The sequence below is a fragment of the Leptopilina heterotoma genome, unplaced genomic scaffold (genome assembly GCF_015476425.1).
Source record: "Leptopilina heterotoma isolate Lh14 unplaced genomic scaffold, ASM1547642v1 Lhet_173, whole genome shotgun sequence".
Classification (NCBI taxonomy): Eukaryota; Metazoa; Arthropoda; class Insecta; order Hymenoptera; family Figitidae; genus Leptopilina; species Leptopilina heterotoma.
The window spans coordinates 543,952-688,130 of record NW_025110889.1 but is presented as its reverse complement, the minus strand read 5'-3'; the positions used below and the strand labels follow the sequence as shown (position 1 = coordinate 688,130).

Genomic DNA, 144,179 nt, shown 5'->3' with positions numbered 1-144,179 from the left:
ATATTCTGAAAATTCTATTTCACCAGGTAAAATTCTCATATTTTCTGTTAATGATATTACCTTAAAATGACTCCATAATGTGCTAGATTTAATAGATAAATTAACTAATTCGCTTCTAGTAGCATTAACTTTAACAGGCAATAATTGTCTAAAATCGCCACCCAAAAGCATAGTTTTTCCACCAAATGGCATATCAACATTCATAAAATCGCGTAATGTTCTATCAATTAATTCCATAGCATATCTTGGCGCCATTGGAGCTTCATCCCAAATAAAGACATCAACCTCTTTCCAAAATGTAGCTTCCTTAGATTGACTTTTAATATTTGATGTAGAATCATAGAACAATGGAACAGGCATCCCAAACGTTTTATGTACAGTTTTACCACGGGGAAGTAATATTGCGGCAATGCCTGTAAATGCCATAGTACAAACACATTTTCCTTTACTTCTTAACAAATGGTATAAAGTTGTATAAACCAAAGTTTATCCGGATCCACCTAGTCCATCAATGTAATAACATGAAGAAGATGGTATTCTTTTATCTTGGATAACTACATTTAATACTTCATCAACAATATCCTTCTGTTTGGAATTCAGTTTCACATATTGCATTTCACCAATCTCTTTATGTTGTTGTAATGACATTTTGTTGTTCGTTTGATTTTCTGTTTCAATACTTATTTCATTTAACTGTATCATTTAAAAAAAAAATTGCGAATATTTGATCCTTCATGCAACAGAAAGTTAATTATATCATTATATGCTCTTTTATGAGCTTCATTAGATGGATAATTTTTCTGATAATCTTCAGACATAGCCTCTTTAAACTTTTCCCAAAGTTCGTTTGGATGAACTGGATGTCAATAAATTAAAATACGCACAAATAAACGTCTTAATTGTTGTGGCATCATCCATACTTCTCCTTCTGTCAAAGCACGTTCCCATTCTTCATCATCTTCAATAAGGCCTAATGCTAAACATGCACTACGAAAATTGTCATGTACAATATTGTTGACAGTTCGCAGATGATCATAACTTGTAGCGCCTTTAACTACTATTAAAAGTAATCTAAGATAAAACAGTTTTGATTGACTGGGCGAAATTGAATACATCCGTCCAATGACATTAAATGACCCTTTACGCTTCACCCATTTTAATGTATTTTCACCACGTTCTTTCTTAAAAACATAATAACATGGAATTTCTGCATATATATATTGTCTAGCTTGTGGATCACGCCTATTTAAATCGAAGTATTCTAATAACATAGTCCGTTTCTGTAAAGCTTCATTTATAGCATCATCATTTGCTTCTTCACTAATGGTTACAGTATGCCGATTAATTAAATGAACAGGTAATCGGAGAATAGAATGACTTTTACTCTGTAATGGTCTACCAAATATTCTATCACATGCTTCAACAGGAATAACATATCGAGTTTCAATAAAGTTTTTTATTTCATCATATTCTAAAGAACTTGTATTATTACTACTATCGGTAATTACTACAGCAGCAGCATCATGTCCCTTAAAGATATATTTATACAAATATTTTACGGACTTAATACTTGAAACTACTTCTACAATAATATGACAATTAAATAACTGAATTTGATTATCTGTAGTTCCTCCACTTAGGCGATCGTATTGTCCTGTATTAAGGCGGCGATACGTTGCGTATCCGTTTTCATCCATTATTGTCTCAGAACAGAATTGCTTTGGGAAACCTTTCAAACATTTACTATTATTATCTTTACACCAATTTCCACATGGGCCATGAATCATATTTTTCATAACGATGTCATGAAGTATAACATTTTCTGATTGACTTGGAATTTCTGCCGAAATATATTTGTCTACAATCTCGGGTGTTGTTATTTTATAATTTTGTTTCAAAGTCACTAATAAATGCATATGCGGCAATCCACGTTTTTGATATTCAATGACATACACATAAGCAATCACTTCGCCAAATAATTGTTCCTTTACAATAGTATTAATAAGTTTATCTTTTTTTATGGTAAAAACACGCGATACAATATCTGGTCTGTCAGAGGCAGTTTGGTTAGGTAATAAATTTTCCTTTATTTCACGCCAGTTTGGATTACACGTCATCGTAATAAAAAGATCAGGTTTACCAAATTTTCTCACAATAGCCATTGCATCTTGGTAATGCTGTAACATATTTCTCGGAGAACCTGTGAAAGATGATAGAAGTATTACAATTTTCCCAACTTCATTGTTCAAATCATCAGCTCTTCTTTGTAAATGATCAATTAGACCTTCGTAAGTATCTGCACGAAGTTTCTTTTGATTATTTCAACAGAAATTTGTCCTATCTTTTTCAATTTTCACATAACTGTCGACAATCCATTGCTGAAATAATCTACCACCCTTTAAAAATACATTGTTGTCCCTAGAAGCCATTCTATGCCTGATGTATGCAGCTCTTGATACACGTTTATTTGTATTAGCGCAGGTCAGATTTTTGTCCCAACCTCTTGTTCCATGTGGATAAAATAAAGGATATATCCATGGCTCAACATTGGGATTCATAGAACTTATATATTGTAAACTTTTTGTATTCTTATTATATACGGTAACATATGATTCTGGAATATCACCATCAGCAGTTGTAGTAAAAATTGCTGCAACTTCATTGACACTTTGTAAATTATAACGTCTACTATCCATCCCAGGCTTTAATGAAAATAATAATTGCATCTCAGGCTCAATTTCTGCATTATTTTCAGTCATTGTTTTTTTAATTTCTTCATGCATCATACGGTAGGACTGTGCAAATAGGTTACAATCCCGAAGGGCTGTATCAATTCCATCAACAATATCTCGGTTTAATTGAACATTATTCTTACAACGAATTTCGGAAGCTTCGTTTTGATCAACAATAAATAACTGTCCAAATGAAGGAGTATCGTTTCTTTCTTTATACAAAGATGTATTCATTTGATAATAAACCTGACCATGTATTTTGAAACAATATGGTCCTGGTCGTCTATTGTTAAAATTAACTAAGTTAGCGTTGAAAGAAGCAAAACCAAATGAATTATTGTAAGGTCGTATATTATGAAGAAGATTTCCAGATAATTCGTGGGTGCCATCAAATAAATTTTGTAATATGAGTGATAATATGAGCAGGTAGATCTTCAAGAATGACTTCGCCATGTTTACAACAATCATGAAATGAGTTTTTTTTATTAGATACTCTTTCTGCTTGGAAATGTTTAGCATTACAATGCTCACAGGAAATGTTCATCGCACCAGCAAAATGTTCTTCTATATGCGAGACTGAAATACTGTCAGAGAAATTTTGATTCTGTGCAGAAGCCCGTTTTTTTGGCGATGAGTTTTTCGATAAGCTACATTTTTTTGACGACCGGAAATATTAGTATTTGATAAATTTGCTGTAACAGTTACATTATCTTTTGCCAAACATGTAGTAACAGATGTAGAGGATTTTTCTAAATTTATATTTGATTTTGACACTGTAATAATACTGTCCTTTGTTTAAAGTGATTGAGGGTTGAGAATTCTATTATTCTCTTGTTTTTTTTGTCGAAACTTTCTTTGATAAGCAGCTTTCTTTTGACGTTTCATGACTTGATGTTGTTCTTCTTCCTCTAAAGAACGTATTATTGATCTTTTTTTACTTGATTTTCATTTTTTAAATTAGTATATTTTGTAACATTTCTTGAATCATTACAATCATCATTAGTTTTTGATTTTATAAATAATTCACTGTTAACTTTATGTTCACAAAGTTTTACATAAGAATGATCACGTGTAATGTTCATTTCATTACAATAACCTATCTCTATATGTGACTTTGAAATAATATCAGACTGATTTTGTTTTTGAACAGAAGTATGTTAATTTTGTCGAGAGGTGCGCTTGTAAGCAACATTTCTGTCACGAATTGACATTTTAACTTTAGAAGTAGAAATATTTTCTTCTGCTGATGATAAAGCTGTAGATGTGCTTTGGGGCCTCGTATTTAAAGTTTGCTCTGCACTTATGAATTCATTAGAATCCAATGATTTAGAGCGAACAATTTTATTATTTTCAAGCTTTTTTTGTCGATATTTTTTTTGATAAGCAGCTTTTTTTGACGTCTTATGATTTTATATTTTTCTTCTTCTTCAGGAAAATGAACCATAGCTCTTTTTTCTTCTTGCTTCTCAGTTATTATTAATCTTGTATCTTTCATTCCATTGCTTGAATCAATAGAAATATTATTAACATCATTTGCTGGAATTAAAGGCAAATTTTCTAAACTATCAACAAAAATTTTTTTACAAACATTGCTGGTTGAATTCAGCGATGATAAATTATTGTCAACAATTTTATTTTCTTCATTTTGGAAACTTTTTTCTCTAGTTCGATTCCTAAGAAGACACTCCCAACTATATTCAACAGTCATAGTTCTAATAGTAGTCGACCTTACTGATGGAAATTTACTTAAACGATTGTTTTTGAACATGAAAATTAAATAATTTCTCATGTTATAATAATAGTAATTGACAGAGTGGGCATAATATTAAAAAATATCGATGTTGCGAATGCTATTGCATATATTCCACAAGCAAGACTATTGTTTGGTTGTTGATCAACAGTTGTGAAAACTACTGGAGGTTTAAAAGGATATAATCTACTTAAATATTTCCTTGGATCTTCATTTAAACATCCTTCATTAAGACTATCATAAATATAAAGTCTCATTCCATCATAATAAGTGCAAATCCAATGACCTTTCTTGATAGGTCCACTAAAAAGTATTTGAATATGCTTTTTACCTTTTTCAATCGGACTAATAAATTCAAGCGTTTATAAATACAAAGTGCTTTGCATGCTAAAAGCAGAATTTGATTCTCTTCTCAATAATTTTTCGAATTCATCAATATGAGTATGATTTAACATTCCTTCTTCAGTAAGTATAATATAAAAATCTGTAACACTTAAATTAACAGTTTCTTTTTTGTTCGACATGATTTCTTTCAATTTATTGAAGAGATATCGCTTCTAAAAAATAGTTTTTCATAAAATTAATTATTTCAGAACACATGTAAATAATGTTACTATTGTCACATTTAACAGTAACTGGAATTTTTATCTTATCCTTTCTTATTGAAGATTATTAAGAATGTAAAGAATGTATCTTCATCTATTAATATTATTAAATATAAGTATATTTTTGGTAAGTTTTTCTGTTTTGTATCTGCTTATATTTCTTATTTTTTTATCTTTTATTCTAGTATCTGTTAATCTAGTAGCTCTTGGCTAAATCTCTGTTTACCAAGTATTTGGTATCTCGTAATCACATGTTATCAATAGTACTTATCTTTAATTTTTATATATTTTATCAACAATAAATATATGCGTATTTTTTGTAAGCTTTTCTGTTTTATATCTGTTTAGTATCTGTTAATCTAGTATCTGTTAATCTAGTACCTCTTGACTAAATTTCTGTTTATCTAGTATCTGGTATCTCGTAATCACATGTTATTTTTAGTACTTATCTTTAATATTTATAAACTTTTTTTCCAAATAAATAATAACTAACTAACTACCAAAATGTTGAAAAATCAATAATTAAGATAAGGAAAAAAAATATATCAATATTAAATCACAATTATTACCACTATAATATAATTATGTAATATACAAACATCAGAATTTAAAAAAATCAATTAATATTCTACATTCAGAAATCAAAATAACAGGCAAATGTCCTTTATTCCTTTAAACTTTAATTTAATTAAATTAATGTCTTTAACTTTAATTAAATTTATAATTAATTAATTAATAAATCAAATAATTCACATTATATTTACAAACTCCTCCTAATAAATATACAAATAATATTAACAAAAAATATAATTAGTATTTACATGTATTTTAATACTTACGTACGTAACGTATGTAATGTACTTTAACTTTTTTTAATATACAAAAAACAAAACCACAAAATTCACAATCAACACTTTCAGAAGAAAAATCACTCGGTAAATAACAGTCAATATTTCTTATCGAAACAATACACGTGTCACACTTTGCAAATGGCTGACAGTTGCTAACACTTGTAACATTTCGTAATTTTTCGTATCAAAAACTATGCGTTTCACACTGAGGTGAGGTTACATAGCTGTAGCGAACAAACAATTTTTGTTTGGAAAAAAGATGCGCGCGCAACAATTTTGAAGTGTCTAAAATGAATCATAAAATTAAATATATTTTAATATTAAACTTTTAATTTATCACAAACCAAACCATAATTAAAAATGATTACATTAAACTACTTTTAGTTAACTTTTAGTTAATAATTTTAATTAATTATTTTTTTAATTTTAAATTTTAAAAAAGAAAAACGAAAATATAAAAGTGTGAGGTCACCATCATTATAAAATTCAGCCAATGAGGAAAAAGTTCTACACTTGAAGTTAGATGCTTTGACATCAGTAAGTAGTGTCACGACGATTATATCCAATCAAAGTAAAGGATTTTGAAAAAGAGCCAATCAAAAAGTTCTACACTTGAAGTTAGTCGATCTTACACACCTCGTTTTTACGAAAGGATTACTCTGCGAGAAATCAAAGAAGAATAGTGGCAGCATTGAGAGATTCAAGCTCTGACCAATCAAGTTCTGACGAATCAAACAATTCGAATTTTTCAAATAATTCGGACGACTTTCGATCTGTAAATATAACTTTAACGAAATATTTTTCTTTTTCTTTATATTTTTTATTCTAATGTAATGTAAATATTTGTATGCTTTTTATCATTAATTTAATTTTCAAAATTATTTTTTTTATTTAATTGATGTTTATTAAAATAATCTTTATTAATATACAACTACAAGATAATAAATGCATAAACTCTTTGGTTAACTTAAAGATTCAATGTAAATCTTTTATAAAAATGTTTCTTTTTTAAAATATTTACACTAGTCCAAGTTTTCCAGTATAAATCGATTACGTTGTCGTTTCTTAGGAAAATGATAACGACAATAACAATAATCAGGCTACCATTGATTTGAATAATGAATTTGAAGATCAGAATTTACAGAACAATTATTCTAGCAGTAATGATTCGACAGACAATCAAAGTGAGGGGTTTTACATCGCATCAGACTCAGCTGATAGTAATAGTGACACTATTTCTGATGGTTCGAATGATTCTAATGAAACGACAGATGATGGTAATTTTTATTTATCTTGAACAAAAGAAAAACAGGAAAACAGGAAGTTTTGAGTGTAAAGTGCAAATTAATTTGCGTTTACACTTTTTCAAGGCAAAGCGACATCCTGACACCTAAATTCTTTGCACTAGGTGTCAGCATGACATCGGCTACAGGAAGTTTTGAGTGTAAAGTGCAAATTAATTTGCGTTTCCACTTTTTCAAGGCAAATCGACATCCTGACACCTAAATTCTTTGCACTAGGTGTCAGCATGACATCGGCTACAGGAAGTTTTGAGTGTAAAGTGCAAATTAATTTGCGTTTACACTTTTTCAAGGCAAATCGACATCCTGACACCTAAATTCCTTGCACTAGGTGTCAGCATGACATCGGCTACAGGAAGTTTTGAGTGTAAAGTGCAAATTAATTTGCGTTTACACTTTTTCAAGGCAAAGCGACATCCTGACACCTAAATTCTTTGCACTAGGTGTCAGCATGACATCGGCTACAGGAAGTTTTGAGTGTAAAGTGCAAATTAATTTGCGTTTCCACTTTTTCAAGGCAAATCGACATCCTGACACCTAAATTCTTTGCACTAGGTGTCAGCATGACATCGGCTACAGGAAGTTTTGAGTGTAAAGTGCAAATTAATTTGCGTTTACACTTTTTCAAGGCAAATCGACATCCTAACACCTAAATTCTTTGCACTAGGTGTCAGCATGACATCGGCTACAGGAAGTTTTAAGTGCAAAGTGAAAATTAATTTGCGTTTACACTGTTTTGTTTCCAATTGACATCCTGATACCTAACTTTCTGCACGGAGTGTCAGAAAGATGTTAAGTTTTCGAGTGAAAACTAGAAAGTAATTAGCGACTACACTTTTTTTAATACAATTCCGTCCCTTGAAGTTGGTGCTGGTGCTGGTGATCCCGTTAAGCTCATGGATAAAACGATATTCAAGTCTTCATCAAAAGTAATTTGTCCTCTCTTCTTTCGCACATTAAAGTGAACTAACACTATTGGTTTGAACTCTTCTTGAATCACAGAATTGAAGATTAATAATTTAAATTTCTAGAGGTGCTACTTATTCTTGCAGCAACTTGTAACTGACCATATATATGGCGTTGTACAAAGCATTCAAGAAAAGCACATCTATGAGTGAAACAAATTATTAATTATATCCGTGAAAGTTGTCTGTCCGACGTGCAATATCTGCTCAGCGTATCAGGCGAAATAAAATATGTCCTATTATGAAAAGAAAATCTCGTTAATTTACAATAATAAATATTTTTTGTCGCATATTAATAATTATCAAGATAGTAATTTGAGTAAATTCTTACTTTTTCATTAAATTGAAAAACGAGTGACACTTTTTCTCATGGGAGTTCCGCTATTCCAGACTTTCCTCCTATCTTCCTTCCTTCCTACTGGATATGAATTAGATGAATTCAGGAATTGATCTAAATAAAGTGGAGAAAAACTAATTAAAACACATTTTTTTACTTTTAACGTTTCGAAAATTGAGTAATAGAAAAGTAATGACTAATTTTAATTATTTAAGAGTAATTGCAATGAATTAGTACAAGATTGTAGGCTAGAAATATTACCTGAAATGAAAAGTACTGAAAATTCCACATTGCTCTGCATAGACTGCAATTTTGCAAGAACAGTGCGATCCAAATCTCTTAATGTCGTTAGCAAATTTTTAATAAACTTTATAATCGTTCAAAAATTTCTCTTCTTAAATTACAATCCAAGAAGGAAAATTTTTGGACGAATTTAAGGTTTACTGCAAATTTGCATTGAGTCATATGTTAACGGAGTCAGGATTAACAAGATTTTCAAGTCTCCGTCACCATCAAATTTCGTATATGATTTTACTGCTCTAAGTAAATAACAACTACTGCTGTTGATCTTTTCTTGAGTCACAGAATTGAAGATTAATAATTTAAATTTCTAGAGGTGCTATTTATTCTTGCAGCAACTTGTAACTGACCATATATATGGCGTTGTACAAAGCATACAAGAAAAGCACATCTATGAGTGAAACAAATTATTAATTATATCCGTGAAAGTTGTCTGTCCGACGTGCAATATCTGCTCAGCGTATCAGGCGAAATAAAATATGTCCTATTATGAAAAGAAAATCTCGTTAATTTACAATAATAAATATTTTTTGTCGCATATTAATAATTATCAAGATAGTAATTTGAGTAAATTCTTACTTTTTCATTAAATTGAAAAACGAGTGACACTTTTTCTCATAGGAGTTCCGCTATTCCAGACTTTCCTCCTATCTTCCTTCCTTCCTACTGGATATGGATTGGACGAATTCAGGAATTGATCTAAATAAAGTGAAGAAAAACTAATTAAAACACATTTTTTACTTTTTACGTTTCGAAAATTGAGAAATAGAAAAGAAATGATTAATTTTAATTATTTGAGAGTAATTGCAATGAATTAGTACAAGATTGTAGGCTAGAAATATTACCTGAAACGAAAAGTACTGAAATTTTCACATTGTTCCTTCGTAGACTTTAATTTTGCGGCAACATCGCGTTCCAAATCTCTTAATGACGTTAGCAAATTTTTAATAAACTTTGTATTCGTTCAAAAATTTCTTTTCTTAAATTACAATCCAAGAAGGAAAATTTTTGGACGAATTTAAGGTTTACTGCAAATTTGCATTGAGTCATATGTTAACGGAGTCAGGATTAACAAGATCTTCAAGTCTCTATCACCAGCAAATTTCTATCTGATTTTACTTTCCAAAGTAAATAATAACTACTGCTGTTGATCTTTTCTTGAGTCACAGAATTGAAGATTAATAATTTAAATTTCTAGATGTGCTACTTATTCTTGCAGCAACTTGTAACTCACCATATATATGGCGTTGTACAAAGCATACAAGAAAAGCACATCTATGAGTGAAACAAATTATTAATTATATCCGTGAAAGTTGTCTGTCCGACGTCCAATATCTGCTCAGCGTAACAGACGAAATAAAATATGTCCTATTATGAAAAGAAAATCTCGTTAATTTACAATAATAAATGTTTTTTGTCGCATATTAATAATTATCAAAATAGTAATTTGAATAAACCCTTACATTTTGCTTATTATTAAAACGAGTGACTCTTTTTCTCATAGGAGTTGCGCTATTCCAGACTTTCCTCCTATCTTCCTTTCTTCCTACTGGATATGGATTGGACGAATTCAGGAATTGATCTAAATAAAGTGAAGAAAAACTAATTAAAACACATTTTTTTACTTTTTACGTTTCGAAAATTGAGTAATAGAAAAGAAATGACTAATTTCAATTATTTAAGAGTAATTGTAATGAATAATTACAAGATTGTAGACAAGAAATATTACCTGAAACAAAAAGTACTGAAATTTTCACATTTTTCCTTCGTAGACTTTAATTTTGCGGCAACAACGCGTTCCAAATCTCTTAATGACGTTAGCAAATTTTTAATAAACTTTGTATTCGTTCAAAAATTTCTTTTCTTAAATTACAATCCAAGAAGGAAAATTTTTGGACGAATTTAAGGTTTACTGCAAATTTGCATTGAGTCATATGTTAACGGAGTCAGGATTAACAAGATCTTCAAGTCTCTATCACCAGCAAATTTCTATCTGATTTTACTTTCCAAAGTAAATAATAACTACTGCTGTTGATCTTTTCTTGAGTCACAGAATTGAAGATTAATAATTTAAATTTCTAGATGTGCTACTTATTCTTGCAGCAACTTGTAACTCACCATATATATGGCGTTGTACAAAGCATACAAGAAAAGCACATCTATGAGTGAAACAAATTATTAATTATATCCGTGAAAGTTGTCTGTCCGACGTGCAATATCTGCTCAGCGTATCAGGCGAAATAAAATATGTCCTATTATGAAAAGAAAATCTTTTTTATTTACAATAATAAATATTTTTGTTGCATATTAATAATTATCAAGATAGTAATTTGAGTAAATTCTTACTTTTTTATTTCTATTGTAAAGCGAGACATTCTTTTCATAGGAGTTGCACTGTTTTAGACTTTCCTCCTTCCTTTTTACTGGATATGGATTGGATGAATTGAGGAATTGATCTGTATAAAGCGAAGAAAAACTAATTAAAACTAATTTTTATACTTTTTATATTTTGAAATTTGAGTAATAAGTATAGAAAAGCCTAATTTCAATTTTTTGAGAGTAATTGTAAGGAATAAGTACAAATTGTAGGTAACAAATATTACCTGAAATGAAGAATTTTGAAATTTTCACATTGCTTCTTCGTACACTGGAATTTAGCGGCAACAGCGCGTTCTATATTTCTTAATGTTGTTAGCAAATTTTTAATAAACTTTATATTTGTTCAAAAAATTTTCGTTTCAAATTGCAAATTCGATGAAATTTAAAAATTTATAAATCTTTTAAATTTTAAGTAATTGTTCGTAAATAAACAAAAATTAGTTTTGAAATATATATTTAATACTAGCAATTAAGAATTAATAAAATTTGTGGAATTAAACGAAAAATAAAATTAATTTTAAACGGATGATGATGTAGATGAGGAGGAACTTGAAGAAGATGATGATGTGGATGAGTTTCGACCTTAAAAAATATTTTTAACAGTCATTATCTTAGTGTAAAATAATTTTATATTTTTTTTGTTATACAATTGAGAAGTCTTTTGCAATATTGTTAACAGGGTGTCTACAACTAATCTGCCAAAATTTTCCCTGATATTTCCAGGTTTTCCAGGCCTTCCAAAATTTTTTTCCAGTATTACAAAAAATAAATTGCTTAAATCCTATTTGATAACACTTATAAATGACGTGGGAGAAGTATTTACAACGTTTGTCATCAACGATTTAAAGAAAAAAATTGATTTTAATTCAGAAAACAATATTTTACGTTTACAAAATTTTCCTTTTTTAACTTTTTGTTTAAGAAACATTGTAAAAGCTTTATTAAGAGAAAAGTTTGAATATCAAATTATTTTTTCTTCTAAATCATTGTAAATGTCACCAACGTTATAAATTATGAATATAAAAATGAATGTAATAATAATTATGAATTAAAATTTTTTTATAAAATTATCAGGGCTTGAACAAGTGACACACTATATTTAAAAATACGTACTTTAGGTTGATTTCAGAATGGACTCGACGCAAACGCAGACGCGTCCCGATTTAATTAGCATTGGGATGCGTCGCGTCTTCGTTGCGTTTTGGCTCATTCTGGAACGACCCTTACGGACCAAAAATGGAAAATTACGGACCATTTACGAACAAAAATATAACCAGTCAGAGTCAAATAAGAGAACATTTTACTTAAAACTATAAATTAAATGATTCATAACTAAAAACATGATGAAATCGATATACAAAAATAAATAATTGATTGAATTATTGAATGTTTCCTAAAATTTAATTTTCATAAAGAATTTTCCCAACAAATTTTTAAGAATACACTGGAGCTTCACTTATTTTCAGTCTCACTTATTTTCACCATTTCCAGTCTCACTTATTTTCAGTTAAAAGGTTCTCCGTGCGTTCTCATTGGTTGTTGTTAAATAATCCACCAATCAAATCAACTCGAATGTTACGTTTCAGAGTGAAAATAAGTGCGACTTTGCCTTTCAGTTTGTTTCGACTTAGTGAAAATAAGTGAAGCTCCAGTGTAATTACATTTATCGAAAAATTCGATTAAAATTGTATAAAAAATAATAATTCAAATTCGTTGATTATTCTTATTATTTATGAAAATAATTGAATTTCTAAAAAGAAATTTATTATATACGAGAATAATCAAGGGCATGGATGCTATAGGGAAATACGCGCTATGTTAAGTGATTGGCGCGTATTCCCTTATAGTATCCATCCAGGTATTGTAGACACCCTGTTCTTCAGAAATTAATATTTTTAGTAAGACAACAGTACCTTTTCGTGCATCATCTCGAGGATCTCTTTTTGTTTGTTTATTAATTGTGGCTCTGCCTCTTCCTAATCCTCTTTTGCCTCCCCGTCCTCTCTGCTTTCCTCTTCCGCTTTCTTTCTCTTTCTCGATGATCTTGTCTTTTTCTGTTCCTTTTTTTACTCCTCCTTTGTTCTTACTTCCTCTCGGTCTACCCCGACCTCTTTTTGTAGATTCTTTCTCTATCGTGTTTTTCGAGTTGTCGACATCCTTTTGAATTTCAACATTCTCGATGCTAGTAGTATTTTGTGTTTCGACTTCTTCTATGGTGACAAATTCAGAGTTCCTTATTTGCTCTAAAATAAATTAAATTAAATTTTTATATTTCTTTCCATAAAGAAAGTTTAATATTTTCAAAAATTTTGTTTTTTCAATTTTTTTTAATATTTGAATCAGATGTTTATTTTTAATATAAATTTAAAAATGTATAGCAGACTTCCCACTCGATAAGTTATTTTAAAAAAGCTTTGAATCTGAAAAAGTAGTATAAAAGCATAGTCTGTCAAAGGGTGTTTTCGACGTTGACACTCTGAGCGCTCTGAAAGTACGAAACGTGGTTGGTTGGGCTAGGGGAATTCTGAATGTTGATTGGCTGAACTTCAAAATTCATAGTTTTATGCTCTGGTTTCCACACTCTGTATCGCTCGGTATCAAAGGTCCGAGCGATACAGAGTGTGGAAACCAGAGCATAAAACTATGAATTTTGAAGTTCAGCCAATCAACATTCAGAATTCCCCTAGCCCAACCAACCACGTTTCGTACTTTCAGAGCGCTCAGAGTGTCAACGTCGAAAACACCCAAAGTTCCCTAATTTCGATTGTCCCTAATTCGATTTGACCACCTATGGCTAAATTCACAATGATAATGAAATATCACGGTAATACAAACTATGTAGAAGGAAAGCGGCAGTAAAAAATGGAAAATGTCGGTAACTGAATATAAATAAAGTGATCTATAGATGGAGCTGTAACTTTTTTTTAATTTAATTCATTCATTCTAAATAAATTATCATTTGATTAAAATAATTATTTTTATTTTAATATAAATTAAAATAAATAATAATAATTAAAAATTATTAAATAAGAATAATAAACAATTAAATTTAGAATTAATTACATTAATGAATTAAATTGTATTAATTTAATTAATATTCAATTAAATAATAATGATTATTTATTTAATTTAAATTATTTATTTTAAAAAATTAAATAATAACAAATTTTATAAATAAATAAATTGTATATAAAAATAATAACATAAAATAATAATAATATGCAATATAAATACTATTAATAAATAAGTAATGATTAAATGTAAATAATAAAATAAATAAAACACAATTAAATAATCGTAGTCAAAATTATTTTTTTCATTTTTATAGATTTTAATTGAATAATTAAATTAATTAAAGTAATTATTAACCTTTTAAAATAAAATATTAATAAAAAAACAGAAAAAATTAATTTTACAAATAATAGTATTTAAAATTGTATTCTGATAATTAAAAAAAAATAATAATATTCAAAATAATAGAAATAATTATTCAATATGAATAATTTTTATTTTATTTTACTGCCTATTTATGATTCTTTTAATTGTTTATTTAATTGAATTAATTGTAATTAAATTACCAATTAATAAAAATAAATATTTTTTTAATAGAATATAAATTAACATTAAATAACAATTTTTTTTCCTCTAAATAATAATTATAATATTATTAATATGTATATTAAATATTTTGTAAATAAATAAATTTGTAATAATTAAAATAAAAAATAACAATATTAATAAGCAATAAAAACAATAATAAAAAATGTATATGTATAAATAAATAAATGCAAATGAATAATTGTAATTCATATGGATAATACGTATAATTAATTATAATTACCTTGATTTTATTATTATTTGATTCATTAAAAAAATATTGTTTTTAAATTTTAAGAAATTTTTTGCATATTTAAAGAAAATAGATTTATGTAAGTAACAATAATTAAAGTATCCTTAGGAAAAATTTAAAAATTGTATTCTTTATTAATTATAATTGATGGTGGCAGGTAAGTAAATTGTAGATAATAAAATTAATTGTATTATATATTGTACTCATTCTATTCAAAAATTTGTTTACTTTTTTTAATTTTATAAATGGTAATGGTACTTTAACGAAAATATTTTATAATGTGCCATTTTCATTAACTTTTTTTTAATTTCTTCCTTTTTTTAGCACATTTTTTGTGCCTTATAGATATCAAAAGTATCTTGATTTCTATAATCAAGACTCCTTGATACAACACTCCTTTTTGCGTTGAAGTAACGACGAGTAATTATATATAATGATGAGAAGATAGATAAATTGTTTAAGGTCAGGTAAATAGATACACCAAAAAAAATTCTTGTTTTAAGCGGATCCTTTTTATTTTAAAGCATATTTTCCTCTTGAATATGGCTCAAAAATAATCCTATCATTTTAACAAAATTATTTTCCTTTTTCTCTCTAAATCTGAATTAGTAGAAAATTACTAATGAAATGACGAAAAGTCGTCCACCAAATAATTTAGTAATAATTTTACTAACAAATAGTATTATTTTACTAATTATTAGTAGAGTTTTACTAAATGTTTAGTATAATTCTACTAACAATTAGTAGAACTGTTTTATTGAAAGCATTAGAAGTCGATAAGACAGTTTCACTAATTCATTTAGTGAAATTCTACTAAAAGATTTGTAAAATTTTACTAAAAATAAGTAATATCGTAATATCCTATTAATTGAAAAGGGGAAAGTCGTCCATGAAAACTACTGAAGTGAGTGAGTGAGAATATTCCTCTTAAAATAAGTGGAAAATTCTTTTAGATGAAGTGTAATATTCTTGATTGAAGAGAAATTTTCCTCTTAAAATAAGAATATTTTTTTCATTAATTTGAATTTTCTCATTTCTTATTCTCCTTGCATCTCGGCTGCCAGCGCAGATAGTAGTCTAGTTGTTCAAATACGCTTATATGTGGTGTATTTAACAATTTTATAACCAGTTTTGATTGTCTTCCATCATTTGTGATGATGTTGAAATTATACATTTTTCTTCCTCTTTGACGTCTGTAAATAATTTTGAAGCATTAAAATATTATTACTAGTGGAATTTTAGTATTATTTAAGTTTGTTGGTTTTTAAAAGTTTAAATTATATTTTGTATCCAGTTTTATTGTTTCTACTCCGGCAGACATAGATGAAGGTAAGTAAAATAAAATAAAAGTAAGTAAAAAATTAAATAATTTTATATAATGTAATTTTACATGTGTTTCAACGAAAATCATTTTTTACAAAATAAATTATACATATGATTTTATATTACCTTTTTCGCATTTTATTAGAAGCAAGAATTTTTTTTGGTTTAGCATCTTTTTTTATTTATGAAAATTATAAGAAACCTTTTTTTAATTCCACTATTATCAAGTGTTAAGAAAAGATGGTACAACATTATAAAAAAAAGATGCTAAACCAAAAAAAATTCCTGCTTCTAATAAAATGCGAAAAAGGTAATATAAAATCATATGTATAATTTATTTTGTAAAAAATGATTTTCGTTGAAACACATGTAAAATTACATTATATAAAATTATTTAATTTTTTACTTACTTTTATTTTATTTTACTTACCTTCATCTATGTCTGCCGGAGTAGAAACAATAAAACTGGATACAAAATATAATTTAAACTTTTAAAAACCAACAAACTTAAATAATACTAAAATTCCACTAGTAATAATATTTTAATGCTTCAAAATTATTTACAGACGTCAAAGAGGAAGAAAAATGTATAATTTCAACATCATCACAAATGATGGAAGACAATCAAAACTGGTTATAAAATTGTTAAATACACCACATATAAGCGTATTTGAACAACTAGACTACTATCTGCGCTGGCAGCCGAGATGCAAGGAGAATAAGAAATGAGAAAATTCAAATTAATGAAAAAAATATTCTTATTTTAAGAGGAAAATTTCTCTTCAATCAAGAATATTACACTTCATCTAAAAGAATTTTCCACTTATTTTAAGAGGAATATTCTCACTCACTCACTTCAGTAGTTTTCATGGACGACTTTCCCCTTTTCAATTAATAGGATATTACGATATTACTTATTTTTAGTAAAATTTTACAAATCTTTTAGTAGAATTTCACTAAATGAATTAGTGAAACTGTCTTATCGACTTCTAATGCTTTCAATAAAACAGTTCTACTAATTGTTAGTAGAATTATACTAAACATTTAGTAAAACTCTACTAATAATTAGTAAAATAATACTATTTGTTAGTAAAATTATTACTAAATTATTTGGTGGACGACTTTTCGTCATTTCATTAGTAATTTTCTACTAATTCAGATTTAGAGAGAAAAAGGAAAATAATTTTGTTAAAATGATAGGATTATTTTTGAGCCATATTCAAGAGGAAAATATGCTTTAAAATAAAAAGGATCCGCTTAAAACAAGAATTTTTTTTGGTGTATCTATTTACCTGACCTTAAACAATTTATCTATCTTCTCATCATTATATATAATTACTCGTCGTTACTTCAACGCAAAAAGGAGTGTTGTATCAAGGAGTCTTGATTATAGAAATCAAGATACTTTTGATATCTATAAGGCACAAAAAATGTGCTAAAAAAAGGAAGAAATTAAAAAAAAGTTAATGAAAATGGCACATTATAAAATATTTTCGTTAAAGTACCATTACCATTTATAAAATTAAAAAAAGTAAACAAATTTTTGAATAGAATGAGTACAATATATAATACAATTAATTTTATTATCTACAATTTACTTACCTGCCACCATCAATTATAATTAATAAAGAATACAATTTTTAAATTTTTCCTAAGGATACTTTAATTATTGTTACTTACATAAATCTATTTTCTTTAAATATGCAAAAAATTTCTTAAAATTTAAAAACAATATTTTTTTAATGAATCAAATAATAATAAAATCAAGGTAATTATAATTAATTATACGTATTATCCATATGAATTACAATTATTCATTTGCATTTATTTATTTATACATATACATTTTTTATTATTGTTTTTATTGCTTATTAATATTGTTATTTTTTATTTTAATTATTACAAATTTATTTATTTACAAAATATTTAATATACATATTAATAATATTATAATTATTATTTAGAGGAAAAAAAATTGTTATTTAATGTTAATTTATATTCTATTAAAAAAATATTTATTTTTATTAATTGGTAATTTAATTACAATTAATTCAATTAAATAAACAATTAAAAGAATCATAAATAGGCAGTAAAATAAAATAAAAATTATTCATATTGAATAATTATTTCTATTATTTTGAATATTATTATTTTTTTTTAATTATCAGAATACAATTTTAAATACTATTATTTGTAAAATTAATTTTTTCTGTTTTTTTATTAATATTTTATTTTAAAAGGTTAATAATTACTTTAATTAATTTAATTATTCAATTAAAATCTATAAAAATGAAAAAAATAATTTTGACTACGATTATTTAATTGTGTTTTATTTATTTTATTATTTACATTTAATCATTACTTATTTATTAATAGTATTTATATTGCATATTATTATTATTTTATGTTATTATTTTTATATACAATTTATTTATTTATAAAATTTGTTATTATTTAATTTTTTAAAATAAATAATTTAAATTAAATAAATAATCATTATTATTTAATTGAATATTAATTAAATTAATACAATTTAATTCATTAATGTAATTAATTCTAAATTTAATTGTTTATTATTCTTATTTAATAATTTTTAATTATTATTATTTATTTTAATTTATATTAAAATAAAAATAATTATTTTAATCAAATGATAATTTATTTAGAATGAATGAATTAAATTAAAAAAAAGTTACAGCTCCATCTATAGATCACTTTATTTATATTCAGTTACCGACATTTTCCATTTTTTACTGCCGCTTTCCTTCTACATAGTTTGTATTACCGTGATATTTCATTATCATTGTGAATTTAGCCATAGGTGGTCAAATCGAATTAGGGACAATCGAAATTAGGGAACTTTGACAGACTATGTATAAAAGTATTTATCAAAAAACTAAACTAGACAACCAAAAAATTTCACTTTAGACATTTCACAAAACTGACTATTCCATTCTATATTTTATATCTGAAAAATTCTTATTATTCATAAAAAGAATTAAATTCTAACGAAGATTTTTACAAAATTTTTTTTTAAATAATTCAATTTTGTTTGGGAATTTTATGAAAATAGTGTTCTTACTTCCTCTCGGTCTACCCCGACCTCTTTTTGTAGATTCTTTCTCTATCGTGTTTTTCGAGTTGTCTGCATCCTTTTGAATTTCAGCATTCTCGATGCTAGTAGTATTTTGTGTCTCGACTTCTTCTATGGTGACAAATTCAGAGTTCCTTATTTGCTCTAAAATAAATTAAATTAAATTTTTATATTTCTTTCCATAAAGAAAGTTTAATATTTTCAAAAATTTTGTTTTTTCAATTTTTATTAATATTTGAATCAGATGTTTATTTTTAATATAAATTTAAAAATGTATAGCAGACTTCCCACTCGATAAGTTATTCTAAAAAAGCTTTCAATCTACAAAAGTAGTATAAAAGTATTTATCAAAAAACTAAACTAGACAACCAAAAAATTTCACTTTAGACATTTCACAAAACTGACTATTCCATTCTATATTTTATATCTGAAAAATTCTTATTATTCATAAAAAGAATTAAATTCTAACGAAGATTTTTACAAAATTTTTTTTTAAGTAATTCAATTTTGTTTGGGAATTTTATAAAAATAGTATGTAGGTATTAAAAATCATTGAATTGCGAAAAGTCTTTAAAAATAATTAAATTTTACAAAGAATTCTATCAAAATTTCTGGGAATAATTGAATGTCTGTGTGGTATTTTATTAAATTTTCTTTGAAAATAATTAAATTTTTGCGACTGATTTTATTAGAATTTTTTAAAATAATGAAATTCTTGTGATGTATATTGTTATTTATTAAAAGTAATTTAATTTTTCAAAGAATTTTTTTAAAATGGCTCAAAATAATTACATTTTTGCAACGAATTTCATTACAATTTTCAAATATAATTGAATTTCAGAGAAGAATTTTATTATTTATGAAAATAATTGAATTCTTGCTTAGAATTTTATAACAAATTAAAAAAAATTAAATATCCACGAAAAATGGTATGATTAGTTAAAGTTATTGAATTATTGTGATGAGTTGTATACAAATTTTGTTAAATAATTGATCTTTTTGAAAATGCTTTTGTAAATTAATTGAATTGCCATGAGAATTTTATTATTTATGAAAATAATTGAATTGTGGATGAATTTAATCTTTTTTAAAATAACTGAATTCTTTTGCGAAAATTCATGAAAATACTAGATATTGAAAATAATTAAATTTGAAGTATTTTTTGAAAATAATTGAATCGTTTTAAAGAATTTGATTATAATTTTTTCTAATATTTTTTTTTATTTGTAGTATTAGCAAATTTAAAGTAGTGGAAATTCTCAAAAAACAGAAATAGTAGCTTTTAGTAGCTGAAATCTAAAAAAAGTACCCAAAAATGAGAGCGAAACCTGGTAAAGAAAATAAGTAGAGATATAGAATGAGACTGAATTTCTGTATTACCGTTTAGCGTTTCCTCTTTATCAGGTTCAGCATGGTATTTTCTTAATACTTGGCAATTAATGTCATACATTTGTCGATTTTCATCTGGAAGTAAAAATTATTCTTAAAGTTCTTAATATTTAAGAAACATGTTAAAATAAAAAAATATGTTTATGAATCAGATTAGTTAAGTGAAAGAATAACAAATACCTCTCGGAGATACTGCCTTGTTCTCAAAGAATGTTTCAAGTCGCTTTATTGTTGCAGAAAATTCAGAAACATTTAAATCGACGGCTCTAATTTCTACCGCATTCATATAATTCCTCACTAGAGCATAATTTCTCACTGTCTCGCCATCCAAATAACGAGACATCATTGCATGTTCCTCTTTTAAAAGTTTGGTAAGTTGATCTATTTATAAAATATGGAAAGTTACAAAAATGTAGAATGTTTTCTAATTGCAGGGTTTTCAAAGTCAATAAAAAGAAGGAATTGTAAAAAAAATTGTTTTGATAGAAAAAATGGACAAATTTTGCTCTATTAATTGGAAATATTAAGTAAATGAAAAGACTAAAACATACCAAGCAAAACCCATAGAGTATTTTTCCCCTTTAAATTAAATTTCTTTTGTAATCTTATCAGGCAAATTTCAAATAGATTACTTGTTCTTTCACTATATGTGTCGAGCATGCAAATAATTTCCTCGGAATCTGTAAAAGAATCTTTTAAAAAAGATGTAAATTCATTTAAGTTTTCAGAGTTATGTGATTTTCCGTCATTTTCTATCTTTTTTATTCCATTTTTTATGTCATCTGATCTAAGGAATGGAATCACCATACTTTTTGCCAAAAAGTTACATGAATTGACTTTATCATTACTTGATTCGCACCATTTTAACTTTATAGTCTAGAAATAAAATATCAATAATCACCAAAAAAATTTCATTGAAGTGGTATTAAAAAACATTTAAATGTTAAAATATATTATTTACCTCGTGAAAGTCAAAGAGTGATGTTAAATATTTGCAATTTGCCCAAATTGTTTTCACCGCAGTAGCAACTTGAGCTTCGTAAGCGCCGATTACCATTTCAAAAGATGGAATTCCATGTGCAATCAGTAAATTATCAATTTTTTTGAGAATGCTGACTATTATTCCCTCATTCAAGACATCAGAAAGGGAATATAAAGCAATAGCTGCCTGAAATTAAAAAAATTAAGATATAAGTGTAGATAATTGACAGAAACGAGGAGCTATTTAAAAAATTGAAATTTGAATTTTTTGAAAATATTTTTGGTAAAAAATGCTTCCTTTCTGAAAATTTATATTATATTTTGTCTTCCAAAAAAGTAGATTGTGAGCAAGGGAAGAAGATCTTTTGTAAAAAATCAAAACAATTCACAAGTAACGTTAAAAGTTTCAAGAAGCAGAAATTGTTACCCAGTATTATAAAAATTAAATTTTGAGAAAAATGCGATGAAAGTTGGATAATGCAGTAGTCTGATTTTTAATACTAACGTCAAAATTTTCATCGTCAATAGAAAGCAATTACAGGGTGGCCACAATATTCAGCTTATCAATTTCCCTAACAATTTACTGACATTGAAATTAGTTTCCCAAACAGAATTCTTTTTACAGGAAAAAATGAGAGTTTAAGGAAAATGAGTAAAATTTATGTATTTTAAAAATTTCTAAAAATTACAATTATAACCCTTCCTGAATTAAATATACTATTTTTTACATTTTGCAACTAAACTTCATCTCAGAATCAATTAATTTAAATAATTTCCCAAAAGTTCTTTTAGAATTCCAAAACGTTATTATATTTGTATGTATTTGAATTTTTGTATATGTGTAATTGAAAATACTTAAAATATAGAATTTTAAAAAATTAGAAGCTAATTTTCATCTTTAAATTCCCCTTTAAAGATTTCTCATTAAAATTTTTGATATTTCAATTATTTTCAAAATTTGCAATTAAAATTCTTCAAAAATTGATTTTCATAAAATGTAAATAAATACTTAAAATCAATTAAATATTTGCAATTAAATTTTACAAAAGTTCAACTACTCCAAGAAATTTTTATTAAGTACTAGAAATATTTGAAAAATTAAATTATATTAAAAAGTTGATTCACAAACAATTTTTGAAAGATTTGTTTATATTCACTTTTCGCATTATAAAAATCATAATAAGTTACATTTTTTTTTACCAAAAATTGTTGTATTTTGTTGCAATGTTTGAACAAAAAGTCGAAAAAGTCTTAATTTTTGAAAATAATTCAAAAAAATCCTCAATTTTCATAATTTCCCTTAAAAAAAATTTTTTCTGACATTTCCTTGATTTTACTGACGAAAAATTTGTTTCCCAGACATTTCCCTTACTTTACTGACAAAAATTTTGTTTTACTGACATGTGGTCACCCTGAAATTAATTACGACTTCAATTTACTAATGAAAACTTTGATCCACTGTCTTTTATGATACTTTTTAATTTCCATTAAAATTGAATTTTTTTAAATCAACTCACCCTTTGTGATTTCTCAATCATAAAGGTAACTATGCATATGCGCTCCTTGTTGATAGTCACCTGTATTAAAAATTTTTTTTTTAAATTTGCATTTTGTATGTAAAAGAGATTAATGATTTTTTATTTTATCCTTCGTGGTAACATATGAGTGGCAATAGAAAAAGTGCTTTTAGTTGATTTATATTACAAAGAATAAATATTTTATTATTATCTATTGTTATTGGAGATGTATAACATAATAAAAATAATTTATAATAATTATTTTGTTTATTTCGAAAATGTTTGAATAATATTAGCGTCTCCACCTTCGATCTTATTGGAAATACTTATGTAGATTCCTATAATCTTATCCTGTCTGTATTATCTTATCCGAAAATTAGCAGTAGGGTACAGAATAAGAGTACCATGAAGGACTTTTTTTATTAAAAATAGTCATAAATTGATATAAACTAACCTTGGACTTTGTATCAATGTATAATACTTTGCAATCTTGTAATAATGAGGGAGTTCCAAACAAATAAGCTAACTCCTTTGACGGAGTTAATATTCGCGCTAAATATGTTGTCATCACTGAATCCAAATCCATCGCCGCAATGTCGTCAGGTATCTCTTCTTCATTAATTTTTAAAAGTAATAAATTATCCCCCAATTCCTTCAGATTGACAATTGGTGCCGAAGTTCCATATCGCGCCCTCATCATAGCTTGTCGCATTCCACTTCTTGATAATTGGACCTTGAACCTATATTTTCATGTTAAATTCATCAGAAAGTTAAAAAAATTTAATAATTATGTTTTTTTAAACAAGTACTATATCATACTTGAATAGAAAAGATCAATTTTACCTGATTTTATATTTTAAGACAAAAAAATTTAATTCAAAGAATTTAGATACGAAATTAAAATGAGAGAATTATTTAAAAATTTTAATTTCTTAATAATAAATTAATTTTATTTCAAATTAAAAACCAAATTCAAACCTTTCGATTTTTAAAAATTTATTACATAAAAAGAATAACCAAAATTCAAACCTTACGATTTTTCAGTAGTTATTATAAAATTTTATAGTAATTATAAAAAAAGGAGTAATAAATCAGAAATATAGATATCAAAATTCAAACCTTACGATTTTTCAGTAGTTATTATAAAATTTTATAGTAATTATAAAAAAAGGAGTAATAAATCAGAAATATAGATATCAGTAAGAATTATATAAGATTTAAAAACTTTTATATTCAGTTTTTTCAGATTAAAAAAAATTGATTAAAAAATATAATAAATATATTACTCAATTAAGAAAATGTCACAAAAAGTTTTTCGTTTTTTGAAAATAAAAAAATTGTTTTTCCTGAATTTTTCTTGACTTATAGAAATACTAATAATAAATTAAATAATTAATTACTTTTTATTGCAAGCATATAAGATTTCGCTAAATTTTTTTTTTTCTCTACTTTTGCCAAAGAAATAGCTTCCTCGCGAGCCTTTGACTTTTCCACCAACTTCTCCTGCGGTAGACACTTTGTAGAATGTAACGTTGTTATATTGACTTCCTCATTTTCTACTTTGACAAATCCATAGCAAGGCATTTTATAATTGGCACATCTGTAATTTTCTACTCCATTGCTGTCTTCCGTTTTGTAATATAAGTGTCCTCGATACTCGTATTTCCAGGAGTTTTTAAATTTTCCTGCTAACCGAATCATAGCTATATAAATAAAATAAAATTTTTCTAAAATTAAACTTGGAAATTTTTTTAAGGTTCACATTATTTCAAAAAATATATTTTTAATAGCTTACCTAAAATTCGTAATGATTATTTTTTCCTCTAAGAAAAAAGTTCTAGGTTATCATGTAAAAAACATGAATAAAAACAAATCTTTAATCCTAGCAACGAAAAACAAATGACTATATACATTATCATTGTTTTAAAAAATATGAATAATAAGAATTTCATTGAAAATTTCTACGGAATAACCATTTGCGTCATTATATATTCATTCATTTATCAATTTTTTATGTCGGCATTTGAGACTTGGCAATTTGAATTTTGGTAATTTTTATGACTTATGTTACTTGAATCAAAAAACAGTAATCAACAATTATAAGCTGGTTATTTTAAATAGTTAAATAATTAATTTTAATATATTATTTTGGTTAGATACTGTCGAAAGTTTCTTGTAAACAAGTAGTCTGAAATACAGACGGTCCGGACTGATTAAGTTAGCACTAGACAATTTTTTACACTTGTTATTAAAATAGAAATAATTGATAAATTATAACAAATTTTAAAAAATTGATATAAAAAGAATATTAAAATATTTGGTAAAATTAAAAACTAATTAGAAATAATTAACTAAAAATTCATTTAAAATTATTTAAATAAAACTTCAAACATGACAAACACTTTAAAAAATTATTAATTATCAATAATTTCATAATAATTAACCTAAAAAGCACATTAAATTTAGAGAAAGTTTTTAATTATTTGAAAAATGTGTCTTTATTTTCTAACCTTTTATAATTAATTTGTTAAAATAGAGTTGTCGAAGAAGAACTTAAAATTTCAATAAAAAGGCAATAAATCCTTTATTTTATAATGATTACAAAATGAAATTAACAACTGTTAAACATGACTTGTGTTTTTTATGAACGAATTTAATTATATCAACATATTATATTTCATTATACTATGCTTAGAGCGAAGGTTTTTTGAAAGTAATTATTTGCTTTGTTTTTTCGAAGAAATAGAAACTCTTAAATCTTGTAGTGACTCTCGATATTAAATTGTAAATTTGTTAAAAAATACGTAATAGAGTATATCAACACAGAGCACACTCTTTTAAGAACAGTTCGATGGATCTGAAAATTATATAATTTTGTATTCATTAACATGTAAAATAATATAACAATATTAAATAAGATTCTTACAAGATTACGTTTTATTAGAGTTAATATCACAAAAAAAAAAATTCAGTTCAAAATGATTCCCTTCCAATACTTATTTTAGAAGCAGCAGAAACGATTTCACTTGCACTTATTTTGAATTTTGAATTATAAAGTTTTAATTATTTACATTTTTACTATGTATGAAATAAGTAACGTAACTTTTAGGTTAGAAAATCTTGTCAATTCAGGGACTCCATAAAATAAGGGGACACGAGCACGTGATTGGAAAGGAAAATACTAATCAGGTAGCAGTGACCGACTAGGAGCTTGTCACTCCCTTCCAAACCATGAGCTCGTCCTCTTAAGGCCTTTCTCCAATAAAATCCCAAAAGTATGAGACGGTTAGGGTGAGATTCCATATGAGCAGAATACGTCGACCGAAAGCAGAGAATCATGAGGGTGCGATCCCATGTATGCAGAATACGTCGACCGAAAGCAGAAAATCATGAGAGTGAAAAGAACAACAATATCTATCTATCTCTTTCGCACTCATGATTTTCTGTTTTCGGTCGACGTATTCTGCTGTAATGGGATTGCACCCTGAGAGTGAAAAGAACAACAATATCTACCTATCTCTTTTGCACTCATGATTTTCTGCTTTCGGTCGACGCATTCTGCTCAAATGGGATCGCACCTTTAGACTGTTTCACTTGTGACGTCACAGTCGTTGTGAGATGTGACGTCAGATAGCTGGAGGGAAAACAAACATACATTTCAGCATATTTTAAGGCTCGTTCCAGAATGGACTCAAATGGACTCGACGACGCAGACGCGACGCGTCCCCATTTCAAGTCGGTTCTACAATGGGCACGTCCATTCTTGAGTCCATTCTGGAACGAGCCTTTAGTTCCTGTGAAGTGAAAAGTGTTAATTCTACTACAGTTATTTCATATAATTCGTTTCAATTCAATTACATTATATATAATGAGAGAGAGAGAGAGAGTGTTTAAAATTAATTAAATCTGCAAAACATTATTAAGAAATTTCAAAATTTTTTCTTTCATAAGAATTGTATTGTGTTGTCTGTTTGTTTTCCTTCCAGCTGTCTGACGTCATACTCAAACTCGAATTATCTCGATGTAATGAAACAGCCTAAGAATGCGTTTATAAACGACTGTTGGAAAAAAAATTTACCGAAAAAATCGAAAGGCTTTTTCTAAAGAGAATAAAATTACATAAAACGGTAAATTAAAAAATTTTATGCAATTATAATAGGTTATATTTATATAGATATATCAGGTTATGTATGAAATTGTCAACAATCGGCTAGAGCCACGTCCTCTGCTTGCAATTAATTCACATAATCAAATTTAATAATTATTTACTTTGTGGTCAATCGTCCGTATTACCGTATAACTCTCACTGCTAACGCAAAACGCAACGTTCGAACCAGGGTTGGGAACGTAAACTACCTAAGGTAATCTACGTAGTTGTTTACATGTACATTACTTGGTAATTTACGTCAAGAGTTTTCTACGTAATTTACATTAATGTATTTTGTCACATGATATAACCTGAAAAGCAAACTTTTCAAGAGGTTATGTATTTTTTTAGACTTTTAATGGCCGCCATCTTGAAAATGTAAATTACATGGGTTTTCTACAATTGTTCACGTAAATTTTTAGAGAGCGAAAAGGATAGTGCTATCGAATATCTCTCTTGCACTAATTACTTTCGGCTTCAGGTTCACGCTTTTTGTTTACATGAGACTAAACACTCTTATTTTAGTTTTTCTATAAACGATGTATTCGGATGTTCAGCAATTAAAAGTTCCCAAGCATAAATGTATATAACATAATATTAAATGTATATAAAAAATGAAAGTCTGTCATTTTAGTAAAATCTAATCTAACTTGAAATATAAAGGATAAAAACCATGTTCATTCTGAAAACGTTCTCAAAACGTTTTGGGAATATACATGGTTTTTTTCTAGAGGGTTTAAACTACAGCAACTAAGAGTAGGAGAGTTAGCGATAGTCATTGTTATTCAGCTGAAAAGAGAAATTAATTGAATAGAATAGTTTGCTACTCATTTTTTGATTTCAAAAAGTATGATAGTTTTGAAATAATTATTTCCTGAATGTTATAAAGACTAAAAAATATGCCCTAATCAATCCGAAGCTTTCTTTATAAAATTTTATATTACCCTCCGTTTTGGAACTTTTTCTGTGCTTTTCTTATATTTTCATTTCTTTTTCTATCCTTTGCTTTTGTTGAACCGCTAACTTTTTCTCCCCTTAGTAACTTATCTAATCTTACTTCCTCGTCCAATATGACATCAATAAGATTCTCTAAAAAGGTAACAAGTTATTAATTACATACAAGTATTACTTTCTAATGAATATAGTATTCAATTTTAATTTTATTTACTCTCCCTGCAAAAAGCAGGGTTCGAGAATCCAAATACAATTTTCATACAAACTGAATACATAATCATCTTATATCTAATTACAAAAAAAACACTTAACCTATACGCTTCCTTATTCAACTATACTTATACAGAAAATACCCTAACCTATCAACAATCGCCAGTGTCAGGGCTTCCGTTTCCAGTTCCAATTGCCTTTCCTGGCTATACTCCCTTTTCGCCCACCCCTTTTTCGCTTTTTCTTAACCTTAACATTTTTACCATCCAAACACTTCTATTCACTCATACACACTCCTCATTCTATCCACATTTTCTCTATTCCATCGCTGTCCTTCCAACCTTCTCAGTTTCTCTCTCAATTCTCTTCTTCTACTACTCTTCCATTCTTTCTTTCATGCCATGCTTTATCTCTCAACAGCCATATTATTCTTCTTTCTCTCCACGTTCGGTCCTCATCAATTCTTATCACACTTCCTTTCAACTTCATTTTCATTCTCATCACTTCCTTTTTCTCCTCCTCATTACCTAACTCCACCAACCACAATTTCGGTACATCATTCTCGCCCATTCCTATCGCTTTAACCATTTTCACTTACACTCACCCCCACCCACGCAAACACTTTTTCCACCTCTCCTTTACCCTCCGTTGCACTTACATTCATACCCCTAATCACAACGTTATTTTTTCTTTTCTCTCTTTCCATACCATCCACTCGTCTCGATAATTCCTCCATTTTCACCTGTATACACACATTCTCACCCCCTTCACCTTCCCTTCATTTTCCATTAAACGTTCTTCCAATTCATACAATTTCCTCCACAAATCTTCCTTTTCTTTTATCCACTCTATCTCCTACTTTTCCTACACTCTCTGCATGCTTTCCAAACTCTCACTAATTTTCTCAATCTCTCTGTCCCTTTCATCCGCTTTTTTATTCACACGTTTCACCTTTTTTCCTATAGCCTCAAATCGTTTGTCCAATGATCCACTCCACTTTTCAAATAACTCTACCAAATCCATACAATCTTCGCACGTCATTTTTTTCCATTCTTACCTATTCCCCTTTCAAATTTTGGCGACTCACTCTCACTCGACTCACTTCGCTCACTTCCATATTCACTACTGCTACTACTCAAGTCAGATTCAACCTCAGACATTCTAGACACCTAGCTTATCCACACGCAATTCACAGTCCTATCTCTCTCTCTTTTCTCTCACTTTACACTACCTAACCTCACAATACCGACTTCTCTTTTTTATCTTTTTTATCACACACACTCACACTACTCTACGCAAACATACCTTTTTCTTACACTACCACAAATTCCCGCTCTCGCACAGCACACTACACTACACTAACAACCCCTTATTAATTTTTAAAAAACTTAACAAAAACTCTTAACCCTTCATGAACGCGTGTACACCGAAACGGTACCGGAAACGGAAGCCATAATGAATAAAGTATATAGAATAAATTATGAATGAATATTTAAAAGTGATTTTTCTACTGAACGTGTAAGTAAAAATCGGAGCTTTTAATTTTATAAGCCGTAAATTTACTTTTTTTATTAAAATATTATCGAAATTTCTTTTTTAAAGGCGGCTAAACTAAAATCGCGCCGTAACTAATAAAATTAGCCTATTAGCATTTTTTATTACCTAAAAATTTCCACATATTTGGGTGTTTTCCTCCAAAACGAGACAGAGCTCTGCTATTAAACGATTCGCTAATATTATTTGTTCTTTGCTCCAATTTTTCGACAGACAGAACGTCTGCAATTCTTACCCAAGTTCGGCGTATGTACCTCATAAATTTTTCGAGTGTATTCTGATAATATAAATCATAGTCCTTGATTTTACTTTCTAATATTTTTACAGCATTTTCTATTTCTTCAGATGGTAGCAACGCTAAGGCAAAAACCATTTCTAAAAAATCTTTTGGACCACCTTTATTTAATCCAAATCTTCGCCAACGTTTGCGTACAGCCTACATGAAATAATGGTCATATAAACTAATATTTAATTTTCAAATGACTTAATCTTATGAAAAGGGAATCGAGGTCAAAGTAGTACGCATTTATTAAATTAACAAAATTTAATATAATCCGGAACAACGAACAGAATAAACTAGGTTGAAACGCTCAGTTTAATACCATTTTGCGCATAATACTCAGCAATTAAAAATTGTGTACAAATTTTTTGTTTTGTATGTTCTCCCCCGTAAGAAATGTTATTTAAAAAATCTTTTCTGAATTGTATTAACCGGGTTCTTCAGTAATATAATAAAGAACATTACTTTTTTATAATGAAACCAGCATCCATGGTACTTGGAAAGCGGGAAGCATCTTTTGGCGGAATTAATGGCTGCTGCTTCAAAATCTCCCATAACATCTTTAATATTTTCTCGTAGATGCTCACAACATTCAATTAACTTATTAAATATCGCATCATACATTGCTATGGTTCTCTTATTGCATAAAGCAAAGACTGTCCCAACGCCCTAAATAATAATTAAATTTTATGCCTGGTAATGTGTATAATATTGCAGACAAATATACTATTTAGGTTATTTTGTAAAATTTTAATTCAAGTACTTGTCAGTAAGTCCAGCGCAGAATTGTTATCATTATATATTCATATCTTTTGTCAATCGATTATATTTAGAAAAAAAATTATATTTTTCATTTAGAAGCACCAAACTCACTTAATAACTCTTTTTAGTTCAGATAATGACATCTTTTAAAAATTATATTTGAATTTTTTGTTTTACACAGACTCTTTTCTAGCATGTTGATATATGATTAAACCAAATACCAAATCTGCGCAGGTTCTTAAAAATTTTTAAGGGTATATATAGCTTAATTCCTAAATAAATAGATGATACAAATTGTATATTTTACTTTTCCATGTATCCGCATCTGCATGATGTAAAATTGACACGCGTTAACCCGGGACGGAATTATCTATATTATTGAATATAAATTGAATGTTTAGATAAAAATTGATAGATGTTAAACTAAATAGATTAAAATTAATTTAATGTTTCTTTATCTAACGTGACAAATAAAAAAAGAGAAATAATTGACAATTCATAAACATCCCCTGGTATAAATTTAGACAAATTTATACTGGGCTAGATCAGACTTCCTAAATAGAGAAGAACATGGCACACCTTCTATGGCCCTTTTAAGAAAATCCTGGACGAGCGCGACATTTCATTCCCTACTAAGGCAAAAATGTAACAATTTCAACAAGGATCTCTTTTTTAATTTACATATCTACAAAATTATTTCTTGAAGTTAAAGAATTAAAAGAATAATATTTTCATGAATAATTATTCATAACCCGACAATCAAAACACTATTTTTTAGCAGATAATAATTATTTATAAATACAAACTCTTTTAACTTCACCTTGAAAGCAACCATAGATTTTATAAGTTAACTACTTTAAGGATAGTACGGAATGTTTTCGTTAAATAGAAGAAAAAGAGATGTGAATGTTCGAGTTCCATAATACAAGAAATTATCACCGTATTGACGAATAATCTTAAGAGAGCCAATAGAGATATTTCTATCACTTTTAGAAGAGATACTCTGAATATCATTGTGTTTTGAAGAAGGGTATTATTAAAATATTTTGAACTTTTCAATTGTGGGGAAGTAATTAATAGATCATAAGCCTCATTTTTAAAGACTGGGAGGAAGTTCGAGTTTACTGATAGGCATTTCTAAAATTAGATTAAATTTCTTTATTCAAGTTAAATTATTCAACGGAATATCATCTTAATTCTTATTCTTCATATATTCATGTTCTGACAGTCAGCGTAGCCAAAAGTCATTAAAGAAGAAGAAGAAGAAAGTTAAATTATTATTAACTCAAAAACATTTAGTTCATCTGGTACTATATATATTGGTATATTGCTAGTAATTTTTTGAGATAAAAAAAATTATTCATCAGAGGAGGTTTCGGACAAATATTAAAATTATACCAAAAAGCATAAGATACACACAAAAATCTACCCAAAATTCAATATAAATCGGAATGTAAGATATAGAATATATAATTTCAGTTATTGAAAAATTTAAATTATCGGGTCTGATCTCTTCAAAAATTGACAATACTTTAAACACAAAAATGCAATATATATTATATACACTGTAAAAAATATTGGTAAATTTTCCTAACATTTCTTAGGTAATTTCTCTTATAATTTTGGGTAAAGTCGTTTTACCCAAAACTTTTGGTAATTCTACCAAAATTGTGAAATATTACCTAAATAAATTGGAAAATTTTCCTAAAACTTGGGTAAACTCTTGGGAAAATTTCCAAATTTTGTGGGTAAAGTCATTTCACCCAAAGATGTTGGGAATTCTACAAAAATTGTGAAATATTACCTAATTAAATTGGAGAATTTTCCTAAAGCTTGGGTAAACTCTTGTGAAAATTTTCAAGGTTTTGTCACATCTGGTTCATCTTAAGATGGCCAGCTAAGGCCTTTTTGGCGTCCTTTTTGGCGTCAGTTGCTCTGCAGCATTTACTAGAGAAGCTACATCCGCGCGTGAAGGTTTTCTTGTTTTTACAGTGTTTTTAATAAAAAATGTGGTTTTTAATTGAAAGTAAATGTATGTGTGATGTTATATTTTATAAATAGTGAATAATAGTGAATTTTTTAATTAATTAATCTGCTTCTTTGTATTATCTGTTATTTCGACGATTGTTAATTTCTTGTTATAAGTAGATTAATAATAAGTGTTGATAATGATTAATCTAATATAATATTCATACTATTTTATTATTGTTTTTCATAACTATTTATTATTGTATGTGAAAACATATTTTGTAAAATAGTTTTGTATTAAAACATATTTTATATGAAATAAAAAGAATCACTATAATCTGCAATTATTGTTTAAAATTATATTAGCGAATTTTTTTAAATTGCGGATGAAAAATTAACTATTCCATTTCATCACTTATGTATTTTCTCAAAATGTTTAGATAAAAAATTATCACAAGTCTTGAATTTCTCCAAAAATTTCATGGGTATTTCTACACATAACTTTGGACAAAAGTACAAAAATTTGTGTAATTTTACCTAAAAATTTTTGGGTATTTTTTCCAAAACTTTTATAAAAGATACCAAAATGTTTTTATTTTTACCCAAAACCTTTTAGGTATTTCTTCCAAAATCTTTGGGTAAAATCACTAAAACTCTTGTGCATTTTTACCTAAAACTTAATAGGAATTTTTTCAAGAAATTTTGGGTAAAACTTCCAAAAATCTTGTGTATTTTTACCCACAAATTCTTGGTGAAAATTACTTCCAAAACATTTTTGGTAAAATTACCCCAAAAATTTTTTTACAGTGTATATATATATAATGCTAACATCAAAAGTTCCGTCCATAAAAATTTCTGTTTCTTTATCTAATTGTCGCATCAATTTTTCGCTTGAAAAAAGCAAAGCAGTACTGCCATCATCCCCTGTGACTGGACCAATATAAATATCTCCTATTTTCTCATAGGCTAATAAATTTGGCCCTAATTCTGCAAGTGATGTGGAAGCTGCTGGTCTTATTTTCCTCCTCAATCGTTTCATGGCTTGCTGCATATTTGAAAGAGACAAGTCTACTTGTTTCCCCTGCTTTCTAAATCTATTAAAATTGAATTTTTAAATAAAAATGTATTTAATATTCATAATTTTAATAGTGCTATTTTCAGAGTACAGTCGAACTTCGATTTTCCGTCAGGCACGGGACCAACACCTTGACGGAAAACCAAAATGACGGATAGTCGAAGTTACAAGTGATTTGAGATTTTTATAACCTGTACTTGACTATATTTTGGACTTCAACATGCAAACAAACAATTTTACAAAACAATTACACAATTTGTTTAAAATTTGTATTAATAAAAAACGTAACATCTTATTTTTTTATTTAAAAATTATTTTCCCTGGTTAAAAAACCGGACAGATTTCGGACTAATCCGAAATTTGTCCGAAACAGTGCGGTTTATGGTCAGGTTTTTGTGACCCGAAATTAATCCGAATAAATCCGAACTCTATACGGTTTGTGAACAACTAGTAAATCCGGAGTCGGTCCAATGAAGTCCGACATTAATCAGTTAATTTTAACTAGTGAATCCAGAATTAGTCCGAAACAGTCAAAATTTAGTCCGGACAATTTAATGAATGTTAATAAAAAAATAATTATACAAGTTACACATATTAATTATTATTACTTTATAGTACATTCAACATATTTTTCGATTTACCTATCGCAATTTTATTTACATTAACTTAAAATTTCCAACGCTTGGGGATTCGAACCTACACCTATCTAACATTATAACGCGCACTGAAATCGAATACACTAACCACTATACCACGCTCGCATGGGAGTTCAAATTCATAATAGAATTTATGAAGTGCCTCGAAAAGAAATGACAAAAAACTAACGCTTCAGTGTTAATTATAATATTAAAAAAGATAACTAATTTTACACTATAGTGTAAAATCAAATTGACTGCAAAAGTAAATATTTTATTTACCATAAGTAAATACCCTGAATAAAAAGTCGGACCGATTTCGGACTAATCCGGAATTTGTCCGCAACAGTACGATTTATTGTGGAGCTTTTCACCCTGAATTAAGTTTAAAATCAATACCGTTTTTTATAACTATTGAATCCGTAATTAGTCTGATTTAGTCCGAAGTTAGTCAGATTATATGCAACTAGTAAATGCAGAAGTAATCCAATTTGTTTAACCAGTGAATCCGCAGCTAATCCGAAACAGTCTCCTTATGGTCAGGTTTTAGTCACTCAGAATTAGTTCGGATAAATCCAAACAGAGTTCGGATTGCTTCGGACATTTTACGGATTAAGTTTTTTTAAGTAGATTAAATTCGGATTGTTGCGGACTTATTCCGTATTCTTCACATATTGATTTCTGATAATTCCGTACTTACTTTAGAAGAATTCTTCACCTGTCTTAAATTCGGATTGTTGAGGTCTAATTACGGACTGAATTCGTAGACATTCAGGATTACATCGGAGTGTTTTCAGACTAATCCGTAATAATCTGTCCGTATTTAATCCGGATTAGTCCAAAATTTTTACTAGAGTTTTTAACAAAAAATCTGTGATTTTTGTTTGCTTCACTGTCTTTTAGAATTTATTCGTCGCATAAGTGCGCAAAAGACGAAGAATCATTGTGTCCATACAATTTGCATCGTTTTGTTGTACATACCAATCAATTAAATTTTGAATGTTAACAAATTTTATTGCTGATTGGACTTTCGTTAACTCGATGTTCACACCGGGCGAAAGCCGAAAACAGACTGAAGAAAATATCTAAACTGTATGAAATTAGAGGTTATGGCTGCTTAGATATTTCTCTTCAGAGAAATATATTGGAATGAACTTGTAGAGTCAATTTTTTAAATAAAAAAAAATGATCTTGGATAGTGACGGATAACCTTGGTGACAATAGACCGAGAGACGGAAAATCGAAGTTCCACTGTGCATACATCACTGTACACACCTGAAAATTTATCTACTTTCTAAATACAAAAACTTTCTTTGATTAAAAAAATCATTTGTTTATTTAAAATTTGACAATATTTTTAACCCTGCTTAAAATATTGATACCAATTCTGCCGTTCAAAGTAAAAAAACCGTTTGTGTTTAGAACTTCAGTATATAATGAACCCGAAGTAGTATAAGGAGCTTCCACTCTCCGTAAATAGTGTTTCCGGTTCCGATTTTTTTTTTCTCTTTAACGTCATTGTTAGGGTACGGTCCCATGTGTAGCAGAAAACACAATGCAAAGCAGAATTTCGTGAGAGTGGAAAGGATAGTTATATCTGACTATCTCTCTTGCACTCACGAAATTCTGCTTTGCATTCTGTTTTCTGCTCAGCATCGGACTGCACCCTTAGGCTGCGGTTACACCTCTGCAGGCAGCCTGCCTTCTTGCAGGTTGTCATGGTAACGTACAAGAGTAAGAGAGTCAGTGACTTCAAACTTCTCCCTTACTCTCGTTGCTCCTGCCTGCGCAGGCAGGCAGCCTGCAGAGGTGTAACCGCAGTCTAAGTTAGCGACAAGAATCCATCTAACATGAAAATGTGTAACTCAAGAATTTTTCTCTTTTTTGTCTGCTAAACGCAACAGGCATGCGCAGATCAACGCGGTCTTTTTTGAATTTATTAATTTACATATCCGCCATTTGTAATGATCGATCTCTAACCGGAGTTGTAGCTGTTTCTCCGCAAAAGCGCTAGTTTCGCTAACTAACCACGAGCCGAATAGAAAAGAAAAATCGTCATCAAAATATTTCAAACCACTCATTGAGAATCATATTACGTAAAAAAATAATTTTCTAAACGTCGTTTACAAATTCAACGACCCGCAAGAGCACTCATGTATATCATTTTACTTTGCATTTCGTCATTTTTCCGAATTTTCTTATTTTTAAACAATTTATTTTTGCAATAACTAATTCAAATTGTTCATTTTTTTACACAGTTAGATGCAGATTTTTTCAACGAATCCAATGATACCAAAAACTCAATTTTGACAAAAATGTCACCTATGTATTCTTTTTACTTTGCACGGCAGAGTTGTTTGTATGTTTTTTTTCATTAAACATATCAGAATTACAAAAAAAGAACCCCAAAAAAGTTAAAAGTTTCATGTTTATAGTATAGGACTGTAGTTATTGTCCAAACTGAATTATTATTTTTTATGCAAAAATAACAAAATGGTAACAGTTTAATTAAAATTGTTCAAATAACATATACAAGGTTTTCTGAACAACGTTTTTGTTAAAAAAAAACAGTAAAAATTAATAACTTCATATAATTCTAGTTTCAGCAAAAAAAATTCTAAAAATTATGATTACTATTAAAGTGCTAAAAATAGAGTAGTAAAATGCGTTAATTAAGCATATATATTTGATTGTTTTCCGTAAAGTGGTAATTTTTTCAGAATTTTATCATTTTATTAAAAATAAAAAGGGAATAAATTTAGTTATTATATTTTTTAAGTTAAAAGTTATTAAATTACCTCTGGTAGTGTAAATGTTTTGTATTTTAAAATTTTAATAAGAATTTAAAACCTTTCAATTCAAAAAACCCGAAGAATACGTTTATTGAATGTAACTGTAGTTACATTTAATACACTGAGAAAACTGAATAGTCAAACTTAGAGGGTTAGGTTTTGAGTGTTAAGCCTGATTCTCTGGATTGTTAACTTTTCCCTCTGAGTTAGTCAAATTGATCATTGGAGTGTCTATTTATCCCTCCGAGATGGTTACGAAAAACTTAACCTCAAATATAGTCTGTTTGTCCTATTCATAATGTTTATTAGGTCTGCATTGCTTCAGAAAAACAATTAAAAAAATATATAAGAGGCCTATCGAGATGTATGTTTTTTAAAAGAAAATTAGGATGCTAAAGTCACTTTTCTGTGACATAAATATTTAATTAATGTGAAAATAGCGAAGGAAAGCAATAAAGAGTGAAGAAAATTAAAGAATGCATACTTTCGGACAACTTTATAAAAAATTTGAGCGGGGTCGTCAGTGGATTTTTTCGCTTTCCTCAGCATTTCAGTCCTTGCTTCCTTATCATATTTTGAATTGTTTTTTCTTCTATTACAAATTCGAAAGTTGTGATTTTGTCTTAATTCAATATGGTTTCCATTTTTGGCTAAAGTTGCCGGGCAACCCTGCTTCCTCTTTGAACATCTAAAATTAATTTTTAGTATTTTAATCAGAAAACTGTAAAATATAAATGATAAGAAAATAGAAAAAAAAATTTCAAACAAATAAGTACCATGGAACGATATAATTCCAACAAAAATATTTTTTAAAAAAACATTGTAAAAAATAACGAAAAGTACTAAAAATAATTATTTTTCAAATACCTAAATATTCTCCCGCTTTTATCAGGGTTAAACCGGAAACCACAATAAGTGATTGACATCTCAGGACTACAAATGATACACAATTTTTTGAGGTTTCCAAAAAATATTAATTAAAAACAAAATCAGATGCTGTCAAATTATTGTGAGATCTGAACATATCACATATTTCAAAATTGAACAATTGTGTTTCAATTATTTCTTTTCAAATATATTATTAAAAATTTCTAAATTCAAAAGGAAGAGTACATTGCAGTATTGAAAAATTACTAATCGAAATATTTAAACTATTTTTTAACCATTTTAAGTTAAATTCAAAGAAAAGTACATGAAAGAAATTGTTTTCAAAAACTATAATGAATTAAAACACAAAACTAATAACAAGCAGTGACGGATCCAGACAAGGTTTTTTTTGGGGGGGGGCCATCCATTACCTATCCTTTTCTAAATTATTCTTTCGTTTGCGGTTACGATTTCGGTTACATTTAGAGATGCAAAGAGGTAATATTACCCGGAGAACGGGAACGAGAATATAACCGACCAAAATTCTCCAAGAGAATTTATGAGAATTACATCTGATTAGATAATTCGTTGGTGTACCGCACTTTTGTTTACTATTTTTATATGATTAGTATTATAATTATTAGTATTAATTAATAATAATTACTTTTAAAATATATTAAACTATTCGATTGAAATAGAACTTAAGTTATGATTACAATATTCTTACAACAAAACTAATACAAAAATGTGATCCAGACATAACCTACAAATCTAAATTTATCAATCATATCTTAAAAACATTATTTATTTCCATCAAATTACTTAAAGTATTTTATACCAATTTAACTTTTATTTTATACAATATTATTGAAATTATGGTTTTTTTAGTTGTACGGAAACATAGGTTTTTTATTTTCAAAAATATTAAGTTATATATTATTCTAACAAAATTATATTGTTACGGAATTAATTATTTTATTTGTTAATATTATGTAATGTTAATTATTTCATTAATTATTATCAATTTTAATTTATATAATTCTTTTTATTTTAAAACAAATAAGTACGCGAAGGCATTTAAATGTAGAGAAAATTCTCTTAAATTCTCCGGAAAGACAATATTCTCGAGAATATAACCGGATTTTAAATTTAAATTTAAATCAGGGTTCAGAAGTTACTCGTAACTTGAGAGTTTCTGCCATATATTACGTTTTCGACGTAATTGACGTCAAAAGGCGTAAAAAAATTGGGTTGCATACATTTGTATCAGAATGAAAAGAGCAGAAATTATGTCGAATTCACAAACGTAGAATCTGTAACTTTACGAATTTGTTTTTATCGAATACAAAATTTAAGAAAATTATTTTCACGAATTAACATTGACATAATTTTTATTTTCACTAAACAATAATTGATAGAATTTTAAAATAGTCGATTTCTTATTTAGTCGAAAGTTTAAAAATCCGAAATTTAATTAAACCTAATTTTATTTTGTCGAATGGTGGTTCAATATAATGTGAATATTAACGAAATTTATTATAGCCGAATTTATAACTAACCTAAATGTAACTGAACCGAAAAGTAATATTACATATTCTTTATTCTATAGAAATTAAAAGTGTTCGAATTATCATTTAATCGAATATTTATTATATAGAATTAATTTTAATCGATATTTCGAAATCTCGAAATGCAAATTAATCTAAACTAATTTTTAAGGAAAATACAACTAAGCGAATTTCTAATTATCCGAAAACTAATTTGGTAGAAAATTTTTGTGGGTGAATTTAATTTGAGCCAAAAAGCAAGTAGCCGAAACGTCATCTATTATAATCTTAAAATGGCGAAAAAGCTATTTGTAAGAATGGTTAAATAGTCGAAACGCCATCTATTCGAATTGTCCAGTAGACGATTCGTAATTTAGCAGAATGGAAAAAACGTCGAATGGACAAAACGTCGAATTTTGAAAACATCGAATTGTCAATTCATCGAATTCTTAAAACATTGAATTGTCAATACGTCGAATGTTTAAAACGTCGAATGATAAAAACGTCGAATGCTAAAAACATCATTTTTATATTAGAATTATATTATATTAGAATTATATTAGATGAAGATGTTGTTTATCCAATTTGTAGATAAATTTTCGATCCTTTTTTTCTCGGAAAATAATGAATTTAAGAAATTTCGCCTCTAGGATCCATATATATTATTAATAATAGAAGATGTCAGATGGTATCAGAAGGAAATAATGATGACGTTTTTTCTTTCTAGCATCTTTATTATTTTAGTAGCCAACGTTTCGGCCTCTAATCGAGAGCCATCATCAGGGCTTTTTTGATGTTATAAAGAATATTTAAGAAATCTACAAATAATAGTAATAATTGATATATAAAGCGTTGTTATTCCTTTCAATAAATAAATTAATAGTAATACACATTTGAAACGTTGTAAATAAATAAATAAATAAATAATAAATAATTAAAATTCAAAAATTAAAATACTAAAAGCTTTTTGACTTTCGTAGATTATAAATTGTTTTAACTTTCGCAGAAGAGAAAATCATTTATATGGTTTTTCAAAAGTGAGATAAACTTTACCTTAAATTATTCTTTGTAATAATAAGAAGAAGGAAGCAGTAGAAAGCAGCAATATTTGGTAATTGCCCTTTCTCATTCTTCTCTTCCCGCAGCAATAGCAATAGCTGATAGTAATAATATGAATCAAGAGCGATAAATCCATTTGGAAAGAAATTTTGTTTGGCACATACACACACTCTTTTAATATAGACTTTTTAATGATCTTTTTTCATTTTTATTCATTTATTTTTTATTTTATTTTAATATTTTTTATTTATAAAATATTTGATTTTGATAGAGACATAGACACTTTTGGTTAGGAGTCCCATCAATGACTGTGATTAAATGAAAAGTTGATTGATTTTAAATTGAGAATTGAGGATAATAGGTATGATGTCTGTTATGTTTGAATTCGATTGTTTATAATTTAGATATAATTAATTAAAAGGTTTTTTATATTTTGATCGAATTCGAACTTAACTGTATTAAAAAAAGAATTTTTTTAATAGTCTTAGAATCAAGACAAAACTCAATTTCATATAGTATGAAATGAATATTAAGTTTATTTATAATAAAGATGTTATTTAAAAATTAGGATCCCTTCTTTAAGTATGTTATTAATTCAACGTCTCCGGTTAGACGGTATTTTGATTGAAATAAGACAAAAGGAAAAGGTGGCAATAGTAAGGTAGAATTTCAATGAAACGCTGAGTAATATGAGTAATACATGATATATCTTAATTTATTTCTTTTATGTGTAATTTAAATTAGCATAAAAGTCGTACAAAGTGACCAAAATCTTTAATTCCTTTAAAGATTATTTTTAATAATAAACAATAATTATTATGACAAAATATCCCTTTTAATAAAACATACCCTTGTAAATTCTTAATTCGTGTATAACAATATAACTTGTGTAGTATTTGAATATTATTAGTTACAATAAGAAATAATATTTGTTTTTAATTATTTTTTTTTTTATAGAATGTATCAATGTGTAAATGTAATCATGTGTAAAACAGTATGATAACTAATAATTGACTCACCAACTTACAATTTTATTAATTTTATCCAGAACAGAAAAGTATCCTATTACTTTTCTCAGGTGGACTACTCAGATTGACACCTGTGATAGAATCTTTTATACTTAATAATTTTTTCTTACTTTAGTTATTTTCTTTGTGTACTTCTTCAACTATCCCTTTTGAAATTATTCTTTAATTGTTATCAGCATAATATTTTAAATGGCTTGATCAAAGAAGAATATCAAAATTGATTTTAATATTTAAACTTCGGGGTCACCGAATTTAAATTTGTAATCAAATCTGATACTATTTGGCAACAATATTTATGACAAAAATACTTTCAAACCACTAGACAGAGGTTTAATATTTAACACTCCCTATCTTATTTTACTTGTTCCACTTCAAACTTTTCTTTAATTCACTTTATTTAACACAATCTTTTCTTGAGAGATATTCTTTTTATTTAGTTTACTTATTTTGTATTTTATGTGATTATTCTTTTAATCATAATATTTCACTTAGTATTCTTTTTATTAATTACTTTCAATTCGCGTAAAAGATTATTAAAAATTTCAATTCAATTCACTTTAATCAATTAATCAATAGCAATTCAAAATCAACCCTTAATTCTGGGGACAAAAAACATAAACCTCCGCCCTTTGCGGGAATTAAATCACAAAATATATAAAAAAAATGGTAACGTCCGCTCTGCGGGAAATACTAATTAAAACTCCTCGATTGTTCAATGTGAATAATCGGTCACACCCTGGAAATCGGTTCAGAATCAGTAAAGTGGGGGATGCCGTTGCACACGGCCCCTCGAACTTCATTGTTGCTAGGCAAGCTTTTTGCAAGCTTGCAAATTCTTTAAAAGTGGCGTGATAGAGTTCGATGTTCTCTATTCTATATTGCCAATGTGTGGGTATTTTCTTTTCCTTGGTATTTTACCAATACATTTAAAAGTCCTTCCTGTGAAGTTGTTTTTTGATGATTCTGACAATTTCTTATAGATGTGTTTTTTTGATTTTCGTATTTTTTAAAATTATAATATTTTATATTTTTTTAAAATATTACTCTGACAACACCCAAAGAAAAAATAAAAAATTGCAGTTTTTAGTTATTTTTTAATATAGATTGAATAATTTTAGATAAATTTGTAAAAGGTAAAATGGTGAGCAGATTAATAGTGATGAATTACATCTCTTCTACTAATTGTGTAATTAAAAAAAACTTAATTCTAAGACAATATTTCCTGGAATTTCCTTTGAATTTAAATAATATAAAAGGTGTCTTATTCTTAAAATACTTAAATAGTGATTACAAAAAATTAAAAATAGTTACGAATTCGAACGTAACAATGTCATTTCATTCATTCAAAGTAAAGATACATACAACTCATACATACATATACGTATATACACAACAAACAAATAATTGTGAATGAAAAGTGTTATGAATTTCAACGGATGCGTTCCTTATGCCGTACAAAGATGCACTCGAACGGCAGAACACAACGAGTGGAAAATGCAGATCCGCGGATGAGTGAGAGCCCTCGTAGCCGTACACTGATGACGACTCATGACTCACGGACGGAGGCCCCATCATTAAACGTCAAAAGGCCGTAGTCTTGGGAGGTAGGAGGTGGCAGACGTGCAGGCAAGAGGTGATCGAGCGAATCAAGGAGATGCATTTGGAGTGAGTAGTGTTCATTTTTTCTTTATATCATTATTTAACGTAAAACGCTGACGGGACCTTCAACTGTAAAGGTGTTGTTTCTACAATAGCTTGGAAATGCATTTATTATTTTTGATTTAAAGAAATTCATATTTTGTATATAAATGTACGATAATTTATATAGAAATGTATTGATTTTAAAGCAATTATCATGTAGAATATACAATTATGTACTTAAAATCAGACAAATCAAATACATTGGATAGCTATTATAGAAACACCTTTACAACTAACAAGTGTGGACGGTACATACATTTTTTTCTACCGACAGAGGTGTAAATGCACCTTAAAGATTAACAGACCAAGGACCCCAAGGACCAACCAACCATATTTTTGAGGTTAGAAAAAAAGCAAACAAAAATTTTGTTTATATGGCTGTCAAATGATTATAGTGTCATACTTATTTTATTAAACCTTATTAATTTTCTGTGAATTAAGAAAGTAATTTTATTATATTACGATTTGTTAAACATATCGATACATAAAAAAATAGTTTTATTTATCTATAAAATAAATATGTAATGTGACAGCAAATTCTCTAATAAGGTTATGTTTGGTTATGTTTTAATTAAATTCTTAGTAAAAATTCATAATTATCTCATTAGAATATTAATTCCAAGTAAGAAAGGAAACGTATCATATAGCACAATCTAATTCTCAAAGTATGTTACGAAAATATAACTTCTGTTAATGAAAGAAATAAAGTGAAAGATTTTGGAAATCAAAATTTCGACATTCAAAAAACATAAAAGTACAACAAAATCATCAATAAAATATTCGTTAACAAAACTCACTATTGAATTTGCATTTCTAATCAACAGGTAATTCTTAATTTTACATAATGTGTATATTTTATTCTCAAAGTTTACTACCATCCGTTACGAAAATTATTGTTACATTTTTTTCCTTCAAAAACGGAAGATAATATTAAACTTTAATGTAAAATTAATTTTTTTTCGAATTAAATTAAAATCTACTCATAGCAAAGTTAAAGATTCCTTTATTTTCTTTTTTTTGTTTCCGTAAAATAATATTTAATACAAAAGAGAATTATAAACGAGTGAAAAGGGTTAATTTCCTTACAATAAGAATAACAAAGTTTAACTAACACTTAGTACGTTTAAACTATTTAAACTCGTAAACTTTTTTCGCCAAAAAACATTCTACATTCTATTTTAGGACTATTAATTGTTTCTTGAAATTCATTTATTTCCTTAAAAATTAATATGAGATAAATCTAAAACTTTTTTTAAACTTTAATTTTTGTTGTACGGACGGTTGACGCTCCGGTAATGAAGGTTTACGTAGGTGCTTGTGTAGGGAACAGTGTAGGAAACTTACAGCATTTAATCTCCTAATATTATTGTATATTTTTTCTTGATTTTCGTTTTTATCAATAATTTTCGAAAAAGGATTCGAAAGGAAAGAGAGATTTTATTTTCTATACTCAAATCTAGATTAAAGGCTTTCTTTTTAATTGAATTAGAGAAAGTACATTCTTATTCAGCCAAATTCTTTTTTCCAAATGTATTTTTTAATCAAATATAATTTATAAGAACTGTCTTTTACGTTAAAATTGTTTCTTTAAATTTGTTTCCTTTTGCTTTTATGAAATTCTTTAAAGAATATTTTATTAATTTGTATTTGATTGTTAACACAACAGATTGTTTAGTATTAAGCAATAATAATCATAACTATACAAGCAATCTGATATATTTTATAATATGAATGAAATTTCTTTCATTTTAGTCTAGAGATAAACCTAATTTGCTTTTTGACGGAGATTTAATGCAGTACCAAGTGACGAAAAATTCACAGAAAACTAATAAGTGCCGTATAATACATAGACTTGCTTTTTTGTATGCCTTGCACAACGATAATCAAATACTACAAGATTATGCAGCAGTTCTAAAAGCTGTTATCCTTAGTCTTCTACTCTGTGATTTAAGAAGAAAAGAATAAAGAAAACCGTTCAACAATTTATAAAGAAGAAAATTGGTGATTATTCTTGATGTATTAAATATGACAAGAAAAATGATACAAATATAACATATTTTTCAGGTAAAATTTGATTTAAATATAAACATTATCTATTAATAATAAAATCCTTATTTATTTTTAAGACTAAAGAATAATTCTAGTTGCCAAATATCAAACACCTTTTTTTAAAAAATATTATTATTATTTTAAAAAATCTTCACTAACAATTACAAATACATAATCCAAAAGCTAATGTAAATTTTTTGTTTTAGATTAAAAATATTTTCCAACGTCCGAAGTTTTTTCCACCACCTTTTGATTGCTTTGCATTATTATTCGTTTATTTTTCGTACTCGCGCCTTTCACACTCATGTCTATGGCATCGCTTAACTGTGTGCTGAACTAATGCTAAACAGCATCAATCCTGTCAGTAAATCGGCATCTCTTTTTAATATATATATATATATATATATATATATATATATATATATATATATATATACTAGCTGTCGTACCCGTCTTCGACGGGTTGTAGTTTCTGATAATGCACTTAACAGTGTATCTACCAACCTAGAAAACCGGAAAATAGCCGGGAATTTGATTTGACAGGGAAAAAATAATAATTAGTTACTATTGTCTATTTCATTAGGAAAATAATACCATTTGAAACAGTGACCGACTTTTTATTATCAAATTAGTTATTTTTAACTAATTCAAATGCAGAAAACAATATTTCTCAATTTGTAGTACTTCAATCAATATAATGTATTAAAATAAATCTAAAATTTCCTCCAGTTTTTATAGTTATAGTACAGTCTAATTCGAACTAATTGTATAGCAAGTAGATCCAGTTTTTCTCGGTTACATTAAATTCCCTGATATTTTACGTCTTTTCTGGTTGGTAAACACCCTGTTAAATGTATTATTAAAAAAAACCCGTCCAGTAAACCAGGAAAAATTTGGACAAAGCCGGAAATTGTTTTAAACCAAAATAAACACCGTGTTTAACTTTTGTCTTTACATTGATCAAGATATCTCTAAAAGTTAAATCAGAGAGCCCACAAATACTATTGAATTAAGCTTCATAGCAATTGGTATCAATTATAATTTTTCAATTTTTTGATATTCAAAACATTTTTATACTTACATCTTCGTTATAAGAAAGTATTTTTGAAAAATTATGCTAAAATGTGACTAAATAACATGTAATACTCAACTATAGAAAGTTTAGAAGCAATCCATGAAAAAATATAAAATTTAGAAATGATTTGTGTTAAATAAATTTATTTATTAGAGTCAAGTATTTATTTAATTAATCCAATTAAGATTTATTTGATTCAACTAAATAAAATTATTTAAACGAAATAAATTCTTATTAGATCGAAATAAAAACTTTTTAAATAAGATATTATTTTTCAAATAATTATAATTACTTGAATCATATAACTTTTTTTAGTGTAGCTATAGTAAACTAAAAGTTATTAATGTGAACGAACATTATCTATATTAATAAAATCAGATTACTATCTGTACATTGCTCCAAACTTGAAAATTTTTATATATTTTTTTGTTTTGAGACATTAGAATTCTAAAAATGTAAAAAAATTTCTGTCTGTCTGTCTCTGTCTGTATGCAAAACTTTGTTCGCGCATCAATTGAAAACGGTTCAACCAATTAAAGTGAAATTTGGCAGTCTATTAGGTATTAAAGTAACTTACAATCATAGCCTTATCCGATTAAAAAATATTAACTTGAACAAAAGTTATGACATTTTTCCAAAAAATTCAAAAAAACAAAAAAATGCAAATTTTTATCTTTTGTAAAATGAATGAAAAAACTATCCTTAGCTAACTTTTTCAGATAAATACAACCCATTTCTACGATAAAATTTTTAAAAAAGATGTATTTTGAAATTTTTTTTCGTTTTTTTAGATCAACTTTTTTCTAAGAAAATAGTGATTTTTAATCTTTAAGCAAGCTTTTCAGGAAAAGTTATTAAAGTTTTTTATTTAAAGATCAGTATGTAAAGTAAAAAATTTGCTACATTAAACAAAAATAATTAGCTAAATGCCATAAAAAAGAAGGAAAAATGTTGAATTTTAAGAAATTCGGTTTTTGAATTTTTGCTAATTTTCCATAATTTTAGATTTTTTACCGAAGGGTGGAGACTATTGAATAAGTAAAGTATTTTTTAAGAGCACAAAAATAATAAAGCTAAATGCCATAAAAAGAAGGAAAAATGTTGAATTTTAAGAAATTCGGTTTTTTGAATTTTTGCTAATTTTCCATAATTTTAGATTTTTTACCGAAGGGTGGAGATAACAAATTAGGTAAAGTATTTTTTAAGAGCACAAAAATAATAAAGCTAAATGCTATAAAAAAGAAGGAAAAATGTTGAATTTTAAGAAATTCGGTTTTTTGAATTTTTGATAATTTTCCATAATTTTAGATTTTTTACCGAAGGGTGGAGACTATTGAATAAGTAAAGTATTTTTTAAGAGCACAAAAATAATAAAGCTAAATGCCATAAAAAGAAGGAAAAATGTTTAATTTTAAGAAATTCATTTTTTTGCATTTTTGCTATTTTTCCATAATTTTAGATTTTTTACCAAAGGGTGGAGATAACAAATTAGGTAAAGTATTTTTGAAGAGCCCAAAAATAATGAAGCCAAAAGCCATAAAAGAGAAGAAAAAATGTTGAATTTTAATAAATTCGGTTTTATGAATTTTTGCTAATTTTCCATAATTTTAGATTTTTTACCAAAGGGTGGAGACTATTAAATATAAGTAAAGTATTTTTGAAGAGTACAAAAATAATGAAGATTAATGATATAAAAGAGAAGAAAAAAATGTTAAATTTTAAGAAATTCGGTTTCTCGAATTTTTGATAATTTTTGATTTTTTGCTAAAGGGTGGAGACTATTCAAATAGTATAATTATACTACCGAAATAGCTAATGGTAACTAATTATTAATTAATTAATTATTAACTAATTATTAATTATTATTAATTAACTAATTATTAATTATTAATTATTAATTATTAATTAATTTATCCCGGGTATTTTTGATTTTCCAGATTGGTAGAAACATTGTTAAATGTATTGGTAGAAACTAAAACCCGTCGAAGACGGGTACGACATGACAGCTAGTGCTATATATTTTCAAAATTTTTAAAATTCAAAATTTATCTTTTGAAATAATTATTGTCATTAATTTTACTTAAATTTTATACAGGGTTAATTTTAGTATTTTTTATTACAATTTAGTCATCAGAATGAAATTTGAGTTTTTCATTTTTTGATCATTAATTAATAAAATATAATAGCAATTTTGAATTCTGTGCAACATACTGACAAAAGTCTCATATTAATTATATGGATATTGTTAATATTCTGACCTAATAGAATTCTTTTAAGAAAGTAAACTTATGATTTCAACAACAAATTTTTATTGTTGACCTAAGAAATACAACCGTATAAAAATTAATTACAAAAAAATTTCAATTTTTAAACTTTTTAATTTTTCAATATTTAAATCTAACACTTTTTATTTGTTATTCAAAATTTTATTATTCTGACGATTAAATCTTCATAAAAAACACTAAAATTAACCCTGTACCAAGTTTAAGTACAATTCACTAAAGTATATGAAAAAACTAAAAATTTCGAATTTTCGAATTTTTGAAAAAATGGCATAACTTTCGTCCATATTAATATTTTTTAATCTACTATCGCTAGGATTTTAAGTTAGGCTAATGCCTAAAAGACTGCCAAGTTTCACTTCAAACGATCGAACCGTTTTTCCGTGATACGCGGTCGAAAATTTGCGGACATACATACACACATACACACATATACACATACACACATATACACATACACACATAATTTTCTTAATAGTATTTTCGCATTCCTTAGAGTGTAAAAAGAAGGAATATAATAGAAATTTTGAATTCTATGCAATGTACAGACAAAAGTCTGATTTTATTAATAAGGATATATATATATATATATATATATATATATATATATATATATATATATATATATGTACGTCCACATGAAAAGGGTCCTTTTTGTCGGTTCTAGTTTTCTAGATTATCGCAATGTAGTAATTTTGGAATAAGTTGAAGCCCATTTTGTTGGTCATTTGCAAAAGTAATCAGTATTTTAAAAATGAAGGTGTGGAAAAATTTAAAACCTCTTGATTTTCATCTCTAAGGTGCCCTGGACTGCAAACAATTCCTATCTCAATAACTTAACAGAAGAACCAGAGATTTTGATGTTAGAGTCTTTGTTTTTGTACTCATAGAAATGAAAAATTCTATATTTCGTGAAAATTTTCGTCTCAGAGACTTTTAAAATTTTTTAAATAAGTTTAATTTCTATTTTTTTTCTTCTAATGACACAATAAAATTATACCCAATCGTTAATCTTGTAAAAAATGGTTTACAATTAAAAAAATTTTCTTTTTAGAAAAGGGCCCATTTTGTCGGTCTTTGAAAATTATTCCGTAATTTCAAAATGGAGAGGGAAAAATTAACACCTCATGATTTTTCATGTTTTAGGTGCCCTAGACCGTAAACAATTCTTATCTGAATAACTTTCCAGAAGAACCAGAGATATCACCATCAATTGGTATCACAATCTTTAATTTCGTCTTTCTCAAAATGAGGTTTTGGCGTTCTAAACTTTGAAATTCTGTAACTCATCGAATTTTTCACCAAAAAAGTTATATGACCACTCAAAATTTTCCAAATTATGCAAGGAATTCGCCCATGTAGATAAGTCCAATAGTGCCAAAATGGGCCCTTTTCATGTGGACGTCCACATATATACACAGAGAGAAAATATATATTAAATTTTTTAAAAGTATTTTACAAATTGGGGGAAAAAGTGCGACAAAGCAAAATTTTAGTATAAAAAATACTAAACTTTAAAAAAAGTTATGTGAAATATAGTAAAGTTTTATTAAAATTTAATTAATATTCCTGATATTTAATATAATTATATTAAATTTTACATAAGTTTTTTTAAATTTTAGTTTTTTTATATCAAAATTTCGCTTTGTCGCACTTTTTCCCCAAATTGTAAAATACTTTTACAAAATTTAAAATATAATCTCTCTCTCTCTCTCTCTTTCTTGTAGAAAGCTTGCAATGTAAACTTGTAGCAAGAGTTTAGGGAAAATTTTCTACATGATTATATTATCAACTTGATGCAAGATTGTAAAATAAGTTTAAAAAAACTTTATTCTCAAAACAATCTCAAATATAAACTTAATCCAAATTAAATTTATTTTTTTAAATATAAAACTTGACAGGAAAGTAAACTGCAATCTTTCAACAATTTTACATTACAAGTCTTCAACAAAGGAACATTATGTTACTTGGAGCAAGTTCGTCATATATAGGTTAGCGCATATTGCATAATAAACACATTGCTGCAAACTTTTTGTCTGTATGGAAATCTAAGCTATATTTTAAAGATAAGTATATTACAATGACTTATTGGGTGTTTGGCATATTTTTAAACTAGAACAACATTGTCCTGGCATATTTGATTTTAAATGAAATATACTATCTCCTAATTTTCTCATTCACACATGGTTTTAGATACACAGAAAAAACGCAGAGTAATATATGTTGCGAGTAATTTAACCAATGTTGACTTATATAGACGATGGCGCCCTCACTTAGAGTAAAATTTGTTGTAGATAGGTAATCTTTACTCCGAAATCGGGGTGAAAATTACCTTTTGCTTTTTCTGTGTAAAGAATGCTCCGAAATTTTCAACAAAACTCAAAAAGCTGAAAAGATATTCTACTTACTTTGTCTTAAACAAAAGCTTAGGTTCTAGGGATAATCAAGTATAAATGTAGAAATATGAAATCTATATAAATTAAACGACTAAACTACTAATAAAATAATAATGAATTAATTTCATTTTCTTAGACCACAATCCATTTTAACTTTGACTTCCATGCAATCTTCAAAATTTACAACGAAACGAAATTACAAAATTCCTAAACAAAAGAACAAAGAATCTTCAATTTTTTTAAAAGAAATAAGTGCTTTCAAATAATAATGAAAAAGTAAAAAATTTTAACAATTACTAGTTATAAAAATTTTAACACTCTAAAATAATTGTAATTAAACAAATTTTTTTGTCACTTTCAAGTAGATGCCATAGAAGGAGATGAGAATAATATCAATATCTTTACTTACCTGTGCAATTAATCTTTAAATGTAGCATTATACCACTAAATATTTTTAACTTATTAATAAAAACACTACTAAAAGTACTGGAAATAAAAGATTTTTCATAATTTCCAGTTAAAAGCATATGCCAAAACACATTTTGTACACTTTCTTACTAATCATAAGTAAATAAAAATCTTTTTTTTAAGGGATTTCAAGAGAAACATCTGTCAGTGGTAGCAGACAAGATAGTATACAAAGCTTTCCAGGTTCAACATCATTATGGACATCAATATAAAAAGGAAGGTTATCAACAAATAAATGATTTGACATTCTCAAAGATGTAATAAAGGATTTATAACTACACATCAAGCTAACATATTAATGTTAATGCCAAATTGAACTAAAAAGTGTTATTTGCTCCATATACACGAAACTTTCTATAATACAAATCATACTGAAACCTAGTGCAAATATTTGAAGGGCCACGATGTCAATTTGCTTTATAAAACTGTAAAGGAAAATGAAACTAAAGTTTGTAGTCAAAGCTTCCTGTACAAGGATAATTCCGACACCCTTTTTAATGAGTTCAGGTGCCAGGATGTCTATTTCATTTGAAAAAGTGTAAATGCAAAATAATTTGGACTTTCAACTTAAAATATCCTGTACAAACATCATTCCATCTAGTGAAAAGAAGTAAGGTGACACGATGTTGATTTATCTTGAAAAATTTCAACTCTTCTTAATATGTAGTTTGCACTCGTAACTTTCTTTAGCAGACGTCATGCTAACACCTAGTACAAAGAGTTCAGGAATCAGGATGGCGATTTGGCTTGAAAAAATGAAAACTCAAAATGAATTGTAGTTTACACTCGAATCATTCTATAGCGGACGTTATTCTACCAACTAGTGCAAAGAGTTCAGGTGCCAGGATATTGATTTATCAATTTCAACTCTTAATGAAATACAGTCTGCACTCGATCTTTCCTGTAGCAGACGTCATGCTGACACCTAGTGCAATGAGTATGGGTGTCAGAATGTCCATTTGCCTTGCAAAAGTGTAAACGCAAATTAATTTGCACTTTACACTCAAAACTTCCTGTAGCCGATGTCATGCTGACACCTAGTGCAAAGAATTTAGGTGTCAGGATGTCGATTTGCCTTGAAAAAGTGGAAACGCAAATTAATTTGCACTTTACACTCAAAACTTCCTGTAGCCGATGTCATGCTGACACCTAGTGCAAAGAATTTAGGTGTCAGGATGTCGATTTGCCTTGAAAGAGTGGAAACGCAAATTAATTTGCACTTTACACTCAAAACTTCCTGTAGCAGATGTCATACTGACACCTAGTGCAAAGAATTTAGGTGTCAGGATGTCGATTTGCCTTGAAAAAGTGTAAACGCAAATTAATTTGCACTTTACACTCAAAACTTCCTGTAGCCGATGTCATGCTGACACCTAGTGCAAGGAATTTAGGTGTCAGGATGTCGATTTGCCTTGAAAAAGTGTAAACTCCAAATTATTAGTAGTTTACACTCAAAACTTCCTGTAGCAGATGTCATACTGACACCTAGTGCAAAGAATTTAGGTGTCAGGATGTCGATTTGCCTTGAAAAAGTGTAAACGCAAATTAATTTGCACTTTACACTCAAAACTTCCTGTAGCCGATGTCATGCTGACACCTAGTGCAAAGAATTTAGGTGTCAGGATGTCGATTTGCCTTGAAAGAGTGGAAACGCAAATTAATTTGCACTTTACACTCAAAACTTCCTGTAGCAGATGTCATACTGACACCTAGTGCAAAGAATTTAGGTGTCAGGATGTCGATTTGCCTTGAAAAAGTGTAAACGCAAATTAATTTGCACTTTACACTCAAAACTTCCTGTAGCCGATGTCATGCTGACACCTAGTGCAAAGAATTTAGGTGTCAGGATGTCGATTTGCCTTGAAAAAGTGTAAACGCAAATTAATTTGCACTTTACACTCAAAACTTCCTGTAGCTGATGTCATGCTGACACCTAGTGCAAAGAATTTAGGTGTCAGGATGTCGATTTGCCTTGAAAGAGTAAAAACGCAAATTAATTTGCACTTTACACTCAAAACTTCCTGTAGCACATGTCATACTGACACCTAGTGCAAAGAATTTAGGTGTCAGGATGTCGATTTGCCTTGAAAAAGTGTAAACGCAAATTAATTTGCACTTTACACTCAAAACTTCCTGTAGCCGATGTCATGCTGACACCTAGTGCAAGGAATTTAGGTGTCAGGATGTCGATTTGCCTTGAAAAAGTGTAAACGCAAATTAATTTGCACTTTACACTCAAAACTTCCTGTAGCCGATGTCATGCTGACACCTAGTGCAAAGAATTTAGGTGTCAGGATGTCGATTTGCCTTGAAAAAGTGGAAACGCAAATTAATTTGCACTTTACACTCAAAACTTCCTGTAGCAGACGTTATTCTACCACCTAGTGCACATATTTTAAGGTCTCGGATATATTTCTGTTGTTAAACAGCCAGGTCTTTTGAAATAATCGGAAATTGAGCTCTAAAACCTGAAATTCTAAAAAAAATCCATAATATTCATGAAAGCATTTTTTTATGTTCAAAAAAATAAATTAATTATATTTGTTCAAAACAACATTGGGAGAATGTCCTATCCTCCTTTATACTTTTTTCTTATTTCTTTATTCTGTGCCTCTACCTTCTAGAGCTAAAAGTTGACCCAAATATTCAAATGATCACCTATTTCATTATATTCAACCATATGATATGTATATTAAACCATAAGAAGTAGAAAAACTAATTTACTATAATCGTAAACTGTAGAAAAAGAATAAATAAAATACCTAATAAATAAATAAATAAATAAAAAAATAAATAAAAATAAAAAATAAATAAATAAATAAAAAAAAAATTAAAAATAATAATAATAAATAATATTATAATAATAATATAATATTATAATATATTATATTATATTATTATTATATTATTATTATTATTATTATTATATATAATATTATAATAATTATAAATAGAAGAGATTATGTCAAGTTTTATGTAAGATGTATAAAAAATTGATTTTTATCACTTTTATTAATTTTTCAACTTCTCTCAAGTTATTTAACATTTTTCACCGTTCTTGGTTTCCTTTTAATTATTGTATAATGTAGATTTTAATTTATTTTTACGTACTTTTGAAAATAAATTTTTCTTACCAGGAAAGAATTGGAAAAATTGTAAAATTAATTATTATTACTACAATGGAAAAAATAGTTCAGTACAATATTTAAAATTTATAGATACGTAGGCAATAAAGAAAATTAAAATAATGCATTTATTTGACTTAAAAAAATTATTTTCTTGTACAAATAAAAGGAAATAGTGTTTCTAATAATCGTGCTTCATCATACTTTTTCAAAAGCTTAAAATTTATTATATGCAAATATTTTTTTCGTATTTACCGTGCTGCCCCACAATTTTCCTACCCGTTTAAAAACATACGAAAGTTTTTTATTTCCTCATGATTCCCTATACTTTTCACATAGTTAAAAATATCAAAAATAGTTTTTCTGATCCCCATGGTTCCTTACAATTTTCCCATTGTTCTAAATATAAAAAAATAATTGTTCGGGACCCCTCGGTTGCTAATAATTTTCCCATTGTTAAAAACATTTTAACTAGTTTTTCCTACAGCTGCAAGTATAAGACAAAAGTTTTTTTATTTCCCATGCTTGCTCCCAATTTTCCAATAGAGGAAATATTCAATATAGTTTTCCTGGTGACTATAGTTTCCCATAATTATCCAATAGCTAAAAAACTAAAAATAGTTTTTATTCTCCCCATGTTTCATTATACTTTTCCCACAGTTAAAATAATAAAAATACTTTTCCTGATCCCATAATTCCCCATACTTATCCTATAGTGGACAAAGAAGATAATTTGTTTAATTCCCTTGATTCGTGGCCCATGGTTTATCATAATTTTCCTATAGTTTAAAATATAAATGCATAGTTCTTTTCTCCTTATTTTCCCATACTTCTCCAATAGTGAATATATAAGAAAATTTCTTTTACTCCTGTCCATTTTCCCATACTTTTCTATAGTTAAAATATTGAGAAAGGATTTTTTGGTCCCCATGATTCCTCAAAATTTTTCCAGAGTTAAAATTATAATTGAATAGTTTCTCCCATACTTTCCCACAGTTAAAATATTAAAAATACTTTTTCTGGTCCCATGATTCCGCATACTTTTCCCTTAGTTGAAAATATAATTGAATAGTTCGTCTTATCCCCATCGTTTCACATACATTACCCACAGCTTGATATACAATTTAATTATTTTTATTCCTAATGATTCCCCATACTTCTCCCATAGTAAAAATATTGTAAATAGTTTTTCTCGTCCCCATATTTTCCAATACTCTTCCCATTGTTAAAATATTAAAAGTACTTTCTTTGGTTCCCACGGTTACTAATGTTTTTCCCATATTTAATTTATAAGTGAATAGATTTTCCTGTCCCCATAGTTCTTCATACCCTTCCCATAGTAAGAATATTAAACATACTTTTTCTGGTCCCCATGATTCTTTATACTATTCCCATAGATTAATATGCAAGAAAATTAAATTTATTTCTCGTGATTTCCCATACTTTTCTCATAGTTAAAATATTTAAAATCGTTTTTTTGTCCCCATAGTTCCCCATACTTTTTCCACAGTTCAATATACAAAAAAATTCGTTTTATTCCTAATAATTTCCCATACATTCCACATAGTTAAAGTAACAAAAATTAATTTTCTTGTCCCCATAGTTTTTTATACCATTCCCATAGTTAAAATATTGCAAATAGTTTAATTTATTTCTAACAATTTCCCATACTTTTCCCATAGTTAGAATATTGAAAATAGTTTTCCTTGTCGCCATAATTCCAATAATTTTTCATATTTTTCCCATAGTTAAAATATTTAATATACTTTTTCTGGTCCCCATGATTCTCCATACTGTTCCCATAGTTTTATATGCAAGAAAAAAAATTTATTTCTCGTGATTTCCCATGCCTTTCCCATAGTTAACATATTGAAAATAGTTTTTCTGGTCTCCGTCATCACCCATACTGTTCCCATAGTGAATTATAAGAAAATTTCCTGTATTCCTATGAATTCCCATACTTTTTCCATAGTTGAAAATATCATTGAATAGCTCGTCTTGTCCCCATAGTTTCCCATACTTTTCCCATAGTTAAAATATTAAAAGTACTTTTTTTGGTCCTCATGTTTCCTTATACTTTTCCCATAGTGAAATTATAAGTTTAATAGATTTTTTTGTCCCCATAGTTCCCCATACTTTTTCCATAGTTAGAATATTAAATATACTTTTTCTGGTTCCCATGATTCTTCATACGGTTCTCATAGTTTAATATGTAAGAAAATTAAATTTATTTCTCGTGATTTCCCATACCTTTCCCACAGTTAGAATATTGAATATAGTTTTCCTTGTCGCCATAGTTCCTCATACTTTTCCCATAGTTGAAAATATAATTGAATAGATCGTCGTGTTTCTATAGTTTCCCAAACTTTTCCCATAGTTAGAATATTAAATATACATTTTCTGGTTGCCATGATTCCTTATATTCTTCCCACCGTTTAATACGCAAGAAAATCCTTTTATTTCTCATGATTTCCCATACTTTTTCCATAATTAGAATATTGAAAATAGTTTTCCTTGTCGCCATAGTTCCCCATACTTTTCCCATAGTTGAAAATATAATTAAATAGATCGTCTTGTTTCCATAGTTTCCCATACTTTTCCCATAGTTAGAATATTTAATATACTTTTTCTGGTCCCCATGATTCTCCATACTGTTCCCATAGTTTAATATGCAAGAAAATTAAATTTATTTCTCGTGATTTCCCATACCTTTCCCATAGTTAGAATATTAAAAATATTTTTCTTGTTGTCATAATTCCCCATACTTTTCCCATACTTGGAATATTTAATATCCTTTTTCTGGTTCCCATGATTCTTCATATTGTTCTCATAGTGTAATATGCAAAAAAATGCTTTTATTTCTCATGATTTCCTATACTTTTCCCATAGTTAGAATATTAAAAATAGTTTTCCTTGTCGCCATAGTTCCCCATACTTTTCCCATAGTTAGAATATTAAATATACATTTTCTGGATGCCATGATTCATTATATTCTTCCCATAGTTTGATACGCAAGAAAATTCTTTTATTTATCATGATTTCCCATACTTTTCCCATAGTTAGAATATTGAAAATAGTTTTCCTTCTCGGCATAGTTCCCCATACTTTTCCCATAGTTGAAAATATAATTGAATAGATCGTCTTGTTTCCATAGTTTCCCATACTTTTCCCATAGTTAGAATATTCAATATACTTTTTCTGGTCCCCATGATTCGCCATACTGTTCCCGTTGTTTAATATGCCAGAAAATTAAATTTATTTCTCGTGATTTCCCATACCTTTCCTATAGCCACGGTACCCTGGAACCAATCTCAACCTTTAACATTCTCCCTTTCAAAGATTCCTGTTGCAACTAATTCGGGGAATCTCACTGAATATTTTCTGACAAGAAAAATCAAAATCCGTCGGGCGCTTTTTTTTAATTTCAATTTTTGTGTTTTTAGCGCCCAATTTAAAAAAAGACTGGTTTTTATGATCATTTAAAGAAAAATTCAACTTCAACTGGTCAAATTTTGTTCAAGAGATTATACAAAACCATAATTCTGGTAGAAAATTTTCCGTATAATCGGAATTTAAAAGTTGAGAAAATCTAGAGTCTGTTTACAACGTTCCTACTGATTTTAAATTTTCTGATTTAAATTTTCTTTTAGTTATTAAATATATAAATAGTGAAAATTCTGTTATTCGATTTTTATTACAACTTTTAATAATAAACAGTTTCACAATTTCCGAAATTAGTAGAGTGCCGAGTAGTAGAGTAGTAGTGCCGACAGAAGTGGGCCACACTTTGGTTTTGATGCTTTAGAATATTCAGAAATTAACATTTTTGAACCCTTTTTACGTTTATTTGAACAAAAAGGACTTACCTAACTTTAGGCAAACTCACATTTTAAAATTCTTAATTTTAACATATTGTATAACATCGTTATGCAAAAAAAGAGAAATTTGCGATATCATGATTTTGTAGACAGAAGTGGGCCTCCTAAGTTTTCCATCTAAAAAAAGAAAAAGGATGAAGCACTATGATTGTTTATGTTAAATGATTAATTTTTTCAATAAATAGTATTGTACAATTAAGCACAAGAAGGGCGTTCAGAAATTTTATTAATTTTTATTTGACTCATAGCATAAAGTAATTTGTCGTACTCAATGAGTTCATAGCCAGTTGGTTTAGCCTTTCTTGGTGACATGATTGCTAAAAATTCAAAATAATTCATAGAACCACTTCATTAGTTTAAACAAAATCACTAAATGTCAAATCGGAACTTTAATGCAGTGGCCCACTTATGTCAACAAGATTAATTTGAGGAGAAACAACGTGACCATAATACCACGCGACAATATGAAAGAGTCTCTTTAAATTTTTTAAGGTTAGGTCTGAAACTATAATAAAGGCTACTTGCCCGATTGAATTCGATAAATATCTTATGTAAACAACGGTAACTTTTACAATGAGAAAAAAGAAAAAGTAGATAATTTTTGGCACTAATTGCTGGAGAACACAATTGTACGTCGCACTCTTTAATAACCAACTGAAAGTTGACCTTCTGTTGATAACAAAAGAAAAAATTTTCGGTTGACAGATATGTCACTTGTAAAACCAAAAACGGCGGGTGGCCCACTTCTGTCAATGCTACTCTATTTAAATTATAGTTTTAATAATATCATCATTTAAAAATATCAAGATTAAACGATTACATGTGATTACTGTTGTAGTAACACACAGATATTAGGAGTTGCTCTGCATAATTTTCTTTTCTCTCATTTAATAACTGAAAGAAAATTTAAATCAGAAAATTTAAAATCAGTAGAAACCTCGGTAGAAACGTTGTAAACAGACCCTAGATTTTCTTAACTTTTAAATTCAAAATTTTAATTACTGACAAAAAGATGTTCATTTTATAATATTTTGTTTTGCAAATTTAAAAACGTAACTGTTACTTATTGGTAAATTTTGATAAATTTTGAAATTGCATTTATTTTTATAAAATTTGACAGACAATTTGAAAAAAACAACGGTGAGATTTTTTTTATAATATTTACAGTTTTCCGGATTTTCTGGGATACCTCTGCTTTAATTTCGAAAGCCAACGTCAGATTCCGATTATACGGAAAATTTTCTACCGGAATTATGGTTTTGTACAATTTCTGGAACAAAATTTGACCAGTTGAAGTTGAATTTTTTTTAAATGATCATTAAAACCAGTTTTTTTTAAATTTGGCGCTAAAACACAAAAATTCAAATTAAAAAAAGCGCCCGACGGATTTTGATTTTTCTTGTCAGAAAATATTCAGTGAGGTACCACGAACAAGTTGCAACATGAATCTTTGAAAGGGAGAATGTTGAGGGTTGAGATTGGTTCCAGGGTACCGTGGTTAAGGTTTCATTACCGAGTAATGAAACGTGTTATCTGGGCGAGAGGTTCATAAAAATATTCATAAAATACTTCATGGAATATCTCGGGAATGTACTCCCCAGCGTTCCTGGGAAGTATCCCAGAAATATTTTAATGTAGAAGATTACATTTATTTTAACACCTCTCAATTATTATTAATGTTAATTTATTAATTAATTTACAACATTTTTCGTTATAAAATTATTTAAACCAAATTAAAATTAAGTATGATTATTTTTTTAGTAACCCCCGAAATTGTAAGATTCTTGAAAGAACTTGCTACATATGCGGAAAAAAAATTGGATCCAAATGCACCTTCCAATCCAGTTAGTTATTTCTTACAATATATAACAAATTATATTTTTCAAAAATTACATATTACTTAATTAGTTATATTTTTAACACATTTAATTTCTGATATAGCTTGAGAATCAGACTCAGGGTACAAGCAAAGAATCATCGACCAAGGTAACAATTGTTAACGATGCGCTGGTGATTTCTAAAGCCAATGAAATTTAATTTACCAGATTTAAAAAAAGGCCTGAAGAAATGATAAGAAGATTAATGTTGGAATTGGTCGGTAAGGAAGAGTTAGAAGAAATGACAGCCTTAGGGCATTCAAGATCTGGGAAACTGGGAGAGGGAATTCCGGAGAAAATACGGAATGCAGTTTACAGTAAGTAAAAATGTTTCTGGAGGTAGATTTTCTAATCAAAATAATAAAATGTTAAATACTTATTTGACATTAGTGAATTTAGAACTGCTCATTCGTAACAATAATCCGGAAAACAATTACTTACGAATTTTTTATTAAATTATAAAAAAACCTACTGTTCACATTAACATATTTTCCAAAAATTTTCAACCAATTTTTAGAACGAATTTTGTACAATATTCATGCGAATTATTAAAGAAAATTATAAAAAAAATTTTAAGAAATTCTGATAGAAATTGGATAAGAATTATGTACGTAAATGTTTTCCCAAAAGTTTTTAAAAAATTTCTACCAATTATCTCAACGAATTTTGTTCAATATTTGTGTTAATTACTAATTTTTTTGTAAATTTTTCAAAAATTCTGCTCGCAATTTGATTAGGGAATTCTGCACTCAATTTTCCTTCTAATTTACTTTTCAATAATTTTTTACCACTTTTCGGAACGAATTTCAATTATTTTTCAAAAATTCCGCATGAAATATAAATTGAATTCCACACGCAATTTTTCTGAAAATATAATTTTCAAAAATTTTTATTACTTTTACTAACGAATATTTTTGCAACATTTGTGCAAATTAATATTCTGCACGTAAATGGTTCCCTAAAAGTTTTTTAAAAAAGTTTCAAGCACGAAATAGTAATTCGCACGATTCAACATTCCCTGAAAGCAAATACGGGGTTTATTAAGAATTTACGACCGCAAGTTTCTAGGAAATATTTTCACGTAGGTGATTAAAATTAAAAAAGAAAATCAATATTAAAATTTAAAAATATTGTTTAGATTACGTGAAAGACAAATCAAAAGGAATCACATACGAAAAATATATTGACACAATAAACGCCCAATGCTGCACACTCCGCAATCCCAAAAAGAAAACAAATATTCAAATCAACCAAAAAGCGACAGAAAACACACAGAAGGAGGACAGAGAAGATAAAGAAAATAATGGAAGCTTAGAGAAAAATCGTGAACCAAAAGCGAAAAAAAAGAGACAAGAAAATTAATAATTAAAAAAATTTACAAGAATTATTTTATTTTTAAATTTTTTATTTCATTATTCAGTTATTACCAAATTTTAAGCAACTTTCCCATAGGCGTTTTGTGTGTGTTATCTATTGTTTACAACAATTTTGTTTATTTAAATTTTGGAAATTTTTCAACGATACATAAACTACAATTTTCTAAAGTTTCATCGCTTTCTTACGGCACAGATTTTTTTATTTCGAATTTATTAAAAAAAACTACAAAAATCAGAACAAAATATTTACGGATGCTGGCTATTGTATCTAAGAATTTTGTTTATTTAATTTTTAAAAATTTATCACTAATGTATAAACTACAATTTTCTAAAGTTACATCGTTTTCTTACCCCTTAGATTTCTTTTAATTTAAAATTTACTCAAAAATAGTATTGTTTGACGCCTATGGGAAGGTGCTGAACGCGACTGCTAGTTACAGCCGGCTATTACATTATTAGTATAATATAATCTAATAAATAAAATCATTATACCATCACAATAACACAATTATAAAACAAACTTTGCACTCTGTTAACAAATTATTAATTAAAAGCAATAAATTTATTTTAAAATAAAAGAAATACAATAAAAAAAAATATGATTTAAATCATCATAAACACTAAAATTATATTAACAATTGATTGTTGTCTACAATAGTTCAATTTTAAAAAAAGCAGGTTCAATGAAAATAGAAAGTGTCACCAGGGTTATCCTCGGGCTGAAAAAGAGTAAAAATGTCATTTACAAAAAATTTGTAAAATGTTTAGTTCCGCTTCTACTGTTGTGGAGACAGGGAATCAGTGATGCTGCGCTTTTGACAGTCAAGAGACGGGAGAAAAGTGACGTCTGGGTTGTCCCTGGGTTCTCGAATTTCAAAAATATTTAAAAATTACAAAGATCTTTTGCTGCACTTTTGGCAGTCAAGGGACGGAAGAATGGTGACGCCAGAGTTGTCCCTGGGTTCTCAAATTAAAAAAAAAAATTATGTTCTTTTGCTGTGCTATTGGCAGTCAAGAGACGGGTGAAAAGTGACGCCAGGGTTGTCCCTGGGTTCTCGAATTAAAAAAATTAAAAAATTTCAAAGCTCTTTTGCTGCGCTTTTGGCAGTCAAGGGACGGGTGAAAAGAGTCCCCCGGGTTGTTCCTGGGTTCTCGAATTAAAAAAAATTTCAAAGCTTTTTTGCTGCTCTTTTGGCAGTCAAGAGACTGGAGAAACGTGACGCCAGGGTTGTCCCTGGGTTCTCAAATTAAAAAAAAATTTCAAAGTTTTTTTGCTGCGCTTTTGGCAGTCAAGAGACGGGTGAAAAGTGACGCCAGGGTTGTCCCTGGGTTCTCGAATTAAAAAAATGTTTAAATTTCAAAGCTCTTTTGCTGCTCTTTTGGCAGTCAAGGGACGGAAGAATGGTGTCGCCGTGGTTGTCCCTGGGTTCTCAAATTAAAAAAAAATATGAAAAAAATTCAATGTTCTTTTGCAGCGCTATTGTCTAACAAGACACGGGAGAAAGGTGACGCCATGGTTGTCTCAGGGTTCTCCAATTAAAAAAATGAAAAATATTCAAAGATCTTTTGCTGCTCTTTTGGCAGTCAAGGGACGGAAAAAATTTCAAAGTTTGAATGCCGCTGTTCTGAAGGCGTAAAGACTATGAAGTGTGTAGCCAGGGTTATTGCTGGTTTTTTAACAGCAAAATTGTATTGTTTAGAGCTGCGGTATAGCCAGGCATTTCCCATTCCCTGGGAAGCGATCATTAGCTAGGGTGGTCCCAGTCTTGTGATCTTTCTTGTCCTGGGCTCGTACCAAGGTTGTTATAGCCTTTTTGAAACCTTCGCCCAGGGTGATATGCCATCCTTGACTCATTTTTACGCGGGAAGTTACAATTAAAAATATTTATTTTAGCAATTTATGGAAATTTTCGCGATAATTTATAAAAATATATGAAGCAAAAATTATCATTAAAATTTTGGATTTCAGTAATTTATGGAAATTTATTTGGTAATTTATAAACATTTTGATGATAGTTTATAAAAATATGTGAAACACGAATGAGAACTAACAAATTTGACGTCAGTAATTTATGGAAATTTATGTGGTAATTTATAAACATTTCGACGATAGTTTATAAAAATATGTAAAACACAAAGTAGAACTAAAAAATTTAACGTCGGGAATTTATGGGAATTTTCGCGGTAATTTATGGAAATTTATTAGGTAATTTACTGAAAATATTCTATGCATTAAATAATAATTTTACTACAATTTAACTACAATTAAATAATAATTTAACTAGCTTACATAGTTAAACACTTTTCATTAATTGTAAGTGTGAAAGATGTCGAAAATTAAAATTTATTGTCATTTAGCTTCGATAGGGTAGTGGTTAGAGTGTTGGGCTAGAAATCCGTAGGTCGTAGGTTCGATTCTCCGCAGTGGCAAATTTTATTTATTAGTTAACCCTCTGCTGATGCTAACTTATCCCCACTCTATCGCTAAAGAACGTAACTCCCATAGTCCCCACCAGGCGTCCAGAATGACGATTTTTGACGATAACGGTCGTTAGCATTAGCAGAGAGTTAATTAGTTATAGGTCTGCGTTTATTCTGTGTCGTAAACATTATCTTGATTAAAAGTTGAAAGTTGAGGATTATTACATGCTTGTAAATACAAATTAATTATTTTTTTATTATATTAACATTGAATTTAAATAAATTTCTCATTTGTTTCGTTAAATAAACTTTTCTAACTAGTTTCTAGACAGAAATTACGAATTACTATTTTATCTATCAAAACAATGTTGCGCCAATCTTGACATAACTATCTCGCGCATAAAGGATACGAGCGTTACATTTCGGTCTAGCCGCTAGATTGGAAAGATATACCGGGCTAGTATAGCAACTAGACAAACAAAACGGGAACTGCGTAGCACCATTACAATTTTCTACATGGGATTGCGACAATATTCTCAGCCAGCACTGGTCCAGTGCTGCGTTATCATTGGCATTGTCTAGCGGCAATGATAGTTATATACTGACAGTACTGGCTCAGTACTCCGACAGTATTGTACATTTCCCATTAGACATGGATCATAAATGAAACGAAAAATCTATCTGATATTAAACTTGTCGTCGGCTGAGAATTATACTGAGTCATGTCGATTTTTTAAAAATTTTTTAATAATTAGTGCTTTTTATTCTACGAGACTTTTTGAATCAAAAGCACTGATTATTAAAAAATTTTCAAAAAATGGACATGATTCAATATAATTCTCAGCCGACGTTGTGGTTAAACCACTTTTTAATTCTGTGATGAAAAGATAATTTATATTATTTTTCGAACTCAATATTATTTATTAAAACGTACACAAAGTGTTTATTTATTGTTTTAATCATTAATCACTTTTGCAATTTCTTGCTTTGAAATATATTCAAAAATAAGCTTTATTTTTTGACACGCAGGAGTAACATAAAAAAAATATTTACTTTTTTAAATGTGCAATATCCAAATATGGACAAGTGTATTGGGGGGCGGTTTTCGAAATGTCTACGATTATTAACAACGGGGACGGGGAGGGTAAAAAATTGGTGAAAAATTGTCCGCTTGAATTATGGAAGACCCCTTATAAGATTATATTGTAAGTTTACCATAAGGTTACGGCAAAATTATAAAAGAACCTTACCATAAGTTTTAAAAATTTTGTTTTTTATATTTATTATAATTTATTTATTTATCTATTTATTCAAATTTAATAAAATAATTTTTTTAAAGATTTTTTTACAATATAACAGTAACCTTGCGGCAAGCTTATCGAGCAAGACTACAGTAACCTTCCAATAAGCTTATCATACAAGTTTAGGATAAGTGGATTTCATAATCGTCTCAACTCATCAACAAATACATGGTAAATCACTAAATGTAATGTTTCGACCAAAATGATGTTTCTATATTTTAATTGTAATTTGGTTTCTTGAACATTTTTTTCAATTTAACTCAAAATTTTAAGCATTCAGTACAATTCTTACTTCTAATTTGGATTCATCGGAAATAAAACGTGAGAATACACTTGCCTAGTGTTATAGCAAAGCAATTTTCGAGTTTTTAAATTTTAATTTGGGTTTTGAATTATTTTTTAAGTATAACTCAAAAAAAAGAACCAATATGACAATTCTTATTTGAGATTCGAATGAAACAGCCAAAAATGAATGGAAATACTTATACTTTGTATACAATCTGAAACAAAAACTTTTTACATTCTCATCACATGAGAAAGTATTAGTTTTGGTCAAAAAATTGACTTTCACTAAGTTTTTTTTGTGTGTCTGTATTACTTTGTTTTTAATGATAATTGACTGCAGAACGTCTATTTGACATTTTTAATGTATTATTAGAGGTTACTTTTAATTCTCTTTGAATGCAAATTAATTAACAATTTTTTATATTTTATAAAATAAAGAACGAAATATCTAACTAGAAAAGTTACGAAAATGTATCAAGGTTTGTATAATTTTTTTAAATGTTATAATATTTATTTATAAAATATTTATTAATTGCTTCCTTGTGTTTTGTAGTCGTTTATTTTGCACTAAAAATGCTTTAAACAAATTTTCTTCTATATGGGAATGTATAATATAAGTCCTTAAACAAATGTCCGGATATATGTATGTGTGTGTATGTGTGCGTGGATTTGTTTTACTTTTTTAAAAAAAATTTTTTAAGTTGCACATTGCAGTTGATATATATAAATAAATATATAATATATATAAAATTGTACATATACGAATTTATAGAGTTATTCACAATGAATGCCGAAAAATTCGCATTTTTATCAAAAAATCAATTATTTCAGTACAATTTTGTTGCTGTACAAATAAAATCTTACTCCTTACTTTCAAAAACATTATTACAATTAAAATAGAAAAATTCACTTTTTTATTAAAAATGTTTTTGTTTATTTAGAATCATATTACTGTATAATAAAATACTGTTCTTTTCTTTAAGACAAATGAACTTGATTTTATAAATATTAAATTGTATTAAAAATTACTTAAAAATTAAATATACTTGTCGTTATTGCATCCTCCACGAGAAAGCAAATTTTATTACTGATCATAATGAGGGAGCAAAATGTTCATGTAATGAACATCTGGATTCACAACTTGTTTTCTTTCTAATTATTAATAATTAAATAACAGAACTTTTGAAATTAAACTTTAGCTTAAACATGAAGGGTGTCATGACAAAAGGGGTCAAGACACAATTTCATGATTTTGCAGGAAACAAAAATAACACATTTAAAAACACACATTAAAAAAACAGTAAACAGTACCAAAATTTTCAAATGCAAGCTACAAACAGAAATACTTAAAAATTAAAAGAAGAATAATATTCAAATTGTTGAAAATTAGTTAAAGAATAAAACTATTTCTAAAAAGACATACAATTTTTCAGCGAAAATTAATTTATATTTAATTATATCAAAAAGAAAGAAATATTTTTAACCAAATTAACCTATTCATAATAATATTCATTTTTTTTTGTTTTTTAACTGAAATACATTGTAAATACAAATTTAGACTATTTTTGGATTCTTATTTTTATTAAAAACGAGTTTAACCCTTTAAGGGGAGATTCCATTGATTTTTTTTCAAAACATCTAAATTTCTTTTTTTTCATTTTTGGTTAGTATAATTATCTAAGAATACGGAAAAAACAATCTGAAACGATAAAAATAGTCTCGCAAGCAGGAGGGTAGAAAAAACATCCCTTTCCCACCTCGAAAATAGGTGTTTTTTTATTAATTAACTAACTGTTTTTTGTTTATTTTTAAATTTACATTTTTTCTTGTGCATCTATTGAAAGAGTAGTTCTTAAACTATAAGAAATGTCTATTGCTACATAACAAAGGTTATATATATAACTTTAAGTTAAATTTTTGTATATTTGGTCCTTCAAACTTTAAACGCGTTTTTCTCGAAACTGCATATTTTCAACTTGTTTACACTCTCATTTTTACAGTTTTCAACGAAATATCTTGCAATTTGGACAGCATGTTTCTGGAATGTGTTGTTTTCGTGCAAACCAGGATTTTTAAGATCTATTAATATTTATAAAAGTTATAAACAATTTAAGTTGCAAAATTATGGTCAAAAAATTAAAAAGTCTGTCCTTTGGTTATCTTTCAATGAATTTTTTTTCTTCTAGTTTACACGATAGCTATAATGATATAGATTCAGAAAATTTTTGATTTTTTGATTTTAGATTAATTGTCGCAGAGAAAAAATGTAAACAACTTTTAGAGTGGAATACTTTCGATAGCCATTTTCTAAGACTCCCTTAAAAAAAATTAATAAATAATGTTTTTAACTACTGTAACACTTGTATTTTATTGTAAAAAAAGTTTGACTAATAAATATTTTTCATAACATAACATAATAACATAACATTATTTATTTATTTTTTTATGAAAAATATTGTTCGTAACTAGTGCGAGCAGTTGCCAATTTTTAAACGAGCACTTTTTTTGGAAACAGTTTGTTCCAAAAAAAGTACTCATTCAAAAATTGACAACTGCTCGCACTCATTAAGAAATATACTATCTTTTACTGTAAAAATTTTTTTTTTGAAAAAAACCTTAAATTCAGTGGAATCTCCCCTTAACGACGAGATGTGCTACTTTTCAACATGAATTTCAATCTCTTACAATCAGTAGAAAAAAGCCATAAAAGGTTTTAAAAGTCCATACCCCACTACATTTTTGGGGTCGCTCTATCGAATGGTGTGGTCAAAATATTCAAAAAACGATATTTAACCCTTCTTTTTTCAAAAATACTAAAAAAAGTCAAGTTTTTTTAATGTAATTTTTTTCAAAAGAATTTTTTTCTCTCTCATAATGCTTATAAAATTCAACAAAAATAATCTGATATCAGATTTTCAAAAAATTCAAAGTGGCGGATCCAATATGGCGGATGACTTTTTAAAAAATTGATCAGATTCACTTAAAACTCGTTACTCGGGGGTTTTCGGGGTCGCTGGTTACGAATTCGATGTTAGATTTTCAAAATTAAAAATGGCGGATCTAATATGACAGATGACTTTTTTAAAAAAAATTTGATACTCTGGGGTCTTTGGGGTCGTTAATGACGAATCTGAAGTTAGATTTAAAAAATTCAAAATAGACAATATATAATGAAAGACTAATTTTTTAAAATTTACTCAGGTTTGATTGAAATTTATTAGTGTGGTATTTTTTGCGGTGGCTGATTATGAATGTGAAGTCACATTCCAAAAATTCAAAATGGCGAAATTATTAAACTCTATATGCTCTGACTCTACCAGTATCAACTAATCTATATTTTACAATATGTGACAGGGAAAGTTTAAAGTGATCTACGGTATGAAAAAATCGATGTTAGTTTTTCAAAATTCAAAATGGACAAACCATTAATACAAATAAATACTAATTCACATAGAAATCCAGAAATACATCTGTTTCGTAATCATCGACCCCAATATACCCTAAGTATAAATTTATATATGAATCCAAATATTTTTTTAAACCTCGTCCACCATATCGAATCCGCCATTTTGAATTTTAAAAAACTAACATCGGATTTGTAACCAGCGACCCCAAAAACTCACAAGTAACGAGTTTCAATTAAATTTGAGAAATTTTGAAAAATTAGTCCGCCATTTTGGATCCGCCATATTGGATTTTTGGAATGTGACTTCCGATTCGTCATTAGCGACCCCAAAAACTCCAGAGTATCAATTTTCAAGCGAATTCGATCTTTCTTTCTTTAGGTTAAATGGCCTCTGGTCCCAGATATGGAACAACTAGCCAATAAAAAATTCGATCAATTGTTAAAAAAGTCATCTGTCATAATAGTAGGGTATGTACTTTTAAAACCTTTTATAGTAGTAGAGCTAGGCGGGTTATGGCTCAGTTACCGACGGTTGGTAAGGTAGATTTCTTAATAGCTCACTTTCAGGTGAGTTAGAAGGGGTGTTCTACTTTACCGACCGAGTTTTAGTACCGGCTGCCACCGCTAGATGGCGCCACCACTCAATTTAAACCCCCTTAGAGAGGTATTAAAATTTTTATTTTTGAATTTTTAAGTGGTTTAGAAGGAATTTTCTGTTTTACCGACATCCGGCTGCCACCGAGAGATGTCGCCACTGGATAATTTAAACCTCCTTGGCGGGATATTTAAATTTTTTATTTCTAAACTTTCAACTGGTTTAGAAGAGATGTTCTGTTTTACCGACATCCGGCTGCCACCGATAGATGGCGCCACTGGATAATTTAAACCTCCTTGGCGGGATATTTAAATTTTCTATTTTTTAACTTTTAAGTGGGTTAGAAGAGATGTTCTGTTTTACCGACATCCGGCTGCCACCGAGAGATGGCGCCACCAGTGAATTTGAACCCCTCGGCGGGAAATTTAATTTTTTTATTTTTAAACTTTCAAGTGGGTTAGAATGGGTGCTCTACTTTTACCGACCGAGTTTTGGTTTCGGCTGCCACTGCTAGATGGTGTTAATTTTTTTACACAATTCAAATCCCCTTGGCGGGAAATTTAAATTTTTTATTTTTAAACTTTTAAGTAGGTTAAAAGGGACGTTGTTTTACCGACATCTGTGTTTCAGCTGACACCGAGCGGATATCCTACTTTACCAAAGGGGTCATTCAAGTATTACGTAAGCATATTTTTCAAGTTTTTAGACCCCCCTCCTAATGTAAGATATTTTATATGCATTAGCGCCATTTTTTCTAATGGAAATAAGCAATAGCTAGACCCCCCTTAAATGCTTACGTAATACTTGAATTGTCCCAATACTAATTAAGAGCATATTATTTGAATTTTCATATCCACATTTTTAACAATACTTTAACGTTACTTTAACTTTCTTTTAACTTATTTTAAATTTTTTAACATTACTTTAACTTATTTTAACTATACTTTAACTTATTTTAACTATACTTTAACGTTACTTTAACTAATTTTAACTATACTTTAACTATACTTTAACTAATTTTAACTATGCTATAACTATACTTTAACATTACTTTAACTTATTTTAACTACACTTTAACTAATTTTAACTACACTTTAACTATATTTTAACTATATTTTAACTACACTTTAACGTTACTTTAACTATATTTTATCTACACTTTAACGTTACTTTAACTAATTTTAACTACATTTTAACTTTATTTTAACTTACTTTAACGTTACTTTAACGTTACTTTAACTATATTTTAACTACACTTTAACGTTACTTTAACTAATTTTAACTATATTTAACTTTCTTTTAACTTACTTTAACGTTACTTTAACTATATTTTAACTATACTTTAACGTTACTTTAACATATTTTAACTATACTTTAACTTATTTTAACTATACTTTAACTTCTTTTAACTATACTTTAACGTTACTTCCCAGTAAAAAAATTAATTCAAACGGATTAAAATAAATTAAGATTTTTGGTAGAAAGCGGGATTCATTCAAGTTCTTTGTATATTCGATTGAATTCGATTCAATTTGCCTGAAATTGTGCAAACGAATTTGCATTCGTAAGATATGACCAAGGCATGCATTGAATTCGTGCTGACGACTTAAAAAAATTAAAGGCCCTAAAACTTGCCCATTGAATTAGTATGAATAGAAGGTAGTAGTGTTTAGTTGTGCCGGCCACCGCTAGATGGCGCCACTTTATTATTGCACAATTTCAAACCCGTTGGTGGGAGATTTGAATTTTTATTTTTGAATTTTGAACTGCGTTGAAAGGGGTGTCCTACTTTACCGATCATTCTAATTACGGCTGCCTTCGATAGATGGCGCCACTTTATTTTTGCACAATTTCAAACCCCTTGGTGGGAGATTTGAATTTTTATTTTTGAATTTTCAACTGCGTTGGTCGGTGTGTTCTACTTTACCGATCATTCTAATTACGGCTGCCTTCGATAGATGGCGCCACTTTATTTTTGCTTAATTTCAAAACCCTTGGCGGTGTATGTCAATTTTTAATTAATTAATTAAAAGTTTATTGGGGTGTTTACGAGATGCTCACTCTAGGGCACACCGAAGCGACCAAAGGTTCTCAAAGTCACTTTTATTATTCTTTATTTATATGAAAACAAACGATAATAAAAGTGACTTTGAGAACCTTTGGTCGCCTCGGGGCGCCCTAGGGCGAGCATCTCGTAAACACTCTTGGTATGGGTTATTTGAATATCCCGCCAAAATTACCGACAGAATATAGATGCGGCTGCCACCAGTGAATTTTTATATTGTTTTGAATTTCAAGTTGGATATTTTGAATTCTTCGTCTGAAATTAAAGAATGATTTTGAATTTGTTAATTATTTAATGTTTATTAGAAAAAATATGTATGTTTGATTTATCTGTTATTATTAAGTTTACTTTTGTTTTTTTAATTTCAAATTCTTTCGTCCTATTTTTCATACAATTCGGATAGATATTCATTGCCAACTTTCTGATTGGTTCATTCTCATAGTAAAAATTAGTTTAGCCAATCAGATGTTGAAAGCACCTTTAGCATGTACTTTGACAATACCTAAAATGTATCAACCTTGGTGAATGCGACTGAAAAGGAAAATGGCTGCCACATGTCAAAAAGTATTGATTGTATAGATAAAATCTTTTCAATTTAATTATTGTGGACTAACTATTGTGAACTAATTAAACGTGTGTGAAAAAAATTCATTATGGTAAGTATAGGCATAATTAATATAATTTGCGTTTATTGATTTTCATGTACATATGATTTTTTCACTAAAATAAAAATTTTGTGTAGGATAACCAAAAAATAAACAAACTGTGTGAGTGCAAGGACTGTGAATATTTCCGAAAATATGACCCTTTTTATGATAAGTCGTATGCACCGGGACCTCCAAAAGCAACTAATTACTGCTCTTGTGCAGCATGCAGGAAAATGTTCCCTGGTGAATTATTGTCTAATAATTCAAAATTGTTTTTATTTACGTATGCATTGCATGCTTTGTATGATTGACCAAAATTGGTTTTATTTGCGTTTGTTCACGTATGCTTTGTCTTGTTGAGCAGAATTATTTTTTATTTACGTATGCATTGTCTAATTGTCCAAAATTGTTTTTATTTGCGTATGCATTGTTTGCTTTCTCTAATCGACCAAAAATTATTTTTGTATGCATTTTTTCTAATTGACAAAAATTGTTTTTGTTTACTGATGCATTGTCTAATTGACCAAAATTGTTCTTTATAATTTTTTTCCAGCTATTTAAATAAATTACTATAGCTGTTTATTTGTTAAAGTTATTTCTTTTACAATTATATATTTTGTACTTACATATTTAAAGCGTTTTATGTATTTTACTTTTATTATCGAAACTATTTCTCAGTTTAGTATTAGTATTGTTAAAATCTATTGATTAATGTTTTTTTTATCTTTATTAAATATTTAATTCATAAAACGTATCTATGATTACCTTCAATAAAATTTTTTTTTATTTTATTATATTTGATAATTTTGTAATTTTAATTTTTTATAAACTTAAAGTAACTTTGTTTTAAATATCTCAATTATATTTCTTTTCAAATTTCGCATATTTTATTATATTAGAACTTTATTGAACCTAGTATTAATGGTTTCAATTTTATTCATAAAACAAATCTATGATTTAGTTTCAATAAATATTTTTTTTTGTTTTACTTTATATTTGTTAATTTATACATTTTTTTTATTTTTATATAAACTAAAATTCTATAAACTGAAAGTAACTTGTATTGTTTTTTAATATTAATCTTTCTCTAAACTTTTCTTTTTTTTATTAACATGTAGCATTTTTATCAAGCAACACTCATTAGAATTCTTAGCAGTAAGGAAGAACTCGAGGATGAAGATCATGAAATGATGATCTACGATAGTCAAGGGTCCACTATCATCCTCAGCAGCAGCGACGACGAAGATGTCATGAAAGAAGAAGAAGATGGAGATGAGAGTTCTGAGGAAGTTGCCGATGAAAGCAATGAGATTTTTTTTGAAGAAGATATTGATCATTTGGAAGACGATGATAATAACTTTTATTTTGATTCGGATATTTTAGAAATAAATTTTAGTGAAGAGGAGGTAAATTTTTTCTTCCTCATAAGCAAGACATTATTTAATTTCTTGAAATCTGTCAAAAAAAATTCTCTAAAAACGCATATTTTTCTTTATAGATGACAGATTTCATTCAGCTAATAAATGTAGATGAAATATTCGACACTTTCGAATTGACACCACCATCAACACCAAACACATTAGATTTGATAGATTAAAAAAAAAATACTTGAAAGATTATTTCATACACAATAATAATAATATATTATTGTTATGTGAATAAAAAAATTGTATAATACTTTGTTTATTTTCAATTGATCATTGTCATGGGTAGTAACTGCGCGCGCATATTAAGAGCAGAGAGGTGGGGATAGTGAGAAAGTGGGGACTTGTTGATATAAGGCGGCACGCAAGTGAGAGAGAGCTCACAATCTAATAAATTATTTCAGGCTTTGCATCAATTTATACAGTAAGTATATCTTCTTTTCCAATTCTTTTTTTTGTTTCAGACTTTTTTTTGTTTTTAGGGTTTTCTCTCTGTTTCTTTTGTTTCAGAATTTTTTCTGTTTTGAGAGGCTTCTTTCTGTTTCTTTTGTTACAGGCTTTTTATTTTGTTTCAGTTTCTTCTTTTTTTCTGTTACAGGCTTTTTATTTTGTTTCAGTTTCTTCTTTTTTATTCTGTTTCAGTTTTTTCCTTTTTTCTGTTTCAGATTCTTCTTTTTTCTGTTACAGGCTTTTTATTTTGTTTCAGTTTCTTCTTTTTTTCTGTTACAGGATATTTCTTTTTGTTTCAGTTCCTTATTTTTTCTGTTACAGGATTTTTTATTTTTGTTTCAGTTTCTTCTTTTTTCTGTTACAGGATTTTTTATTTTTGTTTCAGTTTCTTCTTTTTTCTGTTGCAGGCTTTTTCAAAATGGACCTCACCAAGGTGAATGCAGTTGGACGATTGGAGGGTTTCCTGACAACAAAACCATTATCAGAATTGGATGTGAATAGCCAATTCTTTATCACCAAAATAAAGAAAAATCTGACAAAATATGGACCCAGGATCATCGTTGAACTAGACTCTGAGTTTATATCTTATATTCCAACGAGATTTATTAAATATTTCGAAGAAGAAGCTGAAACTTTCAAAATGATGCAGGAAGCTGCCTCTTTAAAGCAGCTACAATTGAAATACCAAGGAAGAACCTACAACGTTGTTGAATTTAAATTTTTAAAATAGAAAAAATACATTAAAAATAAAAAGTTTTGTTAAAACAAATGTATTTTTTAAGAGAAAAATAAATAAAATTGTTATTTGTTAATTGGTTTTAAAACTTTCTTTTGCTATTAATCCCTATTTAAGTAGAATAAGTTTTATTTTATGGAATTTAAAAATTTTAAATTAAAATAATTGTTAATTAAAGTATATTTAAAGGTTAGGTTTTTGAAATTAAGATACAGTATTTCGATTTAAATTATTATAGTTTATTTTCAGTAACTTATTATAATATTTACAAAAAATCTTCACAATCTTCATAAAACGATTTCAAAGTAGAATCAACTTCGTCTACTCCTTTAACGACAGAATTTACATATTGGTTTAGAGGGTTTAAAACCATTCTCGAAGAAGTTTAACATTTTTTGCAGCACAATTTTCTTTATGTAGAGTATAATGTTTACATGTTGTTAACAATTTCGTTTCGAGTTTTTTTAACGATGGACAGTCCAAATCTTCTAAATTAACTACATTTAATACATGGGTGATTCTCCGCGTAGCGCACGATTTGGTTTATGAAATTAAAAAAAAAATTTTATCGTTATGGTTATTATCAATATATTTTTTTGAAGATAAAGGCATTAAAAAGAAAAATCCATAGCGGGCCGGAAAAATTATTTATAATTTTTGTTGTAAACAAGTGTAGTAATTAACTAATTCACTGTTTTGACACACTCTGTCAAAAAAAATTTTGCGGTAATTTAAACAATATTATAGCGTAAATCTCATTTAAAAATTATTATTTTGGTAATTTACGGAAATTTATAGAAATTTATAGAAATTTTCGCGATAATTCATAAAAATATGTAAAATTTCAATTATTATTAAAAATTTGGATTTTGGTAATTTATGGAAATTTTCGCGGTAATTTATGCAAATTTATAAGGTAATTTATGGCAATTTGTAAGGTAATTTAAAGAAATTTTGTCAGTAATTTTTAAAAATATGCAAAGTAGAAATCACAATTGAAAATTTTTATTTCGGTAATTTATAAAAATTTTCGTGGTAATTTATGGAAATTTATTTAAATAATTTATGGTAAACTTTCCTGAGCTATAGGTTTTTTTTTATTCCTTATATATGTGGCACAATAACACTACATTTGCACTAGGTTCTTCGTAATACGAAGGTCGGTGGAAACTCAGGCTGGTGGGAACTTTTTCAACCGACTTTGGATATTTTAATTTTTTGAGAAAAGTATCATTAATTTTCAATCGGTTTAAAGTGGATCTCATTCGTATTGACCAAAACAATATAACTACGCTTTATTTAACCTTTTTTTATAAATAATTGTTTAATTTGTGGTAAAATATTTAAGGGTCGGTGGAGGTCGGTGGAGATTATTTTGTGATTCCCTTATCAAATTTTTAACTTAAAATGAGTGAAAAATGAATAAATCAATTAGAACATTGATTTTTTTTCCTAAATTAACTTAAGGAAGTTATTTTTTGTATTTACAAAAGTAATTTTAAGTTAACATTTGATTTTCATTTAAATAATTTACTGCTTGTTAATAAAATAATGAATAGCATCCAAATTTGCTGTCAAGCATAAACTGAAAAAAAACATATATGAAATGAATTTTTTAAAAAAATTTTTTTTATTCAACTGTACTAAAGTAGACGATACTAAAATGTCAATAATAATTGTATTTATTATTGCATATTACTAAAATTATTAACTTTTTTTTCTAAACTTCCTGTGGGGACAGGTAAAATTTTGACGTTTTTAGCCTTAAAACCGCTTATTTATGAAAAATTATAATATTAGATACAAAAGTAATTATTGGTTTTTATTTCTAAACATATAGATAACCTTTTCACGTTGGAATTGTAAAAATATATGAAAATTATTTATTATTTTTCCATTACAACAAGAAAAAAACCAAGTTCTGCGCTACGCGGAGAATCACCCACATATGACTCTAGCCATGTCTTTTTTTCTAATTTTTTTAACGTAGATGGCTTTAGAACCTAGCAATATTCCTTGTAGAATAGAACGAAGTTCATCGTATGGGATGTCTCCAGCAGTCCCTTTAATTCCATGATGAATTATTCGTTGTGCGATCTTTTAAACCCTTGAACATCTACAATGAACTCCATCCTGAAACAGAAATAAGTTTCTCTTCGAAAACATCGGTTTTTATACCGATCACCACTTCCCACTACATTATCCCCACTACAACAGTTTCTTTACAACGCCGCTGATTGGTTTATATTGTATGACGCGATCATGAATTATTAAGCAATAGGCAGTAGTCTCAGCTGGCATGTTATTTCCTGCTTCAAATTCTAACCTTACATCGACTGAGGCTTGTTTTAAAAATTCATTTTGCTTTGAACAATCAATTACAATTAGAGGAAATAGACTTTTAAAAATGTCCTTTGTTAAAATAGGTTTTGAATCTTTTCCATAATAGGATGATTGAAAATTAGCATACATTTTATAAAGTAGAGAGTATTGATTTTGATCAAAGTTTAGGTTTAAATTACCATACGGGTAATATTGTGAATTTAAAAAGAGTTTAACATTTGTAATATTACAATGGTCAAAATAACAGTCATGTTTTTATCGTTTATCTTTACTCGCTGTTTGAAATCCAACAATAACGTAGCGTGGTTTTTCCAATTGCGTTGAAGTTTTAATTTGCCACAAAACTTTTGAGCTGGCAGGAAGTAAAGGATATTCATATATTTCCCATGATCAAAAACTCATTGAAATTAATGGATCTTTTTCAATAAATTTTAATAGTTTTATTTTATTATTATCGGCAGGTAATACGTATGGAACCATCCATTAAAGTTTATTGATAAACATTTTGAATTCTTTATCACCGCCTTGTCCTGTTTAAATTATAGCATTCATATCAGAACGTGCTCTTGTTAAAATAAGTTCATGTTTAGCATTCATAATAATTTTTTTATAATCTTTAGCAAAACCAAAAATCATGCTAAGTGGTATTGTGACATCAAAATAGCCATTTTCCAATACAAGTCTTGCATCAGCTGTCATTCTTGAATATCCAGCATTTTCAATAAAGTTTAGCTCAGTAGGTGTTTGTGAGACATAATTTTTTATAATTGTAGTATGTCCAACGTATTTGCATCGATCTATTTCAATTCCATTTAATTCATAGCGAATTTCGTTAAACAAAAAACATACAGCATTATTGCTTAAATGTACATTTTCTGTAAGAGTAATTCCATCATTTTTAGCTAATCTACCAAAAATGTGTAATGAACTTTTACTCGGTAAAATGCACAAATCCTGATGTTGTACTGCAATTCGAATTTCATCACTATTATTGAAAGATGAAGATGCATAAGGCTGATGAGCATGAATTTCATAACACAGTGCAACAGCATTTTTATTTTTGGAATCGCATAGGGTGATTTTTATAGGTTTTTTGATGCTGAATGCGAATCCGTAATCAGAATTGTTCCATCACCCTAGATTTTTGAGAAATTTGACCTTGAAAATTAAAAAAAGGCCGTTTTTGGGGTACTTTTTGGTTTTTTATCAGGATATAAAAATTTTTCCTAGGGTTTTCACTATGTGCGTACGAAAGCCCATATCTTCTTTAACAATTTCCAATTCGGACCTTTTAAAAATATCTATTTTTCGATGAGTTATCTTTGTTTAAAGTTCGCGTCGCATCATAAAATCAGCAAAAATGCCGTTTTTGAGGTATTTTTTTGTTTTTTATCAGGGTACCAAAATTTTTTCTAGTGTTTTCATAATATACGTACGAAAGCTCATATCCTTCTCAACAATCTCCAATTTTGACATTTTAAAAATATATATTTTTCGATGAGCTATCCTTGTCTGAAGTTCGCATCGTAACGTCAAATGGGATAACAGTGAAAAAAATATTAACATAATATTAATATTATTAATATTAACTCATTAAATCTAAAGCAGAAACCAATGATTTATTAAAGAAACTATTATATTTTTAGGAAAATCAAAAATAAATTAACCATTTTTTTGTTTATCATTTCAAATTCTTTAACAATAATTTAACAAAAACAAAAATAACTCATCATAAAATAGATATTTTTAAAATATTTAAATTGGAGATTTTTGAGGAGGATGTGAGCTTTCGTACGCATATCATGAAAACCCTAAAAAAAATTTTTGTACCCTGATAAAAAACCAAAAAGTATCCTAAAAACGTCTTTTTTCAATTTTCAAGGTCAAATTTCTCGAAAACCTTGGGTGATGAAACAATTCTGATTACGGATTCGCATTCAGCATCAAAAAACCTATAAAAATCACCCTATGCGATCCCAGAAATAATAAAAAAGTGAAATTCTGTTGCACTGTGTAATGAGCTATGGACTCATCAAAATTTACTGCTGCTGGAATGTTGAGAAGTTCGTCCATTTTTATTGCAACAGCACCAAAAAAAATATAGATTAATTGTCCTGTTGCCGTTTTCCTTGAGGAATAACTCTTAGTCCTAGTTCTTGAAGAAAGCGACGATTCTGAGGTGTTAACACCTTCTGAGATTCTTTTAAACTGATCTGACTCTTGCATGATGGCTGACTTTTATAGTTTCCACCAACAACAGCTTTTTGATTATAAACGATTCCCATTACAATGACTTTATATGCAATGGAATCGTTATAGTTTCTCCTCTAAAATTTATTAAATCACTGTCCTGATCAACAATTCGCAGCTGTATATTATGTATTATCTTTTTTTTTCGCTTAGGGACTTTTGGGAAATCTGCATACAGATACCTTGGACTCCGCATTCCAAGGTTATGTGGGGTTGGTATAATAAAAAAAAGAAAAGGAAAGATAAAATAAGTAAAATAATAAAATTTAATAAACTGGCGACCTACTGCCAGCCCCGACCCACTAAAACCCGTAACCCTTATTTTGGAGCCCTTTATCCACCCACGGAACTGTCGCAAGACTTTAGCCTTCGAGGGTGGCGCTCCGACTCTGTCGCTCATGCGACTTTGTTCTCTCTCTGCGGTTCTTCTGCGTCAATATTTAAAATTAAAAACCATTCCAATGTCAAAGAATGAAGGAAAAAATGTTAAAAAGTATTAAATAGATTAAATAATTAAAAACTATTCGCTCCCTTTAACACTTCTCATTTACTTTTAGTCCTTGCAAGAGTCTTCTTCGCCTCCTCAAGGGCCGACCTGAAGACTCCGCATCCTCCGCTGCCTGCAATATGGGTGGTTGACACCTTATTGCTAAACTTTTCAGTGCACAAAAAGCAGCTTGCGTTCTTTTTGCAGTTGGAGAACCTGTGACCGGCCTCACCGCACTTAAAGCACGCAGCCGATCTGTCATCCTTCTGGCATTTGGCTCCAATATGGCCGTATCCCAGGCATCGATGACACCGGACGACCATTACTCTTCTTTTGATTGGGCAACACATAAAACCAATTTTTACGTGTCCCAATTTCTCCAGCCTGTTCGCCTCTTCCAGATTGGTGACTACAACCGCGAGCTTCATCCCTCGGCGGTTGGGTCCTAAGACCGTCACTCTCCTGTTTCCTGGCTTACCCATTGCTTCAGACAACACTTGTTGCACCTCAGCTTCTTGGGTAAGGCAATCCAAATCACGGATCTCGAGTGTAACTCTTCGATCCAATGACTGCAGCTTACCCATGCAGAAGAAGGTCCCCCTTGTTTGTAGCTTTTGCTGCTACTATTCTCGTATGGCTGTCCTCCGGGTTAACCTCTTTGCGAAGCTTACCTAGAACGTCAGCATACGTCAATCCTTGACCGACTCGGATTAGAACTGTGGATCTTTTTGACCCAATTCTTTCCAATTGAGGAATCTTTGGATCTGGTACTTCCGTTTTCATTGCAGGAGCTTCCTCCTTCTTCCTCTTATCGGTTTTGGTTCGAGTCTCTTCTGGACTGTCACCCTCTCTCTTCCGTTTCTGAGCATCTCTTATGATGCTTTTGAGATTACGCCTATATGAACGCTCTCTCTCTCCCTTACGGTCTTTGCGGCTACACTCGGCACCGCTCAGAATGCATGCCAAATCGACGTCCGACTCATCGGCCGCGGCATGCTTTGCTTTTGCTTCTTTCAGCAGGACTCTCTTCTATTGACTCGTCGTCCACTTCCGAGTGGATAGCGCTGCGTACGGTCTTTCCGCTACTGCAACTTAACACACTCAGAAGGCTCGACGCGCTTCCTTTTCTCCTTCTTTCTTTTTCCACGATGTTCTGTGGTTCTAACCTTTCCACGATCGCACGTGGTACTGCAAGAAATTGTGCGCCCCCACAATCCGCGCGCACTTGAGCATCAGTCCTGGGACCGATGGTGAGATTTCCCGTTTCCGGCCTGCTCACATGGGGTACCTTCTCTGAATTTTCTGAATCCATTTTTTCTTGCTGTTTAGTTGCCCTTTAGTGAAAAGCCCCGCCACCACGACAAGGTCTACCGAACATATCCATGATGCCAGTCGTGTCTGGCAGCGAACCCACTTCTGCCAACTCATCAAAGAAATCAATCATGTCTGGCAGCGGACCCACTTCTCCCAGCCCATCAAAGAAATCAATGATGTTCGGCAGTGGATCCACTTCTCCCAGTACATCAAAGAAATCAATGATATTTGGCAGTGGATCCGCTTCTCCCAGCACGTCAAAGACATCGATGATGTTCGGTAGTGGACAACCATCGGCGGGGATTATGTATTATCTTAGTGGCAATCGGAAGATAAATGACGTGTGCAGGTACTTCCATAATCTTATATCCTGGTGGAACTCTGGGGAAAAATTCATGGATAGTGTGGACTTTTTGGTTATTTATGTAAGCTCCAGATGTAATATTACACTCAATTCTAACTGAATTGACCTTTAAAATAGCTACAGGTAAATCAGAAGTATGTGCTCTGTGAGGTGTTAGATGCTGCGATGTAAATCCTAACAATTTGCCAATCGAGTCAATAGGTTTAAAATTAATTGGTAAATTTGATTTAACTCCACTGCGCAATGTATTATTATTTGGTTTTATACTAATGACAGTTCCAATTTCTATAGAATTTTGTATATAGGATTCAATGTCTTTAATTTCATAACTTCCAGTTGCAATATCAACTACTTGATTTCCAACGTAAAACTTGTTATTTCCTTTATCAATATTGGGAATTGAATTAAAAATCAACAATTCAACAACACCAAGTACATAACTTTTATTTGAATTTAGTTCTATTGGAGGAAAATATTCAGCTTCAAGAACTAAAGAAATTCCCGTTAACGTTAAAGTAAATGAATCACTCATCTTGCTATCAGATTTTATACTGAAAGCTTACAATAGTTACACACTTTTATATAGGTTAAAGCTACTCTTAATATTTAGTTGATTACATAAAATTTTAAGACACAAGTGTCCACACATATGTATCATAATTTTGATGTCTTTCATGATTATATTTTATTAAGCTACCATCACCTAGATAACTGACTAGATCTGTTGGTAGAGCAAGGTTGCCGAAACTGTCAAAATACATGGTTTCATTGTTACATTTTTTATATGCTACCCAATGTGTTCCTGAACCTTCCTTATTATCAAGATTAATTATTCCTGATTCATATAGATGAGGACCGCTGATAGGTAGTTCATTTCGCATAAAAACACCATGAAAACGAGGTATTTTGACAGCTTTAGCATATCTTATTAGATCAAAATCAGTTAATGGACGGTGAGGTAGCTTCACTGCAAGTTTTTTTCTTTCTTGTTGTTCTTTTCTTATTCTTTCTTGATGCTCGTTTTTTAAATCCTTTTCCTTTAATGTAGGGTTTTAAGTGGAGACCAAGTCCTTGTCGATAAGGTTTAAGGTGTAATCCTTTTCCAAGCGATATAGCTTCCATTGCTTTATTGTGACGATGAGCTTCTGAAAGCTGTTCACTAGCTGTTTTAGCCTTATTAACAGCCCTTGCTATTCCTGAAGCTTCTCCAGCAAGAGCACCTAAAGCACTAAGTCCAGCAAAAATTGGAACTAGCGGTAATATTCCACCTACTTTTGTAGGTACAGGAAGAATTCTAGGTGATAAAACTTTGGATTTACTACCAACATTTTTTATTGCTTTTCGTGCACCAATCATAGCTGCTCGAATTGTTCTTCAGCATTATTACTAGGAATCATGTTTTTTCTCGCAGCGTCAACAATTTTCCTTAATGCTATCCGTTTCTTCTTACACATTGTTTTCCTTTTTTTCTTTCTTATAGATGACTTTCTTTTTCTTCTTCTTTTCATTCCCATACCTAATTTTGATTTAGTTTTCATGGTTCCAGAAATAGCTAAAGCAGCTGCTCTTTCACCTAAACTAGAATCACTAGCTTTAACACGTTGCCAAGCTTTCTTAGCTAATACTTCATCTGCCTCGTTTCTAGCTTGAATATTTTCACGATTTTGTGAATATGCAATATCGTGTTGTTTACAAGCAGCGTCTAACGGATTAATTCCTTGATCGCCACGAGACAAACGCTTTGCCAACTTTGTACCAGGGCCACAGAATTGGTAACCTGGCAAATGTAACTCGAACGGTAAACTATTGATAATACGAATAATTAAACCTTTTCCTTGACAGTGACCGTTTTTAACATCCTTATGCAGAATCATTCTTCACTCTACAAAAGTTGGTGTGAGACTGATAAAATTAATATAAAAGCTTGGTATTTATAGCTTTAACGGCAGTTACTGTCAAGATGCAGTTCACGAAACAACCTGTCGCACTGCCAATCTTTAGTATAGATGTTGAAACTAATGAAAAAAAGATTTTTCATAACGCAATCATAAAAATGGCGTTATTTGTCTCTCCGTAGGCCAATGTAAAGTTATTCTTTTTAGTACGTAGTTACGAAAATACTGCGAATGACAGTTCAGTTCAAAAAAGAGCTTTGTTTGTGCTTGTTCGAGTATTTTTGTAACGCTCGAGTAGTTGCAATTCCGTCCAGAAGAGGCGTGATTATGATTTCGTTCAGTTAACTACATTTACCGTGTCTTACAGCAGCAACACAGTATCTGTCAAATACTGAGAGTTTCTAACCTCCTTTTCGTGATCACTCGTGTGAAAAATTCTGTTTTTATTCTTTAATGATATTATTTTTATTAATACGTCGAAGTACACGACTAGGTTTCGGGGGGCTTCGCCCCCCAACGCGTCCGGTGGCTTGGGGTATTATAAAATGCGATTCTTTAAAATGTCGAATATTATTATTATTCTTTTGAGTTGGTTTTTTTGTAGTCGGGGGGCGCCCTCACCTACGACTCGTTACGAAAACTTAGCGCTCGTTCCAAAAAGGCCGCTAGTTCACACTTGTTACGCAATGTACTAAAATGTCACGGTAGTCTGTTTTCAGACAGCATTCGAGCAGCTTTCTGTGGCCTCTCAAATTGTGGTAAAACAAATGCTCTTCTTTCCCTAATAATACATCCAAATGGTCTAAGTTTTGAAAATATTTACCTTTACTCTAAATCTCTACAACAACCGAAATATAAATTTTTAGAAAATGTAATAAAAAATGTAGATGGTGTTGAGTATTTCCTATTTAGTGAACATGAAGAAGTAGTATCTCCAAAAGATGCTAAAGCAAATTCAATTTTTGTTTTTGATGACATTGCTTGTGAAAAGCAAGACAATGTTAGAGCTTTCTTTTGTATGGGTAGACATGTAAACCTTGACAGTTTCTATTTATGTCAAACGTATGCTCGTATTCCTAAACATCTAGTTAGAGATAATGTTAATTTATTGGTTTTATTTAGACAAGATGAAAAGAATCTAAAACATGTATATGAAGATCATGTTAATACAAATATGAGTTACACTCAATTTCGCGATTTATGTTCAGAATGTTGGAAATCTGATAAATATGGTTTTGTTGTTATTGATAAAGACCGTAATTTTAATGAAGGAAGATATAGAAGAAGATTTGATTGTTTTATTACACTATAAATACTAGAAGTTTACTTAATTTTTGATTAGTATAGTTTACCTTGTTACAAGGAAAACATGTATCGAAAAGAGCAAGAAACACTTCGTCAAATAGCAAAAGCAAGTGATGCTTTTAGGCGAAAACATCGTTTACTCAAAATGGGTAAAGAGGCTGCAGAAACAGTATTAAAAGAAACTCTTCAACCAATAGTAACACCTCTGGAAAAGTTGGTTAAAGTAACTGATATACCTTTCAAAAATATTAAAAAAGAAAAAGTTAAAAAGGAGGAAAATGATTTTTCTTTCTCAACTGCTGTTAATGAGGAGGAATTTGATAAGACACTACTTAATGACACTCTACTTGATAAAAGCAACAACTTTGAAGACGAAGAACTTAATTATGGAAATTTGACAAATTATTCAATTATTGAATAAAAGCAGAAAAAAATATTTAGACATGGTTTATGGAGTACGTAAGCTTCCTAATGGTTCTTTTATAATTGGTGATACACCAGTTGATTTAGAAGGTTCACATATTCAACTTGCTGGAAAGAAAAAATATTTAAAAACTGCTGGGTTGCTTCAACTTTTATTTAGACAAGAACCTAATCATGCGTTAATAAGTTCAGATGATTTGGAAAATTATAAAGAAATTCTGGTAACAACAAATGCACACCGAAAAAATTATAGTTCCAGTGAACCTGTCAACATAAACAGGAGTTCTAAATGCATTGGTATCATTGCAAAACTTTTTAAGAGTACACCAAAAAAGGGTAGTGGTGTTATAAAAAGTAAGAAGAAGAAGCTTGGAAATAAATTACCTCAATTTATGATTGCAAAGAAACAATTTAACCCAGACTACATTTATTGGGATGATCCCAATGAACTAGTTGACCGATTACGTCTGCTAGTAGCATCGCAGCAAGCTGGAAATCCGAGCCACAATAATGAAATTATGTCAATTATTGAAGAACTACGTGAAGCTCGCATTATATATTAGAAGAGTACAAGCACATAAAGCTTAGTATTAAAATGAGCATTGATGTGTTTGGACATCCTTTGTCACGACCTACTGCAAGTCGTGGACAACCTGGACCTTCTGGAATTGGTTTTAAAATTACTTCAAGGGGACAATACGATATTGATAACAAAAGACTTTGCAACGTGCAAGACGCTGAAGAGCAACACGACGCAATAAATTTAAGACAAGTAAAACAAATTGTTAAAAACGAAATAAAAAATGTCTTTGCAGTTACATCATCTTTAAGATCAGCTATTGATGACTTGAATATTCTTATACAATCTATTGAGGAAAGAATTAACGAAAAACTTAAGCAGATTGAAACTGATTTACAACACGAATTACCTCTTCAAATCGCTAAATATATCGCTGAATTGGATTCACGTTTAACAAACCTTGAAAATGGACGATGAAAAGTTAACTGTTGTTAAAGAGTTGCATAGGCAGGCTAGAAAAAATTATCCTCGTCGAAAAGTTCAAATGCGTGGCATCGACGAAACCTGGCAAGCAGATTTGGTTGAAATGATACCTTATTCTTATTATAATAAAGGTTGCAAATACATGCTCACAGTTATAAACATATTTTCCAAATATGCCTGGGCTGTAGCTGTAAAGAGTAAGAATGGAAAGGATATTTCTCTAGCCATGAAAACTATTCTAAAACAAGGCAGAATTTCAAAAAATATGCACACTGATAAAAGCAAAGAATTTTACAATTCTGAATTTAAGAGTTTAATGCAATAATTTAACATTAATCTCTATTCAACTTTCAGTAACTTGAAAGCATCAATTGTTGAAAGATTTAATCGCACTCTGAAAAATATGATGTGGCCTGAATTCAGCTTACAGGGCAATTACAAATGGATAAATCTTTTGCCTACGCTCATATCAAAGTAAAATAATAAAAGGCATCGTACTATTGGTATGAAACCCAAAGATGTTACCGTAGAAGATACAAGAGAACTACTAAGACGTATCCGTAAACTACGAAAAATTCCGCTGAGAAGATCAAAATTTAAAGTTGGAGATAAAGTTCGGGTTAGCAAGTTTAAAAATATCTTTGAAAAACGATATACTCCAAATTGGACAACAGAAATATTCACTGTGGATAAAGTTAAATCGACAAAACCAGTAACATACAAACTTTTAGATTACCAAAATCAGCCCATCGAAGGTGGTTTCTATGAGGAAGAACTGCTGAACTTTACCTAGTAGAGAAAGTTCTCAAGACTCGTGGTAATGATGTCTACGTGAAATGGCTTTGATTTGATAAGTCTCACGATAGTTGGATTAAAAAATCTGACATGTAATATAGTTAAACTACTGTTTAAATAAAGTTGAATTAACGTTAAAGCAAAGTTATAATAAGTTAAAGTAACGTTGAAGTAAAGTTAAAATAAGTTAAAGTAATGTTAAAGTAACGTTATAAAAAAGTTAAATTAATGTTAAAGTAGCGTTAAAAAAAGTTACACTAACGTTGAAGTAACGTTAAAATAAGTTAAAGTAAAGTTAAAACAATGTTTAAACATGTTAAAATAACGTTAAAATAAGTTAAAATAATGTAACTAGATTAAGGTTTTATTGAATAAAGAAGAAGACATTAAATAAAATATACAACAGGTTTTATTTATTAAAAATAACAAATTCTCTCTCCCAACAATTTTTTTTTACAATACCTCATCATCATCTTCCATAATTTCGGCAATTTTACAATGTCCCCATGCAAGGGTGTCAGTATTATTTTTTAACAAAAACCTTTTGTCATCATACGGACTGAGTGCAACTTTTGTTTGTTTTAAAGTTTGCACTTTGTGCAGATTGGACCTGATTGAGTACTGCGTTCTAGATTGAATTTTTACAATTTGAAGGCAATACACATAATCATCAAAATTAATGTCTTTTTTAACAACTCCAGCTTTTACACCTTTCGCCTTTTTATGAAATCTTGATTCTCAACGCGGATGCTGTACATTTTGCTCCGCAAGCCAACAAATTCTCTTACAATTTTACCACTGCACTCATCTTTCATCAAACCTAAAATTTTCTTGTTGGCTTGCGGAATATTGTACATGTTGTTTACAGGATAATCTGAAGTATCAAATTTGTGAATATCTTCTTTCATGTCGGCATAAATGTTTGAACATTTAATTTCATAAACAAGGCTATCGGTGTCGGTGTACAGAAGCTTACATTTCTCAAAATCATACTTTTGCAACATATAATCGTAGTGAAAGTCATAGATTAAAGTTTTTGATACATCTAATACTGTCAAACCAAGATAGAGTGGTTTGTTCATCAAAACCTCTACTTTTTTCAGTTCTACGGCAACCAAGTTTTCGTTAAAGATAGCCCTGCTGTGGAAATTAGGTTTCGCGATTAAAGCTTCAGCTCAATACTTACCCTCCCACTTTGTCACGAGTTTAACATCAACGTGTTTTCGCACGTTCTCCATTGGTTTTTCGTATACCGCGTGGTTCATTAGTTTGAATAAATTTTTTTCAAACTCATTATTGGCATTAGTTCTTTTTGTAGTGTTAAAATCGATATAACTTTTGAGCCACATAGCCTGTTTAAAATTCAAAACGCGATGAATATGAACTAACACCAGACCGTTGGCAATGGCTTGTTTTAAAGCACGGTAATGGAGAACGTGCTTCCGTTTAGGTAGGAGGGTAGTTAAGAGCTTTTCCTCCTTGGATCCTGGTGGCTTCGAGTGTTCGGGGCAAAACGGAAAATCGCTATGTTTTTTGTGCAATTCATTCGGGTAATCCAAGTCGACTTCCAAAATATATCCATTTGGCGCATCATCATCTACAGCGTTAAAATCAAAACTATCGTCAATATTTTCTACCCATTTGAAGCTACCATAAGGAAGCGATTGCATCATTGCCCAACCATACAGGTTATTTGCGTTAAAGTATACGATGTAAGACGTCTCTTTGTTATTATTGAAATTTTCCATATATGGATTATTAGTTTTCGCGTAACGATTAGTGCATTGACTCACCCCACCCCTTATTCCTCGCTCAATAAACATCACCATGTCGATATCTGTAAGGAGTTCGAGACTTACTTTCGTATGCTTCAACATGGCATCCCAAGTTAGTCCGGGTGTCGTATAATAATGCGCTGGATCGAGGCCATAAGCGAGTAAACGTTTCATTATTGCATCAAAGTGGCAAAACAAGTATTCCAATTTCTGGATTAAATTCAAACACCTAGATTTTTGAGAGGTTGTAAAGTCAGATTTTTTAAAAAAATTTCTAAATATATTTTTATACTTCTGACACTTGTTTTGCCATTCAAATGCTGTAATGCATTTTTCATCACCAGACATAGACATTGTGGTAATGAGGTGATTTTCAGCGATTTTAATGAAGTTGTCACTTTCTTGACAAACTTCATTGTACTCGTCAATCTTAATTTTTGATCGCGTTTTTTTCGGTGATTTAACCTTTGGCATCTTAGAAGTTAAGTCTAAAGAATTCCTGAAACAAATAAAAAAAAACTCTAACAAATTTTAAAAAAAAACTCTTGAAACAAATTTTTAAAAAATCCTAAAACAAATCAAAAAAAAATTCTGAAACAAATAAAAAAAATCCTGAAACAAAACTAAAAAAGAATTCTGAAACAAATCAAAAAAAATTTCTGAAACAAATTTTAAAAAACACCTGAAACAAATCAAAAAAAGCACAACTGAAACAAAGAAAACAAACTCTGAAAATATATCTGGAAGTACTCTGTAAACTGTTAGTTGCATCTAAAAAGATGCTACTGATGATTGTGGCTCGCGCTCTCGAACTTATACACTGGTCCCCACCATACTTGACACCCCACTACGACGCGCCCCACTACTCCACAGTCGCGCGCAACACCACTCCTACCTCATCACATCGTATAGTAAGCGCCGGCTGCCGCGATAACTTGAAAGTTCTCATAGGTCTTGCAGTCGGTATCCTAGAACACTGGCGCACATAGTGAGTTAGAAATCTACATTACCATCAGTCGGTCAATTATCAACTTTTTTATAGGAATCTATTACAAAGATCGATATAGTAGAACATCTAAAATACCCCCATACCAATGCAACTTTAAGTTAATTAATAAAAAAATTCAAATATCCCGCCAGTGGGTTTAAAATTCAGCAAAAATAAAGTGGCGCCATCTATAGGAGGCAGCCGCAAGTAAGTTCGGTCAGTAATTTTGGCGGGATATTCAAAATACCCCTACCAAGCGACTTTAAATAAAATAAAAATTCAAATATCCCGCCAAGGGTTTTAAAATTGAGAAAAATAAAGTTGCGCCATCTATCGGAGGCAGCCGTAATTAGAATGATCGGTAGAGTAGAACACCCCTTCCAACGCAGTTGAAAATTCGAAAATAAACATTCAAATCTCCCACCAACGGGTTTGAAATTGTGCAAAAATAAAGTGGCGCTATCTATCAGTGGCAGCCACAACTAAGCTCGGTCAGTAAAACAGAACACCGCTTCTAACGCAGTTGAAAGTATACTATTTATGGTAATGTAGGAATCTACATTACCGACATCGGTCGGTAATTGCGGTCGTACCCGCCTAGTAACACTACTGAAGGTTTGGAAGTTCAATACAGTTTGATGAATTCAGGTAAATTGCAACATAGCACCAATTCGTATTTGTCACAAAGCGGGATTCACTGAAACTCTCTGTGAATTCTTTTTAATTTATTTCAATTAGTTTTTGTTTATTGGGTTAAACTATATTTTAACTACACTTTAACTAATTTTAACTATACTTTAACGTTACTTTAACTATATTTTAACTACACTTTAACTTTCTTTTAACTTACCTTAACTTTATTTTAACTATATTTTAACTAATTTTAACTATACTGTAACGTTACTTTAACTAATTTTAACTAATTTTAACGATATTTTACCGTTACTTTAACTACACTTTAACTAATTTTAACTATACTTTAACGTTACTTTAACTATATTTTAACTACACTTTAACTTTCTTTTAACTTACCTTAACTTTATTTTAACCATATTTTAACTAATTTTAACTATACTGTAACGTAACTTTAACTAATTTTAACTAATTTTAACGATATTTTACCGTTACTTTAACTATACTTTAACTAATTTTAACTAATTTTAACGTTACTTTAAGTAGTTTTAACTTTATATTAATGTTACTTTAACTATACTTTAACGTTACTTTAACTAATTTTAACTATACTTTAACTTTATTTTAACTATATTTTAACTAATTTTAACTATATTTTAACTTATTTTAACGTTACTTTAACTTATTTTAAAAACTAATGGAAATTTAAATCTAAACTCTAATCAAAATCAGTACTCTTTACTTTATGAAATGTATGCTAATTTTCAATCATCCTATTATGGTAAAGATTTAAAACCTATCTTAACAAAGGATATTTTTGAAAGTTTATTTCCTCTAATTGTTATTGATTGTTCTTAACAAAACGAGTTTTTAAAACTGACATCAGTTGATGTAAGGTTAGAATTTGAAGCAGGAATCAACATGCTAGCCGAGATCACCACCTATTCGCTGCTAGGACGCTACAAAAGTTAAAATTTTTGGCTAACACATAATTACCATGGGATTGATTGGACTTAAGGAGACGTACCATACGATGAACTTCGGCCAAATCTACAATATATAATTCGAAGTGCAAGTGGAATTTAAGTTAAAGGTTTAGAAAAAATAATTGGCTTAACGACGCGTACGCATCATACTTTTTGTAGTGAAAATTATGCTGTAAGAAATGTTAAAATTCTTCACGATTGGTTTTTAGATCAACCAAACCAATATATAAGTACTATTGCTAATGGTTTTGATGAAGTTGACTCTACTTTAAAATCTTTTTATGAAAATTGTGAATCTTTTTGTAAAATATCCTTTAGAAAAAAAGACATGAGCGAGAATCTCGAATTGAACGAAATCGACTATCAAAAATCTCGAATTTTTTAGTTTTAAAACCATAAATTACGAACAACATAGATAGGAAACTTGAAAATGTAAATAGTAGATAGATAAAAAAAAGATGGGGCTGCTAAAAACACACTGTACTCGCGCGAAAATTAAAATTTTAAAATGAAAGCTTCAATATATAAATGGAAAAAACAAGCTCGAAAATTAAAAACAAATTAAGACAAGCTTAAATAAGTAGAGAAAACAAACCTTAGAATTTTTATAATAAGAAGTAAGATTTATTGTTTTTAAATTATATGAAACATTAAAATTTCTTATTATTATATATATTAAAAAAATTTATTAATATATTATAAATAATAAAAAATAAATATTTCAAGTAGTACAACTTTTTTAAATTAGTAATAATTACAATATTATAGACAGAAAATTAAAAACATTGTATAACAGAAAAATAATAAATATTATCAATTATTAAATAAAATGATTAAAATGTACATACATTATATAAAATAATAAACATTTAAAATAAAACAGTAAATAAAATATTGAATTGATATTATATTCTTTTTTTTTCCTTTAGATAAAAATCATTTTTCTTAATTAAAATTGTCTTTGAAAATTTTTTTTAGGAAAAATCAATTAGATATTTAAAAAAATTCTAATACATATACTGTAAAAATTAAATTTTTTCGACCTCATTTTTTCAGATTTCAAAATTATATAATAAAAGGGAAATATTTGGAATATAGGATTGTTTGGTTTGGAGTTAGAAAAGTTTTAAATGATTTTTTCAACACAAATTTGTTGTACTTAAATATATATGAAATTTTATTTCATTTTTATAACATTTCTTAAAGAGATTCTACTATTCTTAGTTTATAATAATAATAATAATACATGCTTTTTAAAAATTATTTATTATAAAAATAGGGCAGTCTTCTTTATTTAAAATGTCTATCTATTATGTTATGTTATAAAAAAATTAAGAAATTAAAGAAGCCTTCAGGAAATACAATAGTTTTTGGCGTCTGTCGATATTTTTTTTATAAGAAATTCAACACAAATTTGTTGTACTTAAATATATATGAAATTTTATTTCATTTTTGTAACATTTCTTAAAGAGATTCTACTATTCTTAGTTAATAATAATACATGCTTCTTAACAATTATTTATTGTAAAAATAGGGCAGTCTTCTTTATTTAAAATGTCTATCTATTATGTTATGTTATAAAAAAATAAAGAAATTAAAGAAGCCTTCAGGAAATACAATAGTTTTTGGCGTCTGTCGTTATTTTTTTTATAAGAAAATCGATAAGGACCCAAAACTAATGTATTTCCTAAAGGCTTCTAATATTTGCTTTTTAAGAACTTACAACAGTAGGTCAGTCTTCTTTATTTAAATACCTACTGTCTATATTAAGTTATTTAAGTTATGTTATAAAAAAATAAGTTATATATTTATAAAAAAAACATTTTTGAATTAAATAAAACTTTTTTTTACAAAAAAATAAAGCTAAATAGTATTTAAAACTATTTAAAAAATGAAACTTAGTAAAGAAAAGGAAGAACAAAAATGAAATTCTTTTGAAAAAAAGAATTTCAGGCGAAAAAGAAACTCTTCAGGCTCATGGCTTCCTCGGCAATGGTGGGAATTCGCTCAGTTTAGGAAACTTCTGAAAATAAAATTATTAAATAATTAAATAAATATATTAAAAAAACACAAAATAATAAACATGTCAAAAAGAACAAAATCTTTAAATGAATATAAAAATATAAACAGAAAATAGTATACAAATAAATAATCAGGTAAGTAAAAATAAATAAATTTAAATGAAAAATAAATGTAAAATATAACAGAGAAAAGAGAAATAAAATAAACTAAATAGTTAGTAAGAAAATAAATAAGTTAACAAGAATAAATAATTAAAAAATAAAGAGAGATTATGAGTATAAAAGTGAACAAAACATCAAATAGATATGGAATATAATAAAACAAAAGAACTTAATTATTAGTAAATAAAATAACAAATAAATAAAATAACAATGAAATAAATAAACAAGTTAAGAGAAATAAATATATTACAATATGTTACAATATTTCAATGATTGTGTTGTCCACTACCAATATTTCCACTGGCCCAAATCCATCCTTCTCAAAGAAATATTGCGCATTCACATTCATGACCTTTCCTCTCGTAATTCGAATGACCTGAAACAAAATTTCAAAGAACATTTTTCATTTTCAGCTTTGTATTGTCAACAATACCTTTTTATTAGAAAACATTTCTTTGCAAGAAATATACACTGTAAAAAATGTTTGGTAGATTTACAGTTTTTAATAGAAACTTCTAAAATAACGTCTTTAAAAGTAGCGAATTTACAATCCTTTGGAAAAATAACTACTTTCAGCGTATCAATTTTACAATTTTCTGTACATTTACTACTCTAAAAGTAGGTCATAATCAGTAATAATTTCTTTTTTTTACATACATTCAGAGTATGTAAATTTACAGAAAGTTATAAAATTGACACGCTGAAAGTAGTAATTTTACCAAAGAAATTGTAAATTCGCTAATTTTAAAGACGTTATTTTACAAGTTTCTATTAAAAACTGTAAATCTACAGAAAATTTTTTTACAATGTATTTATGGTATGGTTTTTACTTACGTGGTTTACAAGTTTGCCCTCAAACTCTGCAATTCGTTTCGGCCATACCAGGATTCTTCGCTTTCTGCCAGCTAAATTATCCAGGATATATTTATCCGGACGATTGTTGTTCTGAACATTTCCTCCATTCTTCTGATTCTGAACATTTCCTCCGGCATTTTGACGCAATTTCGTCTCTTCGTTGAGCACAATTAATCCTGTTAAGACTCTGTAAACAGAAAAAATAGCGTTTTTTTTAAAGAAAAAAGAAAGAAAATATTAACTTTTTAATGTAAGCATTCTCACAAAAAAGCGGACATTTTTGTCCGATCGTCACGCCATTAAAATGCCTCAGAATTAAAAAAATGTACTTTAATAATTAAATATACTTTAATAATGATTAGAAAAATTAAAAAACTTATTTTAATAATGATTAGAAAAAAGAAAAAATTTACTTTAATAATAATTGGAAGAAAGAAAAAATTAACTTTAATAATAATTAGAAAAAAGACTTATTTAACCACGTGACGAAAAAAATGTACTTTAATAATTAAATATACTTTAATAATGATTAGAAAAATTAAAAAACTTATTTTAATAATGATTAGAAAAAAGAAAAAATTTACTTTAATAATAATTGGAAGAAAGAAAAAATTAACTTTAATAATAATTAGAAAAAAGACTTATTTAACCACGTGACGCACAGACGCTCTTTCGTGGAAATACCCTTTAGGTAATATTCAATATTTTATTTATTATTAATAATAAACTAAAAAATAAACTTACATTGTTGTATCTCCACTCGTGAAGGAATAAATTTTATTATTACTGGTGATATCGTGTTTTTCAATTAAATCCTCCATTTTCCTCTATTTTTAAGCAGCGCAGCACGTCCTTCCTCTTCAATGGTTTCGCAGTAAAAGAACAATACAGGGAATAGGGATGCCGACGACCGACCCCATACACAACTGCGCTTGCGCTACTACTGCATGCATGCCAGTGCATGTTTAAGGCCTTTGTCCAATGCGATCCCAAAACTGTGCGACTACGTTGTGTCGGTTGCTATGGCAACATGTTAAAATCAACACAACGTAGTCATTCGCAAAATTTTTGTAAACCTATTGGAGAATATAAAGCTGCATCTACATAAAGCTGTATCTACATAAGGAAAAAAAGTGTTGAAAAATGGAAAGAAAAGTTTCTGATCGAAAACGAAAGTCACGAGTATGTAAGAATAGAATTGTGCATGAGCTAGAATGTCCTATGGATAACACGATTAATAAGAAAAATAAAATAGAACATGTAACTCAAATAGGAGTGATTGATAAAAATGATATTATAAATGAGTTAAACAGTAATCAATCGAAACATTTAGAAAGAAATTTGCGACAATTTAACGAGCATAATTATTGCAATAATATTGAATTAATTTCGGTAAATGAAAATCAATCAAACTCCAATCAGTCAATTTACTTGCAAAAAAGTTCACTGCTCTTTAATGAGCATAATTATTGTAATAATGTAGAATTATCTTCTACAACTGATCAATTAAACGTTAGTCAATCTACTCAGGTACAAAATTCACTACATTTGAACGAGCATAATTATTGCAATAATGCAAGCTTACTTCCTTCCACAAGCACTGCAATAAATATGCATTCTGAATCTAATAGAGATAATATTTTAAACAATATTTCAGAACATTATCTTGGTGCTATGAATGTTTTGTGCGTTCATTGCAGTGCAAAGCATTTTAAAGCAGAAAAGATTTCTAACAAAGGAAATTCTTTTAATGATTGTTGTAGTCATGGAAAAGTAGTATTAGATTGTTTGCCAGAACCACCGCCAATTTTAAAAGAACTGTTTGATGGTAAACATTCTTTGTCCAAACACTTTTATGATCATATACGTTATTATAATAATGTATTCTCATTTGCATCTTTTAATGCTAACTTAGTACAGTTTAATAGTAGACGACCGAGACCATACATGACATGCAATCCAAAATGGAGAGAAATAACTGAAAATTTGTTAGATGGACAAACTGCTTCAGATAGACCAGATTTAGTTGCTCGCGTTTTTGAACTGAAAAAAGAAGAATTAATCAAAACTATTGTAAAAAAAAACTATTTGGAGAAGTGAAAGCTTATGTTTATGTAGTTGAGTATCAAAAGCGTGGATTGCCTCATATACACTTACTTGTGACATTGAAATCAAATTACAAAATTTCAACACCTGAAATTGTAGATAAATATATCAGTGCTGAAATTCCTAACCCAAACGAAAATTTAGAATTACATGAAATTGTAAAAGCTAATATGATACATGGTCCTTGTGGAGATTGGTGTTTAGATAAAGATGGAAAATGTTCAAAGCATTTTCCTAAATCATATACTGATCATTCTACTATGGATGAAGATGGTTATCCAAAATATAGGCGCCAAAATACTGGAACCTACATTCGTCAAAATAATTCGGAATTCGATAGTCGGTATGTTGTACCTTACAATAAAGAGCTACTATTACTTTTTCGTAGTCATATTAATGTTGAATGCGTAAAGGGCGTTAAGTCAGTGAAATATATTTTTAAATATATTTATAAAGGTCATGATGCTGCATCTGTAATAATTGGAGATTCAAACAGTACTGAAAATGAAGAACATATTTTGAATCATGATGAAATTCAGAATTACATTGAAACTCGTTATGTGAGTCCTCCAGAAGCATGTGGTCGTATTCTCAGTAATGATTTACAAGGTAGAAGTCATTCAGTTTATCGATTAGCTATACATTTGCAAAATCAACAATCAGTTGTGATAGATAATATTAATGATCAAGAGGCTATTGTAAGTGCGTTAAGTCGCTTAACTGAATTAAGTGCTTATTTTACATTAAATCAAAATTACCCTTTGGCTAGATATTTTTTAGATTCTGAAATACCATCTCATTATGTATTCAAAAAAAAGTGGTACATCTACGTTCGTATGGGAAAAAAGAAAATCTCAGTTTAATGTATTAGGACGTATGTATTTCGTTAGCCCAACAGAAGTTGAACTATTTTACCTAAGGTTATTATTGTTATCTGTAAAAGGAGCTACAAGTTTTGAAAATTTAAGAACAGTAAACACTTCATGACAGTTTTGTTTCAACATGTTTATCATTAGGATTAATTGAAGATGACAGTGAATGGGAGAATGCTATGACTGAAGCTAAATTATTAATGATGCCCCAACAATTAAGACGGTTGTTCGTCAGACTTTTAATACATTGTCATCCCATTTCACCAGAAAAATTATGGGAAGAATTCAAAGATGATTTATCTCAAGATTACAGAAGATCAATGCCGGAGAATATTGCACATAGAAAAGCATACGTTCAGATAAATACTCTGCTTAATGAAGAAAATTATAACATAGCCTCTTTTCCATCAATGCCGCAAATTACAGAAACTGATGACAACATCGATAGTGAATGGGAGTCTGAACAACATCGAACTGTTGGCACACAACAGTATCTAAAACTTAATGAAAAGCAAAAGGAAGTTGTTGATAGAATTTTAAGTACAGTTGACGATCAAAGTAGTAACAATAATCGATGTTTCTTTATCGACGGACCTGGTGGATCAGGGAAAACATTTATTTATACAACCTTATATCATATTCTAAAAAGTCAAGGAAGAAAAATGTGTACTATGGCATTTACTGGAATTGCGGCAACATTACTTCCATATGGTAAAACAGTTCATAAAACATTTAAATTACCAATTGCAATATATAGTGATTCCTCACTGACTATTAAAGCACAGTCCAAAGAAGTGGAATACTTAAGAAATATTGAAGTATTTATTTGGGACGAAACATGTTTTAGAATTAGTTGATCGCAATTTGCGGGATATTACAAATGACAACAGGCCATTTGGAAATAAAATAATGATACTTGGGGGCGACTTTAAGCAATTATTGCCTGTTAAAATGAATGCAACTCGTAGTGAATTAGTTGACCTTTGCATTAAATTCAGTTCCATTTGGTCTGTATTTTATCAATTTTCTCTCACCGCTAATATGCGTACATTGCCTCACGAAGTAGAATTTGCTAAATTTTTATTGTCAGTTGGAAATGGAACTGATAATGATAATGATGACAATTTACATTTACCGGAAATTTGTATAGCACCACGAAATACAGACATTGTAGAGGATATCTATGGGGAAGTAATTAGACAGAAACAATTTGAAACGTTAACTAAAATGGCAATATTATCAGCTAGAAATGTTGATGTTGATAATATTAACAAAGCTGTCGTTGAATTGTTAAATGCTGAAACAGAAAAAATTTATACCAGTGTCAATAGCACTAAAAACTGTGATAATGGAGAAATGGACGAGGCTCTTTTACCAGAATACTTAGAGACACTAAATCCTCCATGTTTACCTCCTCACGAATTACGATTACAAGTAAATGCTGTTGTCATGTTAATTAGAAATCTTTCTATTAATAAAGGTTTATGTAATGGGACAAGATTACAAGTATTAGAACTAGGAAATCATTTACTGAAGTGCAAAATATTAACTGGTGATAAAATGGGACAAATAGTGTTTATTAATAGAATAACTTTATACAGTGACGATCGTTATCCTTTTCAGTTTGGTCGAAGACAATTCCCAATAAAATTAGCTTTCGCAATGACAATTAACAAATCACAAGGGCAAACGTTTGATAAAATTGGAATAGATTTAAGACGAGATGTTTTCAATCATGGTCAACTTTACGTTGCTATGTCGCGTGTACGATCTTGGGATTCTTTAAAAATATATTTAGAAAATCAAAGAGATAGTAATATTGTTAAAAATTTTGTTTATAAAGAAATTTACACTTAGAACTCATGAATACAGTAGTATGAGAATTCGCCGAATGTGTTTTTCACCGAATGGTAAGTTACCATGGGACAAATAAGCTCTTTTAAATTTTTTTTCAGATATTTTAAAATGTATACTAAGGCTGCGATCCCATGTGAGCAGAATACGTCGACCGAAAGCAGAAAATCATGAGAGTGAAAAGAACAACAATATCAGCTTATCTCTTTTGCACTCATGATTTTCTTATTTCGGTCGACGTATTCTGATCACATGGGATCGTAGCCTTAAGCGGTGTTAATATAGTTGCGTTCGAATGCTGTGTTTCGCGTTGAATGATGAAATAGAGAAAGAAATACATGTACTTCTATCCTTCTTACACTCACTGCTCAACGCAGAACGGGTCAGCGTTCGAACGTAAGCATATACACACAGCCTTACGTTGCGTTTTGCATTGAACAATGAATGTTACAAAATATAAATAATAGAAATTGCAAAGGAACACGCAAAAAAGGGTTAAAACGCAAACCTTAGCCTCAATTATAATAAAGAAAAAAAAATTGCAGTACAAAGAAAATGAATAAATATTGAAAAATAAAATTGAAATTGAAATGAAAAATGAAATTGGAAAACGGAGTCAACGAAGACGGCCGCTTGCGGCCGTCTGAGGCGCTAGTAGTTATTAAGTTTTCAAGAATAAATATTATTAATTTAAAACAATGCTTCTTAATTTCAAAAACAACGTATCCTTTAAAGTTTCATTTAAATATCATTTTTAAATAATTCTTGAAAATATAACTTGTTTTAAGAGGAAAAGGAAAAAAAATAAATTTTAAACCAATTTATAGGTAAAACTTTGTGTGTTTATTTTTTCAAATTTTTAAAAATATTTATACATTTTTTATTTATTATAATAAAAATTCAACTCATTTCAGAAACAAACCTGAAATGTAAACAGAATAAAAAAATTAGTAAAAAACCTGAAATGTAAACAAAAAATCTGGAAATTAAGCTTAAAATTTTGATATAAACCTAAGATTGAAACAAAAAAACCTGGAAATAAAGCTGAAAAAACTTAGAAATAAACATAAAAAAAATTTTAAAAACCTGAAAATAAATCTGAAAAAAATTAAAAATAAACCTAAAACGTAAACAGAATAAAAGAATTAGAAATAAACCTGAAATGTAAACAGAATAAAAAAATTAGTGAAAAACCTGAAATGTAAACAAAAAAACTGGAAATTAAGCTGAAAATTTTGAAATAAACCTGAAATTAAAACAAAAAAAAACCTAGAAATAAAGCTGAAAAAACTTAGAAATAAACATGAAATGTAAACTAAAGACCTGAAAATAAAACTGAAAACTTGGAAATAAACCTGAAATTGAATAAAAAAAACCTGGAAATAAAGCTAAAAAAACTTAGAAATAAACATGAAATGTAAACTAAAACCTGAAAATAAAATGAAAAACTTAGAAATAAACCTGAAATGTAAACAGAATAAAAGAATTAGAAATAAACCTGAAATGTAAACAGAATAAAAAAAAATTGGACAAGTGCGAGTTGTACTCGCACTGCAATGGCGGGTTCCGTACACAAATATTAAAACAATTGCAACATTTATCGGTAATTGATAAAATTAAAATAAACAATTAAAAAAATATATTAAAATCATTTGATAAAAAAAAATAACTAAAAAAATTAAAGTATTGTATATATCTAATATTGTAAACAATAATAAGCAGAGAAACAAAATTTTCAAAATTATAGTTCCTCTGCTTATTATTGTTTACAATATTAGATATACAATACTTTAATTTTTTTAGTTATTTTTTTATCAAATGATTTTAATATATTTTTTTAATTGTTTATTTTAATTCTATCAATTACCGATAAATGTTGCAAGTATTGTTTTAATATTTGTCTACGGAACCCGCCATTGCAGTGCGAGTACAACTCGCACTTGTCCAATTTTTTTTTTTAGTTAAGTAATTAAAGTCAGAAAACAATCTCTCATTTATTCTCTTAAGATTTCACTCTCTTCCTTAAAATATTTAATGCCACGTGTTTAAAATACAAAAAATTAAAAAAAATTTTTCTTTTTTTGAAAAAAAAATTAAAAAAAAATTTTTTTTGATTTTTTTTTCAAAAAGTTTCTTAAATAAATTTTTTGTCGTCAGACTGTAATAATACACTAGGATACCAATTTTCAGCTCATTAGGTCAAATAATGTAAAAGTTAGGGAAAAATTTTTTTTTTTAAATTTTTTAGTTTTTCCTTGACAACGCTATGGCCATCATTACATATCAAGTTCTCTATATTTTTCCTGTAATATTCAAGTAAAAATACACCAGCATGCAAAATTTCAGCTCTCCATGTCGAATAGTTTAGAAGTTAAGGGGGGGGAATGGTCACTTTTTATGCATTTTTGGCCAAAAATCTTGTTATTTCCTTGACAACGCTATGACCATCACGTCCAATCACATTCGCTATATTTTTCCTGTAATCTACGAGTGAAAATACATATCTGGACCAAATTTGAGCTCTTTAGGTCAAATAGTTTAGCCGCTAGGGGGGGACACGATTTGGCTACGGACAACAGAGTCTCACCAATAGGGTTCCGCCGTTACACCGTAGGTGTACGGAACCCTAAAAATTAGTAAAAAACCTGAAATGTAAACAAAAAATCTGGAAATTAAGCTGAAAATTTTGAAATAAACCTGAAATTTGTGACGACCCTGTCTATTTTTATTTTTGTATTTGGTCGTTTGCACTCAAAAATCCAATTTCGAATTTACGCCAATAATCGGCACTGGATGGCGTGCCAAGCGACATACATAGCCGACGATTCGCGAACTGCCGTAGCACGCCAGATAGATGCGAGCTATCGCGAGCGACGTGTAAACACGCAATTTTGTAATCGCGACTTTGCGAACAATTGTCGCACCTGTAATTAGTTCTTAGTGTTACGATAATAAATGTTATATTTTATCATCCATTAATAACCCGCATTTTGGATTATTCTTCGAGTGCCAATCCAGATTCGCTGCACTGAACCAACCGAGAGGAATTGTCGTCTACCGGTAAGTTCGCCTTTGCTCACGCAATTTCTCTGGTCATTGGACGAGCAACAAGTTTGTCGCTCTACTGCTCATCAGGACCGTGGATCTCTCACCGTTGTTGTGCCTTCCGTCCGAGTCTTACCTCCCCTGATTTTTCTTTCTTAATTAAATAAATTAATTACGTTTAGCCAAAGTCTCGCGACAGGGTTGCCACAATTTTGGCGCCCAACGTGTGTTAATTTACAGAATAATGTTAACTTCACTGCCAAAATCGCGTTTTTATCTCAATTTTGACATCATAGTATACTAAAATCTGTATTAAAAAAACACCTCTCTTCTAACCTTTCATATTAAAAATTTATTTTCCCCTCAGCACGCTTTCTCGCCGGAAATATCCGAGATGGCGTCCCTCATGGTTCACCACGAGGCAAATTCCGCCTAGGAAGCTGCTGTTTCAGTGCCGCATGCGCGATAACTGGCACCCTCGCCATATTGAAAATTAAAAGTTCCTTTTCAAATTTTCTCCTTTTCGCGCATAAAAATGGCACTAAATAACCGGTGAGAATTCCACGATTCTCAAAAATAATAATTTACTTTTCTATGCTCGCATCTCTCTCACTTATTACGCATAACTATCGCTTCTTACGCTTTTTCAAAATAATTTAGGCATTGCTTCATTATACAAATTGCAAATTTTCTTTTGTATCGTAAAATTCAACCGCTTGTTCAAAAAAAAAAATTATTAAAAATTTTCTTCGCATGTAAATAAATGCTTTCTGCGCATGATTACTCTTTGCTTCGTAAAATTGTAAAATTTTCAACGACTACCAAAGGAGAATAATCGCGCTTAATCTCCAAAATTTTGATGGTTCTTGTTTGACGCAAGAAAGCCCGTTCTAGCCTCGTGTTCCACCAAAAAGTAAACACAGCTGTGTTTACCACTTTTCTTTTTTCTTGACGGCCTTCATCCAATCGACTTGAACGAACAATGAAGGAAACGTTCGAACGCCACTTAAAACATTCAAACACCTTGATCGAAACACTCCACGCGCAAAATCGCGAAGAAATAAAATCATTTAAAGAACAATCAAAAACAATGTTTCTCGACTTTCGCGAACAAATATGGCAGGAAAACTTGAGCCACCAAGAAAAAACATCGCAAGCAATCGATGCATTGCGATACGAAACAAATAAAACAATTGAAACCCTTTCACAAAAAATTTTAAAATTACAAACAAATCAAACGCAGTCGCCTTGGCATGATCCGAGGTGGGCATTTGACGAGACGGGGGAGCACCAGCCTCCCCTCACCTATCTCCCCACCACACTCCCTACTACCACAGTGACAACGGCTACTTCAGGTGCTTGCGCCCAGATTACAGACGAAACGTGGCTACCGCGCACGCCCTCCCCACTATCTAGCGCAACACCCGCGAACAGGAATCCCTTCCCACCACGAACATTGCAATTCAAGCCGACTCCCGAATATCAAAATTCTCTCGCCTCTCCTCTCATCAACTACTACGATACAACGCATACACAGCCCCCACCATCTATTTCTAAACCCCAACCGGCCCCGCGTACATCGGTTCCCAATATGCACAAGATAATTTCTTCTTGGGGATTACAATTCCCCGGAAACTTAGACGCAAACGATTTTCTACCAGAATTCGAAAAAAGAGTGTTAGCTACAGACATCAATCCAAAACACGCGGTCAATTCACTTTCACAAGTACTAACAGAACACTTGTTTACTTGGTACAACACATTCCGTAATACTTGGACCACATGGGATGAATTCGCGAATAAATTCCGTCACACATTCGGTGAACCAATTGATGACGAATATTTAACGAATAAAATTCAAAATTTAGTTCAAAAAATTGACGAAAACGGTGTACAGTTGGTGATTCGCGTTAGCGCCCTTTTTAATAAATTCGAAGAAAAAGTTCCCGAAAAGAAACAACTCGATAGAATTTACAGAGGGCTTAACCCAGAACTAACAATTCATTTCGATCGTGAATCCTTCACAACTTATGACACCCTAATTTCGAAGATTCATAAATATAAACAAAAAATTGCCTCAATGCAACAAACCGTTAAAATTCGCGACCAAGAGTCAAATCAACCTCAAAAACAGCGCGGTAAAAATCAGTTGAAGGCAGTCGATTTCCAACCCCCTCCAACTGATCAAACAAAAAACAAAGCGAAACAAAACGAAGCAAAAGCCGAAAATCAATCGAAAACAAGTAAGCCAGCGAAAAAGTCCACTAAATCGGAACCAGAAACCGATTTAAATAGAATCAACCTTTACAAACAGCAAATAAAACATTTGCAAGCCAAAGTACCCCCAGAAACGGAATCAAAATCCGATCCCACCAAGACCTCTAGACATAGTCCTTCGCGCAAATCGCGCCGACGCTCTACCTCACGTACTTCACACTCCTCGTGTTCCACTTCATCGCAGAAGGGGGGAGGAAGACGTAGATCATCGTCGCGAAAAAGCGACTCATTTCAGAAATAAACCTGAAATGTAAACAGAATAAAAAAATTAGTAAAAAACCTGAAATGTAAACAAAAAATCTGGAAATTAAGCTTAAAATTTTGATATAAACCTAAGATTGAAACAAAAAAACCTGGAAATAAAGCTGAAAAAACTTAGAAATAAACATAAAAAAAAATTTTAAAAACCTGAAAATAAATCTGAAAAAAAATTAAAAATAAACCTAAAACGTAAACAGAATAAAAGAATTAGAAATAAACCTGAAATGTAAACAGAATAAAAAAATTAGTGAAAAACCTGAAATGTAAACAAAAAAACTGGAAATTAAGCTGAAAATTTTGAAATAAACCTGAAATTAAAACAAAAAAAAACCTAGAAATAAAGCTGAAAAAACTTAGAAATAAACATGAAATGTAAACTAAAGACCTGAAAATAAAACTGAAAACTTGGAAATAAACCTGAAATTGAATAAAAAAAACCTGGAAATAAAGCTGAAAAAACTTAGAAATAAACATGAAATGTAAACTAAAACCTGAAAATAAAATGAAAAACTTAGAAATAAACCTGAAATGTAAACAGAATAAAAGAATTAGAAATAAACCTGAAATGTAAACAGAATAAAAAAAAATTGGACAAGTGCGAGTTGTACTCGCACTGCAATGGCGGGTTCCGTACACAAATATTAAAACAATTGCAACATTTATCGGTAATTGATAAAATTAAAATAAACAATTAAAAAAATATATTAAAATCATTTGATAAAAAAAAATAACTAAAAAAATTAAAGTATTGTATATATCTAATATTGTAAACAATAATAAGCAGAGAAACAAAATTTTCAAAATTATAGTTCCTCTGCTTATTATTGTTTACAATATTAGATATACAATACTTTAATTTTTTTAGTTATTTTTTTATCAAATGATTTTAATATATTTTTTTAATTGTTTATTTTAATTCTATCAATTACCGATAAATGTTGCAAGTATTGTTTTAATATTTGTCTACGGAACCCGCCATTGCAGTGCGAGTACAACTCGCACTTGTCCAATTTTTTTTTTAGTTAAGTAATTAAAGTCAGAAAACAATCTCTCATTTATTCTCTTAAGATTTCACTCTCTTCCTTAAAATATTTAATGCCACGTGTTTAAAATACAAAAAATTAAAAAAAAATTTTTTTTTTGAAAAAAAAATTAAAAAAAAATTTTTTTTGATTTTTTTTTCAAAAAGTTTCTTAAATAAATTTTTTGTCGTCAGACTGTAATAATACACTAGGATACCAATTTTCAGCTCATTAGGTCAAATAATGTAAAAGTTAGGGAAAAAATTTTTTTTTTAAATTTTTTAGTTTTTCCTTGACAACGCTATGGCCATCATTACATATCAAGTTCTCTATATTTTTCCTGTAATATTCAAGTAAAAATACACCAGCATGCAAAATTTCAGCTCTCCATGTCGAATAGTTTAGAAGTTAAGGGGGGGGAATGGTCACTTTTTATGCATTTTTGGCCAAAAATCTTGTTATTTCCTTGACAACGCTATGACCATCACGTCCAATCACATTCGCTATATTTTTCCTGTAATCTACGAGTGAAAATACATATCTGGACCAAATTTGAGCTCTTTAGGTCAAATAGTTTAGCCGCTAGGGGGGGACACGATTTGGCTACGGACAACAGAGTCTCACCAATAGGGTTCCGCCGTTACACCGTAGGTGTACGGAACCCTAAAAATTAGTAAAAAACCTGAAATGTAAACAAAAAATCTGGAAATTAAGCTGAAAATTTTGAAATAAACCTGAAATTTGTGACGACCCTGTCTATTTTTATTTTTGTATTTGGTCGTTTGCACTCAAAAATCCAATTTCGAATTTACGCCAATAATCGGCACTGGATGGCGTGCCAAGCGACATACATAGCCGACGATTCGCGAACTGCCGTAGCACGCCAGATAGATGCGAGCTATCGCGAGCGACGTGTAAACACGCAATTTTGTAATCGCGACTTTGCGAACAATTGTCGCACCTGTAATTAGTTCTTAGTGTTACGATAATAAATGTTATATTTTATCATCCATTAATAACCCGCATTTTGGATTATTCTTCGAGTGCCAATCCAGATTCGCTGCACTGAACCAACCGAGAGGAATTGTCGTCTACCGGTAAGTTCGCCTTTGCTCACGCAATTTCTCTGGTCATTGGACGAGCAACAAGTTTGTCGCTCTACTGCTCATCAGGACCGTGGATCTCTCACCGTTGTTGTGCCTTCCGTCCGAGTCTTACCTCCCCTGATTTTTCTTTCTTAATTAAATAAATTAATTACGTTTAGCCAAAGTCTCGCGACAGGGTTGCCACAATTTTGGCGCCCAACGTGTGTTAATTTACAGAATAATGTTAACTTCACTGCCAAAATCGCGTTTTTATCTCAATTTTGACATCATAGTATACTAAAATCTGTATTAAAAAAACACCTCTCTTCTAACCTTTCATATTAAAAATTTATTTTCCCCTCAGCACGCTTTCTCGCCGGAAATATCCGAGATGGCGTCCCTCATGGTTCACCACGAGGCAAATTCCGCCTAGGAAGCTGCTGTTTCAGTGCCGCATGCGCGATAACTGGCACCCTCGCCATATTGAAAATTAAAAGTTCCTTTTCAAATTTTCTCCTTTTCGCGCATAAAAATGGCACTAAATAACCGGTGAGAATTCCACGATTCTCAAAAATAATAATTTACTTTTCTATGCTCGCATCTCTCTCACTTATTACGCATAACTATCGCTTCTTACGCTTTTTCAAAATAATTTAGGCATTGCTTCATTATACAAATTGCAAATTTTCTTTTGTATCGTAAAATTCAACCGCTTGTTCAAAAAAAAAAATTATTAAAAATTTTCTTCGCATGTAAATAAATGCTTTCTGCGCATGATTACTCTTTGCTTCGTAAAATTGTAAAATTTTCAACGACTACCAAAGGAGAATAATCGCGCTTAATCTCCAAAATTTTGATGGTTCTTGTTTGACGCAAGAAAGCCCGTTCTAGCCTCGTGTTCCACCAAAAAGTAAACACAGCTGTGTTTACCACTTTTCTTTTTTCTTGACGGCCTTCATCCAATCGACTTGAACGAACAATGAAGGAAACGTTCGAACGCCACTTAAAACATTCAAACACCTTGATCGAAACACTCCACGCGCAAAATCGCGAAGAAATAAAATCATTTAAAGAACAATCAAAAACAATGTTTCTCGACTTTCGCGAACAAATATGGCAGGAAAACTTGAGCCACCAAGAAAAAACATCGCAAGCAATCGATGCATTGCGATACGAAACAAATAAAACAATTGAAACCCTTTCACAAAAAATTTTAAAATTACAAACAAATCAAACGCAGTCGCCTTGGCATGATCCGAGGTGGGCATTTGACGAGACGGGGGAGCACCAGCCTCCCCTCACCTATCTCCCCACCACACTCCCTACTACCACAGTGACAACGGCTACTTCAGGTGCTTGCGCCCAGATTACAGACGAAACGTGGCTACCGCGCACGCCCTCCCCACTATCTAGCGCAACACCCGCGAACAGGAATCCCTTCCCACCACGAACATTGCAATTCAAGCCGACTCCCGAATATCAAAATTCTCTCGCCTCTCCTCTCATCAACTACTACGATACAACGCATACACAGCCCCCACCATCTATTTCTAAACCCCAACCGGCCCCGCGTACATCGGTTCCCAATATGCACAAGATAATTTCTTCTTGGGGATTACAATTCCCCGGAAACTTAGACGCAAACGATTTTCTACCAGAATTCGAAAAAAGAGTGTTAGCTACCGACATCAATCCAAAACACGCGGTCAATTCACTTTCACAAGTACTAACAGAACACGTGTTTACTTGGTACAACACATTCCGTAATACTTGGACCACATGGGATGAATTCGCGAATAAATTCCGTCACACATTCGGTGAACCAATTGATGACGAATATTTAACGAATAAAATTCAAAATTTAGTTCAAAAAATTGACGAAAACGGTGTACAGTTGGTGATTCGCGTTAGCGCCCTTTTTAATAAATTCGAAGAAAAAGTTCCCGAAAAGAAACAACTCGATAGAATTTACAGAGGGCTTAACCCAGAACTAACAATTCATTTCGATCGTGAATCCTTCACAACTTATGACACCCTAATTTCGAAGATTCATAAATATAAACAAAAAATTGCCTCAATGCAACAAACCGTTAAAATTCGCGACCAAGAGTCAAATCAACCTCAAAAACAGCGCGGTAAAAATCAGTTGAAGGCAGTCGATTTCCAACCCCCTCCAACTGATCAAACAAAAAACAAAGCGAAACAAAACGAAGCAAAAGCCGAAAATCAATCGAAAACAAGTAAGCCAGCGAAAAAGTCCACTAAATCGGAACCAGAAACCGATTTAAATAGAATCAACCTTTACAAACAGCAAATAAAACATTTGCAAGCCAAAGTACCCCCAGAAACGAAATCAAAATCCGATCCCACCAATACCTCTAGACATAGTCCTTCGCGCAAATCGCGCCGACGCTCTACCTCACGTACTTCACACTCCTCGTGTTCCACTTCATCGCAGAAGGGGGGAGGAAGACGTAGATCATCGTCGCGAAAAAGCCATGATAATGACAAAAGAGATCGAAATAACGATAAAAATTATAGTCGAAATAAAAATAATAATCATAGGGGCGGATATCGAAATGACAATCGCGGTAGAGGAAATAGAAGCAGATGGAACAACAATCGATGTTGTGATCCCAACAACAGTTGTAACACCCAACACTACTTCCAACATTATCCTCAAAATTACCAAAACAACGCGCAGCCGCCGCACCCTTGCTCTCAGCAGCACGCTCACCCGCCACCGCAACTACAACAATGGAACGACAACTGCCACCGCGATTTACCAAATTTCCAGTCAAAAAACGACAAGGAAGCCAGGAGAGACTAAATCTCCCTGGCAAACAACTCGAATCGAATACCGCAATTTCAAAAAAACACGATAACCATATAAATCCACTAGCCCTCGAAAATCGCTTTAAAATCGATAGTGAAGCAATTCCAAGCTGCAGCCACACCACAGGTGAGCCAACGCCGACTCCTAAAAAGGCCACAACGCTATACACAGCGTCAGCCACTCAGGACGACGCTAGTGACTCTGACTGTGATTGGGGCGAATGCTAATTGCAATGGCGACATGTGGTTTGCAGTCTTAGACGGACTCACCACCCCCATTATTTTAGGAATGGACTTTATAATGGCCTGTGCTTGGCTCCAACACCACATGGTCCGCAGGGTCATTTAGCGCCTTCCTTCCTCGCGACTGAACTTTCTGGACTTGTCCTGCTCAAAAAGGCTGAGCTCGACGCGATATTGACTTCACAACAGTCTCTGCTAAACGAAGTTCAAGAACTGCGTAACGCGAGAGGTAGACAACCACCACCTCCTTTTTCGAGCGCCAGATTCGAGAGGCTCGAACAACACTACTCGTCCTTCGTCAAGTTATTCCAAGAAAGCCGCATAATCGCTGAAAAACTCGAAGCGACTCAGGAAGAGCTCCAGGACCAAAAAAAGAAGTCAGATGCTCAACAACGCGACCTGGATTCATACGATGTGGATTATAAAGACCTCGAGAACGACTACTATCGCCTGGAGGAACTCTACATTAAAACACGCGACTTATTTACCCACAAAGTCGCTGAGGTGTACAAAATGCAGTGTGATCTACAGGAGATCAAAATTAGACCCCGAGCTCCCGATGGATGTCTCAACTGCGGAGTCACCGGCCATTCTTTCTGTCACTGCAAGAAATCGTATAACGGAAATTTTTGCCAACGATGCGCATGCCCAGATTTTTTAACCAAAGACTGTCTTTGGCCTCATGTTCCAGAAGAAAAGTTTGACGTCCCGGAGAAGTCACGTTGCAAATCCTGCTGGAGACCCCTCAACCTCCCCCATACCAACTGCGTCGAGTGCCGTAAACGCCTTATCACTGAAGGCGTGCTAAAACGAAACAAGAAGATGCAGAAGTTAGAGGACGAGTCAGATTCAATTCCTGCGAAAGAAACCAACAAACCAACGGGTATCATTCGCAAGAAACCTTCACAAAGATCTTCGAGTCATAAAGCATCGACCTCCACTATCTCACAACCAATAACGAGTATCACACCCTCTGCCACGCACTCTGAATCAAGGCGAAATCCAAGCGCTGTTATTTCCCAAAACAAATCGGACGACCAGAACGCGACCTTGTGGGAGACGCTAACAGAGGCCCTGCAGATCAATATTGACAAGGAAGAAGATGAAAACCAGTAGAAGGCTCTGCACACAACGCGACAACTCTACCTCAACACTAGTACCTCGCAATAAAGCGACGATCTCATTAAAAAAAAGAATAGATATATATTTTTTTATTATGTTGTTTTTGCGCCGTTGTGCCTTTTTTTTCTATTACACTCTTATTTTCGCGCCATTGTGCTTGTTATCTATTATAATATTCTACGCGCCGTAGCGCCTTTTGTTACCACAAAACTACAAATTTTCGCAAAATGCACAAATAGTGCCTACTTAATTACTAATAATACTAGAAAAGCGTTTACCACAAAAAGAGAGAGAGCGACAATCGCTCGTCCATCTTACAAAATCAAAAAAAAATTTATATGAAATTACATAAGGGAACCTTGGATTTCAATTTAAAAATTTTTTCTTTACTATCTTTTGAATATGATTTCATTTTTGTTTTTCTTAATAAATAATTTCCTTCCACAGTTGAAGACGAGTTGAAGTGAGCCGTAAAAAGGCGAACTTAAACAAAAACGAGTGCTAACGACAAAATAGAAGGGGGAAGTGTAACGACCCTGTCCATTTTTATTTTTGTATTTGGTCGTTTGCACTCAAAAATCCAATTTCGAATTTACGCCAATAATCGGCACTGGATGGCGCGCCAAGCGACATCCATAGCCGACGCTTCGCGAACTGCCGTAGCACGCCAGATAGATGCGAGCTACCGCGAGCGACGTGTAAACACGCAATTTTGTAATCGCGACTTTGCGAACAATTGTCGCACCTGTAATTAGTTCTTAGTGTTACGATAATAAATGTTATATTTTATCATCCATTAATAACCCGCATTTTGGATTATTCTTCAAATGCCAATTCAGATTCGCTGCACTGAACCAACCGAGAGGAATTGTCGTCTACCGGTAAGTTCGCCTTTGCTCACGCAATTTCTCTGGTCATTGGACGAGCAACAAGTTTGTCGCTCTACTGCTCATCAGGACCGTGGATCTCTCACCGTTGTTGTGCCTCCCGTCCGAGTCTTACCTCCCCTGATTTTTCTTTCTTAATTAAATAAATTAATTACGTTTAGCCAAAATCTCGCGACAGGGTTGCCACAAATTAAAACAAAAAAAACCTGGAAATAAAGCTGAAAAAACTTAGAAATAAACCTGAAAATAAAACTGAAAACTTGGAAATAAACCTGAAATTGAATAAAAAAAAACCTGGAAATAAAGCTGAAAAAACTTAGAAATGAACATGAAATGTAAACTAAAAACCTGAAAATAAAATGAAAAACTTAGAAATAAACCTGAAATTTGAAATTTAGAAAATAAAAAAAAAGCTGAAAAGAAATGTTAAAATGGATAACTTATTATACTTACTGCTAGTTCTGGAACTTGAAATAAAAATGATATAATCGCTTTGAAACTAGCTTTATATCTGAAACCCCACCACATTTACATATGCGCACGCAAATTATCCTTACCATACATTGTGCTCGCAGAAATATCCCTACCTTAAAAGATGCGCGTTAAAATTAAGGGAACTAAAATAAATGCGTGAATGTAAAAAAATATTTATTTTTATTTTGCAAGAGGCCATATAACAAAAAAAAGGAGTTGAACTTAATAATAATAATTTTGAGGATCATCTTCGAGTAGCTCCAAAATATAAAAATTAAAGATTTTTTAAAGTTAATTTAAATTAGATTGGTATTTTTTTAAGGTAATTTAAAATTCAAATTATTAACTAACTTCCTGAGGAGCGAGGTCAATTATTAACACGTCATCATCATCATCATCGCTGATGATAACCGTCTCCCCCACGCTGTCGTATCCGTCGTCGTTGCCGTCTTCGTCGTCGTCGTCCTTGTAATTATTATGGGCGTATTGGTCATAAATGACAATTATGGAACTGTCGTCATCATTATCACTTTCTGGAGGAAAGAAGGAAAGACCTGGTGAAAAGAAAATAAACCTAGAGTAGAGAAAGACCTGGAGGAAAGAAAGAAAAAATTTAGAGAGAAAGACCTAGAGAAAAGAATGAAAGACCTGGTGAAGAGAAAGAAAAAATCTAGAGAGAAAGACCTGGAGGAAAGAAAGAAAGAAAAAAAGACCTGGTGAAGAGAAAGAAAAATTTAGAGAGAAAGACCTGGAGGAAAGAAAGAAAGACCTGGTGAAGAGAAAGAAAAAATCTAGAGAGAAAGACCTAGAGGAAAAAAAGGCCTGGTGAAAAGAAAGAAAAAATCTAGAGAGAAAGACCTAGAGGAAAGAAAGGCCTAGTGAAGAGAAAGCAAAAATTTAGAGAGAAGACCTGGTGAAAAGAAAGAAAGAAAGACCTGATGAAGAGAAAGAAAAAATTTAGAGAGAAAGACCTGGAGGAAAGAAAATAAACCTAGAGGAGAGAAAGACCTGGAGGAAAGAATGAAAGACCTGGTGAAGAGAAAGAAAAAAATTTAAAGAGAAAGACCTGGAGGGAAGAGACCTGTAAGGAAGAGAAACCTACGACGATGCAAGCTGAAAGTAGAATGAGTGTGGTGGCTGGCGCACTGCACTCACTCACCGTTGTGATCCCCACCACAACGCTTCCCACTAGGCATCGCTACAGGAGTGAAAGCAGCATCTCCATGCGGCATCTCTCAGAAACAAGTTTCAATACGCGGAATATATATTGAATATATATATATATATATTCAATATATATATTGAATATATATTGTTGATGATAATAATAGTAATAAGTGTATTAAAAAATAATAAATTTAAAAAAGCAATTATTTTTATTTAATTTTCATCAAAACTAATATTTAAATACAACTGCGTATTTTAATTATTCTAAAATGACATCAGTGTTCAAAAATTGAATATAAATAAATAAATATTTAAAGTTTAAAAGCATTTTTAAAATTCACTAAAATTCTAACATCATACACTAAGAAAGCAAATTATTTGACTCAAAGAAATTTTGTTTACATCAAACTTAATATACAGGGTGATTGGGTCCAATTAAGCAGTAAAGTATGAGTAGAAAGATAAAAAAATTTGAGGGAGGACCATTAGTTTAGAATTTGAAAATAAAAAATGTAGATTTAACAAAATAAAATTAGAATTTGAATAAATATTGAGAGGTTTGGTCGCCAATTTTTCCTTGCGTCAAACTTCTCTTTGTACAAAAAAGTAAATCGATGAAAAAGACAATTGCCAAACATCCGTTTGATAGAATTGATTTTATTGGTTGGCTTAGGAGAAAGTAACTAGAAATGACCATGAATATTTAAAAAATAAAATTTTGAAAATAATGAATTAATTAATTAATTTGTTGAAATTATTAATTATTAAATTAGAATAATTACTGAAAATTGAAGCGTTTTAAATAAATGAAAAAATTATTTTCAGTATTCTCTTAAAGTGAAAGGTAAGTTGAAAAATAATGAATTTAAATAATATGAAACGATTTAAATTATTATTATTAATTAAATTAATTATTATTAATTAATTTAAAATAAAAGAAAACTAGCCTAAATAAAATAAGAAAAATAATTTCTGTGACCTGATTAACACAAGGTAAGTGCAAATAAATTTATTAAAATAAATAAACTTTCCAGGTTAAGTAGGGTTAACTTGTTTACATTTTACAGTTTTTATGAAAATAAAAAATAAAAATTTAATTAATCTCATTAACTGTAAATTGTTGTTGGGAATATTAAATAAAAATTTAAAAGCAATTTACTGCTCTTTGATGAAATGGAAATTAATCATAAAAAAGTGCCAAAGAGTTTAAAGTTTACAAAAAAAAATTTTTCTCTAAATTTGAAGTTAGTGAATAATAAATATTTGTACATACAATAAATAATTACAGCTTGTAAAGAAATAATTAATGCTTAAAAATAAAGAGGAAATTTATTAATTTAATTTATTATTATTGTTTATTAATTTAATTTATTATTTCTTATTTAATTATAAAATTTAATTAGTTTTTAACAAATTAAATTCTAAAATGAATTTCAACATTTTACTTTTGATTATTGATTTTTCTATTGATTCATTAGCAGCTGCCATCTCGTGGACCTTTTAATCATTATAAATTTATATTTTCTTTGTCTTTTATGAGTATTTTTTTTAAATTGTTAAACTGAGGAATTAAATAAGTTTAATGTTTTTTTAATTTTAGTTTATTAATAAAATAAAACAGATTCATCCTGAAATTAATATTTTTATTAATTTCAGTAACAATTCTTTTTTCGGCTGTTAAAATAATGAATTAAGTAATAAAATTGTTAATTATTAAATATTGTAAATTATTGTTAATTACTTTAATTTATTATTTAAATTATTTATTGTTAATTAATTATCATTATTAATTAAATCAATTATTAATAGGTGATTAATAAATAATTAATAATTAATTAACTTTTAATTTTTTTTTCAAAAATAAATATTCAATACATTTAGTAAATTTTATTATATTCTTAATTAATTACGGTGAAAAATTAATTACAATATCGTACTTGTAAATAAACATTTTTCTAGTGGTCCAATAGCAGCTGCCATCTTGTGGCGCTTTTCATCATTATAAAATCATTTTTTCGTTCTTATGTACGAACATTATTTTCTTCATTTAAAAACTGTTTTACGAAGACTCGCGAGTTGGAAATTTTTTTTTACATAATGTTTCATTTCATTTTTAGTGATTTAAAAACATTCGTCTACTAATTAATAAATATTTAAAATAATTATTGTTAACTAATTTAATAAATTAACATTAATTATTTAAATTGTCTATTATTAATTAATTTAATTATTAATTGTTAATTATTAATTTATTGTCAAATAAACTTTTTTAACCCTTGGGCGGGCAAGCTAAAAAAAGTACGTAAGCGGGCAAGCGGGGTCCATTGGACCCCGCTTCAAAAACGCTTACGGGGTTATACCTATTTGACATTTTTTTGTTTGTCGATTTTTTCTTTATTGGTTTAAAATATACTGTAACATCTCTAGATTAATAATCTATTAAGTCTTTGCATGAAAACAACTTGGAAATGTCTTTAAAATTATGTTTTCTGGAGAAATTCTAAATTGTAAAAATAGAAAATTTTAATTTCAAATGCATTTTTTTTAAAACAATGTTTTTTTTATTGGCGTAAAACATACTATGATATTCCTAGATTGATAATCAGAAACGTCCTTGCATGAAAACAATTTGAAGTTTTTCATAAATTTAATTTCTTTGGATCAATTCCGGAGTGTCAAAATAGAACATTTGAACTTCAAACGCGTATTAACCATGTTTTGCAAATCGGCGAGCAATAGAACTCGAAAAATTTTCGTCCGATTGGCCTGAAAATTTAACTTTAGCTACTTAGATAGATTATTTAGTGAAGTACACACGATTTTTAAAATTGATAAACAGGATTTTTTTATGAAGAATTAAAGTCGATTTTTTTGGGTGAAAAATGCGATTTTTTTGCAAATCTCACAATTCTTCCAAAAAAATTCTAAAATTTTAATCATGTACACATGATTAAAATTTTCACTAGATAATCTTATGTAGTTTATAAAAAACATTTTTTTTATTTTAAAAGCCGATGTTGCCAACAATAATTTAAAACTATACTCATAAAATTTTTTGAAAAACACTCTTTTTTAAGCCTCCAAACAGGTATAACTCTTTAAAACATAGATATTTGTATATTTTGTTTTCTTTTTATTATATTATGAATTTAAATGCATTAAAATATAAAAATGATGATTAAGATTTTAATTTTAACAAACAGATAGATTTTCAAAATACCCTGGGAAAAACAACACACACCGTTCTTAGTGCAAGGCAGAATTTTTTGGTGTAGGCTCAAATTTCTTAAAATAAAAACACTATTTTGTTATTTGTTAATATCACAATTTGTAAATTTGGTCTATTCCACTAAGTGGTACTGTAGTCCACATAGTATATTTTTTACCGTGTACGTTTTTGAAATTTTTTTATGCTCATGACAATGCGGGGTCCACGGACCCCGCTTGCCCGTTCGTGCCAGTAAAAAGTTTAAACATCCATGTAGCATCATGTACAATTGGAATATGAAAACTATAAAAGTATTTGGATGTATTTTTAGTATGTTTAACAGAATTTCTAGGATAAACTCATTCTTTCATACGGATTCGGAGAAATTTGAAAAATACATATTCGCGGGGTCCAGTGGACCCCGCTTGCCCGCCCAAGGGTTAAAAAGCTTATAACATTTTTTTTAATTTTCTGATAATAGCTGCCATCTCGCTGCGCTTTTCATCATTACAAATTTATTTTTTCATTTATTTTATCTTTTTTAATTAACAATTAATAATTTACTTAATAATTTTTAATATTTTATTGTGTGCTTGTTTCTAGGTTAGAATGGTAAGAAATTGGAAGAAAAAAAATGTGCCCCATCCGCACATTTTTTTAAAAAACACTTGTAAAATTTTTTAACAATAGAATATCAAAAATCCATTATGATATTCGTGTTCAGCACTAAATTTGACTTTAGAAATAATTTTTCCGATAATTTTTCCGACCGTTTATCACTATTTATAATGGCAGACGAAATAAGTGGAAACAAGTAAGCGAGTATATCAAAATCACATTTGGGTACCTAACTCCTATAATAGATGGCACCAGAAGCTCATATGTGGCGTACAATGTTCATTTCACATGACAAGTGTAAAAAGAACTTTAATCGGATGAATAGTTTTCTCTTCAGGACAAAGAATATAGTTACGCCCCGCGAATAGTAATGCCCCACCCTACCCTAATCATTAATTTTTTAAATTACCTATTATTTTTTTAGGTTTGAATTTTAGCTAAAATAACAGAGAGGAGGACGGCTGTTACTTTCGGGTAAATTACCTGTATAAAAATCGGATATAGTAGATCCAATACCCAGAAAAAAGTTTTTTTAAAAGAATTTCTGACCTTACTGTTAACTTAAAAGTATCAAATTGCAACGAATTATGGAAAAAAATATAATATTAATAACAGCTACACTTTATTAAAAAAGAAACAATCAATTTTTAAAATCTCTTCTTGTGTATCAACCAATGCACAAATCGTCTTTCTGCTGCGAAATCGATGCGGGAAATACTTACTTTCGTCCGAGTGTGAATAAAAAATATTTCTTTTCTCGACAATCCTTTAAAAATTCCGAACAATGGACAAGACGTGGTCAATAATAGGCAGTAAAATTTATTATTTTCTAAAAAAATATGTTTTTCTAATCAATCTTTTAAAATGGCGAAGAATGGGCAAAACAATAGTTGTTAACAATAGACATTCTATTTTATGATTATTTATAGTTTTATTATTTACTTTCTGTAGGCGACAAAGTATTTTTCAGTTGAGAAATTTAAAAAATTTTAACAATAACTTTTCATATGTTTAACCTTTATGGGACTGACGAGGTACCCGGGTACCTTTTGCATTTTAAAATTGATTTTTTTCATATTTTTTAAAATCGTAGCGACCCAGGGTTTTTTGACATCTCAAATTTATCCATATAAAGTGTTTTTACATTATTTATAATGTACTTTGTTTATTTATTTATTCTGAAATATTAAACAAAGTTTCTTCACCCATAAAAGGCGGACGAGGTACCCGGGTACCTTCTGTACTTTCATATTGGTTTTATTCATAATTTCGAAAATCGTATCAACCTAAGGTTTTTTGGCATCTAACATCTATCCATACAAAGTGTTTTGATATTGTTTATAATGTAACTTATTTATTTATTTATTTGGAAAAAATAAACAAAATTTCTTCACCCATAAAAGGCGGACAAGGTACCCGGGTACCTCTATACATTTCAGGCTAATAGATGTTGAAATTTCTATTAAAAAATTATGAAAAATTTCAAAAAACAATTTTTTATAGTACTACACATAATTTGTTTATAAAATATGTAATTCAGTTGCTATAATTAATAATAATATCCATAAGAAATCGTCAAATTAAACATAGGTACCCGGGTACCTCGTCCGTCCATAGAAGGTGTTTTTTTCCTCAGTCCCATAAAGGTTAAAAACACATCGCTTTATTAAAAACGTAGTTTTAATTATAATTAAAATTTATTTAAACTTACATAACCCGTGCAGAAAAATGGTGAGGGCCCTCGTGGATTGCCCTCTTGCCATGGGAATCCGTAATGGCAATCCACGCGGAGCCCTCGAAGGCGTGACATGCTTTCCCTCATGGGTGCCCTCGAGGAAAATCCTCATGGATTCCATATAGATTTTCCACGCGGTGCCCTCGTGGATTTCATAAAATGCCCTCAACCTTATTTTCAATTAAATTAATAAATTAATTATTTATTAATAACAAACTAGTCCAGTTATTGATAAATAACATTCTTATTTAACAATTTTTACTTTTTTTAATTAAATCGTGACAAAAAAAAATCTGACGCACGTGGGAATTGAGCCTACGACCTACTGACTACCAGACAACACTCTTAACACTATGCTACGGGACCTACTTGAAAATTATTGCTTTAATGTAGGTGACTTGCTGACTTGCTTTTGATGATTCAATAAATTATTTATTAACACTAATACACCATGACAAATAATTAAATAGTTTAATAATAATAATAACAATATTAATAATATAATAATAGACCATAAATATTCATAAATTAATATTTTTATAATTTCAAAAAAAAAAAAATGTCAAAACATTTGTGTTAAAAACGCGGTTTTCATAGTTTAAAATCATTATAAACATTAATTTGTTGATGAAAAAAAAATTTTTTTTTTGGACTTAGAAATTTTTTCTAGTTAATGATGTGGGCAATCCATGAGGGCCCTCGCGTGGGCCCTCATGGATTTGCCCTTAGGTAAGTTCAATATTTTCAAAAAAAGTAACATTAAATATTTGTTAAAAACGTGTTTTTCATTGTTTAAGGTTCTCTAATTTTTGATGCCGTAGAGTTTGAATTTCTCCTTCTTAAATGTTTTATTTGCTTTTTTCATATAACCTTTTGAATAAATATTTTTGAATTATTTTTATAAAAAACGTTTTAATTTAGAAATGAGTTAAATATTATTTTTTGTCTCCTTGTTGCTTAATATTCTATTTATTTGAAAATTCGAGTTCTTATTTCTTTTCATTAATTTAAGAATTATTTATCCTTCTTGAAAATTGTTTCTCGGACCATTTGAGGCCATCAACATATTATATGTCACACTATTTTTGGCCATTTTTGATCCCCCCTCCCCCATGTCATACTGTATTACATACATAAGCGCCATTTTCACTGCAGGGTGTTACAAATCGTTTGACCCCCCCCTTAAAGTGCGACGTAATATATGGATGGCCCCTTTATAGAACTGCTTTATTTCCTTTTCTTTCCTAATGCTGACATGTCTTTTAAATCGCTTTTAGGTTATAAATTCTTTCAGTAATTTTCTCATCAATTCCCGTGGGTTATTTAATAAATTATTATAAACTATCAACTTCAATTTCCTTAAGTATGAAGTATATTTTATAGTAAGTTGTGTCATTTCCTTTATAAAAGAAGTAAAAATTTATATATTTCTATTGTTTGTTAATAATAAATTTATTCTTAGGAAAAGATTAACAGAACTATACATTTTTAAAAAAATGAAATAAACATTTGATCAATTTTTACAGGGGAGTTTTAAGTTAGACATTCAGTAGGAGACTGGGGCTAAACCAGACAAGTCAAGTATTTCCGAAACCATAAAGAATTTTAAATAATGTAAATAACTTGTGAACCCACTATTTGTACATGTAGATTACAGGAAAAATATGAAGAATGTGATTGAAGGTGATGGTCATAGCGATGCCAAGGAAAAAACAAGATTTTTGTCAAAAATTCATAAAAAGTGACCATTCTTCCCCTTAACTTTTAAACTATTCAACATGAAGAGCTAAAATTTGGCATACTGGTATATTTTAACGGGAATATTACATGAAAAATATAGAGAACTTGCTATGTAATAATGTCAATAGCGTTGTCACTGAGAAACTAAAAAATTCTTTAAAAAAAATTTTTTTTAAACTTTTAAATTATTTGATATCATTAGATGAAAATTCGTATACTAATTAATAATTCGTATTTTTACAGTCTGATTACAAAAAACTTATTTAAAATTTTTTTAAAAAAATCACCTTTGCGTCCATGTTGCGAACACAATTTGTTGTCCTACCTGCATGAAAAGTATGGCATTGAGGGCACGATGAAAGTGGGCACAAAAGTACAGAAAGTAGGCAAAATAGTATATTTCGTAACGAGTGCGAGCAGTTGTCAATTTTTGAATAAGCGCTTTTTTTGGAACAAACTGCCCAGGTGCGAATTTGGATTGCCCGCCAGAGTTTGAAGGTTGGCCTAACTTTGGCAAGCGAAGTTTTGGTTGCCAGAGTTTGCCCAACTTTGGCAAGTACTAGTGCCCACAGTTGGCAAAACTTGAAAAACGCAGTTTCATTGACTTAAACTTTCTTGTTCGGCCAAACTCTGGACCACGGTTAGCCCGACGGTTGGCAAAACTCTGTGAAACGCAGTTTAATTGATTTGCATTATTTTGGTCGGCCGAACTCTGGGCTACGGTTGGCCCCACGGTTGTCAAAAATTTTTGTCAAATGCAGTTTAAATGACTTGAACTTTCTTGGTTTGCCGAACTCTGGGCCTCGGTTGGCCCGACGGTTGGCAAAGCTCTGTAAAACGCAATTTAATTGACTGGATTTTTCTTGGTTGGCCGAACTCTGGGCCACGGTTGGCCTGACTGTTTCAGCTTTATAAGTCTTCGGTGCGTTAGGTTAGGGGTTCGATCCCAGTGAGCGTTAGATATTTTCGAAAATGTACATATGCATGAGATTGTGTTTAATAATAGTAGGTAAAGGTTATATCTGATGTTCCTAATAATAATAACGTGTTAATTGTTTAAATAATTTAGTTTTTTAATAATTTTAACTTTTGGCTGTTGAAGTTGACCAAACTTTGAAAATTGTGGTAGGACCAACTTACGCATCTAAAGTTGTACCAACTTTGGCGTCAGTCTTTGGACCAACCATTGAAGTGTATAGTTGGCACAACATATGCATTTTAAGTTCGGTCAACTTTCTTATGAGTTGTCGGGCCAACCATCGTCGCCATTAGACGGCGAACCGTTATCACCTGTATGGTTGGCCCAACCTCTGGCACGAGAAGTTGGACCGACTTTGTAAAGGTTGGTCCAACTATGGGCCGACCAAAAAAGTGCTCGTTAGCTAATATTTTAATGTTAATTTAAAACTCTACCAATCAGTGTGTTGTTTTGCACCACCCTAGCAACAGTTAAATAGTTAATATTCTTCTATTTTTAATTTGTAACTGCATTAAAATCAATTTAAATAATAGAGAAAACGTAAGAAATTTTGATGTTTTGTGACTACTTTAACGTTTCCTGAAGCTTTTGGTTAATTCTGACTAAAGGGGTTTTTATGCTCCTGTTAAATCCTGATGTTTATGGATTGTCATTATTGAGTATTGAAATCTTTTTTTTTTTATTTATAGCCCCTCACCGAAATATAGTCGGTAAATGTAAAGTATCGTTAAAACTTGAAATTTGTGCGTAGCTCTTTTTTACAATAGAATCGCGCGTCTATTGTTACGAGGTTCAGGTTTCTAATCTAATTTTTATTGCTCAAAAGTTTTGCATTTTTAAAATTTCAAGTAAAATTAATATAAATTCAAAATCTAGAAATCTCCACAATTAGGGGAGAGTCTCCAGTTGTGAGACACCTCCAGTTGTGAGACAGTCAATTTTTTTAACATGCAATATTAAAAAGACGATTGGTTTATATAAAAGCATTTCTTTTTATATGAGCCAACTTTTTCGTGTACCACGAAGCGGATATATAAACTGTTTTTGTTAAATACCAACACTGTGTGTGATAATCGACTAAAAAGCGTTTTTTTCAATAAATGCAAAGTACTTTTTTTCCAAGTTAATTAATTGGTAAAGGTAAATGTAATACATTTTCATTTAGTGTTTTCCTTATATTTTGTGATGCAATATTGTATTGTTCAAATCTACGGTTGAAAATAATTTAATTTTCCTTTTTCAAAATAGCGCCAATTTCTGGGTGTGAGACACACCCAGTGAGAAATTTCTCACCGGTCCAATATCGGTCCAATATTGGGAGCCAAGAGACCGATCATCGGTCCAATAAAGGCTCCCAATATTGGACCAATATGGGCTGATGCTTGGGATGTAACGGCATCGCCAATCATCGGTTGTTAATATTGGTCCAATATTGGCCGAATATTGGCAACCAAGAGAAAAAATTTTTTTAAATAAATTTTTTTAATTAAATAATAATAATAAAAAAATTAATGTTTATAATTTTTTTGTTTAATATATTTATTTGTTTAATTATTTATTTTTAATAATTCATGTAAATAATAAATAATTTATTATTTATAAATTATAATTATTTAAAAATGCAGCAGCTATTAGAAAATAGCATTCTGCAAAAAAAATTCTATCATTGAAAAATCAATGATAGGCGAGAGAAATCTGCGTCTTTAAATAGATTCGCAGATGATAGACAAGAGATATCCGCGTCATTAAACGGATTCGCAGATATACTCTGGTCTCGCGACGAATCTCTCGATACTTATATACACTGGAGTCGCCGTGTCAGTTGCGAGAACGGTTACAGCGTCCCTCTTGCGGCAGAGATAAGAATTGTCACGTAAACTGCTAAATCGCTTTACCGACCGCCTTATTATACCCGCAGTTTACGTGACAATTCTTATCTCCGCCGCAAGAGGGACGCTGTAACCGTTCTCGCAACTGACACGGCGACTCCAGTGTATATAAGTATCGAGAGATTCGTCGCGAGACCAGAGTATATCTGCGAATCTGTTTAATGACGCGGATATCTCTTGTCTATCATCTGCGAATCTATTTAAAGACGCGGATTTCTCTCGCCTATCATTGATTTTTCAATGATAGAATTTTTTTTGCAGAATGCTATTTTCTAATAGCTGCTGCATTTTTAAATAATTATAATTTATAAATAATAAATTATTTATATAAATTATTAAAAATAAATAATTAAATAATTAATTAAATAAATATAATAAACAAAAATTATAAACATTAATTTATTATTATTATTATTATTTAATTAAAAAAATTTATTTAAAATTTTTTTTCTCTTGGTTGCCAATATTCGGCCAATATTGGACCAATATTAACAACCGATGATTGGCGATGCCGTTACATCCCAAGCATCAGCCCATATTGGTCCAATATTGGGAGTCAATCGGCACCCAGCACGGCAACCAATATTGGACCGATATTGGACCGTTTAAAGTCTATTGGCAATTTCTCACTGGGCAGCATATCACCAGTAGTGAGACGGTGTCAACACCCATCTGGACAGCATAAAAAATACAACTTTGCAGGCATACTATTTAAATGTTGTTTTGATTTTTTTTCTAGTATTTTTGGGCATGTCAAGTGGATAAAAGTCAATTGATTTAGAAGAAATCATTTTTAATTCTTTTTTTGAAGCTATTTAATTGTGATTATTTGATAGTCATATTTTGGCGAATAAATATTATTATTTAGTATATAATAATATATATCTATCCCTATAATATAAAATCATTTCGCCGCCGCCGCCGCTGATTCAGTCATTTCTAAGGGCCCCTTAGAAAGGGCACATAGTCAAGGTTGGCCCATCGTCAGAAATAAGTTACATATGACCCATATTCAGGTCAATTTTAAGGGCAGTTTTAACCTACAGGTCAAAAATTGATAAACTAATCCCTCTGCCCTCAAAATTTAGATCAGTTTTAAGGGCAGATTTAACCTACAGGTAAAAAATGACAAACTAACCACTAAGCCCTCAAAATTTAAGTCAATTTTAAGAGTAGTTTTGATTAAAAGTCAAAAATTGACACACTTATCCCTCTGCCCTCAAAATTTAGGTCAATTATAAGGGCAGTTTTAATCTACAGGTCAAAAATTGACAAACAATTCCCTCTACCCTCAAAATTTAGGTCAATTTTAAGAGCAGTTTTAATCTACAGGTAAAAAATTGACAAACTCTGCTCTCAAAATTTAGGTCAATTTTAAAGGTAGATTTAACCTACAGGTAAAAAATTGACAATCTTATCCCTCTGCCCTCAAAATTTATGTCAATTTAAAGGGCAGTTTTAATCTACAGGTAAAAAATTGACAAACTCTGCTCTCAAAATTTAGATCAATTTTAAAGGTAGATTTAACCTACAGGTAAAAAATGGACAAACTAATCCCTCTGCCCTCAAAATTTATGTCAATTTAAAGGGCAGTTTTAACCTACAGGTAAAAAATTGACAAGCAATTCTTTCTGCCCTCAAAATGTAGGTCAATTTTAAGGTCAGTTTTGACCTAAATGTCAAAAATTCACATACAATTCTCTCTGACCTCAAATTGTAGGTCAATTTTAAGGGCAGTTTTAATCTACAGGTCAAAAATTGACAAACAATTCCCTCTGCTTAAAAAATTTAGATTAATTTTAAAGGCAGTTTTAATCTACAGGTCAATAATTGACAAACAATTCCTTCTGCTCAAAAAATTTATGTTAATTTTAAAGGTTGATTCAACCTACAGGTCAAAAAATGACAAACTAATCCCTCTGCCCTTAAAATTTATGTCAATTTGAAGAGCAGTTTTAACCTACAGGTAAATTGACAAGCAATTCCCTCTGTCCTCAAAATGTAGGTCAATTTTAAGGGCAGTTTTGCCCTAAACGTTAAAAATTCATAAACAATTCTCTCTGACCTCAAAATGTAGGTCAATTTTAAGGGCAGTTTTAATCTACGGGTCAAAAATTGACAAATAATTCTGTCTGCTCGAAAAATTTAGTTCAATTTTAATGGCAGATTCAACATGCAGGTCAAAAAATGACAAACTAATCGCTCTGTCCTTAATATTCATGTCAATTTTAAGGTTAGTTTTAACCTACAGGTAAAAAATTGACAAACAATTCCCTGTGCAATCAGAATGTAGGTCAATTTTAAAAGATTTGGACCTAACTGGAGAAAATTGATAAACAATTTCCGCTGTCCTTAAAATTTAGGTCAATTTTAAGAGCAGTTTTTATCTACACCGTAAATATTGTCGAGAAAACTCCTTCTGACCTGACCTTCCCTCAAAATATAGGTCAAATTTGACATATTTTTAACCTACTTATCAAAAAGGCAAATTAATTAGGATACTTCAAGAGGTCGTTACCTTATATTAAAATTTGACAAAATTCTTTACCTATAGGTTAAAAAAAGCTTGACTTAAAATTTAATAGTAAGTTTAAATCAATAAAAGATGTTATAAACTGACATCTATTTTTAAAAATTTTATTAAAATTTATTTTCCTTTAGAGGGAAACATAACCTCAAACTTAGTTTAAAAGTTATAGGTGAGGGAGTAAAAAAAACGCCAAAATTAGGTCAAAATAATAGGTGGGAAAGCAAACATAACTTTAAAAATAAATAGAGTCAAAATATAAGTCAAAATATAATCTAATTTTTCACATATAGGTTAAAAAAAGGTCAATAACAATTGTTTCATTACTTCAAAATCCATGTGTACTTTGTCATATACTTATTTGAAATTTATAAAAAGTAAAATAAATATAAAAATACAGATAGGGGGTTGTATGTTATGATGCATTCATATGCACGGAAAATTTTTTTTCATTTTTTTTCTATGGATGTGTCAACTAAAGAAATGGATGTGATAACTTTAAAATGGATATCCCGTATTTTTCAATATATATAGTTGTCCCAACCATGCAGTTCTTTCCGTGTAAGAAAACATTATTTTAAAGTTATAAAAATTTTAATTAAAATAAATATAAAAATAGAGATAGGGGGTTGGCGCGCGAAGCGCGCAGGGGGGCGAAGCCCCCCTAGTTATTAATATATTTAATTATTTCTACTAAACATAACGTTTTATGTCAAACTTATTAAATTTTAGCAATTTTTAATGAGTGTCTCACAACTGGAGACATTTTTTTTTGTTGAAAAAAGCGATGTGCTCGGAAAATGTATCGTAAAATTTTTTGAGTTCATCGAAACACTATACTTTCTTTTAATAAAAGTTGCGTATTTCTGTTACCTTTTGAACGGTGTATTTTATTTACAATTTCGTTTACCCATTTACAATTTACGGGTCAAAAATGAAACCCGTCTCACAACTGGAGACTCTCTTCTAAAAATATCTAAAATTTATTATAAAAAACATTTTTTAAGAAAACTGTAACGTATCTCGAAAACCGTAATTGATAAATAAAAAAGGATATCAATTAATAAAATTGTTTAAGAACCGTTTTATAAGAATATTGATAATAATACCGTAAAAGGCCTCTAAATATTATTATCAAAAAGGATATCATTTTTGAATTTAAGTTCTTAAGGATATATTGCATACATAATAAGAGCATATTGTTAGATCAATTCTAAGTCGATGAAAAACAAGTATAATGTTTCAATAAATATGAATATAAACAAGTAAAAGGATTTCCCTTCCATTTTATGACGGTCAGTTGACCTTTTTCCAGGTATGAAAGGGTGTAGACTTTATAATAAAAAACCTGACTACTTTTGAAGCTTTCTGATTAAACATGACTCAAGCCTGACGTTCTGTGGCTGCAATCGTAACAAATGCAGCCTACAATCATCAGAGATTCAGACTAAATTTCTGTCGTTTTGTGATTTTATTTTTAGTAGGGGTTATTTTGCTTTCTCACAGAGAAAGAATTGTATTAATAATTATTTGTCATTTGGATTTTATTGCTATTGTTCTATTATATCTAATATATTAAAATATGAATAAAAAAAATGTTTTAAATTTTTAAAGTAATTTATTTTTTAAATTGAATTAAACAGTTAAATTAATTAATAATTTGAACAATTTATTTAAAATTATTATTTTAATATATGTATATTATATAAAATTAAACTTATGTGTACACCAGAAACTCTATTTAGTTATTTTCGGTTTATTGAATGAACTTAGAAATCCCACATTCTTTTCAGTACCGACTGCCCACCGAATGTAGGCTGGTACACTGCACTGAAAAAAATTTCTGGCACCCGTATACCAGGAAATGACTAGTTTGCCTGGTTACGAGAGGCATCCACTAGGGAAACATAGTTAAAAGACTAAGGTCAAACATAGTCGAAGTGACTAGAAATCTAGTTAATGTGGCTAAGAAAACAGTCAAATTGACTAGAATTCTTAATCGAATTTCTATTATCCGATAACAAACAAAAAGTAAAGATTAAATAAAAAAAAATAATTATTGTTTAGAATACATTCATAATTCACCTTATATATATACATCTTAGAATTAACACAAACATAGGAAATAAATATTTAACACGGGGGGACGGAACACCTAACTCTAACGCATACGCACATTGAAAACCCGGAACGCTAAGAACGCTCAAGAACTATTCATCTTTATTTATTTATGAAATTTATACGTCATTAATAATTAATAAAAAATCAACAAACAATAAATTATAACATTTAAATGCAAGCATTATTAAAACGGTACAACATTTAAGCACAGTGATTGAAATAATAAAAAATTTCGATTCCGCTTGTGTGAAATTTCAGACTTTTTAGGTTAGTTATAAAGTTTGAACGATTAACGAATATAAAAATAAATAATAAAGATGAATCACAAAAGACAGAGCTGAAAACAGTCAAAAAATAAATTGACTCATGCGCAGTTCAGAAAATTTCCAAAATAACTAATTACCCTAGTTGATCTGACCAGGGAATGCAGAGTTAGTTTTACAAGCTTTGGATTTGTGAAATTGACCAGGGAAACTGTTTGAATTTACTGAGAATCCTAATTAACTTTACTAGGTTAAGATTAACCCCGGGTTTATAGTTAAAATACCATAAAGATTTTTTTCAGTGTGAAAGAATTTTGGGGAGACTGCAGGCTTTACATGAGTGCCGCTAGCGCTCTCTGCCTCAAGCTCACAGTTAACCTCAAAAAGGCGAGAATCTACTCCCGGAAGGTAAGCAGCAACTCCTCAGGGGCAGCTGCTCACCTTTCGGGAGTAGATGCTCGCTTTTCTGAGGTGAGCTGCGAGCCCTGGGCAAGGGACACTAATTTCGGACATGAAAAGTCAGCAGCCTCCCCAAAATTCTTTTAGTGTAGCCTTGAAAAAGGCCGATTGATTTCACAGCTGGTCCCCCTAAAATGGTGCTTATACCTAAGAAATTCAGTGTAAAAATTGCTCAAAATTATCCCCATTGCATGCAATGCAACATCTTGCTCGTTCTAAAACACTCCTTGTTGCATTTTGCAGCATTTCGGGAGTAATTTGAGCAAATCCTTCAAGAATTCTCTCTCTAAGGTGCTGTACATTTTCGATTTCTACCGAATAGACGTAATCTTTCACTTGACCCCAGACATGAAAGTCTAAGACGTTGAAATCCGGTGATCTAGGAGGCCACTCAACTGCTGTACCTAAAGAAATCATCCTAGGTCCAAAAATTTCTTGCAGTTTCTCAATGTTGTCCTCAGCTCGGTGTGCTGGAGCACCATCTTGTGAAAAATAAATCTCATTGATATCATTTTCATTAATCCCAGCTTCGCGCAATAATCGACGTAAATCGTTATCAATGAATTCCCCATAAGACTCTCCGTTTAGATATCCATCTAAAAAATGAGGTCCAACCTAAAATAAAATATATTTAATGATTATCAAATATTTTTGAAGGAAAAACAGTCTAAATTTTGCATTTTAAAATAAAAATGAAATTTTAAATTCGTTTCAATGAAAAGCTAAAGAATTTATTTTTTCCCACTAGAAAATTCTATACGGATTTATGCTTATGCGATTATAAGTCAAAGAATTGTATATATTAACTACTGAAGAGGGATGTAAATAGACAAATATTTATTTTACTTATTTTGTATACACCCATCTTAAGCTTATCTAGTTGCGTCTACAGAATGACTTGAAATTAAGAGTAATCGCATTTGCCTGGACCACTCGTCTGATGGGTTTTATTGACAGAGAAGAGGGAAACTGTGAAAAACCTCTCCTGGGTACAACCGGCATTTCAACAGCCTAATTTTAATGGTGTTTACTGTACAATAATCAACAGTGCCTATCATTATACCTCGACGTTGAACTTCTTTCTTGATGTGACGCAGATTGACCTAGTAATGGCACATTAGTGGCACTTTAATGGCAAAAATTTTGCATTTTTGATGACAAATTATAATTGCCAGTAATGGGAAGTAGCTCGCCCAGCCAATGGTTGTCCACTGCCAAACTTTGTCGGTGTCTTTGACGTGCTTGAAATAGTGGATGTTTATCCACTTTCGGACATGACTGACATCATGGATATTTTCGGTCCCAGTAAAAAAAAAGTATTCAAAATAGAGAAAAAGTATTGGTGGAGACGTTTGGTGAATGCGTTTTCGCGACAAAACCGTATTGGTGGGTTACGGTGAATACATTTTGCTTACCGTGAATACTTTTTTTTAAAACTCTCGATTTAAAGATTCCTAAGCAAAGTTGAGAATATTTATAAAGAGCGTAAGTGACCTGAAGTATAAAAATGACGATTGCGAGAAGGAAATAAGAAATTTTGAGAAAAAACGAAAAATTAAATGTGACAAACCTACAACGTATGATGATGAAAAGGAACATTGACGATACCGACAGAAACTTGAGAAATCCAAGTAAATGTATGTGAAATAGTAAGTTCCGCCGGTAACGTCAAAGTTCCTTTTAATCATCATACGTTGTACGCACAGAAAAGCATATGGTAATTGATCAACATTTGACAATCTGTTTGTCACATTTAATTTTTTGTTTTTTCTCAAAATTTCTTATTTCCTTCTCGCAATAATCATTTTTATACTTCAGGTCACTTACGCTCTTTATAAATATTCTCAACTTTGCTTAGGAATCTTTAAATCGAAAGTTTTTAAAAAAAAGTATTCACGGTAAGCAAAATGTATTCACCGTAACCCACCAATACGGTTTTGTCGCGAAAACGCATTCACCGAACGTCTCCACCAATACTTTTTCTCTATTCTGAATACTTTTTTTTTTTACTGGGGTAGACCTTTTCGTGGTGGCAGAGCTTTTTATTGAAGGACAACCAAAACAGCAAGACCAAAATGAGCGATTCCAAAAATGAGGAGTACCTGCCAGGTAATCACGGGTTCCGACCATCAAGCGCCTGGCGCGGTGGCCTGTGGCCCAAGGATACAGGAGGGCAACAACGCTTTGGCAATACCAAGATAATAATCTTAGACAGAGTTGATAGAAGAGGAAGTGAGAGTAGTGTGTCAAGTTAGACCAGTTGCATTTTTTTTAGCAACGCATCTGCTCTTAACATTGCTAGCTGCAACGAGAATTGTGACAGGTGCATTAAGCTGCGAGAGGAGGAGGCAGGATGCATTGATATGATTGCAGAAGAGGTCATCAAGATGCTGAAGATCTGCGAGGTGCAGAGAAACGTCAACCTGGCCATAAAGGATGGACTGAAAGGTTTGAAATCGCTTATTCAGACCGTCAGAGAAAGGCACGATGAAGCGAAAAAGATTGACGAACGTCTTTACCAGGGTTTAGTCTGGACAGAAGAGGCACAACAGGCCCTGGTACAGGTTTTGGGACCACCATCATCATGAACAAAGGTGATGGTCCTAGGGCCCAACAAGCGTGAATTTAACCTTGCTGTTGTGGTCACGAGCTTGGAGGAAGCTGGAAGGCTTGAAAAGTTGGGACGCATAAAGGCATTGATACCTGTTTCTTTCTTTTACAATCGCATAAACATAAATTAACTTATGCACAGCAGCAGTTGTGAATAAGTTGTAATCCACCACTGCTGCACCTACCCAGTTACAATTAAACAATACTTACGAGACGATCTCCAATAACTCCACACCAAACGTTTAAGGAGATTCTCCTTTGAGTTCTGGTACGTATAACGTTACGTGGATTCTCTTGACGCCATTCGTGGTTGTTGTGGTAATTGAATGTCCCGCACCGCCCAAAATTGGACTCATCAGTGTAAAGGATTTTATCCAAAAATGCATTGTCAGCATTGTGCTGAGCAATGAGCCAATTGCTATAAGCTAACCGCCTTTCCGGATCAATTGCGTCGTTTAGCTCTTGAACCTGTTGAAAGTGGAAGTCACGGAATCTACAAAGGAAAGGAGGAATTGAAGAAAAATTGTAAGAAATAATATTATAAAAAGACTAACTTCTAAACTGTCAGAGACAATTCACGAAGAAAATTACTATCTCACATAGAGGTAATCGGTCCAAGATTTGATATTTATGTTTAAAAAAGGAAAAAAATATGTTAAAAATGATAAACAAAATAAAAAATTTATGTCACATATCTTGCTGGAAAGTTCTTTGCGCATATCAATTTACCCACTAACCAATTTTCGCTATCTTAAAATTACTTGGAAGGCCGTAAGAACACACAATAATTAATCAAAAACTAACATTCAATTTTCAAGACTTTTTATGTACACTACCGTCCAAAAGTATCAGGACGATTACATTCGACTCTATGAAAAAACATGCCATCACTTTTTCAATCATATCTCGGAAATAAAAGGAGGTACAAAAAAATTTAAATACGGTTAGAAAGCTGATTAAATTCTGCGTAAAATAAGACATTTTTGAAGTCATTTCGTTAATTATTTTTCAAGTTGTAGAGTGAGAAAGAAATAAAAAAAATTATCAAATTTTCTAATTTTTGTCTCTTGACTTCAACTTTTTCAAAAATCTAGAAAAATTTAGATAAAATTTTTCTAAAAACACAGAAATCTTCGTTAGAATTTCAGCTTTAAAATAAGCCTTCGAAAATTAAAAAAGGTTAATCCGTTTTTGATATATCATTAAAAATGTGAAGCCGTGTTTCGACCGATTGGTGCATTCAAATTCAACTGTGAGGACTCGATTGCGGCTTCGCGCGGCAGCGAATGAGAGAGAAAACAGGAACGAATTCATGCGGGGAAACGATGAACTTTTGAGTTTCTTTATATTACTCGTGAAACATCATTATTTATTATTCTCCAGCAAAAATTCGTCACTGTTTTCTCTCATTCGCTGCCGCGCGAAGCCAGAATCGAGTCGTCACTGTTGAATTTCAATGCACTAATGGGTCAAAACACGGCTCCACATTTTTAATGATATATTGAAGACGGATTAACCTTTTTTAATTTTCGAAGGCTTATTTTAAAGCTGAAATTCTAACAAAGATTTCTGTGTTTTTAAAAGCATTTATCTAAATTTTTTTAGATTTTTGAAAAAGTTGAAGTCAAGAGACAAAAATGAGAAAATTTGATAATTTTTTTTATTTCTTTCTCACTCTACAACTCAACAAATAATTATCGAAATGACTTTAAAGACGGCTTATTTTACGCAAAATTTAATCATCTTTCTAACCGTATTTAATTCTTTCTTGTATCTCCTTTTATTTCCGAGATATGATTGAAAAAGTGATGGCATGTTTTTTTATAGAGTCGAATGTAATCGTCCTGATACTTTTGGACGGTAGTGTACCTACTGGCTGACCTTAGCAATATATTTAAAAACACTGTTTCTATGAAAACAGTGTCGACTTTTCAAACAATTTAGATATACAAAATTTAAAAAAATATTTTAAGTGTTAATTTTTTAAAAAAGGGCTCAGGCGATTTTTTTGGTTTTAAAATACTCTTTAAACTTCACTGATTCAAAATCCACAAGAAAATTGCGAGTGCAGGAACATTTTATAAAAACCTATTTCAGACGCATCATGAATTATTTGATTAGTATTTTAGATTTTTTAGCAACTATAAAGTATTTGAATTTATTAAAAATGTGTAGAAAATGCGTCCCATCTAAATGAAAAGTATTACTGCTTTAGGAAAGACAGAGTACTCGAAAAAGTTGAGTAGTCGTATAAATTAAATTTCAATACTCGACTGCTTATATATTGATCTTTCTATAAACTCCAAAATATCAGTCAAACATTATCATATTTGACTGCACACGAGAAAACCTGGCTCAGCTCCCAAGTATGAATTTCACAGGGCGAGCGATTAAAGTAGAAGCAAAGTAAAGAACCACATACAATATAACGTCTTTCAAACTTTACATTGGCTCAAAAATAAGAGAAAAATACTTTTCGAATAAGAGAAATATTCTTGATTAAACATGATTTTTGCAAGATTATTTTCTCTAAAAACAAAATTCTTTTTTAATGTCGAAATTAAGAGATGCCAAAACGTCATATTTTTCATGTTTTAAATCGTTTTATTTTCCTTTTATTTCGTAAATACCTCCTTCAATCAAGTCCGCTATATTTTTCATGTAATCTTCACGCTAAAATAAATATGTATACAAAAATTCAGCTCCCTACATGAAACGTCGTATTAAAAAGTATTGCTTTGCATTGGCGCGAAGATGTTGTGAATCCCGTTATTCGACAATTACGCATTGGAACTAAAAATTAATATTTTTAATGCGATAGTTCACATTGCTTCGAATGCGCTTGAATACGATTGAATACAAATTAAATTTCTCAATAAATATGATTACTATTTAATACGGTCTATCGCTTTCGCTTCCCTCTCTAGGGGTTTCAAGACCTTGGCGTTGGTGGGAGGTTGCTTGAGGGGCTTTTTTCAGCAGTAAACTACATCTCGATACCTTTCGGGGAGACAGAAGGTGTGAAACCTTTAAAATGGGTCGGCCACTCAAGAAACTGAATCTACTATGTTTCGCTGGGCAGTGTCCCAGGGCATGGATGAATGATACTAGGGTTAACTAATCCTTCGGGTCCTTCCGGGGAGTGGAGTGGACGGAGGACGACCATCGCTAGGCATAATTAACCGTAAATCTCGGGAACGGTTGTGTTACAGGAGGGGTCCGTCATTCCGGACGTCCTGTTTCCATGGTGGGGCTCCAAATAGGAGGATCTTAAACAAGACTCTGAGATATTAGGCGACCTCTCAGATGTAATTAGCCTTATATTTAAATAAAGGCTCTTTAAGGATGGACCTTTTTTCCTCTTTTCTCGTGGGACCTCAATGGATACTATAGAAAATAACAACAATGCCACACATTCAAGCGTTGAAAAGACATCTTTAAGGATCATGATGCTGGCAATTAAGGTGTGGAGGCGTCAGAGCGGATCATGAATCTGTTTTAAAAATGTTTTTTTGATCGATCTGTATGCAGATTAACTTGCAACATTGTAAAGGTGTTTCGGCAATTCTAGCCAAGAATCTTGCAAGGATACAGACAACTATAGCCTTTCTTCATGAACCTTGGGTATGCAAGGGTAAGATTACCTAATTATTATTATTACATAATGGCTGTGGGAAGCTAGTAAGTTCACCACATGAACCAGTTTCAAGGGCTTGCTTAAACTATAGAAATCTAGACGCTTTTCTACTATTGTAATTAACTACTAGGGACTTAGCTGTTGTAAAGGCTAAGTACTTTGAAAAAACGGAAATAAAAGGGAGGTTGTAGTATCTTCAGCTTATTTTCCGGGATTGGAGGATGAACCTGCACAACCTAGAGAGGTGGAGAAGTTTGTAGATTATTGCCAATAGCGAGGTCTCCCTTTAATAATAGAAGGGGACGCCAATGAACACCATGTCGTATGGGGTACCACTGACATTTACGACAGAGTCACAAGACTTTTAAAGTTTCTGATAGATACGGATTTAGAAATTCTAAATCAAGGTAATAAACCAACTTTCGTTAATCTGAACAGGAAAGAAGTACTGGACATCACGATCTGTTTCAAGTTTGTGTGCGGTGGTGTGAGGGATTGGAGGGTGTCTGATATAGACTTTCCCTCATATCATTACATTCAGAATGGAATCGGAAGATCGGAAAGATAGCTGGGGTCGTAATCCTAGGAGTACTGATTGGACTTCATATATTAAGGACCTCAAGGCCTCCATGGATTACTTCCCCACCTCTTATAGAACCAAAGTAGCCAAAAAATTGAACTTCAACAGGAGTAACAAATGATGGAGCTCCTGTTTGGAAGGATATAGGCAAACAGTAAGAAAGCTTTTTAACCCTCTACCTACTCAAGTGACCGTTATCGACAAAAAACGATAATTTGGTCGCCTGGTGGGGACTATGGGAATTACATTTAAAAGTCCTAGAGTGGGGATAAGTCAGCGTAGGCAGAAGGTTAATAAAGCCAAAAAACATAAGAATCAGCAAGCATGGGATATCAGTATATCATGATGCCCGTAATTCTAATAAGAAAAGGTAGATAAGACACTGGAAGGTACTAGCTAGAGACCAAAGTCCAAAGTGGGAGAAAAATGGGCGGATTCAGAAACTGAATTTTAAAAGCAGGAGCGTATAGTTAAAGTGGTCCGTGATGTTCCCGCCATGCTTTAGAAAAAATTGAAAGGGACAAAAATAAGCATACGGCCCTGCTCAAGGAAATCGGGAACACTGGAAAGTAGCAGCCAGAATTGTGACTCCGGAAGGGATTGATTGGGCAATAAGGTCTTTCAAACCATTTGAGCCCTTAGAGGGACGGTATACATCCGGTCCCTCTGCAAAAGGGATTGGAATGTATTAGGTTTCCCCTGTGTAAAATTATGAGAGCGTGTATAGCTCTTGGTTTTACATTGGAGTCTTGGAAGAATACGAGGGTTGTGTTTATTCCGAAAGCCAGTCGGTTAGGTTATACTGCCAGCAAAAACTTCAGCCCAATTAGTTTAACATCATAAATATTAAATTATCTTATATATTAAAAGTGTTAGAGAAACTGGTGGATAATTTCATTAGACAAGAATGTCTGAAGAATTATTCTCTACATCCGGGACAACATGCTTATAGAGTAGGTTTCTTAGTTGAAACAGTCCTGCATTTTGCAGTAGGTAGAATAGAGGGACAAATTAGCAGTGGTGGCTATGCGGTTGGCACCTTTCTTGATTTTGAAGTTGCCTTTCTTAACACCTCTAGCAAAGTTATCTGTAGGGCAGCCAGAAAGTGAGGCGTACCCGAGCCAATAATTAGGTGGATCGATAGTATGCTTCGCGAAAGGGCCCTAGAAGCCGAGTATGGTGAGGCTGGAGTAACAGGCCTTGTCTCAAAGGGGTGCCCAGAAGTAGGAGTTCTCTCCTTTATTGTGTTGCTTAGTGGCTGATGAACTGATTAGAAATCTCAATGTCAAGGATATTATGCGTAAAGTTATGCAAATGATTTCATAATAATTATAAGTGGGCACTCAATTGAGACCCTCTTGGAACTTACGGAAAGTACACTTAATATTGTCTTGTCAAAGATTGGTGCGGTCTAATTGAACTTTCTGTGAACCCAGAGAAAATGAATATAATAGTTTTCACTGGGAAATGCAAACTTTAAAGCAACCGATATTTTATGGAAAAGAAATTTCTTTTTTGTCCTACCACTGTTAACTTGAAAGTATTAAATTGCAACGATTTGATACCAAAAATATGGATCAAATTAAAAATTGATAGAAATTTTTGGCATCAATTTGATCCGTTTTAGAATTAATTTGATACTTTCAAAAGAACTTTGATCTGCACGAAAAGTATGTCATTTCGGGCACTTAAAGTGGGCGCAAATTAACTGATTCTCTCCCGGGGTCGAGGATGCGGGCGTACGAGCCGAAGGCGAGTGCGAGCTCGCTCTCATAATTTTTTTCTAACACACGTAAGCGAAAGTACAAATATGCAATTATTTAACGGAATTTTTTGAAATAAATAATATTAATTTTATAATGTTAATTTATTATTAGATTATTAGAAACAAATATTCACAATACTGATTATATTGAGATAAGAATGTTTGACCATTAAAAATAATTATTATTAGATCATAATAAGAAAAGTAATTATTGGACAATACTGATTTTATCGAGATCAGAATGTTTTAAAGTTAAAAGAAATTATTGGTAACTATTAAATATAAAAATATATAGCTCTTTTTATATTTTGCATTTATTAAAAAAAATTACAAATTATTATAGCATCAGGAAAAAAATATTACTTTCTCTCTCCGTGACATCACAGCGGGGAGGGAAAGTAACATTCTCTCCCTGCTTTCGGGAAAGACGTACTATCCACCCTCTTTATAGGTGAGAAATGATGTACTTTCAGTGCGTGTGTTAGAAAAAGTACTTTTGCGCCCGCTTATTCTAGTTCAAGCGGGCGCAAAATTACTTCTACGCCCGCTTCGCTCGTGCCCTCAATGCCATACTTTTCATACAGTTAGGACAAAAAAATATGTTCGCAACATGGGCGCAAATGTAATTACGACTTTGGTGAGATTTCGGGACCTCGGATACATTTTCACGCCCGAGGCGAAGCCGATGGTGCGAAAATGTCCCCTCGGTCCCTTCATCTCGCCATCGTCCTAATCACCTATTTTGCGCCCTTGATACGATAATGACTATTTCCGAATCGGCTAAGTATCTGAAAGTAATCCTGGATAAGGGCATTACAGGGACTATAAAGACCAGGCCGCCAGCTGCGTTGGATTCATACGAATCGCAGTACCTCTGCATATTGCTGCGGTGAAAAAGGCGGCTCTCACTATGAGGAGGGTAACTGCGCAGGGTAAGTAGAAATTTGGTGGCATGCACACAAAGCTTCCACGTTCAATTTTATCAATCCCAGAATTAATTATGGTAAAGGATAGAATGATCAAGAGAGTGGAATTTATACCCCGCTTTAGGGTCATTATACCTTCTAAAACGGACTGAAAGAAGGGTTTTCCACTTGGGGACGAAGTCTGGTAAACAGACGCCTCCAAGACAGACTGTGGTTCAGTCTTTAGAATTTATCGAAAAACTGGCTGCATTAAAGTGGCTGAAGCACTAGGGCAATATGTCACGGTTTAGCAGACCGAAGTCTGAACGATTTTAACTTCCGCCCAAATATCCATTCAAAAAGAAACAAAAAGCAAAAGGATTAGCATTTGTGTGGATAGTCAGATTCACTATATATTTTCCCGTAAACTGCAATTAAAAGTGAATATGTGTACCGAATTTCAGACCACTGGATCACGATACATAAAACTAAGGAGGAGGGCTAGTGTCATTTTTTCGAAAAAATTCAATTTTTATCCCTTCTAATTCGCAAATATAATACCCGATTAGGTTCGCTATATTTTTCCTGTAATTTAGACGTAAAAATACGTATATATAAGTACTAACGACTCAAATATAGTTATAATAATAATACCCCTCATCACGCAAAAACTGCTGAATCGTCCAAAAGGTCAGGTTTAGTGCTCTAACCATTCCCCTAATACTGGCTCGGGGATGAGCTTGCACATAATCTAAAATCCGCTGCTCATCTCTTGGGTTCCTGGCAACAGCGGGTGGACCAGGCCTGTCCCTGTGATTCGGAGCTACGTTTCCATTCTCGCGACCACGTTGCACTGCTCTCAATATTGTACCATGACTGCATCTTGAGCCAGGATGTCTGCGCCTGAACTCTTCGGCAGCCTGTAGTGCACTATAACCCATTTCTCCATATAGGACTACCATCTCCAAATACTCAGCAGGTGTGTAGGCTGGCATTTTTAAAATGGAACTGGAAATAATGATAAAAGTAATTTCTCGTTTAGAAAACGAAGTAAGGTGAAAACTGGACAAAGCTAAAACTATATAAAATAAACAGAGAAAAATATTTATTTAGATTAGTTAGTTATTAGTTGTGGTAGCTAACTCATTTGCGATTATATGGATAGAGCAATTATTGTTACCTAACACAGCTAGTAACACTGTTTGACAAAATTTTGATACAAAAATAAACGACATTAATTCTTACAGAATTTTTGCCGTATATAACGAATCTGTAAGTGAAATTATCTCATCTCGTCTCAATTTTGAGAAAACGGGTTCAAATTGTCAAAAATATCATTTTTGACTCTTTTTGAAGCACCATATAAAAAGTAGGCGACGTGATTAATATTTCAAATATGACTTACGTGAGAGTTCGAACACCCAACTTTAACATCAAAAGCAAAAAAACATGTACAAATAGGGGAAACCGAGGCGTAATAAATAATTTCAATTTACTTGAAAGGGATAAGTCATAGTAATTTTAATATCCGCTTAAGGGGAGACACCACCCCCTAAACAAGGTACAAAATAGTAAACAATTGGAAACATGAAAAAGTGCTCGCTTACGTAGAATAACACTATAAAGTGCTCAAAAGATAGACTCAATATTTAATCACATAACAATTAAGTGATGTGTGAAGTAATTGGCAAAAAAAATTATTATATTATTTTTATTGTCTTCGTAAATTAAGGTATTTGTCGCGCGACTGGTCACTCTCAAAAGTTTGTATCCGTTGACTGTACTTATAAAACGATTATGAATGCGAGTTTCCGAAAAACTTTTGCGGACGTACAGTTTGACACACAGATGTTCTCAAAGTATATTCATAACCTCTCGCATAAAAAACGATTGTGGTAACGTCGCAAGTTTGGTGTATGGCTGTCTTTAAAATTTTGCGCCAAAAGTAGTAGACAAGCTGTAGTATTTAACAAGCGCTATTGCCACGTTTACGAATTCACCTGTCATTTACAATAAATGTTAAAATAGTTTTTCAAGTTTGATGTTAAATATCTTTTAAACGAGACGGTGAAGAATTTTAATTTTTTTTTATAAAAGATCATTTTGGTTCAATAAATAAAACTTTAATTTTTCTAAAAAATCTGACGATTAGTATAAGTACAAAAATTAAAAATCTGTGGTTTTCATATAGTTTTCCTATACCGGACATGTTAAAAATCGAAACTTTTTTTTCATTTTTTGAGACTTACAGACGGTCAATTTTATTTTAATAGGCCTTATTTTGTAGATAAATATCCAAAGAATAATTATATGAAATTTAAAAAAAAACTGACGAAAACGAATTTACGCGACAAATATCTTAAGGGGGGATCCTACTTTTTGGAATATTTTTGTATATGTTAGGCTCAAAGACCGAAAACGCTCATTGAGCGAAAATATAGTTTACAACGCGTTGTGGCTCCTTCAAATTGTCCACAACGCGAAATTCGTGTTGTGGCATGGCAAAAAGTGATAAAAACGCCCAAGAAGAAATATAATGCTGCCATAGTACTGACCCAGTACTGACTGTTAGTATAGCAGTACTGACTCCAGTACTAAATTAGTACTGGGAAATCCCTGGCTGATAAAGCTGTCCAGTACTGATTTTTTACCGACAGTCAGTATTAAAATATCTCTGGCAAAACACTGTTGAGAATTATACACTAAACACTTAGAACTAAGACGGAAAAATATTGCACGCACGGGGGATCGAACCCTAGACCTCGAGGACGCAAGTCGCATACACTAACCACACAGCCACGCAAGCTTGGAAGTGATTTTACTTAAACTTCCTATTTACTGAAAAAAAGTGCTGTAGAATCAAATAGCTCCATGCTATTGAATTTCCCGTCATTGATTCAATAACACATTTATTAATCGAAAAGTATATTGCTTAAAACGAAAAAATGAAACTATTTAAATTAAAAGTACGGTACTGTAGAATTGATGATATTGTGCAAATTGTTTCTATAGTTCATCTATATATAGCAACAGAATAATTTATTGCTTCTTTGACATTATTCATTTGAAGCATCTAATAGATAAATTTGAAGAAAATGCGTGTAAATTTAAATCAAATGAAAAATTGTTTGCTTCAAAGAAGCGCGCTCTGGAAAACGAAAGCATAATATATGCTTTCGTTTCAATGAGTGGTTCTATTGCGGACTATTTGAGACAATTATTATCATAATTTAATTAATTAAATTAAATTATTTAACTTTGTCTCGAATTTGTGCCATTATTTAGAGGAGAACGGGGCGAGGCAGTCAACGGGGTGAGGCAGCCAATTGCTTCTTATTTCTGCATAATTTTTTCAAATCGTGAGCTATTGATAATGTAGACTGCTTATGGTAGTTTACTTTAGTTGCTAACAGATGGGCATTATTGCTACAGCAGTTTAGCAATTACAGTATCATTTAAGAAAACAGACTTTTTGGATGTAACTTTTCTAAGAGTTATTTTGGTGATTTTAATTAATAGAGTTACACGAATAAAATTCTTGTAAAGTGATTTTTAATGCAGAATTTAGTGCTGAAGACGACGGTGTTAATGGAATTGCAATATTTTTAATATTACGGGTTTTGTGGATGTTTTCTTAAAAAAGTACTCGTGGGGTTAGGCAGCCAACGCTAAATTTTTCGTCTTTTTGTATTGATTTTATTGGTTTTTCTAAATGTTTTCTCTTTTTTCCTGCTCCAATACATTTTAAACTTAAAATTGAATTTTATAAACCATTTTTTAAGAATAACAAATTTATATTTCCTTAAAATGTTAAATTGAATTTAATTAATTTTATTATTATAATATTATTCAAATGTAAATTTTTGAAGTTTACTAACAATATAAAAGTAAGTTAAGGACAACTACCTTGTTATGTTTTACTAATTTTAACTTTAAGTTATGTTTTTTTAACTATTAAAATAGTTGGCCGCCTCACCCCACGTTTTTTCAAATACAGTAGAGACTCCATTATCCGGACCCCTATTATCCGGATCTTCGATTATCCGGATAAATTTAAAATTAAAAAAAATTTTTTTTAATATAAAGTTTATAAGGTCTTAAGCCGTTAACTTCTATTTTAAATTTCTCCCCGCCAACAAACACGAAATGTTGCATTTTAAAGTGTTTTAATTATTTTAAGAAAATGTTTATGTAAATATTTTTAAATATTTCTAACTAAATATTTATTAACATTATTGTCTTTAAAAGTTTTAGTTTGTTTTAGTCTTATTTTAATACATATGCAAATAAATACATACAATTATGAATTAAAAATTTGTTTAATTCGTACTTTACTCGATTATCCGGACAAGTGCCTGCATCCATTAGTCCGGATAATGGAGTCTCTACTGTATGCCAAAATGTGGTCCTTTGGGAAAAAAAGGTTGTAGAAATTTTCAAGTGCAACCTACGTCAAAATGTTCTATGGCGATTTTGTACCCAATA

At 30.1% G+C, this 144,179-nt stretch overlaps 1 protein-coding gene across 1 annotated transcript; it reads right to left on the bottom strand.

The window, feature by feature from the left end:
- Positions 1–94,342: 94,342 nt before the first annotated feature.
- On the bottom strand, positions 94,343–96,333 carry LOC122499706. The gene is made up of 4 exons (XM_043608184.1): positions 96,153–96,333; positions 95,388–95,595; positions 94,804–94,929; positions 94,343–94,393 (listed from the first exon to the last, which is right to left on the bottom strand). Exons 1-3 carry the CDS (start codon positions 96,227–96,229, stop codon positions 94,810–94,812), a joined length of 405 nt encoding a protein of 134 aa, XP_043464119.1. The 5' UTR covers positions 96,230–96,333; the 3' UTR covers positions 94,343–94,393; positions 94,804–94,809.
- Between the last annotated feature and the right edge of the window lie 47,846 nt (positions 96,334–144,179).

Excerpts from the sequence above, each read along its gene's own strand:
- LOC122499706 (XM_043608184.1), bottom strand. The coding sequence starts at position 96,229 with ATGGAGGATTTAATTGAAAAACACGATATCACCAGTAATAATAAAATT. Across the intron at positions 95,596-96,152 it reads ACGAGTGGAGATACAACAAT|AGTCTTAACAGGATTAATTG; the intron begins GTAAGTTTATTT and ends TTCTGTTTACAG. Across the intron at positions 94,930-95,387 it reads AGGGCAAACTTGTAAACCAC|GTCATTCGAATTACGAGAGG; the intron begins GTAAGTAAAAAC and ends ATTTTGTTTCAG.